The sequence below is a fragment of the Zootoca vivipara genome, chromosome Z1 (genome assembly GCF_965207765.1).
Source record: "Zootoca vivipara chromosome Z1, rZooViv2.hap1.1, whole genome shotgun sequence".
In the NCBI taxonomy this organism is placed as follows: domain Eukaryota; kingdom Metazoa; phylum Chordata; class Lepidosauria; order Squamata; family Lacertidae; genus Zootoca; species Zootoca vivipara.
In genome coordinates this window covers 53,271,085-53,415,263 of record NC_142583.1, presented here as the reverse complement: position 1 = coordinate 53,415,263, position 144,179 = coordinate 53,271,085, and the positions used below count along the sequence as shown (strand labels likewise).

At 43.8% G+C, this 144,179-nt stretch overlaps 1 protein-coding gene and 2 long non-coding RNA genes across 9 annotated transcripts; 2 read left to right on the top strand and 1 right to left on the bottom strand.

Moving 5' to 3' along the window:
* Window positions 1–56,960: 56,960 nt before the first annotated feature.
* On the top strand, window positions 56,961–79,867 carry LOC148687383 (uncharacterized). 2 transcript variants are annotated; one of them, XR_015947788.1, is made up of 3 exons: window positions 56,961–57,292; window positions 59,812–60,239; window positions 79,447–79,867. It is a non-coding gene; the product is annotated as an uncharacterized LOC148687383 (long non-coding RNA). The 2 variants fall into 2 exon arrangements; XR_015947789.1 differs by having other exon boundaries at window positions 56,976–57,292; window positions 60,096–60,239.
* Window positions 70,096–133,135, bottom strand: CXXC4 (CXXC finger protein 4). 5 transcript variants are annotated; one of them, XM_088660488.1, is made up of 4 exons: window positions 132,492–133,133; window positions 128,062–129,580; window positions 95,899–95,970; window positions 70,096–76,996 (listed from the first exon to the last, which is right to left on the bottom strand). In XM_088660488.1, exons 2-4 carry the CDS (start codon window positions 129,217–129,219, stop codon window positions 76,952–76,954), a joined length of 1,275 nt encoding a protein of 424 aa, XP_088516614.1. In that variant the 5' UTR covers window positions 129,220–129,580; window positions 132,492–133,133; the 3' UTR covers window positions 70,096–76,951. The 5 variants fall into 5 exon arrangements, with proteins under 5 accessions (XP_088516614.1, XP_088516615.1, XP_088516612.1 ...); XM_088660489.1 differs by lacking the exon at window positions 95,899–95,970 and having other exon boundaries at window positions 132,492–133,127; XM_088660486.1 differs by lacking the exon at window positions 70,096–76,996 and having other exon boundaries at window positions 92,790–95,970; window positions 132,492–133,135.
* Window positions 128,307–132,488, top strand: LOC148687382 (uncharacterized). Of its 2 annotated transcripts, none has more exons than XR_015947790.1 (3): window positions 128,307–128,444; window positions 131,645–131,752; window positions 132,292–132,488. It is a non-coding gene; the product is annotated as an uncharacterized LOC148687382 (long non-coding RNA). The 2 variants fall into 2 exon arrangements; XR_015947791.1 differs by having other exon boundaries at window positions 131,645–131,794.
* Window positions 133,136–144,179: the final 11,044 nt, after the last annotated feature.

Here is a 144,179-nt window from a genome sequence, read left to right as displayed (position 1 = left end):
ATCACACAGGGAGCCTCCCCAAGTAAAAAGCTCCTCATTGCTGAGATTCAGCCACCAGCACATGGAGGGATGCAAGTGGTAGCAACAGCACCGCAGCAAAGGGAGCCAGGAGCGTTCTCTTACTTTCCATCCCCATCTTCCCCTTGTGCAATGGTTGTTGGAAGGGGTATAATTCAGCTTGTTACTTAAGGGCCAAGAGGGGTGGACTTGGAGGTGTTGCCTAGCAACCAGTCAGAATGGCAGGTAGGTGACATATTTTCTGATTGGCTGCGTAGTTCTGAGGGAGTTTTCCTCTGTACGTTTGCTTGAACATCTTCCTGCTACATACAAGGCCTGAACAATGAAAGACAAAACCTCTCTGTTTCTTTCTTCTCAGATTATACACGGTTTTGTTCAGTTTCCTGAGGAAAGGGTTATCATGTATCTATTCTCCCTGGCCTCCATCTACATTGCTTAAGTGGTTTTGCTAACAATAGTAACAAACGAAGGAGAGGTTTGTGAGGTGGCTCGATCGCAGGCACTATAACCCAGAACCAGTGTGGTAGGCAGCTTGCTTTATTGACAGTCCCAGGACTTTTTGCATCAAGACCCTTCCTTTTGTGTGATGCTGCTCATGTGCCAGCCTGTTCATGTGATGATTGATAACCCGCAGAGACCTCTAATTTACTTAATGGCTTGCACTATGTATGTAACACAATTCCTTCAGCACTTACATGCCCAAGGAGGAGGGCAAGGGCTGCAGCTGTGACTGACACCTGCACAGTGTGTTGAGCTGTGAGGAGCTCTTTCCCCTCTCACACCTGTATGCTTGCTCAGAGGCACCTGCCCACTTTCCGCTTTAGACCAAATTAGCCTTCAATGGAGCTTACTTTTTTATATATATTTAAAAAAGGACAAAAACCCAAGTTAGTTAAAAAGCATGGCATCCTGAGAAGAGGTTAAGGACATAGCTACATAATAGAGTTGGTTTTGAGTCCTTATAAAATATGAAATGCCAGATCTTTCTCCAAAGCTCCCTGTATCTTTGTTTATGTCCTGCCTATTCTTAGGGTTGCCAGACTCAATAGTGGACAGGACTTCTGTGCCTTTAATTGCCCTGCTCTCGTTTAAGTCTGGAAACCTTAAAGAGAAACCAGCAGACCCTTTGCTTGGAAATTAAACAAAGGGTCTGCTGGTTTCTCTTTAAGGTTTCCAGACTCAAAAGAGAGCAGGGCAATTAAAGGCACAGAAGTCCTGTCCTCTATTGAGTCTGGAAACCCTACCTATTCTCTGTGTAAAATTGAGCTGGAAACCCCAGGAGATGAAGCATAATATTTTCAGTTTGTGTGGTTGGCTCAGTCAGCACTGGGGTTAATTTTTTTTAAGGCTCTCTGAAGCACACAGCAAAATCTCGAGAGCTCACAAAACACTGTATTCTTCTTCTCATGAATATCTGTAGTTTTCCAAAGGAACCAAAGCTGAAGCTAAACATTCATCAGAGTTCTGAAATTCTTTCCTCCATTTAAAACACACCCCACAGCTTCAGACATGCTTTGTACAACTGGAATGGGGATGGGTTGATAAAGGCCGCTTCGCCTCTCTTCACCACTTTTGGTCACCTCTTTTGTCCAAAACACCAGCTTGTGGGAAAGGCTGATTTGCACTCTCTTTCTTGAAATGCCTCACATTTATCACAATATACACTTGCTCACTTTCTTTGGGCCAAACATTGGCAAGTGATAATCGTACCCACTGCTTTGGAGGAAGGGAGGCTTGCCCCCTTTACAATCCCTGGGTGTGAATTCCCGTGTTCATTTCTCCGAACCACAATGCTTCCGACCGGAGCCGAATGTCACGTTCCAGTTCTGTCATGGAGGGTAGCTCAGAAGCCAAATGCCAAAGATATCTGAAGTCTCTCCTGCTGTTCAGCTCTGTATTTAAGGAAATTGCTCATAATTGCTTCCAACATGCATGGGGGATATAATACATGGGCGCTGCATTCTGTCACGCTAAAAAAAGCTTTTCCTGTCTCCTCAGGCCCTTCCAACTTCAACCATTCCCCTCAACTCCCCCCCCCCCAAAAAAATCAGTTGAGTTCAGCATTTTAGAATTATTTCCTTACTTCCCTGGTTCGTTTTTACTTTTATGGCCCATGTAAATATCTGACAGTTTCTTCCGTTCTTTGGAATTTTCTTTCGACCAAGGATTTTGTGCTTGCAAGAAAACTGATCTTTCTTTCATAGGCAGGAATGTCCTTCATAATTCTGCCTTATTGCAGTGCCTCCAACAAGGGAGAAAAGAAGCAACGGTTCCCACGAGGACTAAGAAAACAGGTAATGACACAGTGATGTGGGGTGAAATTGACTTTTTATAAATATACAAAAAGTCTTTTTTAAAAACATCCTGTGGATTTTGCATTCTTTTATCCTTTAAAGTCTAGGAACTTTAATTTTAAGGTTCTGCCACACTTCTGGAACATGAATTAAGCTTGACACAGAACATGCTTTGCCATTGGATTCCTGGCAGCCCAGGAATATAATCTGCGGAACATTTCCCCCCTCTCTTTCCCCCTTATTCTGTTGCTTCTTGTTAGGGGTGGGAAACCTCAAGCCGAGGATCCAAATGTGGTCCTCTATGCCTCTCTACTTCACCCTCCAATTCACACTTCCTGAAACAATATGCGAAGCGAAAGCCAGTCACTCCTCTGATTTTTGTGGCCAAGCAATGTGTACAAAAATGTGCATACTAAATAAAATGTGCATGAAAATGCACATACTTGTGAAACTAAGAGACAGGAATTTTATGAGAAATTTTGCTTGCAAAAATGGGTGTATTGGGCAAAATTGCATGCAAAAATGTGTCTGTAGGAAGAAAGTCATACTTAGGGAGAAATCCTACGCACAAGAAACTGGGTGAAAGCAAGCTGGAAGGGGGGAAACAAGCTTTCAAAATAGTGTCCTGTGCCAGGTTGTCATGTCACTCTTCGAGTTGTTCAGGAGAATCCCTGATTTGCCCCTTGTGTAGCATGGGAGTACCCAGCAAGGGGCAGGGGGGCAGCTGCCCCCCCAGAAGCAAAAAAAACCCCAAACCACCGTATTTTACGGACCATAACCCGCACTTTTCCCCTCCGAAAACTGAAGGGGGAAAGTCACTGCGGGTTATGGAAATCGGGATGTTTCCGCCCCCTCCGCAGCTGCAGCCAGCGACAGGAATGGGGGGGGGAGAAGCAGCCCAAAATCGGGCTGTTTTCACCCCCTCCGCAGCTGCAGCCAAGGGGAGCAGCCTGAGCTGGGGGGCGGGGGCGGACGGAAGCTCCATCCTTCCTTCCATCCTTCCTTCCCCCCTCTTTCTTCCTTCCTTTCTCTCTCTCTCTCCCTCCCTCCCTTCTCTCTCACACCCCTTCCTTCCTTCCTTCCTTCCTTCCTTCCTTCCTTCCTTCCTTCCTTCCTTCTCTCTCTTCCCTCCCTCCTTCCTTCCCTCTCTCTTCCCCTGTCTTGCCCCCCCCCCGTTTTGATCCTGGGTACGCCCCTGTTGTGTAGAACCTTGTGTAGAAAAGAATTCTCTCCACTGCAAGAATGAGTTTCAAAGCTTTACGGCAGAACAGTCTTAAACACTCATTCCAATAAGAATCAATGTTGCCAAATAACAAAGTAAAAGGTAAAGGTAAAGGGACCCCTGACCATTAGGTCCAGTCGTGACCGACTCGGGGGTTGTGGCGCTCATCTCACGTTATTGGCCAAGGGAGCTGGCGTACAGCTTCCAAGTCATGTGGCCAGCATGACAAAGTCACTTCTGGCAAACCAGAGCAGCACATGGAAACACCGTTTACCTTCCCGCCTATTTATCTACTTGCACTTTGACATGCTTTCGAACTGCTAGGTTGGCAGGAGCTGGGACCGAGCAACGGGAGCTCACCCCATCATGGGGATTCGAACCGCCGACCTTCTGATCGGCAAGCCCTAGGCTCTGTGGTTTAACCCACAGCGCCACCCGCATCCCTAAATAACAAAGTAACACATTACAAACAAGCAAAGGGGTTCAGTCCTTTGTGCAGTTCAGCAAACTTTCTTCTCTCTGGTCCCAGAGGGAGATCCTACGCTTGTTCAATAGTTGATCCTAGTACACTTACATGGAACTGAAAAAAAGGAAAAAATGAAGCTTCTCCATACATGTTTCATCTCTCTTCTGCATTGTGTACATTATATTAGCAAGGAATTGGAAAACTGAAGATGTACCTACAGTGGACGACTGGCAGTTGAAGCTGATAGAATTTATGGAACTGTCTGAGCTGACTGGGAGACTCCAGGACCAGGGGGAGGAATCGGTGGAAGAAGATTGGAAGAAATCTAAAGTTTATTTAGAAAAGAATTGTAAGATTGGTAGTTTTTATTAAAAGATTTGGAAGTATAAAGAGGTTGTAGATGAGTAGTAGTTGAGATTATTATATATTAAGATTTAGTTAAGTGTTGCTATTGTATTGAGTTTTAAGATTTAACTAGACTAGAATTGTATTTTGAGATAAGTATAAGAGATTGTCAGTATTGATAAGTCATTAATATTAACAGATTTAGATAATCATTAAAAAGATTGGAATCAAGATATGGAAAGTACTAAGGAAGTAATATAATGAAACGTAGTTGGGAGGGAATGGAGGAAGTCGATAAAGATTCATAGTAGAAGATTGATTTGTTATTTTTTATTGTAATGTTTGTATTTTGTTTTGCTGTGTATAAGTTGTGTGTTTTTTGTGTTGTATGTTTTGTTTTATAGAACCAATAAATATATAATGTATCTGCACAATATGTGGAAGAACATGTGTGGTATAGCATTTAGTGTTTCAGACTAGGAACTGGGAGACTAGGATTCAAATGACTACTTGGCCATGAAGCTCAGTGGGTGAAGTCAGGTCCGCCACTCATGGTTCCTCAACTTATTTTACCCAGTTGTTGTGAGAATAAAATGGAGAAAATTAGAACACTGTATATATGTGCATGTGTCTTGCCATTTCCTCTAGGAATGGAAAGATATAAATGTAATAATAAATGCATAAACAACTGCATAAATAAATTGTTCTGTGTGATCACTTGTGTGCCATAATTCTGAACCACTGACCGCAAAATGCAGTGCTCTCTCACCTACCCCACTGTCATTGCCCAGAGAATAAAGTCATCGCTGAAAATTCAGCAGTTTGTGAACCCTTTCCAAGGGAAGCATGAAGGCTTCCTGTCTGAAAAGGAAATTTTTTAAAAAGCAGTCTGAGCACACACACACACACACCTCAGGCCTTGTGTGTGGAGCTAGCTTCATTCTGACCTTGTATGCTAACATAAAAGACAGTTTTACACGGGACCAGAACCTGCTCCCTCCACAGAGCATGCTGGAACCTGCCTGCAGTTTTAGGTTTCACCGGTTGTATATATTTGTGACAGTAATGAATCACAGATGATGGCAGATGAGAGCTTGGCTGAGTAGGCATAATAGCATGACCACACACGCGCCTGACAGGCCAAATTGGGGGAGAAAGGTAAAATAATCGGGAGAGGATTGTTTCTTTCTGAAAGCCCTGAGAAACGATTGTTAAGAAAATGGCTTTGTAAAATGGCCTTTAAAACGTCGAGGCGGCGCAAACCATTTTGTATATTTTACAGTATCGTTTCTATCTTTAAAAGGCAGTGTGTAAATCCAATCGAGTCGCTATTCATAAAACGTTCAGCTAGAATAATAAAAGTAACAATTTTTCTGTAATGATACTTTATAGATTTGAATAAGACATATAAATTATTTTGATTTTTACACCCTATCGAAAGCGGCAGGGGAAGGACAGAAGAGCGAGAGAGGTGGACTAAGGCTATGCATTAGGGATTATTTTTTTAGTCTTCCAATGTGCTTTAGCAAAGTAATGGCAGAAAGAAAGAAAGAAAGAAAGAAAGAAAGAAAGAAAGAAAGAAAGAAAGAAAGAAAGAAAGAAAGAAAGAAAGGGTATTTCTTCTGGAACCAATGCTCTGTAGGAAATGTATGGAATGTTTTTTATAGGGCAGCAATTCCAACACTGTGGCATTTTGTAAATCTTTTGGCAATTGCCTTGCATTGTTCTCAATTAAGAGGGGAATTTGCAGGGAAACAGATTTACTTTTTAATGACCCATCATCATCATCTCTCTCTCTCTCCACATCATCCAGGATGTCTGGCAGAAATCACTCTTTTGCAGAAATGGGTTAAGCAGATCCCTTGCATCTGGCAAGGGCAATGTTTTAGCCATTGACTGCTACCATCAACCCATCCTCAGCTTAACAGAAGCCCTGGCTGACAAAGATCACTGCACTCTGGAAGCCCAAGCGTCCGTGGTTTTTTCCTTGTTCTTGTTTTTATTGTGTATTCTCTGTTTTTATTTTGTATTTTTAGGCTGTGAAGAGCCCTGAGATCTTCAGATGAAGGGCAATGTAGAAACACACACACATATATATTCCTTTCTAGGGATGAGCACAGGTCAAGTGGTTGCAGTTTGGATGTGCAAACTGACTATGGCATGGCCAAAGGATTTGATGCATGGTCCCACATCACACAATACAGAGCTGGAAGAAACCTCAAAGGCAATCTATTCCAACCCCTGCCGCTACAGCACTCCTGACAGTTGGCTGTCTAGCCTCTCTTTCTTTCTTTCTTTTTTTCATTAAAAAACCCCCTTCTTAACAAAGGAGAGCTCACCACTTTTGAAAGCAATCTGTTCCACTGTCAAACCGCTCATACTATCAAGAGGTTCACCCCACCCTCTTCCCAGAAAAGCTTTGAAACTAGAAAATAAAGTGCCATAAGGACTTTAAATTGCATAAAACCACAAGCAGCACAGTTTAGGAGAAGGCAGGCAGCCCACCAGAAGCATGTAGAAAGAGGCAAACCCAACAACTAATTCACAATAAAATCACCAGGAAATGTATCTTTCAATCTCAGTGCAAAAATCGGGGAAAGCTTGAAGTGTGGGGGTGGGGGGCACACAAAATCCAGATTTTACATAAATGTGTATGCACCCTCTTTTGGCAATGCCACTGCCACCATTACTGAACAAGGTTGCTGGTGGCAATTGGCTGCATGAGCCTGGCTTGTTTCCATCATGCTCAACCATGGTTTAGTGTGAAGTCTGAAGAGGGACATGAAAGAACACTCTTCTATCGGAAGCTCCTACTTGAGATGAGCGAATCTGTCAATTTGTGATTCACTCAGTTTCTTGGTTTTCCCAATCCTAACTTCAGTTTTCCACCTTTTAAAAATAAAAAATAAAAATCCATCCATCTCATTTTAAAATCTACATTTTAATGTGAATGTCCCCTAATATACACATTTTTGCATGCAACCTTCCTTAATATAATGCATCTTGTATGCTATTTTCATTAATATATGCATTTATGTACACACTTTACCCTGCTATATCTGTTTTTGTAAACCACTGAGCCTAGGGCATGCTGATCGGAAGGTCAGCGGTTTGAATCCCCGCATCGGGGTGAGCTCCCGTTGCTCTATCCCAGCTTCTGCCAACCTAGCAGTTCGAAAGCACACCAATGCAATAGATAAATAGGTACTGCTATGGCGGGAAGGTAAACAGCATTTCCATGTGCTTTGGCACTCATCACTGTCCTCCATGCACCAGAAGTGGTTTAGTCATGCTGGCCATATGACTCAGAAAGCTGTCTGTGGACAAACACCAACTCCTTCAGCCTGAAGTGAGATGAACACGGCACCCCATAGTCGCCTTTGACAGGACTTAACTGTCCAGGGGTCCTTTACCTCTCCCCCCCTTATATCTGTTTTTGTTAGACATTGGTTTCCTGGAGAGAACTACATTGCAGAATTTGGGAAAGTGCCGATTTTGAAGGATGGCTGTGTTGTTGTCTTTTGGTTTGCACGTTATTCCAAGAATGCAAACTGGATTGAGTTTCTCCCCGATCCCTCGCTCATGCTGATGGAAGGGTCTGGATTGTGGCCACTGTTGCAAATGCACCCTCCCCCCCCAAATGATCCTAGACAGGATTTTCTATTCCATCTATTTTATGTTAGTATGCCTTCAGTTTCTTTGTAATAAATTATATGTCTTTCTGCATAGCCTGCCTGTTCTGACTGCAAATTGAGCTCTCCGGAAAAAGTGCAATTAGGCTAAGTGATTAAACGAAGCAATAAAATAACGTATGGGGAAGTAGCATATGTGCCTGCGTACCCAGATCTCTGCCTGTGAGCCTCACTCACGTGGATGAGAAAACAACATGCCAAATAATAATAATAATAATAATAATAATAATAATAATAATAATAATAATCCCTGCAGAATTGCACCTTCACTGCCCAAATCAAGGGGGGGGGAAAGGCAAGAATACAGCTGAGGACTTGCCCTAAACTGTCCTCTATGGAATTAAAAATTGTTGACAGATCTCCTTAATGGGTTTCCCCTTCCCCTCCTCCCTCCACTCCTCTGGCTTTCACGAGGATCCGTCTGCAAGGGAGGATATTGTGACTGACAAGTCCTGACATGTGTGTCTGTGCAGAGAGGTATCTCAGGAAAAGCCCAGCCAGCCAATCAGTGCCGTCCTTTGGCCCAAGCCATTTTCTCATGAGCTATGTCTTACTTGTTTCCAGTTGCAATCCTACTGCATTTCTCAGAAGCTGAACAAGCCAATGCCACAGTAGCCATCTTCTCTCTTCCTGTTCACTCAGATTGTTGCTTTACATTGTCTCCTCTCCCCAACTGTTCCTTTGGCTTGCTCTGAATGGCAACGCTGGCTGGAAGGCACCGAGTCAGGAAGAATAAGCATGTTTCTTTCTTTTTCAATTTTTGATATGCATAAACAGAGGTATGTGTGCAGATCAGGGTTTTTTTCTTCTTCATTATTTACATGAATATATAATTATTTATATTCTATCTTTCTGCCCTCTGCTCACAAAGCAGCTGGCCTTTCCACAACAAGGAAAACCTAAAAACCACCTTAAATATAGTGATAGAAAAAGCAGCAATGTGACAAGCTATTAATCTAATGCTCGGGGAAATAGAAGGTTTCAGCTTGGATACCAGTTCCAAAATTGTTAGGGCCACCACAAAATTTCAACACCCGGAGCTGCCTCAATAGAGCTGGGCTCGTCTGTCGCTGGGCTCCACTGAAAAAGAGCTTCTCCACGCAAACCAGGAAGTGACCTCACCAGACAACGGAACGACTCTTCTTTTCTTATTTCTGCACCTGCGATCTCCTGAGTGACGTGGATGCCATTAGTCAGTTGAATGTGCATGCATACTCCATTCATTTCCCTCCCTGCAACCCTTGCTACACCACTGGTAAATAGACCTCGCATTCCACAATCTGAGGTAAATTCCAGATTGCCTGATAATATTTGCATTCCCTCCAGTTTGGGATTGATTTTTTTTTTAAAAAAATATGTGAATGCACATTTTTCGCTACCACAGAATATCTCACCTTCCCTGCAACTGAGGGTGGTCCATTAGTACAAATAGGGCCCTGCCACACCAAACATAATCTGCCCTCAGCCAGCCCCCTCCTGCCTGCCTTCTGATTTACAACCACTCCAAGAGGGCGGCTCTGTTTGTCAACTTTCTCCTCCTGGGTCTCAGTAGAACCCAGCAGGAAGGAGAATGGGGATGAAGCTAAAATTTGTTCACTCTGCCAATCATTGGTTTTGACTCCGCCTACTGCTGGGCTCACTGCCTTCTGCCTTACTAATTCTGATATGCACCAACCACTGTTGCTTCCCTAATCTGGGACTAAGTTGGATCGCCCAATGGAGGTTGGTTTGCTCAGTCCCAGGGTGTAGAACTCTTAAGCACCCTGGGTTGTTTTCCAAAACTCTGGATCAGAGCCTGGACTCGATTCAGTTATCAGAGAACATCCCTAACGCACATGCACATATGCAATGTGATTCAGCAGAAGGAACAGCTTGATGCTTATCCTCAGAGAGAAGCAGCGCATTTGGGCTGAATTATGACATTTCTATGCGCATATCATGTTACAACTTAAGCAGCAGAATACAGAGTGCTAGAAAGAAATGTGCCGAATTCCACTGATTATTTTTTGAAATTTTAAACTGACATTCATGCTTCTATTTCTTGTTTTGTTTTTAGTTATAAAATACCATTTGAAGTATATACCTTTCATGAAAATATAAAATATGAGAGTAATCAATATTCTATTAAAACAAAGAAGGAGGACTGACAAAGCCAATATTATAGAGTTAGCTGAGAGACTGTAAGCTGGGTATAGATCCAGGTGGGAAGCATGTGTCCTGCAGGAAATAATTTGTATATATGCCATGCCAGTTCTGTGATTCTCATCTCTTATACATGCCAGACAGGCAATACATCTTTATTTGCAGACTGAACAAAAAGATGACCCATAATCTGTGTCCTGAAGTCTTTCCCTCCATTCCTCTCTCATGACATATGTAATGAAAGGGCTTCAGCACAGTGTTGAAGCATCAGACTTGCATGCAGAAGGTCCAAAAGTCAATTCTTGGTGTCTTCAGATGGGGCTGGGAATGACCTCTGCCTGGAACCCTGGAGAGACACTACCAGTCAGTAAACAATACCGAACTAGTTGGGTCAGTGGTCTGATTCAGAATAAGGCATCTCCCTGTGTTTCCATCCCATTGTGCATTTGACCTTTTTTTGTGTAATTTGGATGTAACGGGAAGAAGTGAAGGGGAAAGGAGGGAATGAGAACTATGAGATCCATTTAGTCATTCTAATTGTGAAAATTATGTGTAGAAGCTGGATGGCAAAATTGCTTTCTGAAAATCCCAGGGTAGGGATACATATGTTCAAAAAAACCCTCTCAAGTTTACTCTTAAGAACATTTTTCATCGCATAATTCTAAGCGTCACACTTGCAAGAACTGATTTGTCAAAGTGATCCCACTCAGATCACCCTTTCTGCACATATATTGGAGAGTCATAGGTGCGGCATTTTCTCCAATTGTAGTTGGTCACCCACCAGGTTGATGTAATGATATGTGAATGATAAGAATGACACAAGAGCCAAAACACTTGCGTTAGCATCTAGTCCATGCTATATTTCTGATGTGGCTCACAGAGCTGAACGACTTGTCCCCTCGTGATGGAGAGTATGCTGAGCCGGTAATGAAATACATGACATGATAAAGAGCTCTTCACTTCCAAGGTATGAAGAGCCCTTCATTTATCACCAGATTGTTCTTGGTGATTCAGTGTTCCCTGACCCCGACCCCCACCTACTGTAATCACTATCTTTATATCACTCTGGTTCTGCATGATTACAATGGGAGTGGCATCTCCCCTTTAATACCTTCACACATAATTTGTAACTGGTCCACAGTAGCAGAAGTTTAGTAAAGCAAATGTGAACTCTACAAATGGTTCCAGTGGATATAGCGACTTATTGGGCCATCGGTGCCATTATTATCTGGAGCTACAGAAATGTATGTCTGTCTTCCATCTGTTTGACTGCCAAGGTATTTTGGAAATTGTATCTTTCTGAGGGTTACTAAGAATGCTCTGTTGAGGAAACCTCTTTCTCTTCACCATTGAAGCTGCATATACTGTACCTGAACCTTTCGAAGGGTAAAAGGAGGAAACCAGCATGGAACAAATGTTGCAATGGGATGTGTTGTGATTCAGAATTCCAGCTACTCTAGCCTATTTCCTCACTCTTCCCCCTGGTTTTTCAAATACATCCCAACACACAGTCAGTCAGTCAGAACTGCAAGACCACTGAGCATGCTCAGTCTTCATCTGCCTGTTTTGCAGGTTTCCCTACATAGTAAGGATTTCCCCTAAATATTTGTCAGCACATTTGCTAGGGTCAAGCCTGTGAATATATTTATATCACTAATGAGTGGTGCAGTTTTGGTATCTGGACCTATTTGTCTGAAATATGGCAGGTGTCTTAACAGCAGTCCTTCTCTCATGTCTGCAGTTTACCAAGCAATTGCCCATAAAAAGCTAAGAAAGACTAAGCAATTCCTCTTTTACCCGCCTCAAAGTTTTAATGGCTGTCCTTGTAGGGAAACCACTGCAGGCAGGGGTAGCCCAAGATGTTTTGGTGCCTGAGGCAAGATGTCCCACTGCTGCCCATATGATAGGAGGGGCCTGAGGCTCTACAAGGGCTTCCCATCAAGGAAAAGCCCTGGCAGAGTCTGGACGCAGGGTGGGTAGGGGCAAACTCTGCAAGCATGTCCAGAAGGCCTCTCTCTTGCTAACTTGGTGAAGAGAGCTTTGCTGCTGGCCTGCTTCTGCCCCTAGGAATTCTGGGAGGGGCAGGGAACCAGAGGGGGAACCACTTTGTAGGGGCTAGTATGGCCGAAAATTCCATCAACTTCTGTCAAAACATGAGAAAGGTAATAGCTAGCTTTTTGTTTTTAAATTTCCCACTGAAGTGGGGGGCAGGAGAGGAAAAGTTGACTTGAATGGACCCTGAGCTGAATCAGGCAACCTACAAAGTGCCTTGAACAGAGGCTGTTTCCTGAAGCACTAAACACAGGACTTAGCAGAATCTTAGAGCAAACCCATCTTAGAAAGACCCCTTGTCTATACTTTTTTCTTTTCTTTTAAAGGCACAAGGTCAACTTCATGAGCTAGATAAATTATTATTTATTAGATTCCTTACCCACCCTTCAATCCCATGCTGTCCAAATAAATGTCACTCTCTTCCATCTTCACATCTTCCATAGCAAGGATGGGATTTCTTCTCTTGGTTTCTCCCCACCCCCCACATCACACCCTTCGGGTGATAAAAGAATACTGTTGTCTTCCCTAGCACTTCTAATATAGGATAGCTTTAGCTTACTAAGGAATCAAAAGTTTTGTCTCTCTTTTGTAGGAAATGTGCATTCTTGTATTCTGAAATACAACCTATTCTGACCTGCACTGGTTGGTCATTTGCTAGCAGTCTGAATGCAATATGTTTCCTTGAGTATATAACTTGAGACCAGTTTACTTGCAATATTCCCTTGCCCCATATAAACTGCTTTCGTTTGTGGGACCGGCACTGCTACAGCTGCTACATAATGGCCATTCTGCAATTGTAAGAAATTATTTTAGTGTGGCAGCACCTACACTTTGGAACTCCCTGTCTATTGAGATCAAGCAGGGACCTTCACTGTACTCTTTTCAGCACCTGTTTAAACCATTCTTGTCTAGGCAGAAGTATCCAGGTATGGGTGGGACGTGGGTGGCGCTGTGGGTTAAACCACTGAGCCTAGGGCTTACTGATCAGAAGGTCGGCGGTTCGAATCCCTGCGGCGGGGTGAGCTCCCATTGTTCGGTCCCTGCTCCTGCCAACCTAGCAGTTTGAAAGCACGTCAAAGTGCAAGTAGATAAATAGGTACTGCTCTGCCGGGAAGGTAAATGGCGTTTCCGTGCACTGCTCTGGTTTGCCAGAAGCGGCTTAGTGATGCTGGCCACATGACCCGGAAGGTGTACGCTGGCTCCCTTGGCCAATAAAGTGAGATGAGCACCGCAACCCCAGAGTCGTCTGCAACTGGACCTAATGGTCAGGGGTCCCTTTACCTTTACCTTTATCCAGGCATGGGTTGAAGGACAGATTTGAGTGTGAAGCCTATCAAGCATAATAGTGTATGAGACCCTGGTGTTACATGACTCTTGTGTCTAATCGATGGGTTTTAGATTCTCCCCTCCCAAAGAACATTAAACACTTTTAAGCAATGTGGCTTTAAATGTGCTGCAGGCCTGTAGCTGAAAATGTTCCCAAAGCTCTTGTAATTGAAGAGGATTTAAAATCTGGGCCTTAATGACTCATTTAAAGAATTTAAAGAGAAAGGGGAATACATTACTCTGTCCATTGTGGCAATTAATGTGCTCCAAGGAGGATTATTTAAAACAGAAACTACTGTACCAAAACATAGCTGAAATCACATGGAAGCTTCTCAGTGGATTCACAGCAGCTGCAAAAGAGAGAGGAAGACAGTCTGACCTTAAGGGACACAAGGGAAACATGGTGCTTGGCCATTATTTATTTTCTATTACACTATTTTCTTAGTGCTTAACATTTCTTCTTCAACCACTATTAGTAGAAAAGGTTCTAGCTGTAGTAAATGTAGTTTAGCTACAGCTAAAAGGGTGAGCTATAAACCAGGAACTCCCTTGTTTACATCCTGGCCTCAGCTTCACCATGGTAATGACTCCGCAGGTATATTCTATTAAAGGACAGCTTGAAAAAGTATGGAAATTGTTTGCAGCAGACAAAACAGCTAGGCAAATTTGTAAATTAGGGGTGATTTGCACCCTAAATTCAAAAGGGACACATGTAAGGCTTGCTAAACTCATATCTATCTTTTTAATATATTGGAAGTTATGCTTCCAATAAATATATTTAATATATTCAAAGTTATACTGATATATTTGAATAGATAGATAGATACCCATAGATAGGAAGTTATATTGATTTGCAGTGACTCTGAAATGAGGATATATAAGTAAAAATTGATTGTTTGAAATGAATGAATAAAATATTGTGTCATGTGTCCTTCTATGTGGTGCATAGCTGCCAAGTTATCCCTTTTTTAAAGGGATTTTCCCTTATGCTGAATAGGTTTCCTCGCGAGAAAAGGGAAAACTTGGCAGCTATGATGTGGTGCCCAAAATCTTCCTGACAGAGTGCATATGGAAAGCACTGAAGCATCACTCCAGGCGGTTGTAAGTTGCCCATGACTCACTTCCATAAAGCAGCATGCTCAACGTGCTGGTAGACCTTCATCTTGCTATTGTTCGTTAGCATCACATTCTCCAATAGCCTTTTAGAGACCCGAGCCATTGCCATAGCTCAGGCATCCCCAAACTTCGGCCCTCCAGATGTTTTGGACTACAATTCCCATCTTCCCCGGCCACTGGTCCTGTTAGCTAGGGATCATGGGAGTTGTAGGCCAAAACATCTGGAGGGCCGCAGTTTGGGGATGCCTGCCATAGCTGCCTTGCCAATATGCTTGTCTAGCTCAACATTGTTGGGAGATTGTTGGTTATGGTGGAGTCCAGGTAGACAAAATTGTCTACCACCTCAAGCGTGTGATCACCACTGTTGATGTGTGGAGTGCTGGCAATGTCCTGACACAGGATGTTGGTCATTGCCAGGCTGATGGTAAGGCCAAACTTCCTGCAGACTTGGGCAAAATGGTTGATGAATCATAGAATCATAGAATCTTAGAGTTGGAAGGGACCCCAAGGGTCACCTAGTCCAACCACCTGCAATGAAGGAATATCAGCTAAAGCATCCATGACAGATGGCCATCCAACCTCTGTTTTAAAACTTCCAAGGAAGGAAAGTCCACCAGCTCTTATTGGAGTCTGTTCCACTGCTGAACAGCTCTTACTGTCAACCTCTGTAGAGCTTCCTTGGAGTGTGCAGTGTCATCTGCAAACAACATCTCTTGGATAAGGACCCACCACACTTGTCTTGCGGTGGAGACCTGCCAGGTTGAACAGACCACCATCACTCCTTGAATGGATGTACACACTGTCTTCATTTCAGTTGAAGGCATATGAGAGCAACAGGGAGAAGAATATGCCAAATAGAGTTGGGGTGAGAACACAGCCCTGTTTCACACCGCTTTTTATAGGGAAGGCATCCAAGAATGAGCCCTCATATTGGATGGTGCCGCGCATGTTCTTGTGGAAGTTTCCTAAACAGTGTCCCTCAAATTGGACCACCAAGAAATCAAGGTGTGATCACTAGGGAGACCCTCTTTGATACCACAATCTTGGTATCAATACCAAGATTGACCTTCAAAAATTCATTTCTTTATGCACTTGAGTTCCTGAAGAAGAATACTATTAATATGATTTAGAAAGAGAAAAGGCTCTTAAGTCAATAGCTGGACAAGAGCTTCATTTGGACCAATACTGTGTAAACTTCCAAATTATCCAGAATGCTAAATCAGGCTAGATATAACACAAAGCAAGGGCAGGGGAGATGGAGGAAGGGGAGGAAATACAAAAATTAGGTTGGATGCTGAAGCCTTGAGGTTTGCATTTAGACCTAGTCCGGAGATTGCAGACTTAGATTCATTGCTTGCAGGTATCGGGTTACATGTAGACTTCTGGGATGGAGAAGCAATGCCTGATCCCCCTTTTTGAAAACATAAATGTCTGACTGTTGCCCAGATGTGTCTCATGCCTTAAGCAAATCATGGAGGCTTTTCGGTCAAGCGGAAAGCAGATGCTGAGAGAAACATAGTAGTCTTCATTTTAGCAAAGGCTGGGATTAAGTTTTGGGTGGTGTATACTAGGTAAAACAGTCCATGCAAGCCAAATTGTGTTGTTTTACCTAGTGGCTAGAGAGCATGCAACCCTCAAAATGCAAAATCCCCCTTTATAGGATGGAAGCCAAATGATGACATGCCAAATGATTCCCAAGCATAGCACTTAAAAAAAAACCTGATGATGAGTTGTGGCTCATTTATGGAAAAATAAGGTAGAGGTGACTTGGAAAAGGACAAACAACAACAACCTTGTACTCTTCTGAAAGCTTATGATGATATAAAAAGTCAGAAAGGTAATTTCATTTAGTTTTTAATTTTATGCTTGCTGGTTTTACTGGTATTTTACCCTATAAACTCAGTAATGTCAAGCCCTTCTTTTTATATATATATAAATTGGTGAGCTTAGCAAGATAGACCATACTGTGTGTATATCTATTGTTATAGATTTGGGGGAACCCCCCCCCCATAAACATGAGAAATTGATAAATGGTAGGATTTTGATTAGCCGTGGCACAGAAGTCAGAGGTTTCGACACCTCTGTATAGACACTGATCTCTCTATCCTGGCAAGCAAGGTGCTACATTCCAGCCAAGCAAAAACACTCAAAGAGGGCATGGGTAAACAGGCTGGGTGGGCCGCAATTGGCCCACAAGCATGAGAATCCTCACCTCTGTTCTACTGGATTCCTTCTGACCAGACAAAGAGTCGTAGCTGGTCCGGGGTGGGGGTGGGGGGACGACAGGCATCTGCCTGGTGTTGCCCTGGCCAGCTTCCCTTCTTTTCTTTGTCTCACCCCAGATAAATTCCTTTGTAATGCACAACCAAGACCACATTTCCAAATAACAAATTCATTATGTAGCTCACTCGAAAGAGAATAAGAGAATGATCTGAATGTTTCCCTTACTGGGGGAACCAGACTTTGTCCTTGCAGAACTGTGTAATCGACATTGGAATTTGTGCTGCATGTCTTATTTCTGCCATTGCGTAGAAGCACATTGATGGCTGGCTCTGAGCAAGCAATGGACTGCTGTGAGAAAGTCCAGCAATAAAGCCTGCAAGCTCGTTGCCTTAGCTTATAAAACTGGGCCTCTAGGTATTCTCAGGCCTCTCTCTCCACATCCCATAAATAAGCCCTTGGGTTTCACAAATGATTGGGGGGCAAATAATGCATCTGTTTGTCTTAAATAGCTGTTGTGTGACTTGATAGTTCTGAAAGGCCCTCAAAGTGGCCTACAAACTATTTGCAGAATACAACCACATTTGATAGCAGTATCGGCAGTAGAAATAACATGGTGTCCATATGGTGCCAGGATTTTTCAAGCAGCATTTCCCTGCACTCATCCTTAGTTTTCTCTGGTGTTGCCCACTGAGAATCTCATACCCTCTGATGAAAATAGGACGTCCCATTTCATAATGATAATTTTACTATTTGTACCCCATACATCTTACTGGGTTGCCATAGCCACTCTTGGTAGCTTCCAGCGTATATATAAACATAATAAAACATTAAATCTTTTTTTTTTTAACTTCCCTATACAGGATTGCCTTCAGACGGCTTGGGAGGTCGGATAACTCCATACCGTCCAACATTTCTCCAATGAAAACAGGGACATCCTAAGGAAAAGTGGGGAACTTGGAGAGTCTGGAATCTCCATAGTTCAGTGGTAGAACATCTACCTTGCTTGCAGAAAAGCCCAGGTTCAACCCCCAGCACCTTCAGGTATGGCTAGGAGAGGATGCTATCTGAAACCCTGGAAAGCTGAGCTAGGCAGACCAGTGGTCTGACTTTGTATGTTTCTGAGATAAGGGAGTTTAGGGGCCAAGCAGCTGGACATGACTCAATTCGCGATAGAAGCAAGTCCTAGGAGTTGATAGTTGCTGGATCATTTGCTAAGCAAAGCCTCTTTCCTAGAAGTCTGTTCCTTTTGGTTCATGAGCTTATGGACCATTTTGTTTTAGAGTGGGAAAGACCTCTATCAGGGGCAGAATTTGGTAATATGACACCCTGAACAAGGATAAAATTTGGGGGCCCCCACAAATATTTCTTATTTTCACAATAATTCTTTGTGGTATAGTTTACCCATTTACCCATGTGTTTTCCATATAAACATAGGTGTTGGTGTTGGTGTTGGTGTTGGTGTTGTTATTTTGTGCTGCCTCAGTTCAGTGCCCTGTGGGGAGGAACTGCTCGTTCCACCCTAAAACTGGCACTGCCTGCATTAATATGCTTATCACAGTTACTGTGTATCTTTTTAGACCTGTCTTCTTATTATTTTTTTCAAAAGAAAGATCTACTGCAGCTATTATCCTTATTACTTTTCATTTTTGCCATGTAGGTGGGTGTCTTGCTTTCGGAAGGCACTTCTATAGTATACCATATCTCTTTCTTGTAACATGAAAATTATTCCAGAGCCAGCAAACATGGAGAAACTTCGGGCTATATAAGCAATGCTCATATGCATGTTACCAGTAGCAATTCTCACCAGAGTTCATTTCCAAACATCTCTGATTGATCAGAATACTCTAGAGTGTAGACAAACAGATAGACAACTAAAGTGGGCTCTGCAAGCTTTTATGGTGGCTAACAAAGTTCTACCACAAGGCTGGGAGGAAAAACGCACACTACCCTGTGCTAGATGATGTGACAGAAGTGAAGAAAAGGAGGGCAATCACTGCAGAGCCTGGACAGGCTTAGCAAAAAGGCAAGCCCCCTGACAACGATCACATCATCAGAGTCCCCAGCAAGTTAATCTTCAGCCCCATAATCCTTTCATCTCCTGGTCCTGCACAAACATCTTTCCCAATGAGATGCCTTTCCCAATAACCCCACTTCTTGTCAACCGAAGGTTTGGGGCCATGTCCTTCCTGGTTGAAGCAGCGGCCTTGGAAATCAATTGGCCAGAAGGTAACTGAGAGATGTGACCATAATAAAAGCTTGCTTTCATGCGGAAGAAATTGAATGCAGCATAACCATGTACCTGGAGCAAAAGGGGTTCGGGGAGGGCCTTGAGGGAGAAAAGGGGGCATAAAAGGGGGTTCCAGGTAGCTGCAGAGAAAAGTGGAGTGAATCTATTTAAATCTGGTGAGGATTCGAGAGACAGAGAGAGACATCTACTGGTCTGTTTATTGCTTCATCTGGTGGCCTCCTCCCAGTAATTAACATCAACATTTCCTCTGTCTTCCCCCCACCCCTCCCTGACAGCTACGAGCATAATTAGAGCCTAATAAAACATTGAAAAGTCACCGGATATATATATATATATATATATATATATATATATATATATATATATATATATATATATATATAGGAATCAACAATAAACAGTGCGATGGTGGGAGGTGCAGCGAGGGAGAGGCTTCAGGAGCGTGATGGCTGAGTAATGCCTTAGATAAACTGTGGGCACATTGGCGCTGTCACGCTCTCGGCAGCCCCAAGAGTGCTGGCAGCGTGGCGCAGACAGACAGCTCGAATTAATCCCCAGAGGAGCGCATGACAGGCGAGTGAAGCAGACAATTAGAATGAAGGAGGAAATTGGAAATGGCAAAGGTGTGAACATATGTCAAATTACAACTAAATGATAAATTACAATTCTGTCATTGAAATAAGCAGTAATTAAGAAAGATTTCCGCTATCCACCCCCTCTCTTGCAAAAAAAGGGGGGAGATGAAAACAAAGAGGGGGAGGGGGGAGAAGGGTACCCCCCTCCCCGCATCCCTGCTCATTCAACCATCCTTTCCCCCCCAGTGGAGTTTGGCTTTGAATTTATTTGGCGAATTGTTTCTGTCTGTCTCACATGTCGAGTCCGGTTCATCCGCTTGCCTCCTTTAGGGCTGCATTATTTGTGTGCATTATAGATAATACCTTCCTTTCCTCTTCCTCTCGTTCTCCTCTCTCCCCACCCCCCACCCCAATCCCTAGCTTGCTGCACTCTTCCCAGCCTTGGCAGAATGATGGTGTCAGAAATAAGCAGGAAGCCGATAGTTACTGATAAAAATCTGTACTGAGAAGGTTATTTAAAAAGCAAAGGGGGGGGGGAAGCAAAGAGAAGACCTGGCCTGCCGAAGCTGCCGCACTCTAATTATTTTCAACAAGCACAGCACAGTCCAGCTGACAATTAGGAAGTGCTCCTTCATAGCTTCGGGGATTCAGACGCCACCTCCTAATCACAATCTACGCATCCTTTTCATTTAGGCTGGCGACGCAGGTGGGCGGGGCTCCGTGGCAGTTTGAAACCACTTAGCTACAATTTGGTAACAGCTGTGTAATTACCATGACTTGTTGAAATCCACCAGCCAATCCCATTTTGGTGCTCTAAGCACCTGTGCCTGGTTAACATCATGCAGTGACAATGTCAGAAGCACCCTGGTTCCTCAGGTGTCAGTGTCAGGGTGCTCCTCCTCTCTCCCGGGGCATCAAAGGCACAGGGTGCCTGTTGCATTTGTCAGGGGAACTGGCATTCTCATGAGAAGTTTCCTGCATATTTTATATATGGAGTGAAACTCCCCCTGGGATGACAATTGCATGGTGAGATTTCCCCCAACTCCATGAGTGATCACTCGGCACACTGAGGGGGGCGGGCTGTGGCAGAGCCAATCATTTGCACGTGCAAAGGCTCGGGTCCAGTTACTGGGAAATCCAGAGATCAGGTGGTATGAAAGACTCTGAGAGGGCCTGATTCTCTGGAGAGCTGCTTCAGGTCTGCATAAATCCTGAGCAAGGACAAGAAATGGTCTGATCTCCTACGAGGCAGCTCCCTGTGCTTCTATGAAGTCTGGCAAAAGGAAGATGTATTTCACACATGTGATGGTTCTGATTTGGGATGGGGGAGAAATTCCATTCACTTCATATTTAAAGGTGGATTTACCTAAAATTGCACTTTCCAAAACAACCTAAATGCAGCCATACCTCAAAATCCACACTTCTCTGAATTTTGCACTGCAGTTCTCCAGCCAAGTAATCCACATACAAAAATCCACATCCCTAGGGTAAAGTGTGCATAAAAAGGCATATGATAGTGAAAATAACAAAACACCCTATACTAGGAAACATTGCTTTAAAAAATGTGTATTGTAAACAAAAATGTTTAGGAGAGATTCGCACTAAAATGCTGATAAGGTTTCATGAGGACTATTATTGCATGGGGATGTAGAAATGTGAACTGAATTTGAGAAAAATCAGGAACTGAGAGAAGCTGCAATGGACAGATTTGTCCTTCACTAGTCATGATTCACAAGATGAGTGGTGCTAAATGATATAGTGGGATGCAGGGACCTACCACAGAAGTGTCAATCCTGTCTGTGGTAATGTTCTTCTGGGAGAGTTCTACTTCTGACAACCGATAAAAGGTTACATGACTGAGTGCTCCGCCAGGTTTTAAAGCAAATTTATCTGTATATGGAGGAGCACCAGCCCAAAATAGGGGTGCTAGAGCAGGGTTGAGTTGGAGTTAAACAATGTTTAGAGGGCCACAGGTTCCCTCTGCCTGTAAGACCATTAGCTCTGGACTATGGGCAGGGCCAGTGTGTCCATTAAGGTGAACTAGGCAGTTGCCTAGGGTGAAAAAATTGGGGGGCAGGTCGAGGAGGGTTGGGGAGAGGATGTGCGCCAATCGAGGTGGGGGTGGCGGCAGTAGAGCCGTGGGGCTTGGTGGCTGGTTGCGCCACACCGGCCATCTGGCAGTGTGCAGGGAGGGGGGAGGCCGCCGCTGGGGACGCGTGGCTCCCCAGCTCGCTGCGCTCACTGGGGCGCCCCTGGGGGGCCGACGCCCTGTGTTTGAAATATGATTGGCTGGGGGGCGCCAGAAGGTGATCTCGCCTAGTGCGCAAAAAACCCTAGCACCGGCCCTGAGTATGGGGCAAACACTGAGGGCCCTGTAGTCTAGGAGGGGGGCAGATCAGAGTGATATTGGCTATGGTACAAGTGGTGCAAAGTGCTCCACCAACTGAGGCTTCCCGGCCTTCCCAGCCATCTTCACTCCTGTTGTGCAGAATCTACCCACAAGGGACCCAGAGGTGTTCTGGGAAAATAAAAAAGGCCTCTTTGGGCTCAGTACGTTATAGTCTGGAGTGACCCCCAAAAGTATGCAATAGTGGTCAGCAGGGCAGTATTGCATAACTGACTTCCTAATGCTGTGTGTCGCTGCTGGTTACCAAAAGGGGATGGGTCAAGGCAGAGAGGAACTCAGGACAGGCACAGATCCTGAGTCAATCCAATGCTCCTGTTTCTGCACCCACACTTGGGAAGATGGATTGGTTGTTAAATCACTCTGGAAATTGGAGCTCAGCAGGGGGCAGCAATTGGGGCCTCCTAACTACTCCCAGGACCCTAAACAAATTACAGCTTCCACAATTCGTTTGGGGGAAGCCATGATTGTGATGTCATAGTGCAGGCATCCCCAAACTGTGGCCCACAGACTACAATTCCCATCTTCCCCTATCACTGGTCCTGTTAGCTAGGGATCATGGGAGTTGTAGGCCAAAACATCTGGAGGGCCGCAGTTTGGAGATGCCTGTCATAGTGCTTTAAATGTATGGTGTCATACATTTAAAGTGTGCTTTAAATGTGAGGTATGAATGCTTTAGTAGTGCTTTAAATGTGAAGTATGAATGTGGCCAAAGAGAGAATACCATAATTGCTGCATTTTGAAGTGGGCAGGGAGAAGGGTGTGTGTGTGTGTGTGTGTGTGTGTGTGTGTGTGATGCCATTGCAAGTGGCCACTTTTGCCCTCTATTCCCTCCTTCTGGTCCCAAAAAGAAGGAGCAGGGAAGTGCTGCAGCTGAGGGCTGGGTGGCAGGGCTCACTCACTCAATGCTGCTATTATTGTGTTGTTGTTGCTTTTGCTGCACACTGCCTTGTTATATTTCCTTTGAAATGGTAATTTGCAAATGTTTCAATATTTCAACATTTGCTTTGTACATGTTTACCCCCATATTCAGTGGAGCTTGCTCCCAGCTTGAAACTATTCTGAAGCAGCAATCATCTATAGAATCATAGAACTGAAGACTTGGAAGGGACTACGAGAGTCACCTAGTCCAACCCCCTGCAATGCAGAAAAAAATTGCCCAATGTGATGCTCAAACCATCTTCCCCAAACACCAGCTATCCTTGTTTTTTTTTTAAAAAAAAAATCATGCACACCAGGGCTAGCCACATAACTAACATCACGTCTGTCTTAGCCTCATGAAAATTCACCAGCATTTTAGGGTGAATTTATCCAAATATACACATTTTTGTATGGAATTTTTCCTAACAGACATGTTTTTGCAAAGCAGTTTTCTCTGATATACCTTTGCATATTTTTTTCACTAATATATCCATTTTTATTCATGCTTTTTCCTAGCTTGTATATACTGATTTGCTCATCTTACCTGGCTGGAAAACGGCATTGCAAAATTCAGAGGTGCAACTTTCAAAGGTTGTCTGTCTTTTGGTCCGTATGTTGTTTCAGAACGTGTGAATTAGGTCAGTTCACCTTTAAACGCAAAGTGAAATGAATTTACACACACACACACACACACACACACACACACACACACACAGCCCTTACACATGTCAATATTTTTAAATCTAGGGAGACGTTGAGTGACACACACACACCCAAAAAATGGTTGTCTTCACTGAAACAAATAAAGGAGGGGTGGGAAGAGATTATCCAAAGCAAAAGGGATGCGTTATTTTCTCTGAGAACAGAGAGGTTGCTGGCAGGTATAAAAATAGATGAGGGAGGCAGCACTAACTATCATTTTGGAGCGGCTTTGGTCAGATGTGAAAGTTAAGAGTCTGAATAGCTTAATTAGGAGGCACGTTAAAAGCAAATGGGTGAGAGTCACATTAATTACATGAGACGTCTCTCCTAGCAAGGCCACGCAGTAACTACACTGTGTGCTACTAAGGTAAGACTATGCTGCTCTTTTCATTAATCACCCAGTTGCTGGGTCTGCTAATTTGAGGTACTTTTGTACCCCAGTTTGACTGCATGTGTCAGGGGGAAATGGGAGGAGAAATTTAGTTTGATGCACATTTTAATGCAAACCTGCCGAATCTGCAGTTCCTGAAACAGCACACCAACAAAAAATACAGCTATCCTTTGAAATCCTTTGACATTTGCACTTCCCTGAATTTTGCAATACAGTTGTACAACCAAAGAATGTGTAGGAATATGTGTAGATTGGCAAGAAAGCTGCATAAAAATGCATATACTAGTGAGAATGACATAGAACAGGGTATTATGTTAATGTTGTTGTTGTTTAGTCTTTTAGTCGTGCCCGACTCTTCGTGACCCTATGGACCATAGCACGCCAGGCACTCCTGTCTTCCACTGCCTCCCGCAGTTTGGTCAAACTCATGTTCGTAGCTTCGAGAACACTGTCCAACCATCTCGTCCTCTGTCGTCCCCTTCTCCTAGTGCCCTCCATCTTTCCCAACATCAAGGTCTTTTCCAAGGATTCTTCTCTTCTCATGAGGTGGCCAAAGTATTGGAGCCTCAGCTTCACGATCTGTCCTTCCAGTGAGCACTCAGGGCTGATTTCCTTAAGAATGGATAGGTTTGATCTTCTTGCAGTCCATGGAACTCTCAAGAGTCTCCCCTAGCACCATAATTCAAAAGCATCAATTCTTCGGCGATCAGCCTTCTTTATGGTCCAGCTCTCACTTCCATACATCACTACTGGGAAAACCATAGCTTTAACTATACGGACCTTTGTCGGCAAGGTGATGTCTCTGCTTTTTAAGATGCTGTCTAGGTTTGTCATTGCTTTTCTCCCAAGAAGCAGGCGTCTTTTAATTTCGTGACTGCTGTCACCATCTGCAGTGATCAAGGAGCCCAAGAAAGTAAAATCTCTCACATGTTAATGTTAATTGCTTGTAAAAATGTGTGTATTAAGCAACATTGCCTTAAGATGTATTTACAGTGGTACCTCGACTTCCTAATGCCTCGACTTCCGAAGGTTTCAACTTCCGAAGTCGGCAAACCCGGAAGTCTTTTTGCTATGCGTGCATTTGCGCCTGCGCAAAAGCAGCGCACGTGGTCTGCGCAGGTGCAAAGTGCAAAATCGCGCTTCGCGCATGCGCAAAATGGACGCTTCGACAACCGACGGTTTCGACTTACGAAGAGCGCCTTGGAACGGATCGCCTTCGTAAGTCGAGGCACCACTGTATTAGAGAAACATGTACAGTGGTTCGCACCCCGAAAAGTACTCAACCCGAGCGGCGCTTTAGTGCATGTGCGAAGCGTGCAGAACACTTCTGCGCATGTGCGTGCAGCAGAACACAGAAGTAAACACTTCCAGGTCCGCCGAGTACACAACCCGAAAGTACACAACTCGCAGCATACACAACCCGAGGTATGACTGTACTAAAATGATGATGCAGACATGTCGAGAACTGAATTTGAGTCTGGAAAATGAGAAACTGAGAGGGACAAAACCTGACAGCCTTGTCCATTCCTATAGGTAGATTGTTTCAATTTAACTTCATTATTGTCAAGTAACCAAATTTACATGGCTAGATCGTCAACGCTTGGCAAATGTCTTCTCACCTTTAGACTGTAGTATCTCAGTCTGGGAGTGTGATATCATAATGTATTAACAAGTCGGTGATGCTGTAGCCATCATCTCTTTCATTCTTGGGATAATCAGAGGTAGATTCCCAATTCCACCTTCCAGTTATCTAATAGGTCCATATTGTGGGAAAGGCTGGGAATTTTGGCATTAAGGCTTTGAAACATTTGGTTCTTACAATGTGGTCTCGGATCATCTAAATGCCCGCCATAACCTCTGATTGATCTTTCCTATTCCTAACGAGATTCAGTCTGCCTCCCCCAAGCCTTTAGTATTGCAGGCCCTGCCCTGTGGAACTGCTTGCCAATAGACATAAGAATGTAGTCATCTCTGCTTTCTTTTAGCCACCTTTTAAAAACTGGAATATTCAGCCAGGCCTTTTGGAACACAATTTTTTTTTTAACCCATCAGGGTTTTTTTATTGGTATGCTATTGATGTTTTTGCTGGTATTGTAGTATTGTGACATTTCATACGAAAGTGCAGTTTATACATATGTAAATAAATAAAATCAATTTATTCAGGCCACCCTGCTTACAAAAACTCAACAAAATTATGATCATGAATCTTGTATTTCATTACAAGGTGTTTTTTTCCATTTTGGAAAAACAACTTAACCTGAATGCATTTCTGTGCGCATGTTTCCAGTGGCTAACATCACTGCTGCTAAGCACACTAAGCCATTCACTTAGGGCAGAGCTAGCCATTATCTTCCCCAAAGAACATGCAGTTGCTAAGATATCCAGAGTGTAAGGGAGCGTAGGGAATAACTTGCAATGGGAAGAACAAACCAGGGGAGGGTGAGATGCTTAACTTTCCTAGCTCATTCTCATTTTCAGGGACCAGTTGGGTGGAAATAATTTTTAAAAGCATCTTGTAGGGAGCAATTGCGGGGGAAATCAGTGGGCATGGAAAGAGGTATGATTGTCTCACCTAGACTCTGCCTATCACTGTGTAGATATGGACAACTTATTTACTCATTTATTTAAATGAATAAACCACTGTAAAAAGCAATGTCATCAATAAAACAACCTGCAGAACACCAATGCTACAGCCATACCCAGCAGCAAGCATCACTTCAGCCCAGATGAGCATGAGCTCACATGAGCAGAAAACCCTTCACCACTCATTGAAAGGCAAGTTGAAATCAGGTCAGCAGGGCCTTCCTTGAAAGGGCATTCAAAGTTGCAGGACCACCACTGAAAAGGCCCTGTCTCTTCTGCCCACCTGCTTTACCTCTGAATGCAGAGGACATGGAGCAGGGCCTTGACTGTGACTTGAGCATATTTGTAGGTAAAAGTAGGATGAAGCTGTTCTTTATATTCATAGAATCATAGAATTGGAAGAGACCACAAGGGCCATCCAGTCCAACCCCCTGCCAAGCAGGAAACACCACCAAAGCATTCCTGACAGATGGCTGTCAAGCCTCTGCTTAAGACCTCCAAAGAAGGAGACTCCACCACACTCCTTTGGCAGCAAATTCCACTGTCAAGCAGCTCTTACTGTCAGGAAGTTCTTCCTAATGTTTAGGTGGAATCTTCTTTCTTGTAGTTTGAATCCATTGCTCTGTGTCCGCTTCTCTGGAGCAGCAGAAAACAACCTTTCTCCCTCCTCTATATGGCATCCTTTAATATATTTGAACAGGCTATATTGCCTGGCCCTGGACCATCTAGTGCTTTAAAACAGAGATGAGGAATCTGTGGCTTTCCAGTAATTGTTGGCCTGTTAAGGAAAGTGTTTAATGCAGGGGTCAGCAAACTTTTTCAGCAGGGGGCCGGTCCACTGTCCCTTAGACCTTGGGGGGGGTAGAACTTTTTTTTAATAAAAATGAATGAATTCCTGTGCCCCACAAATAACCCAGAGATGCATTTTAAATAATAGCACACATTCTGCTCATGTAGAAACACCAGGGAGGCCCCATTAATAACCCAGAGATACATTTTAAATAAAAGGACACATTCTACTCATGTAAAAACACGTTGATTCCCGGGGCCATCTGTGGGCCGGATTTAGAAGATGATTGAGCTGGATCTGGCCCCCGGGCCTTAGTTTGCCTACCCATGGTTTAATGGGTTGATTCCACATGAATTAGCAATGCTGACACATTCCCCACAACACAACCACCTTGAATCTGATGGCTGTTTTATCTTTGTTGCTGGGCAGAATCACATAGCACCTGTGTAGATAAGAAGTGAAAGTTACAGCGTCAGTTCTGGGAAAGTGTGGGAGATCTAAGCAGTGAAGATGGGTTGGAATCATGGAAGAAACTGGAACACTTCACGAGGAGTTGCAAGGCAGTTGAACTCAGGAATTGCATGTCCCTCTCTGGGATCAGAGAGAGATGCCTACTTGCAACATCTACTGCATCTAGTATATGTATACAGCAGTGTGTGCTTGTCTGCGCTAAGAAAACTCTGCTAAACAACTGTTTCTTTGTGGTGAGCTTAATAGCTTGACCAAAGCTTCCATTGTGCATGCACACAGAACATACTCAACCAGGCCATGCTGGCAGGATCCAGTGGGAATTGGAGTCTAACAACATATGTGGGGTTACAGATTCCTTCACAGCCTCAGCAGCTTCCCCCCCCCCTTTCCATCAAAATCAAGGGTGGGGAACCTTTGGCCTTGCAGTAGTTGCTGAAACTACAACGCTCATCATCCTTGACCACTGACCAGGGATGATGGGAGTTATAGTCCAGCATCACTCAGAGAGCCCAGGATCCATAGATAAGTGACACTAAGAAACATATCCAACGTGGAAATGTCAGGAGGTGGACATGCCAATGGAATTTGAAAGGGTGCTTTCTGAGATATCTGGGTTTATAGGTTTGTCTCAAATACATTTCTCCTCTGTGTATACAATGCAAGTTTCACCTTTTTAACAGTTTTTACACATCCGTGCCATTAAAGTTCAGCTGATAGAGTATTGCAGTGGCTGAAAAGGTATGATGCTACTAAGGGTCAAGGGTGCTGACAAATGTCACAGAGAAAATACTGTATCCATTTGAAATGTCTTTGTGGTAAATATCTACCCCCGTTTTGTATCCTGTCCACCTATATGGACAATCCCTGCACTGAAAACAGAAAAGTTCCCCTTCCCCACAAAAATCAAGTTTATAATGTAGTCACAGCTTTGAGTTGATATTCCTCAGGAGAAACTGGGGGAGGGATTTCTGAAGTATTTCTTTCTCTCTCCACAGAGAAACACACACACAGAGAGAAAAGGAAAGCCGCTTTGCAGAAATTTCTCTGAAAATTCTCCACCATTTTAAAAAATGGCACCTGTCATTCTTCCCCTCCAACAAACACAATGTTCCAGAACAATGCTGAATCCAAGGAAGAAAGTAGAGTGGCCTGTGTTGTTACTCCTTGCAGTGCTAATGGAGAGTCACATCCCCAAGAAGCTGTTGTCGAATTTCTCCTCCCCCTGGAGAAAATTTGTGAACTGCTCCTCCCCATCCAATTTCTCTGCTCACAAATTAGGTGCAGAACCTTTGAGAAGCCATGTGCACAGTTCTACTGCAAGTGACAGTTATTCTGAAGTATGGAGGAGAAATCACGTTCACTTTGCATTTAAGTGTGGATCTATCAAATTTGCACTTTCTGAAACAATATGAAAACTGAAACACAGCCAGCCTTCAAAAATCACACACCTGAATTTTGCAGTGCGGTTTTCCAACCAATGTCTACAATAATGCAGACATTAGGTAAAAGTGTGCGCAAAATTAGGATATTGGTGAAAATAACGTACAAACATGCAAATTAGGAGAGATTGCTTGCAAAAAAATGTACTTTAGCCCCCAACAGCATACACAAAATGTGTTTATTAGGAGAAATTCACACAAAGATGCAGAATTTCCATGAGGATTTTTAAAAAGAAAATATGTAAATTGCTGCAGAAATGTGAAGAACTGAATTTAAGACTAGAGTAATGATAGACTAAGAGAAACTTAGCTGACAAATCCTTCCATCTCCATGTTAAGGCATTTCAGTGGCACAAATAGATCCCAAGGATACAGTTGCTATTATAATTGCAGTTGATTAAATGCAAAGCTTGCCAGGAAATAAGATAAATGTATTGTGACAAACTGTTTCAAGCCTTTTTCAAAAGAGGAATTTGAAGCAGAGATGAGCAAATTTTCCAATTTCATTCTATTATAGCTCCCTGGGTTTGCTCTGCATCATGTTCCTATGGATGAGTGCATGAGTTTATATTTCCAGTCCTTTTCACTCTTGCATGTGCTCACTGGTGCTCTGCTGAAAATTTCTCCCACATTTCTCCCAGCCATTCTCCAACAACGAACAAGAAAGGAAATGGCATTTCGAAATGTCTCAAAGTGGGGGAGAAAAGGTTCAGTGTGCAGTTCTCATGGGTGGGGTACAGAGATTTGATTGCACTTTTTGTTACTTTCTAGATGACTGAGAGGTGCTTGTGACTGTCCATCTATTACTCTATGAATCATCTCTCCAGGGATCTGCACCCTGCAGCCTTTCCAGGTGTTTGCCTTTCCTGAAAACCCCATGACACCCTCGCCTGGGTTTTCCTGTAGGTACAGGAAGAAGTGAGGGTTGCCTGACAGCTATTCATTGTTATTTAAGTATTTTAGCTTTTAAAGAAATTGGGTAAAAGGAAGGATGTCCCTTAGAAACTTATCAGCAACCACATTCCTCAGATTCTCATGCTTCTGCCCTGGCTCCTGTTTGGAACATGACAACAAAGGAGAGTAAGGAAGAGATCTTTACTGAGGCAGAGCAAAGGCTAAGTGACTGGTGGTCAGTCATAGCAGGGACAGACTAGGGGCAGTAAAGGTGAGACGTTTGTGTTTTGCTGTAGCCAGCCTCCCCTGGAGTAAAGATAAAGGAGCCAGCTGTATGTCATCTAGCCTGGTGAGATGACTGTATCTCCTCCGTACTGTACCTAAACCAGGCTGCTTGGAGTGCAGGAGGACCAATGACAGAAACTTTGCTGTCACTTCACTCTTGTATTCCTTTGTATTTATGTACTTAAACCTAGACTGGTTTAAGTCCTCATATAGAGGAGGGTGAAAGGTTGTTTTCTGCTGCTCCAGAGAAGCGGACACGGAGCAATGGATTCAAAATACAAGAAAGACGATTCCACCTAAACATTAGGAAGAACTTCCTGACAGTAAGAGCTGTTCGACAGTGGAATTTGCTGCCAAGAAGTGTGGTGGAGTCTCCTTCTTTGGAGGTCTTTAAGCAGAGGCTTGACAGCCATATGTCAAGAATGCTTTGATGGTGTTTCCTGCTTGGCAGGGGGTTGGACTGGATGGCCCTTGTGGTCTCTTCCAACTCTATGATTCTATGATTCCCCCCCCCCCAATATTGGATTTATTCTGTGCTTGTTAAACTGTGTGATTTTTGTGACTTTCGAATTGCTCTGTGTTTTGTATATTTGTATGTTGATGTTTTGAATGTCTGCTGTAAGTTGCTTTGGGCACAGCTCATTGCAGAAAAGGAGTATATGAGTAAATTCCATCAACGATTCAATCCACACCAGAGCCTGATGTTACTGTACACAGAGTACAGTATTGGACAGAGCAATCCTACAGTGGGTGGGGCAGGGGAGAATCCATGGTGAAAAACTATCACTTCCCAAGCCCTCCCAGACTCACAGTGGTCAAGGCAGAAAAAGGTAGGTAGCTTTTTACCTTGGGATTCCCCCCACCCACCTCATTGTATTTTCTTTCACCAGCTCCAGCACTGTGGAAGGAGTTTTTGGATCAGGCCAATTCAGATAAACATTTCGAAATTCACTTGATCTCAATGTTCCTATTTTAAAGCACAGTTTGATACATTGGGTGGTATGTAAGTTTTACTCAGAATATATCCATTGAAATTAATGGACCTAACTAAATTAGGTCTACTCTAGCATTGAGTAACACCAATTTTTCAATGACGGCCCACTTGACTGTGTTAGTGTAAAATTTGCAGTGCTATGACCATATGGGTGGGGTCCAATGTGGGTGGTTTTTCCTATTGAATTGGCACTTGGGGTAGTATTCTCAGATAATATGAGTTCTTGATTAATTTAGAGTTTGCAGTTCATTTTTAGACTCAAGCATATTTAGACAGGGGGCGGTTAATAGCATTAAGCAATTTCCTTCAATCACAAACTGATGCATTTCCAACAGTAAATTATTTGCCAATCTGAAGGTTGTTTTCTTTCTGAATATGGGGTGGTTTTTTTGTTTTTTGTTTTGTTCTCCTGCTGTAGTTTCTGAACACATTAATGAATAGAAAAGAATAAAAAGGACTTTTTTTTTTAAAAAAAAGCAACTCTCTAAAGGTAGATGAAGAGAACACAGAAAATAGGTCAGTAAGGAAAATGTGTGTGTAATGAAGACCTTGAAAATCCATAGAAGAGGCGGGATATGAAAATCAGAATTAGATACAATTAGCCATATCCTAGCATGTTGCAGCACATCCTTACAAACGCTGGAGACTATTACTGTACGTGACACACTCCATAATCTCCTCAGCCAAACTCTGCTACTCAAAATGTGCCCATCTAGAGGGAAAGTGCCTGGGGTTGACAGTCTCTAAGGCAGGAGTGGGGAATCTATGGTCCTCCAGAAGCTGCTGAACTATAGTCCTCGCCAGCCCTAGAAAGCATGGTCAATAGCCAAGAATTATGGGAGCTGTAGTTCAGCAACATCTGGTGAGCCTCCCCTCAGGGAGATAATTAATATGTGGGAGCGGTTCTCCCTCTCACCCCACTTTTGCATTCCAGAGAGCACAACCTGGACCAGCAAGTTCAAATTACGAGAAAGAGGGTTTCAACTAAACATTAGGAAGAACTTCTTGGTGGTGCAAGCAGTTCAGCAGGGGAACTCTCCTTCATTGGAGGTTTTTTAAATAGAGGTTGGATGGTCATCTGTCAGGGATACTTTAGCTGTGATTCCTGCATAGTAGGTGGTTGGACTGGTTGATCGTGGCGTCCCTTCCAAGCACTACAGTCCTATGATTCTATAATAGGGTTATCAGACATCCCCGTTTCCCGGGGACAGTCCCTGAATTTGCAAATCTGTCCCCAGACAAATTGCGTCCCCAGAATGTCCCCGGATTTACTTAAATATCCCTGGGAAATGTGGCAGCAGCGTGCTGCGCTTGGCATCCCGATGCTCATGCTCATCCCTCCCCTTTATGCCCCTTTCCTCTTTGGGGCAAGCCAGCCGTGCTCCAGCTCCGGCTCCGGCTCCGGCTTCACCTTGCCCAGTCCATGAGGGAGAAGCAGCCGTCTGTGAGCGCTCCTGGATCACTCCCAGCTCCGGTGGCTCTGATCCCAGGACCTGGGTACTGCTGCTGGTGCCACCATGCACTCTGGGCCCGCCGTCAGCGGCCGGATTGGCACTGCAGGGCTTCTCTCTCTCTCTCTCCAAGCAGCCCATTCTCCTACATTCCCTACTGTTGCTTTAAATCGCAGCTGACTTCATGTCAGCATCTCCAAGCCCTTACTCCACCGCTCTTTCCCCTACTGTTTTGAGCCTTTTCCTCGCTCAAATTCATAGAGCGCTAAGGGGGCTTCCCCCCATGTGTTCTGTTCTTTGCCTCGCTCACTGTTTGTGGAGGGCTCCTTTCTTATTTCTTTCTTTGCGTTTGAACTAGAGGGTGAGCAGGCAAGGAGCTTTTCATCGCCCACCCCCCTCCAGTTTGTCAAACATGCAGGCAATGCAGAGCTGGTGGCAAGGAAGGAGGCTCAGCTGGAGGAGGAGGAGCTCAGGCTTGCAGGACACTGGCGGCAGCAGCAATGGCTGCTGCTGTGTCTGAGGCTGCAGAGAAAGGCTTTCCTCTCTCAGCCTGCTGATCTACAGGATACCACATGAAGCTCCATGCACCAGGCTCACTCATGGCTGAGGGGGAAAGAGTGCCTCTGAGCATGAGCAAAGCGCTCCCCCCCCGTGTTGCCTGACACAATAGCCAGGCTTTCCGGCTCTTTCATTTCTCCTTTTGAAAACTAGCACAAACCCGCTGTATCGTCAAGGCTGAGGGGATTTATTCCCCCTCTGAAAAATATTTCTAGCTATTTGAGATAGGGTTAAGCCCTGAAACCTGAGGAATTATAATTATTAGAGAATTGATTTATTTGTACAGGTATTTATTTTCCTCCAAAGAATAAACTTCCAGCTTTTAACTGGATCCTGTCAAGGGCTTTGATTTTTTGCCAGGAGCACAGGAGTGTACAGCATGGATCCCCATGAAAACCATGTAATTATGGATAATAAAGAATGATTTTTTTTATTAAAAAAAGTGTCCCCGGATTCATTGAAAAAAATCTGGTAACCATATTTAATAATATATTGCATTTTATGAATGTATGCATTCCTGTTCACACTTCCACCTAGCACATGCAGTTTTGTACACATTAGCCGAATAACCGAATCACAGAATTTGGAGGAATCACAGAACTTAGAGAAATTTCAAAGAATGGCTGTGTTTTGGTTCATGTATTGACTTGGTTCATGTATGGACACATGGGTGGCACTGTGGGTTAAACCACAGAGCCTAGGGCTTGCCGATCAGAAGGTCGGCAGTTCAAATCCCCGCGACAGGGTGAGCTCCTATCGTTCGGTCCCAGCTCCTGCCAACCTAGCAGTTCGAAAGCACGTCAAAGTGCAAGTAGATAAATAGGTAAATGGCATTTCCGTGTGCTGATCTGGTTCGTCAGAAGCGGCTTTGTCATGCTGGCCACATGACCTGGAAGCTGTACGCCAGCTCCCGCGGCCAATAACGTGAGATGAGCACCGCAACCCCAGAGTCGGTCACGACTGGACCTAATGGTCAGGGGTCCCTTTCATAGCTTCCAAGTTTTCCCTCTTCTCGCGAGGAAGCCTATTCAGCATAAGGGGAAATCCCTTTTAAAAAGGGATAACTTGGCAGCTATGGTCCCTTTACCTTTATTGACTTGAAAAGTGTGGAATGGATGATTTCTTCATTAAAGAGGCTGCAGCAGGGGAAGGCAACTAGGAAAGCAACAGGTTTCGTTAAAGCCTGCCAAGAGATGAACTTGCTTGTGGTTCATTACAGTTGGACTGTAACCATTGTGGTGTACTGCTTCAAAGTTCTGGACTAAAACCTGGGAGATGAGGGGTCATATTCAACTAAATAATTGCATGAGCAGAACAACTTTCACTTGTGCTGTTATACTGGGTCCCAAGCCTCCCATGGTATTATGACCCTTGTGGACTGCTTCACACAATCGCTCAGCCTTGTGTGGGCATTTTGCCATTTTTCTGAATGCACCTGTTGCTTTGTCTGACAAAAAAATCAATAGAAAAACCTGTCTTTTAAAAATTTTGCTGCCTGAACTTTTCATTCTGGTTTATAAGTGGGAGGCTTGGGACCCAGTATAACAGTGCAACAGGACTTTCCTCCCCTCCCCATTCCCATGGATTCCCTAAATCTGTTCTAGGGGTTTCCCCAACCCTCCAAAACAGATTTGAGGCAGTGCAGGGCATATGTAGGGAGAGGAGAAGGAAGTCCAGAGTCCAGAGATGGAGTCATTCCACACATACAATTATTAAGGGTTCAAATCTCCACTCAGCCATGAAGCTCTCAGGATAGCCTTGGGGCAGGGGTGCATCTTGGTAATATGGCTTCCTGTGTGAGGCCAAAATTTGACAGCCCTCTAAAGCTGGGTAAGTGAAATGCCAGGCTTTTGGAAGAAGGCATGAGGGCTCTGGCAGGGTCCCAGAGCCCTCCTCTCCTTCCCAAAGCTCGGCAAGTGCTTACTAGGCTTTGGGAAGGAGGTAGGAAGGCGCTCCCTCAGCTCAGAGCCCCGTGATGGGGAACTGGTCACACTGCCCCTAATTCCACTTCTGCTTGGGGCAGCCACCTATTTTCCACCTGTTGCACAGGGTTGTTGCAAGTATAGAATGAGGAGGAGGAGAATGATGCACACCACCTTGAGCTCCTTGGAGGAAAAGTGGGATATCAATATAATAAAAAATTTAAAATGTGCATGCATGCCAATATACACACATTTATGTGCAAATGTACACAGGTGGCAGGCAAATAGACTATTGGAGAACGAAAACAGTGACTCTTACCTTCAAGGAACATGATGTTTAAGGTCATTGTAAGTATGCTAATAAACACTCTGCCCATCTTTGCAAATCATTTTCAATACTTCTTGCTCAGTCAAGTGCTTGCATTTTGTAGATGATCTGCCTTTGGCCAAAATTCTCAAAGATTAAATAAGGAATATTCTTCCATAGTTCACTGCATTGAAACCCAAGTTTTAAAAAGCTGGTATTACTGGTAAAAAGAAAAGAAAGCGTCTCCTAACTCACTCCTGCATTGTCAAGTGATTATTTGGGGTGACATTCTTGCGTCCACCTACAGCCCTCATGACATTTTCAGATCTGCGTCTTCTTTCAGACGGCAGCTAACTTTCATGGTCACAAGGGAATGGCTACCCAATGAAGTGCTGATATCCATCAAGTGTTATTATAATGTGATGCTGTTATAGGAACATTATTCATAGTTGATGAACACATACCTTTTCTAGTGAAACGCATGCATTCCAGAAAGAATGCATAGATCATTTGCCGAAGCACATTCATTATGGCAAAATGTGTATCTCATCTAATGAAACCTATATATCATCTCATAAAATAATTGTGCTTATACTGTATATATACTCCATCGATAGGAGAGTTAGGAGGTGGGATTTTTTTAGGGGGGAAGGAAGATAGTCAACTGCTTTATTATGGTAAGTGGCAACCCGAATAGATCTCCTGTTGTTGCTACAGTGCATGCAGTATCTAGCACAGGATCCAGTGTGGGACGAGTCAGGCGAATCTCTGCACTGCTTTCCTATAAAGTTAAGATGTGATCCCCTGGCTACAGCACCTGGCAGATGCAAGTATGTGTTCTGCCAGGACAGTGAGCTTCCAAGATGCTTCGCAGAGCTCAAGTGGGAAACAAGGAGCCATGTCGGACGTCAGGGAATTGGCATCCTCCACCCGTGGCAGTAGATAAGCAGAACAAAGCAACAGGAGTCTTCTTACCAGTTAGAAACTTTAATAATCACAGTGAGAGAACAAAGAATCCATTTCCTAGGAATGGCGGTGCTCCCAATTAATGATCCCACCCCCCTTATGTCCCTATTAATCTACATCACTTCTCCATCTTGTAATCTGATCTTGGAGCCACTGTGTTTTCTGTTCTGCCACTCAGCTCTCCGGGACTTTGGGGAAGGGGGTGGATACTATCCAGAGACTGTGAATCTGTTAATGCTTTCTCTTCTAGTGTTTATTCTGCTAGCTGTTCGCCATCCAGCATTGCCCAGCTTCTGCCCTCCGAACTATGCCCCTCTGCAAACCACTGTTCCAAATCTATACTCCTGCTCCTGGAAAGCTTCAGGATCAGGAGGAGGGGGTGGCTCCCACCATTCTTCCTCAGTGCAGCCCTCCTCAGCACGGTCCCTGACATGCCAGTGATTATTCTGTACCTTTGTCCATTCCCTCCCTGTCCCCAATATGCTTACTGATTGATTGTATTCATGATAATACAATTATCTGGATGTCATATGAATAACAAAAGACCAAAGACAATGCAAACTATGCTAAAATAAAACTAGAATAAATGTAAGAAAGCCAGCTAAAAAGAGATCCCATTCCCCATAGTCCTGCCCCTACCATTATTTAGAAATATTTATAAACAGCCTTATTATAATAATAAAAACCTCTCAGTGGTGTATGTAATAAGTTCATAGGTAAAATATGACGATTCCTTAGGGCTATGATGAGCTGCTTTTAGAAGCCAGATAAAATGTTTTTTATGCTTCTTAAGCTGGACGCCTGTGTTGTATAAGATAGTATTGGACCAGCGTAATGACTGAGGAGAAACCCACCAAGATTTCACATTTCTTGTCTTGAAGTCATGTGAGGATTATTGTCATGCAGTGCCACCATACACCAGGGATGGGGAACTGGATCTGGCCAGAGGGATGGATCCTGACTCCCCCTGCTATTTGCAGGCCATTTTGCTCCATCTGATTTTGGACACTTATAATAATAATGAGGTACTGATGAAAAGCAAGCCAAAAGGCAGGAGCAAAAAGCAAGTGGGTGGCTAGAGAACAACCAGGAGGCAGGAGCAACAAGCAAAGTCAGGGCAGAAGCCTAACCATGGATGCAGGAGAATGCCAGGAACGCAGGAAGACCTTATTGCTCAAGTGAGGTTCTAATGGAACAGGAAGACCTCTTGCACTCCTTCCTGTCCAGTGATATCCAATAGGCAGCCTGAGTGGGCACTGTCAGTCTAGGGCATGAGGGTACTTCACTAAGAATCTACCATCTGCAGTTCCATGGCTCACTACATGGGGCAACCATCCCCAGATCTCCAAAGCTTCTGGTGTTTGGAAAGCAGCCATGCAATTCATTGGCATACTCTCTTTTTTTGCTGCTCCCATGTCACATGTAGCACAGCTCTCACTTTTTATGAGGACCGGCCCTGTCTGCTCCAACCCCTTCCAATACAGTGGTACCTCTACTTACGAATTTAATGCGTTCCGAACACACATTTGTAAGTCGAAAAAAATTGTAAGTCGAATCCCATAGGAATGCATTGGGGGAAAAATTCATAAGTAGAAGCAACCCTATCTAAAAATTCGTAAGTAGAAAAAATCCTATCTAAACCGCATCCAAGATGGCGGACGGAGCTCCATTCGTAAGTAGAAACATTCGTAAGTAGAGTTATTCGTAAGTAGAGGTACCACTGTATAACAACCTGGCCCTTAACAGAGCTGGAGAGAATGCAGCTATAATCACTAACCCCTCTCCTTTTCCACTGAAGGTTCTCTTGCAATGTATTTGAGTTTCATGGAAATGTAGCCATTCCCTTAAGTTATGGGTGCTCGTTTCATTTTTTTTCCAGTGATCCTTTGGGCAAACCTATGATCCCACTCTATAATTTATGTTTCCTGATATGATTCAGCAGCATAATCTTATGATTTATGTGCTTCATTTATAATTGGAGCATTTTCGATATAATGCATGTTTTTCCTCTGTGATTTATGTACTTTTGCCCCAAACGTATGTGCTTCGTTCTCGGATGTGTGCATTCATCAGCTGTGCATTATGCCCCTGGCGGCACCTTTCCTGGGAAGAAGGTGGGACACCCCAGCCTGAGGCCAAGTCCTGAGGTTAATTGCAATCAATTCACCTTCCATGCAATTACACTTTCATCCACACCGCCTGTGAAGTGAGCGTGCTTAACGTGGTATCAGCAGGGAAGCAAACGTGCCTCCTTCTCCTCCCTTAGAACCAATAAAGCCGGCTGGGGTGTACGATTACAGGGGGGAGGGGGGAGGCAGGCCCTGGCTCCCTCCTTTTTAACATTTTCATTCAAAAGGCAGCGAGAATAATTAATTACATCCCCATCGAGCCGTTTAGCGCGAGGCTGATTGCGGCACCATTTCTGAACAATATCCAAAATACTAGTAAATACAAAGGAGGAGGCAACACAGTCATTTGAAATTGAAATGAACACCCTCTAACAAAATAGCACATGCACAAAGGACCTGCTGATTCTTCAGTGGGGGAACTTGGGCAGGAGGAATATTTGAGAACCGACTCCTCCATACTGTTATGTCTATTGTGGTTCTCCCCACCCCACTCCACCCGCTCCTCTCGTCTACTTTTCTCTTACTGTAAGTGGCATTTGCATTAAGAAAATATCTCAGGTGCTATTGATCTTTTATTCTGTTTGCAGCTGCAAGTCGAAGTTTGAAATTGCTGACTTCACAACTCCTCGTCTATCACGGAAAAACCTGGGAGGGATATCGGATAATGGTTCTCGTGGCACAACTTCCATTTCTTGGCCCCCTCTCCCATCCCTGCAGACGACACGCTTCACAAACTTTCCAAGGTCTTTAGCTCTCCAGAGAATCTCAGAGCTACTAATTCAAACCACAAAACCACTAACTACATTGTCTCTTGGATTTGAAATAAAAGATATAGCAGCAAACAACTCTCCAAACACAAAGCTCTAGGGAATGCAAAGCCCTCTCCTTATGCAGAGGTAGGGATGGTTTTGGTTTCTGTCCGTTTTGATTTCATTTTTCCAATCTTACATTCAGTTCTCCACATTTCTGTAGCAGTTTGATAATTAGTTGAAAATTACTTCATGAAAATTCATCGATATTTTGCTGTGAATTTCTCCTACATTTTCAACTACTATACACATTCATGCAAACAGTTTTGCATAGCTGCCAAGTTATCCCTTTTTTACAGGGATTTTCCCTTATGCTGAATAGGCTTCCTCGCGAGAAAAGTGAAAACTTGGCAGCTATGGTTTTGGCTAATATACATACATAATAGATACATTTTTGTTAGCCATTTCCCCTAATATAATACATTTTTTTATGTTGCTTTCACAAATGTATGCATTTTCATGCATTTTCATACACATTGTTTGGGTGGAGAACTTTATTGCAAAATTCAGAGAACTGCAATTGTTGAAGGATAATTGTGTTTTGAGTCACATATCTGTTCAAGGAGCGTGGATTAGGTAGTTTATCCTCAAAATGCAAATAAAATTGAATTGTAGGGGAAGGCTTGGTAGTGAGGAGAAGTGGCATAGTAGTCTAAGCCTGTCTAATCACTTGCTGGAGGCACCAGAATAAGCTAGTTGAGGCATACTGCATCATGGCTGTTTTGCAATTTTATAGGAGCTTCCATGCCACCTCTTGCACTTCATTCAAATACCCCTTTGCTGTAAAGCTGTTGGAGTAAAGTACCCACCCCCATGAGTTCCCCTACCATGGCTACAAGCCATGGTGGCTATGCTCTGCCTCCTTGGTTGAAAGCAGAAATGCTTCTGAATACCAGTTGCTGAAAGACATAGGACTCAGCTCTTGTGCTTAGGTCCTCCTTGCCAGTTTCCCACATGCCTCTGATTGGGCTCTGTGAGAACGGGATGCTTGACTAGATGGCCCAATGGTCATAACCCGTACACCTTGCTGCAACTCAACCTATGCATGTGCAACCAAAGCAACTGCATATTGATTTCCTTTTTGCCCCTTCTTCCTCATCCCTCTTCTTCCTCTGATGCTTCACCTGCATCCAGCTTTAGGTCGGAAGCACCACAGGGCTGAAACTGTCCTTGCATACTCTGCCCAGTACTATGTGTGCTGATATTTGTTTGTTTGTTTGTTTATATGGTGCTATATAAATTGTAAATGGAAATAATAAATAATAAAGGGGTGTAAGATGGTACGTAATCCTCAGGATAACTTTTGCCATATATTGTTACACTACCGGTATCTGCAAGTATGGAAGGGGGAATCTGCTAGTTCCAGTTTCTCTTGGTTTCTCATTTTTCCAGTTATCCACATTTCCACACCAGTTTGTGGGGATTTCCCCCCCCCACCTTCAAAATATTTATTAAAATTCATCAAAAAATTTGTATTTCTTTTATTATTATTTTTAAGACATTTTGCCTTGCTCAGTGCAATCCATAGCAACCTACAACCAACCAAACAGACCAGAGAGAGAGAGAGAGAGAGAGAGAGAGAGAGAGAGAGAGAGAGAGAGAGAAGAAAACCCACTCCATCTAGATACATTTAAACCAAGAGGGAAAAGAAATACAATAAAAACTTCCTGCCCACTAATGTATACATTTTCGTATGCAGTTTTGTTTAGCACACGTAGTTTGGCGAGAGAGCATCGCGAATTTCTGTGTGTTCGTTTCACCAACACGTGCATCGCTATATACACTTCTCAGTAATGTGAGCAATTTGTACCTTTTATTTGGTCAGGTAATTGCATTGCAAAATTCGGGGAAACGCATTGCAAAATTCAGAATAGTGCACATTTTGAATGATGCCTGTGTTTCATGGTATATGTTGTTTTGGGAAGTGTTGATAAGTTAACACTAAAATATGAGCCGTGCTGCATTTCTCCCGGCTGTCTCCTCTGCAGCCTGAGTGAGGAATCTCTTTGCTTGCTGTCCTCCTCCTCCTTCTCCTCCCACCCTTGTATCCTAATTGTGCTTTGTCTCTCCAGCCAATAGTTTCCACACCCATTGGCTGTGTGGCCATCTATCATCGAGGCCACCATCCAGCACGGCCCTTGCCCAAGCAACCACTGCCTCCCCACCTCCCTTCCCTCTGGTAAACACAACACCCTGAAAACGAATCAGTCAGCAAGGCTGCATTATAGTTCAGGCAAAAAAAGAGAAGGGAGGGGAGTTCTGTGCAGAGCAAGCCCGAAATCTCTGCAGACTGGAGATCAGCTTCTTTGCGCTTGATGACTTGGAGATTGATTCGGTTCTCCCTTCCCCTCCACATGTCAGAAGGACTTAGTGGTATTTATTTGTTCCCTGCTCCTTCCCCTCCACCTCCTCTCTCTCCCACCAGCCCTCCCTTTTCCCTCCAGTCAGCTCGGTAAGCATGTATGAATGAATGGATGGATGAATGAATGCCGAGCCTTGTACAGGAGACACCAAGAGGGAAAAGGAAGGGAATTCTCCAAAAAGCCCGAGCAAACAAACAGTTAGCACTGTAAGCGGCTCTGTGCTCGGGTTGCTCTCTTTACATGAGACTTGGGAGGAATTTTGCCAAGCTGCCTGCAAAAAGAGCCATGCCAAGCCAAGGGGTTGAGGGAGCTACGCTGAAGGAAGGCACAAAACTGTTAGGTTTCCCAGAAAGGTTGAACGCTGCTCCCCCCGCCATCCCTCCCTCCCTCCCCCTCCTCCTCCTCCACATGCACACACACCCTTAATGAGGCCTTTTCTCAACAGCCTTAGTGCTCCTTTACCCTGCAAAAGCCACAGCGTTGCAACGCACAATGGTAGCAGAGAGCAGTGATTTCGAGTGATATATTTTTATGGCTAATAGGAGGGGGAGATGCCTTTTGAGGCAGCTCAGCCAGGCCTTCCCTCCAACTCAGCAGGGATTTCAACATGTCGACTTCCATGGAAAGTCAATGCATGGGTGCTGGTTGCTGGGTCGGAGTTTCATTTTGTCCTCAACTAAAAAAAGGGAAAAAAGAAAACTCCCCACCTTCAGCTCAATCTCCCCTTCCTGGCTCTCCCGCCACCCACCACTGCCACGGCCCCTTTACAAAAGGTATCTCTATATTCTCTGGTCGCTTTTTACAACATGGGTACTCTCACAATCTGGAACTGCAGACCACACACACACACACACACACACACACACACACACACACACACACTTGTTTATGGATTTGCATTTGATTCCCACACATAATGTACCCATTGTTCTTTCAAGCTTCTCATGAAGATAAAATACATTTACGATCAAGGAAGGAATGTTGTCAGCCCAATATTACCATAACAATAATGGTCATAAAAACATAATTTAATCATAAATAATAATCATAATTATATCCCATGGAAATTAACTACTTATTTACCTACACAGCTATCTAGCAGGCAGGGTATTAAATTGGCCCAATGGCTCATCATCTCCCTCCATGATGCAGCTTTAAGGTAACTCATCATGAAGCAGAAAAGGACCATTTCTTCATGGACAGCTACCTTATACTGAGTCTGAACACTGGTCCATTTAGTTCAGTATTGTCTACACTGATTGTCAGCAGCTCTCCAGAGTTTTAGGCAGGGGACCTCCCAGCCTTCCTTGGATATGTCAGGGATTGAACATGGAACCTTCTGCATCCACAGCAAATGTTCTCCCACCAAGCTACAGCCCTTCCCCAGACACTGTTCTGTCACCAGTGTTGAAATTAGCTCCAGCAGTCGGCCCAATAAGCTTCTGTATGTGGAATGGGATATGTGTGGATTCTCACCCTCTGCCTCAGACAGCAGAATGTCTTGGGTCAGCCCTGGATGCAGTGGGAGAGTGCAAAGTGTTAAGCATTTGCCAAGGATTTGAGTGGAGTTGGGGGGGGGGTCTGTGACTGCCCAGATGTTGTTGGACTCCATCTCCCATCAGCCCCAGCCAGCATGGCCAATGATCAAGGATGTTGGGACTTGTAGTTCAACAAATCTTGAGGGCCATAGGTTATCTGCTGTAGATGAAGTGATGGCTTGTACTTTGACTTTCTTTTGCTCTTTTAACACTCCAGTGGAGTGTTAAATATTGGCACTCCAGTGGAGAAGGGATTGCCCTTTAAAGATCAAGCGCCTGACAAACACATTTTGAAACATGTGCCACAGTGATGATGGGGAGGAGCCTTCTCCAGCAGGTGCCTCTAATAGTTAACTAGCCACATTACACAGCACTAGCTGAGGGAAGAACTGCCTTTTCCCAGCAACAATTATGTGCAACTAGAGAACTGAGGGAAAAGGATGGAGCTTCAATGGAAGTGGCCCAAAAATCAAAGGATACAATGGGCACAGTTCTCTCCCCGCCCCCATAGCTGCCTGCAGGGGTGCCAACTTGAATAAAATATTGGGGGAGCCCAGGTAAGCCCTCACCTGCATAACCAATCACATGACATGGTGTACACACACCATTTGATTGGCAATGTTCATCAACATTGGGGCCTCCTGGCCCCCTCATATATCCTATGGCTGCCTGTATTTTTCTCATGAAGCAGGATGGGTTGAATGTAGGGAGCTGCCTAACAGTAGAAAGAGACAACGCAAACAAAGGAGTAGCGGGAGACAAGCTGGAATATATATATAGTCTGGGATGGAGAGGCAAAGTACTTCAAAAGTACTGTCAGGGATCAATATGCCCAGGGATATTGCCCAGGGATCTCCTACTTCAGATTCCTTCTGGTGGATCCTTAACTCTTCAGACAGTGAAAGACCATTCTCATCACAGCATCCTCTTCCCGGATGCTGCACCTGTTGGCCCTCTTTTCGTGGTTCCCCCAGCTCGGTACAGAGGCTGGAGCCACAGTCTTTCCTCCCTACCTATCTCATTTTCTCTCCCAGCTGTTTCTCTCTTTCCTCTGCTCCAGCAGCTTCTCCAGCAGCTGAGGTTTTCCCTCTGTGGAATCCACTTATCTCCTTTCCCCCACTTATTTTTCCTTTCTTTTTTGTGGTCAGCACAATCTCTTCCTTCCTTCTGTTTCCTTGCCCACTTGTGCTGCTGCTGCTGCTGCTGCTGCTGCTGCTGCTGCTGCTGCTGCTGCTGCTGCTGCTGCTGCTGCTGCTGCTGCTGCACTCTCCTGTCCCCAAGGGCCACCATTTATGGAAGCAATGGGGTGCCCACCCCACTGCAGCAATGCATATCTACTTGAGCCATGTCTACATCTGGCCAAACTAAAAGCAAGATGCCACAAATTCTGATAAGAAGTGCACAACTGTTATATGGTGCCCAATTAGGCCCCTTTGCCAACTGCGCTCCATTAGAATTGGCGCAATCCAAATTCTTAAGATCTGCTTTACAAGTACCTAAATATGTCTCTTAATGCCACCATATGCCTCGAAACTGGAAACTGGAGACTTACACTGCAATACAGTGGTACCTTGGTGCTTGAATGGCTTGGCTCCCGAACAAATCAGCTCTCAAATGCCACAAACCGGTTTGCGAACGTTTTTCGGAAGCTGAATGTCCAACACAGCTTCCACTTGAGTGCAGGAAGCTCCTGCAGCCAATCGGAGGCTGCACCTTGGTTTTCGAATGGTTTCAGGAGTCAAACAAACTCCCGGAATGGATAAAATTCAAGAACCAAGGTACCACTGTCGTGTATCCATTGGGAATGAATACAGTGGGGCTAACATCTGAGTAAGCTGACGTAGTATTGCCCTGTTAAAGATGCGGTTGACATAATCATAGTGATGAGAGATGGAATTAAGTTTAGGGGGGCAGGATCTAAACCAACTGGAAACAGGTGAGATTCTAGCAGGAGGCACTAGCAGGGTACAGTGGTCTGGATGATGTACAGACAAAGTTTTGGCAGTAGTTATCAAAAGGAAATAAGAGATCTTGGAGATGCAAAAAATTTTTTGACTAGGGCCTGAAGGAAAAAGGTAAAAAAAATGCAAGAATCAAAGGGGGTCAATCACTAGAGCCAGTATGGTGTAGTGGTTAAGAGTGATAGACTTGTAATCTGGGGAACCAGGTTCGTGTCTCCACTCCTCCACATGCAGCTGCTGCGTGACCTTGGGCTAGTCATACTTCTTTGAAGTCTCTCAGCCCCACTCAGCTCACAGAGTGTTTGTTGTGGGGGAGGAAGGGAAAGGAGAATGTTAGCCGCTTTGAGACTCCTTAGGGTAGTGATAAAGTGGGATATGAAATCCAAACTCCTCCTCCTCCTCCTCCTCCCCCTCTCCCCCTCTCCCCCCTCTTCTTCTCTTCTTCTTCTTCTTCTTCTTCTTCTTCTTCTTCTTCTTCTTCTTCTTCTTCTTCTTCTTCTTCTTCTTCTTCTCCTCCTCCTCCTCCTCCTCCTCCTCCTCCTCCTCCTCCTCCTCCTCCTCCTCCTCCTCCTCCTCCTCCTCCTCCTATGGTACAGACCCTTTTCAGAATATGAAGGTTAGCATGTAATTGTCCTGAGTTTTCATTTGAAATCTGGGAGGAAAGGCGGAGGGCAGAGGAACCATTAAGGAAAAATAAGATAGCAGTTATATGAAGATGTTCATTGAGATCAGACTAACAGGGTCTTATTTCCCCTCCCCACTTAAGGCCTCACCTCTAAGCAATATCTCACTTGCATCAATTTTCTAAAATAGTAGTTTTGCAGCACCATAATCAAGCATGGACGTCTTCAAATTCTCCATGAAATGATATAGCAAATCAGGTGCTGTTTTAAAGGCACTATGCAGATTGATATCGCTATGGAGAAATAATATTTCCCCCTAAGAATTTGATGTGTTTTTTAATTAAAAAAACAACAGCAACTTAACAGCAGCTTTTCTTGTCTACAAATTTTGCACATGCTGAATAACTCCTCCTGTTGGCCAGAGCAGATAATTCCTCCCTGATAATATTCTGTTCTTTCTCAGCATGAATGTCAATGCAGCTTGTGGGGTGGGGCCAGGGCAGTCTGGAGCAGGTCAGGTGCCCTGGCGCTGAGGTGCGGAGATCGCTCTGGCGCCCCCGCCCTCACAGTGTTTTGCCTGGCTTCTGCGCGGCTTTGCCGCACAGCGGCCCACCTCCCACCCCGGTGCCCTGGCGCGGCGCACCACCGGGACCTTACCTAGAGCCAGCCCTGGGTGGGGCATTAGTTTGCAGCCTCCCTCGCTGATGTGTTGTGGTTTTGGTGGGGTTAAAACAATCACCTGTACAGTGATAGAAAGGCATGTGCATTTTCTGCATTCTGGATTGCTGCCATGTGGCTACCAGTCACTCACTACAAAGTAATGATCTCATCAGCTATTCCATCATTTAGGACACTTTGTCAAATCTTTTTCTCAGGGAAGCCAACAATCGGAAATAAAAATCAGTGTGTCAGGACCCATATCTGTCTGCTCCTTGTCTCAGTATAGCATTTTGCTTTCATGTCACAAATGTTAGATGGTTTCGCTGAAAGTCCTCCTACTCCCCCACCCTCCGAAATTTCAAAGTATCGGCATTGAAGATCCACCAGAAAGAAACTGTTTTCTTACCCTTTGTCCTTTGTTGACCTTACAGGTGTCAGCAAAATTGGAACTATTGACAGGATGAGATTCAAATGGGTCTAAAAGGAAAGGGACCTTTGAGAATAAGTTGAACAACCCTGAGTAAAATGAAAGGATAAGGAAATGTTTCCAGATTCATACGGAACATTTCCATCATTCTGGACACAATTGTTGGGTTCCTGGTGTATCTCCTTAAAAGAATCCTCTGCTAGAGGTTAACCTCCAGGAGAGTTTTCCTGGAACTTGCATGATCATTATGCTGTTTTGATTAATTGCGTGATTTGTCAAAATTTGTCCCGCACAGGAACAAGGCCGTCAACAAGTACCTTTCTGGGTGGCATAGCTTGTATATTTATTTGCTCCTAAGACTATGCATCTGTTGCTTTAACGTCCTTTGTTGTCTGAATATATTTCACTCTTCTGTCACAGCGTGTCAACTCTAACCTTTCCTTTTGCTCTCGCGGCATCACCCCACTCTTTTTTAAAAGAAAAAAGTGCCTATTTGACACTTTCGTCTGAAACAGCGGCAACAACTCTTGGCATAATAAACTGGCTTTGGGGGAAAAAAATAAAAATTAATAAATCCATTACCCAGAAAGGGAATTTCAAACTTCTCATTTGGGGGTTCTGTTGTCATTCTCTCAACTCATAAATTAACACGAACATTAACATTCAGACACCAGTTTGGAGGAGGAAGGAGGTAAACGAGGTTTTTATTTCTGAGCAAGAAAACCTTAGATTTGAGCCCATTTCCTCCACCCCCTCCTCTGCCACCTTAATCTCCACAATGCCAGGAAATCTTTACTTACAGATATCTCCCTTTCAGTTTGACTATTCCCCTCCTTTGAAGAGGGTGGGTGGAATTAGAGAAGAGAAAATTGGTTTGCCACTTTTTTGTCACGCTACTGGGTGACAATGTGGCTGGCCTAAGAAAGGCATTGCCCTAATATGGATTTTGGAATTGCAGCTTTATGTTAAAGATACATTCTTCTTCCCTATTATAACAGCATTTCCACAATCTCCTATGTGGGATAAAAGCGGGGTGTGTGGGGAGAGAGAGAGAGAGAAGGCATGATTCGTGTGGAGAGGAGCACTGCCTTCGCCACCCAGAGAAAGAAGAGCTAAAAGGATTATAAAAGTTTAGATTAAAATGATATAAAATCTAGCATTTGGCTCCAACACTAGTGCCTTGGTCCTCTGTAGCTAATCTGTATGCACCCTGTGACCTCCTCGCAGCGAACCCTGCTAAATATATTATTCCCACGGGGGCTTTCACTGCTGCTTGGTGTCAGAAATCAATATGTATGAGGCGCGTGGATGGGAATTTCTAATAGATCTTGCCTGGCCCTGTGCTGCTTTTCAATATCTGCCTTGGACTATTAGTGCCGGCTCGGTGCCTGTGAAATAACCGAGATAATCTTTTAAGGTGCGCTGTTAAGGTGGAACCTAAATGTTGCTGTTTCAATTATCCCTCCACACACACACACACGCAGAGCAATTATATAAATCAGCTAACGTTGGACGCGTGTGTGTGTGTGTGTGTGTGTGTGTGTGTGTGTGTGTGTGTGTGTGTGTAGCCCCTGATTATAAAAACAACAGCGCTGGGGATTAGCGTTTTAAAGGCAGCATTGTCTGCTTCGGTTTCCTGGGAAGGGGTGCGAGTGCTGGGGGATGGAGCTGTCTTTTAGGTTTTTTGGTTAATTCTTAAAGTTGGGGGAGGAGGGGAGAAACCAGCACCTTAATGAAGGTGTAACTGTAATGAAGGGAAATACCTTTCTCTGGAATCATAAAGGAAGCTGGGTGGGGGAGGGGAAAGAAATCTCTGTCCCAAATCCTGTATGTCGGGGGGGGGTCGTGTATAACCGTGGAGAGGGACAGCAATATTGCCTTAATGCCCTGGATAATTCATCCATTTTACCTGGGAGCTGTGATTTTGCAGGGCTGTCCTTAAAAAAAAAAGTTGACGTTAATTTATGCACACTAAAATGATTGTGTGTGTATGTGTGTGTGCGCGCGCCCCCCACCCCACTCTCTCTCTCTCTCTCTCTGGAAGGTGGCGATGGAGGAGGGATTGATAACCACCTAAATTAATTTTTTATCATTATTATACCATTATGTCATGTCATCATTTATATCCTCCTATCTGCCTGCCTTCCCTGAGTGGGCAGGAGAGAGACAGAGAGAAACAGGGTCATTAACGCGCCGACACCCCCCCCCTGCCCTGCCCCCAGTAGACGGGCGCGCGCGCACACACACACACAGGCGAATCTGCTTCTTTTTTCTTCTCCTTTTCCTTCTAAAAAAAAACACCACCATTCAACCCATAGCGCCGCGACGCTCAGGTCTGAAAGCCCTGTGTACACAGAGAGCGGTGCTTCGTGCTCTTTCATCCCCCCTCCTTCCTCCCTCTCGCTCCTTCTCCTCACTCTTTGTTTTCAGTTCAATGCGCAGAGGAAGCTGTTTCAGTTCAATGCACAGAGGTGCGGCATATAAAAGCAATAACTTGCAAAGAGAGTCTCTCTCTCTCTCTCTCTCTCTCTCTCTCTCTCTCTCTCTCCCTCTCCCTCTTTCTCTCCCACCACCTTTATTGGGAGGAAAGGAGGGAGGTAATCACTAATCCCTGCATACTTTTATCTGTATATATATATATATATATATATATATATATATATATATATATATATATATATATATATATATATATATATATATATATATATATATATGCACGCATGTAGCAAAGCTGAGTTGAAATCCCTGCTAGATGCTAGAGATGACATGGAGAGAGCAGTCAGTCTCCCTCCCGCCTCCCCCAGGATGGGTTTTCAGCTACATTTGGCTCCCATGCCCTTCTGAGGTTGTCACCCGACCAAAGGTTGATTTGGCACACACAGCCTTATGGATTCCTTCCCTTCCGCCCCCTGCCCCCGCCCCACATCTCTTCTTTCTGCACACTTCACTTAGCACATCACTGTCCACCTGACAACTCTGCAAAATCCCCTTGACTGCTTGTCTAGCCTTATCTGGTTGGTGTGTGTGTGTGTGTGTGTGTGTGTGTGTGTGTGTGTGTGTGTGAAGGCTATTATTAAGGATGTGGCAAGTTAAGGACATCAGGGCTTGAAGGGAGGGGGTAGCTCAAGACGCATGGAAATAAACCCTCAAAAGTTTTAGAAGTGGGATGCTGCCCCTTTGTAATTTCAGTTCGAACTGCAAGTCCTGATGCCCCTTTGCAGAGCAACCCTGCTCAGAAGCAAGTGTACTGAGTTCCTTGGAAGTGCACCAGAATACTTTGTTTTGATGGAGCTCAGTCCATACAAGTGAATAAGTGTGCTTAGTCTCCCCTGTTGACTCTTCTCTTGTTTCCACTGTTCTGTTGAGCTGGGTGTTGCCTTTTCAGCTAGAAATAAGTAAGATATCAGTTGGGGAAAGGACTGTGAAGGCAAAGCTCTCCTTCTGATCTTCTTCCAATATGCCTAATGACCTCCAGAATTCAAGTACATAGCATACTTTGACTTTCAACAAGCTTTTGGTAAAGTATCTCATGAAAGACTCCTAAGTTTTGCAGTCCTGAAATTAGAGATGAGGTTTTCTTGTGGATCGTGAATTGGCTAAGTTTCAGGAAGCAGAAATAAATTGACAGCTTTCCAAATGGAGGGATCTAGAAAGTGGGATCCCTCAAGGATCAGTATTGGGACCTCTGTTTCTTAACTTGTTCATAAATGATCTACTGTTTGGAACTCATTCCTACAAGATGGTTACCAACTAGGATGGCTCTAAAGAGGATTGAAGGATGAGGTGATCAATGACTACTAGCCACGAAGCCTATACTGTGCCTCCATAATTGGAGGCAGAAATGTTTCTGTATACAAGTTACTGGAAGCCTCTGGAGAGGACAGTGCTGCTGAACTCAGGTCCTGTTTGTGGGCAGTGGCGGAGGAAAGGGGCGGTGGGGGCGGTCTGCCCTGGGTGTCATCCCTGAGGGGGGTGACATCGCTGTGCCCCCCTGATGCTCACCACAGGTGGCACACCCCCATGATGGTCGCCATGGGTGATGCACTCCCCAGATGATCACCGCGGGCAGCGCAAATACCCCAGACAATCTTCGTGGGCAGCACCCTCCCGATGATCGCTGCAGGCGGTATACCCCCCCAATTGCCGTGGCCAGCGCCCACCCCCGTGTGTAGCTATCCCCATGCTAAGAGGGGAGAAACTTGCTAAGAGGAAGGCACGCTTGGCAAATCCACACCATGATCAACTCCCGCCTGGAAACCAATGTCCCCACTGTGGAAGAATGTGTGGATCCAGAATTGGCCTCCACAGTCACTTACAGACCCATTGTTAAAACCGTGTTTATGGAAGACAATCTTACTCGGCTACGAGTGATCGCCAAAGAAGAAGATACTTTGTCTTGGCTGCAGAAGTAAATCCATCTTCAGAACTGAAGCAGCATTGCTGGTTGAGAGGGGAGGAGAAATAGGCTTTGCTGCAATGGATCCCAGCACCACTTGGCTCCAGCCAGCACCTCATCCCTTGCAGCAGTGCCTTCCAGCTTGCTTATGTTCCAGTGCTGGCTGGAGCCTCAGTGCACCTGTGCTAGCCCAACTCATATCCTTATAACCCACCATGGCGCAGGCATCCTGAAGCTGGTGATGCGGCACAGCTGGTGCCCCTGTGCATGTCAAGAGAGCTGCAGAGGGTGTGAAATATCTGGATTCCAAGGAGTATGCCATAGCTGCCATGGCCATGAAGGTGTCAGGCAATGCTTGGAGGCTGGATCTGCCATCCACCCGAAGCAATCACGCCACATTGTCTCATGGTTGGGCCGGCCCTGGATGTAAGTGCAGTTCGGACATCACAGATCTTGGGCTGTGAATGTATTAATTAGCTATATGTGGGAAAGGACATAGGCATCGTAAGGGAGCATTTCCATCTTTGCTATTACAATGACAGATTTTACTAGGCCAATAAAAAGCCCCAAAGCCTGAAGGTAACAGATGTCTAAGGAAAATGGAGTCTACACAGAGAGAGGCCTGCATAGGGTCTGTGTTAGGAAGGCCATCCTTGATTTGCCGTATTTCAATGCTGTCACTGTTCTTAGGTTTTAAAATACCACATATTTTGAAGTTCTATCAAGGTCACTGAGTAACGATGGAGGAGAAATTGAACTTGGTTTACCTTTCAATTTGCATTTCCTGAAATAATATGGAATCTGAAACACAGCTATCTTTCAAAATTCACAGTTCTCCAAATTTTGCAGCACCTTTCTCCAACCCCCAAAATGTGTATATCAGGAGAAAGCATGAAGCAAAATGCATATATTGGTGAAAACAGCATACAGTACAAACATGCAGTATGCTCAATTAACTTTTAAATGCAGAAATGTATATACTGAGCTAAACTGCATTCACAAATTTGTATATTAGGAGTGATGGGAACTAAAATGCTGGTGAATTTTCATGAGACTTTTCTTTTTTTGAAGGGGAAGCAGATGGATACAGAAATGTAGTAAACTGAACAGAAAACTGAGAAAATGAGGAACTGAGAGAAACTGAAATTGACAAATTTGTACATGTATACGTTCCAGGTAAATGTGCTTAGGATCCATGTATGTATAATCACAGCCAGCATGAGGGTCAAATCAAAAGTCTAATATCTTTGCAAGAGCCAAGATTGAACTCATAATCATTTGAAGTTGGTCTGTGCTAAATTTCAGGTGTTCAGTGTGTACTAATATACGCCCTCCCATCTTATAGAAAAATGTAGATGTTTACAAAAGGCTCTACTGCTTATCACAAACGGAGCAAGGCAGCTTGCCAGTTAGTTCAATAGCTTTTTGAGCCCCCAGCAGTATCCATAGCACAAACAATTTTAATCAAATGCCTGTAATTCTCAGCTGCATACCTGGTCTTAAAGTTCCTTTCTGCTTTCTCTTTCCTTAACCTATGCCTTCTAAAATCCCATCTTTTAAAATCTAAGACGGGACAGTGATTTACAATTGTGTAATTTTATGTGCATCTTAAACACTTGGTTTTATTATTATTAATTTGCTTCCAGTTTCCCTCAATTTTTCCCCTTTAAAGATGATGATTAAAGTTATGCCTAGGGGATTCAGTGACTCTTGTTCAGCCTTCACAAACCTCCACCACTTTCATTTGACATGCTTGATGTCATCTAGGAGGGGAAGGAAACTTAGAAAGCTTATCTTAAGTATGTGCAAATCTCTCACTGGTTTCACACGCTCCTGTTTATGTTTCCAGAAATTTCAGCCTACCTGGGATTAATGAAAGATGGGGACTGAACATCCAAAATTAGGTGCTGGCATAAATCCTGGTCGGTTTGTACATGGGAGAAGTATGTCGATGAAGGTACAGCGGCCATCCATTTATAACATCTCAGTGATGGCATAATATATAGTTGTGCAATCATTGAGATCAACACAGGAAACTGTTGACCATACTGCAACCTGCAGATTGCCCTTCTCCAGGGTAGCACCAGTTCTCTGGAGCGCTTTCCTCGCCACTATCTAGGAAACTCCAAATGTGTTTCTGAAGCTTCTTGAAAATATAATGTCGGGGCTGGAGTTAAGCATAGGTCAGCAATTAAAAACACTGTGCCCATCAAGTTGACTCTTTATTCACAGAAGCTAAAACAGCACACGCCTAGGGATCCCAGCAATTCTTCCTAGTAGGTCTTGCCCCAATGAGATGGTTGTGTGGATTGAAGGTCCCCACCTTCTCCACCACTCAAGGCTCCTCCTTTCCAGGGTCTTCCCCAAGCAGCTGCAAACTGCATCTGCACACAACCAATCTCTGCTCTGCTCTTTTCATTTTTCTTTGTGCTAGGAGACATGGGGGGGAGGGGAGCTGGTCGCAACAGGAGAGTGATTCCCTGGATTCTTCAGCAGCCTGCCTCATCTCTGTCTCCTCTCTCTACTCCTCTCCTGCCTCTGAGTCTGGACTGCCGTCTGCCACAGCCTCTCCTTGCTCACTAAACCCTGTTGCCTCTTCAGCTTCTCACACCTCCTCTTCCCAGCCTGCTCCTTCTCCCTCTGACCACTCATTGTCGTCCCACCACCAATCCCCTGGCTCTGAGCCTTCTTCCCTTGGGCATTCCCCAGCTGCTTCCTCCCACCTCTCCCCTGCATCGAGCCAGTCCATTGACAGCTGGATCATAGTTTGAGTTAATTTGATGATTTTGTAGTGCTTGGTTTATTTATTTGTTGCTGGTTATTTATATTATCTGTATTGTGGTGTTGTGTATTTTGGAGTCCTTGGATATTTGGTGCTTTAGAGTTCTTGACAGTGTTGAGGTATTATATACACCATATAGTAAGCCCTCTATAAGTTAAATAATTAAGTACACCCATTTCCCCAAATACCTACCTAAAAAAGATAATAGCAAATTACCATGTTCTTAAATTAGATTTTAAGGCTGCCACATGCCCAGCTGGTTATAAGTTTAATGTCACAAATTATTACCCGCTTACTCTTGTATGAATGCATGGTAGATACGCAAACCCGAGCATCTAAATTAAAGCTCATGTATCAATATATAAGCGCTTAAAGAAAAATGGCCTGATTCACAAAGGTGCTTGGTGCCTTTATCTTCAAATAAATGTTGGAAATTGGCTATAAAATGTCAGGCAGCGGTTGTAAACAGCTGCACCAGCAACAAAGCAAGCACCTTCTTTTGGATAAATAATGGTGATCAAGATGGGTGGGTTGGGGGGAAATACACATGGCTTGGTTCCTATGAGCTGTAAGGTATGTGCTGTCTCATGAAACGCAACTGGGAAAGGCAAGACAGAATTTATAGCAAAGAGTTTATAAGAACCAGGAACCCTGATGTAGAAACCTTTGTTGCAAGTAATTGTTCATTGGATCTTTTCCCAGTGTTTGTGTTCTCTTGAACTGTGGTCCTGAACTCTAAAACCAAGTGTGTTCTTACCATTGCCAAGTAGCAGGACAGTGCTCTTTCCCAGGTGTTGGCAATGAAGTGTGGCAGTCTTAATGCACGGTCCATTCATGCATCATGACAAACTTTTGTCTCCGTTGCATTCAGAATACGGTGCATACAGAATCAGGATACGGTGATTTTTATGGAAACATCAAGAAATGGGTATTCTTAAACCAGAAAGACAGCTCTGGAAATAAACATCCTGAACCTTAAGACACGTAAGTGTGATGATGCACTAATCTAGAGCGGCATCTTTCTTGAGGTGGGAGAGATGGAGGCCGGGTGTGCTCTGCTGGGCACCAACTATAACATTTTAAATAAGAAGTCTATTAAAATCAGGCACATGTGGCTCATTTGGTAATGGAGGCAGGCAGTTACCACACATCCACGTCCTGTCTAAAACTATAGGTGCTATCCGTACACAATGACTTCTTTTGGCCATTTGGATAGCTTAGCAAAGTCTTTTATCATTCCAGTGGTGATAAATGTACGCACTGGGCATTGTGTGGACCTTGATTTCCTAGGATTTGAAAGCAAATAGTTGCTTGTTTGTTTGGGTATTTTTTCCACACCTTCCCTTCCAATGGAGGCTGGTCCATTGGGGCAGGTGGGAAGCTGCGCCATCATCCACAGTTGACCATCATAGGCTCCACCTCTGCCTATGATTGGATCTGAGTCCACCTATCCTGAGGCTCCCTACCAGTCCCAATGGGAACCAGCCAGCATTGCCACCTTTGCACTTAAAAAACAGAAAACAACCCTTCATGCTCCGCCACCAGGGGACAGAGAGCAGGCGCACTGCCCCCAGTGACGTGGCGCATGTTCTGGGGGCGGGGCGGGCAGCGGCGATGGCGCCCCTGGGATCGCATCACTCGGGGCACAACGCCCCGACCGCCCCTATCTTCCTATGCCCCTGCTTCAAGGCAGCTTACCAAAGAAAATCACATAAAATAGAGATTGTATAAAAATAACAGGGATATTTTTAGTGAGGGTGGGGCCTTAACTCCAGGATTTTTGTGTTGGGCCCCAGATCTCCTGCCCCTTTCTTCTTCTTCTTCTTCTTCTTCTTCTTCTTCTTCTTCTTCTTCTTCTTCTTCTTCTTCTTCATTTTTACTTTGCATGAAGAGTCACCATCTTAATTTGCTCAGAGGTCTAAATTTGTATCTATACATACAAATGAGTACATATATGCAAATAGGCCTGTGCCATGAATCCCATCAACTACCTAGCAATGCCTACTGAACTGCTGCCTTCAAGCAGAAGGAGGGAAGGCGGACAGGACTGGCCCTACCTTTAGGCAGATTGATGAGGCTACCTGTGTCCGATACCGAGGAACAGAAAGAGGCATGTGTGTCATGTGACTTGCTCTGTCCTTTACATTAAAGATGCCGTGCTCTCACCGATGTGGAAGTAAGATGCAGTTGCTGGCCAGTCCAGTCAGTTTTTGTACCTGCAACAAGAGTAAGGTACCATCCTGAACCTCCCTCTTGCACCTGGAGGTGTGGGAGCCAATTGGCAGTTGTTCCTAGGCATCTGAAGAAACCCCACACTCCACCCCGGTGGACCCTGAAGGAATGGATACAGATGGACACTGTTCTTTGAGGGGAGGAGCTAACTGGCATCTGGTTCCAACAGATGCTTTAGTAATATGGCAGCAGAAGCAAGGACAAAATTTGATGCCCTCCCTAAATCCCCTCCTAAATGGCAGCCCAATCGCCCATCTGACTGGGGCCTAACTTTAAGGAGGTAAACATGTGAATAGATTTGTTGTTGCTGCTGTTGCTGTTGCTGTTGCTGTTGCTGTTGTTGTTGTTGTTGTTCACCCTTTCAGCTCAGTGCCCTGTGTGAGGAAACCAGCCACATTGCCCTAAATCCAGAGCTGGTTTCAAATATTTTATTGATCAAGACCCAAGATCCTGTCCCAAATTGACCTGGCATAAAGCTCCAGTTTGAGCGCACTGCACCAAAGGTAAAGTCTCTGTTGTCTTCAGCCTAGAGGCAATGCATAGAAGTTGTCCACTGATTTCTTCATAAAAAGGTGGGTCATTTTGTATGCATGGCCTGTATCCTACTTGATCATAAACAGGCATTTTGTAATCTGGCTCTGCCAGGTGAGGAAAAAGATATTGTAGTAAGTGCTGCACTAGATTTATCCAATCTTGGAGTCACTCCTGCTATATTGCCAGGCACCAAAAAATAATATTCTCTCTCTCTCTCTCTCTCTCTCTCTCTCTCTCTCTCTCTCTCTCTGTGTGTGTGTGTGTGTGTGTGTAAGTGTAATCTCCTTGCTCCTCCTATCCAAAAATTCACAAAGGTTCAAAATCTCTCTTCTCCCTCCCTCCCTCCCTCCCTCCTTGGACCAAATGTGAAGTGAATTTTAAAATCAGGGTTCTATCAGCAGGCATTTCTGAGTTTACTACCAGAAGCAGCTGTAGGCACAATTACAAATATCTGGTCCGATCCAGTCAATGCTGGCTTCAGATTTATGTGCCTTATGCTTGTTTGTGCTCTTTTAGCTGCAGAAGGAAAGTGCTAGTTCTTTGCTTTTAATCCCGATCTAACCCATGTTTATTAACCTGTAAAACTCTGCATCTGCAAACTAATCACACTGCCATCTGTCATGGATGTTTTAGTTGAGATTCCTGCATTGCAGGGGGTTGGACTAGATGAACTTCGTGGACCTTTCCAACTTTATAATTCTTTGATTCTATAATTCTACCCTGTTTCTCATATTTTAAGGCATCCCCATAAAATAAGTCATAGCAGGATTTTTAAGCATTCAAGGAATATAAGCCATACCCCGAAAATAAGACATAGTGATAGGCGCAGCAGCAATGTCGGCCGCGGCAGGAGGAGGAGGAAAAAAATAAGACATCCCTTGAAAATAAGCCATAGTGTGTTTTTTTGAGGAAAAAATAAATATAAGACGTGTCTTATAATATGAGAAACACGGTATATGTGAATAATGCTTATGGGACATGGCATCTCCCAAAGCATGCATTAAGTTAGCAGGAGGCTGGAGTTTGATGGCTCATAAGAAAGGAAGAAAGCAGTCATTGGTCCATGTGGTGCTCACCAAGAAAAGGGCAAATCAGGGGAAAAGAAGAAGAAGAAGAAGAAGAAGAAGAAGAAGAAGAAGAAGAAGAAGAAGAAGAAGAAGAAGAAGAAGAAGAAGAAGAAGAAGAAGACAGTCAGACAGTTTTATCAAAAGGGCCAGGAGACGACTGGCTGAGTGTATGAAGGGAGAGGCCAATGCCTCCTTACAAAAGGAGGTAGGGTTCCAGTGTGTCTAAAGGAGGCAGTTCTAAGACCTTAATTGAAAAAGCCCTCCCTGAATCCCATCGTATTGGATAATTACCAGCCAGTCTCCAATATCCCATTTGAGCAAGGTACCAGAGGTTGTGGTAGCATCTCAGCTTCAGGGGTTTCTGGAGCAGAGTGATTATCTAAATTATCTAGATTTCAATCTGGTTTCAGGTCTGGTTTTGGGACAGAGATGTCTTTGGTCACATTGATGGATGACTTATGCCAGGAACTGGACAGGGTGTGTGTGTCCCTGTTGGTTCTGCTGGACCTCTTGGTGGCTTTTGATATCATCAACCATGGCATTCTTATGGACCACCTTGCTGGGATGGAACTTGGAGGCACTGTTTTATACCATAGTTGCTCTGTCCCTTCTTAGAGGGGCAAACCCATTGGCCTGAGGGGGTCCCTCTAGGGTTCGGTTCTGTCCCCCATGCTATTTAACATTTACATGAAATCACTAATAGAGGTTGTCCAGAGTTTCAGGGTTTGGTGTCACCAGCATGCTGATGTCACCTAGCTCTAATTCTCCTTTCCACCTAAATCTAAGGAAGCTGTCACAGTAATGAACTGGATGAGGGTGAACAAACTGCAACTAGATCCAGACAAGACAGAGGTGCTCTTGGTTAGTCAGAAGGCAGAACAGGGAATAGGGATTCAGCCTGTGCTGGATGGGGTAACACTCCTGAAGATACGGGTTCACAATTTGGGCATACTCCTGGACTCAGCCCTGAGCCTGGATGCCCAGGTCTCTGTGGTGGCCAGGAGCACATTTGCACTGTTAAAGCTAGTGTGCCAGCTGCACTCATTCACTGAGATGTCTGATTTAGCCACAGCGACATATGCCTTAGTTACATCCCATTTGGATTACTGCAATGCACTTTTTGTGGGACTGCCTTTGAAAAGTGCTCAGAAACTTCGACTGGCTCAAAGAGCCACAGCCAGATTGCTGACTGGGGCTGCTTATAGGGAGAATACAGCTCCCTTGCTAGAACCACTCCAATGAGGACTGGTCTGCTTCTGGACAGAATTCAAAGTGCTACCTGGAAGACCACATTCCCTCATATGAACCTGCTCAGGTTTTAAGATCTTCAGAGGAGCCCCTTCTCTCAATCCCACCACCCTCACAGGCATGCCGGGTGGGGATGTGGGAAAAGGCCTTCTCAGTGGCTGATCCTAGACTCCGGAACTCCTTGGAGAAGCTAGACTGGCTTCTTCTTTGTTGTCCTGGTGAAAACCTTCTTGTTCCAACAGGCTTTGGGGAACTGGCTACTTTTAATAAACGGACAGGTGCTGTGCTGTTTTATTGTAATTATTGGTAAGTTTTAAACAGCTTTTATTCTATATGTATATAGTTTTAATTCTATCAATGTTTAATTGTTTTTTCAATGATTATTTTTTTAAAATTTTTTAGCTATTCTTGTTTTTATCTGTAAGCTAACTTGAATCCCTTCCAGGGTGGGTGGGGGAGACGGAATGTAAAAATATATATAACAACAACTATCAACATGTTAACATTTCTTTTGCTGATATTCTAGGTGAATGTGAAGATTCGAAAATTTGCTCTTCCACTTGCCTAGGCATAGTAGTTCCAGTATCACAAGTCTGTTATAAAATAAATATGCAGACATTCCAGAGCAAGGAGTTCAAGGACTTCAGTATTTATATGTGGCGGAAATCAGGTACTTGAGTTTCTTTCTAAAGGTATCTCTTGGTTACAGATGTTGAAGAGGTTGTTTTCGTTTGGCATGTCAAATGCCAGCCATAGTTTACAGGCATACAAGTAAAACTTGCAAATGAGCTGCATCTTGCTGGCCTGTGGTAGTTTTCTCATGTGTCCCCCCACCCCACCCCATTGTCAAGTTGCTGCCCCATTGCTTAATTAATGATACCCAAAGAAATTCAGAAATAGGACTGGCCTGACCATCAGTTTAAAAATGCCATTCCTCGATCTCTGTTCTGCTCTCTGTGTGTGTGCCACACAGAGTCCCCAGGTGTGCCTTCGGTCTTATGGATATTGTTGGCACATTTGCTTCATTAAAAGAGGAAATAAATTTGCAGCTACCTTGTATAAACCGCAAATCATGAAAATACCTGGCCGTTAGCCTTCCTGTTTACCTCCTCCAAGCATGGGCTAGGAGAGCAGTCGAAGTTGCAAGCCAAGTATATCCAGGAAAGCAGGTGTGTAGCAGGGCATCTGTGTCCCTCTCTCCCATCAGTGATGATTGCTATGCCTAACCTAAAGGTTCATAGCCCTTCATACTGTGCTGTCATCACCACCCCTCCATGCAGAAGTGAAATAATGGCAAGCTTTTTTAACATTTAGAAAGAAAGAAAAATTCCAAGGGAAGGTGATAAGGGAAGTTAGAACGTTGTAGAAGAAATTGGTCCAGGCCGGGCATTATGCATACAGGAGCAGCTCACTTGGTGGGGCAGAACCTCAGCAACAACTTCCTATGATGATGTCAGTGGGAGTGAGGGAGTAGCAAGATCAGGATTGCATGGGCACACCAGTGGAGCCAATCCAGTACCGTCACTGGTGCACCTGCATAGCTCCTACCTTAACCCTCCCCTGCCCCATAAGTAACAGGGATTGCCCTGCTGGGAAGCTATTGCTGCAGCTCCACCCCACCAGGCAATGCTGCTGGCTGAAGGGTCTGCTGATGAAACAGCACCCAGCAGGGTTGACCCTCCTGATCTTTGCAGTGAGAAAGGGGAGCAAGGTGGGGGAAAGATGCCACTCCCCCTGGGCCTACTTAAACATTACCCCTGTCTTGAAATAGATTTGGAGCTGGATCCAGGTTGGGTGTTTCCTGAGTTGGCCCGGGTTGGGTCTGGGGGCCTGTGCACAGCCCTAGAATGCAGAATGCCTTGTGCGTGCAGAAAGACCTCTCAAAAATGCTGGCATCTCTGAAGAAAGGGCCATGTTGCGAATGATAGGAAAGTCTCCTGCCTGAGATTCTGGAGAGCTGCTCCCAGTCAGAGTAAGTAATAGATAGATTGGTGGTCTGATTAATACGCTCATAATCAGAGATTCCAGTTGTACATATATGTGGAGAAAGAGGCCCATGTGCCATCGTCACACATGTATCATTGCACATATATAAACCGATGGGTCGTGAGGGTTTTTGTGCTTTTCCCAACATGGAAATGTCCTCTATACAGAAATTTCTGGCCTAGTTTCTGGACTTCCTGTATCCCTTTTACACTCTTGCGTGGGACATCTGGTGGTGGAAAATAATGGAACTGGAGCATTAATAAGGATTACTGTCAGGTGGTTTGGATAAAGAACAGAGCCTTCTGACTTGAAATATTTCAGCCTTCGTTTGGAGAAACATCTCTCGAGCTAGCAGTTTGGTGTCTGAGTTTTCTTTCCTTCTTCCCCTTGTTCTCTCTTGGAGAGGAGCCGTTTACGATGAAGACCCGAAATTGACGTTAGTGGGGACAGGGAGGCAAAGAATAAAGAGGTCAAAACTCTGCTCTCCTTTGGAATGTTTATACTTCGCAACTTAAGCCAGGCAGGCCCATACCAAATAATTAATTGTGGCTTTGTTTAACCTCACAACATCTGCACAATTTTACTGGGAAATTGTTTGGAATTCTGTTTGAGCTGAGATCCTTGACGTTAAGTGAGACCCAGCAGGTCTGTATAGTCCAGCTGTTATATTTCTGTCGCCCCCGACAGGAAAATAAAATAAAACAAAACTTTGGACTGGCTGCCGAGGAAGTGAATTGCCAGCATTTTGAGGAGGGGAGGGGAAGGTAGCTCCTAACCCAGCGGTTCTTTGGAACAAAAATAGCAAGCAAAAAAGAAGCCTTTGGTTTTGCCTTAATTGTTGCTTGAAATGCTGAGAAGACTGATAGCAATGTTTCATTCTGAAACAATAAGGCTATTTTAGGAATGTTCACAAAGTCCTGGAGGAATTCCATGCTTGTGGCAGGTTTCATCATGCCTCCAGGGCTGCGCACTGTGAATAGTACTTTTTAGACATACAGTGGTACCTCAGGTTAAGAACTTAATAAATAATAATAATAATAATAATAATAATAATAATAATAATAATAAATTGTCTTTATATCCCGCCCTCCCCAGCCAAGGCCGGGCTCAGGGCGGCTAACACAACTTAAGAACAAGATTAAATACATTAAAATCAATTATTTCCAGAGGTCCGTTCTTAACCTGAAACTGTTCTTAACCTGAGGTACCACTTTAGCTAATGGGGCCTCCTGCTGCCGCTGCAAGATTTCTGTTCTTATCCTGAAGCAAAGTTCTTAACCCAAGGTACTATTTCTGGGTTAGCGGAGTGTGTAACCTGAAGCGTCTGTAACCTGAAGCGTCTGTAACCTGAAGCGTCTGTAACCCGAGGTACCACTGTCCCATAGCTGCCAAGTTATCCCTTTTTAAAAGGGATTTTCCCTTATGCTGAATAGGCTTCCTCGTGAGAAAAGGGAAAACTTGGCAGCTATGCACTGTCCTAGCTGGGAGCCTATTAAACACACTATGGCTACACATTTAAAGCACCATGATACCATGTCATAGCTTCTCTCAAAGAAACCTGGATGTTGTAGTTTGTTAAGGGTGCTGAGAGTCATTAGGAGATTCCCCTCAAAGTCCTACAATCCCTAGAGTAGATTAACAGTTACGGTAATCCTTCTTCCTTGGGAACCCTGGGAACTGTAGCTCTGTGAAAGGAAAAAGGGGGTCTCTTAACAACTCTCAGCACTAACTACAGCTCCCAAAATTCTCTGGGGGAAATTGTGACTTTTTAAAGTGGTATTGCAGTGTTTTAAATGTACGGTGTCGATGTGGCCTATTTGGCAGTTCATTCCCAAGTGGACCATTTGTAGAACAGAACAGAGTCATTGTAATAGAATGACAAATGTGTCCAACTTCGCTGGGTAAGCCTAAAGTAGGGTGGATAACTTTTTCTGGTTTTTTTTTCCAACCGAAGGGCTGCATTCCCTTTCAGGCAACCTTCTGGGAGCCACATGCAGTGGTGGATGGGACTGGAGGCAAAAAAGGGTGAAGCAATGAAAAATGAATTTCTGCATATGCACTCTGTCCATCATCCAGGCAAGCAAGATGTCGCACTTTGCAGACAGGGAAAATCACTTACAGGGCTTTAGAGCAGGGTCATGGAGGTATGTGAAAGGGAAAGTACCAAAGGCCAGAGAAAGGTGTTTGGGGGGCCATAATTGGCTCTTTGCACCTGAGGCTCCCCATCCCTGGTCTAAAGACTCAGTTATCATCCCACTGAGTTGAGAAATGTCATAGGCAAGTCATTCTCTCTCCGTCTAATGCACCTTGCAGTGTTACTGAGTGCGTCGTATTTTAGTTCTTTGTTTCCACCGTTTCTCAATGGAACTCAAGGCGGCACCCACTTTTCTCCCTGTCTCTGTACAACAACCCTGTGAGGTATAGGGTTTCCAGACTCAATAGAGGACAGGACTTCTGTGCCTTTAATTGCCCTGCTCTCTTTTGAGTCTGGAAACCTTAAAGAGAAACCAGCAGACCCTTTGTTTAATTTCCAAGCAAAGGGTCTGCTGGTTTCTCTCTAAGGTTTCCAGACTCAAAAGAGAGCAGGGCAATTAAAGGCACAGAAGTCCTGTCCTCTATTGAGTTTGGCAACCCTAGTGAGGTATGTTAGGCTGAGAGACAGTGACTGGCCCAAGGTCTCCCAGTGGGCTTCATGGCTGTTTGGGGATTCAAACCCTTGTCTCTCAGGTCCTAGTCCAAAACTCTAACCACTACACCAGACTGGCACTCTATGATAGCCTGTAGATAGTATGATGCCCTGGAAGAAGAATGGGCTACATATATAGCACCTAGAAGGTCTATGAGAAATGCAATAATGAAGAGGAGACAGGTGCACATCATCAGGGCTGATGCAGACATAACATTGGATCAAAACAGCTAGTGCAGGATCAGGGCTACTGGCTATACCCATTAGGCACTGAGCACAGTCAGCCTGACTTCCGATTAAGCATGTGCATAGAATTACATAGTAAAAGTGAGAACTACAAAATCCTTTTTTCCCTTTCAAATTGCACCTCCTCCACTACTGGGGAAGCTTCTGTTTTCTCAGCCTCAATCCTCCATCTGCAACGTGGCTTATTTTACAGAGTTGCAGGGATTAGTGGGATGATGTATGGGAGGCCCTTTGAACAGCAGAAATGTGCTACATAAATGCCAAGCATTACAACACAGATGGACACGTAGGGTGAGGAAGATGATGGGGCTCCTACACCTTGAGTAGCTGTGCAGAAGAGGGGATTTCAGCGGCTGTCACTTCTACAAATGACACCTGCTGAAATTCTCTCTCGTATACAATTATTAAAGGTGCAAGAGCCCTGTTGCCTTTTCCACCTGGCCACTGAACACAACAGATGGGGGAAAGAAGCACATGGGCCTACATATTGACTGGTTTGGAAAAATGTGTAGGCCACTCTTTCTCCAAGGCACTCTGGTTAGCTTGCCTGATTTTATCCCCACAGGTAAGTTAAGGAGAGAGGGGGGGTATTATTATAAGAGATGGGATTCAACTAATGAGCCCCGTCAGTGGAAGCTTGAGCAAGAGTTTCTGCTAGTCGCAACAGGGCTTCCCCCAACTCTTTCTCCCAACCTGCTCATCCCCAAATTGACTCCAGAGTGGTCAGGAGAACTTTCAGAATGGCACTGCCGGAGTAGAGGGCCGATCGTTGCATCAGGGAAGTAGAAATGGACTTTATAGGGTCCACCATCCTCCTGTGGTTTGGGGCTTATCTGCACATCTAAACTGCAAGAGAAAATCCTTTAAACACATGCTCTTCAAAAAATGAGCCCCAAACTTGCCTTGTTGTTCATTCAGCAACTGATGGAGTGGTGTAGTTTAGAATGGTTCCACCAGCAGCTTGACTTCACCCCCTCTATTGTCTCCTGAGACAGACAGATGCCAACAGCAACAACTCTAGAAGGTATCATCAAAAGACTCAGAAGATCCGTATTCCATGTCTTATATTGCATGCTGGCAAATCACTTCATCACTGTTTTCCCCTCCCAAACATTCCTTATCCTTTAGACGACAAAGTTTTTAGACCATGGATGACCTCCATGGGGCCAGATCTTAGTTGGGTTCATTTTGGTACTTCCTTCCTCCTTATCCAAATAATTATACTAATAATTGTCTTTTAAGGAAGAGTTATGCATATAATTAGAACCTGATTAGTTTGCAAGTGAGAATTTAATGATGATCACTATCTCTGGGCAAGCATGTGGAACCTTGCAGGATCGTGACATTAATAATTGCCAAACAGTTCCTTGGAGAAATACTTCAGAAGAGGAAGTGGCTAGTGGTTAAAACAACATTGCAGCTCAGTTCTTATAATAAGGCTATCTGTGCAGCCATGCTGAGTCTGTGAATCCATTGAGTTTTTCTTTATGTGCGACTCTGAAGAATAATATTTTCTTTGTGAGGAAAAAAAATGAGATTAAACTGAGAGCCCAGTATGATTCGATGAATAGCATGTTGGACTCAGGAAGCATTAGTTCAAATTGCAGCAGAGTCAACAAACTGGGTGGCCTTGGGCAATTCATTGGATGACAGTCCCATTTCCCATTCTGTCAACTGGGAGTAATGGGAACCTGCCTCACAATTATGGAGACAGCATAACATATAGCTTGCTGAGGACTCTCTGCAGATTGGAGCTGAAAACACATTAAATCTGGAACAGGGAGCATGTGGTTCTCAGAGTGTGGTTGGACCTCAGTTTCCATCAACCCCAGTTAACATGGTCAACTGTCAGGCAAGACAACATCTGGAGAACCAGAGTTTCCCCAGCTGTTCTCTAAAACATGGATGGAGACAAAGATCTGCACAACTGGTTCTGTGCACCTAAGAGGTTTTGTGGGCGTGTGGTTCTTGAACAAGAGCTTCCCATACTTTGTGATAAGTTACTTTTGTAAATGAGTGTTTCATGGATGAGGAGTTGCAATGTAAAGTGGATTCCAGTATTGCTGCCCTAGTCTCTCCTCCTCCTCTGACCTCTAAAAACCATTGATATTAGCAGAGCGCTCAAGAACTAAGTTTCATCCTGTGGTGGCCACTTTAACATCTCCCCATGGTAGGATTTAAAATGTTGTTCCTGATTTCAATGTTCTTGAAGCTCCTACGGTAGAGCTGGTCCCATTAACTTCCTGGTCTGGATTCTACTCATCCTGGCTCATTTGTTTCTCTTCCCCTCGCAATCCAACTGTGTCACTTGGAGTATTTGTTAGGGAACATTGCTCCTGCAGTGTGACTTGATCCTTTTTTCCTGGGGAACCCATAGGTGTTCATTGCATGTCTCCTTCACATTGGACTACATGGCCAACTGGCTATTGTGATTTGAAGGTCGTTACTTTGCATCGGGCTCCTGTTGGTGGATCGTGGGGTTCTATTAAAAAAAGAGAAAGCAAACAAAGTAGATCCCACCAGCCTGAAATCTGCCCATCCCTGATAGCCGAGAAGCAATTTTTAATAGTAAACTTTGGATTTGGTGTTAGCATTACTCCACCCCACCACCAAAAATGATAAGAGGAAAACCTGAAGAAGACTCACCTTCACAGTGTTTAAGAAATCACATTTTCTTAAACTGAAACTGTCATATCAACCACAGCACATCACTGTAAAGACATGGATGAAAATCTGGGCCACTTTGAAAAGCCTGGCTTCAAACACCTCCTTCTTTGTTGGGCATTTGAAAGCAAAGAACAATGAACTGGATCCATCATTCCAGAGAGTGGAGCTTCACTCATCAGGACACTCTCACCAAAGGAAGTGGGGATCCCTTTTCTGACAGTTCCCTGTACTTCTTGAATATCTGCTCTGGGGCATAGCTGCCAAGCCTCCCATATTCCCCGGGAAGCCCCCATTTTTCCAGCCGTTTCCCACTGGCAGCCCGGATTTTTTAAAAACCCATAAATCCCCCGGATTCTTACCAGCCCAGGGAGGCTCCTTCTGCGCATGTCTGGAGTCTCTGCACATGCGCAGAAGCGATTTCTGGCTCTGCGGCCATTTTGGAAATGGGCAGAGCATGCGTAGAGGCAACTTCCGGTGCTGCTCTGCCCAGTTCCAAAATGGCTGCAGCACGACTTCCGGCACTGTGGCCATTTTGGAAATGGGCAGAGCATGTGTAGAAGCAACTTCCGGTGTCACTCTGCCCAGTTCCAAAATGGCCGCAGCGCGACTTCAGGTTCTGCGCAGCTGCCGATCCCGGATTTTTCAATCTGGAAGTTGGCACCTATGCTCTGGGGATATAATGTGGGTGGTGGTGCAGAAGGGAAACAGAGGTCCAATGTGGTGTAGTGGTTAGAGTCCTGGAGATCAGGATTCAAATCCCCGCTCAGCTATGAAGTTCACTGGGTGACCTTGGGCCTGTGACTGTCTCTTAACCTGAACTACCTCACAGGGTTGTTGAGCAGATAAAATGGGGAGGAGGAGAACTGTGTATGACACTTTGAGCTCTTTGGAGCAAAGATAGGATATAAATGTAATAAAACTTGCCTTGTTGCTCCGGGGCGAGCCTCTGCCAGATCTCAGTCCACTCCTTGAATGGAAGGAGTGTTTCTATTCATGGAAAGCCAACTCTTGGATCCAATTTGGCATGCTCAGTTCAAAAGTTGTTGAAAACGGGGCGGGGAAGCAATCAAATTATCTTCTTCCTGAGCCAATTAGCATTTGATGCCGTAGCCTAGTTACTATGGTTTCCTCGTATTTCCGTAGAATATGATTTCAAACTTTATGTCAAAAACAATAAAAATGCAATCCAACACAAAATGAGGCATGCTCAAGATGACTGATATCATTGGGCTTAAGTGCACTTTACACAGCGTTGGATTGAACCCAAAAACTTTAAGCTGTTTGAAGTCGTTCCAGGTGTTGGTAACCACAATATGGATTTACAAGGCAAAGGGACCTCTTTTTTCTTCCTCCTGGGAGTTTACAAGGCATCTATTGAACAGGACTTTGTACTATGAAGCAGTAAAATGGGGCTCAAATGCTTCTGCTGGTATTGAAACAGCTTCACTATCCAGGAATTAAGAGATTTTAAGAGATTGACAAAATGGTGATTTCATCAGAATGACAATACAGCTTGATGTTCTAGCTCTGTGGAATTCTCCCCCTGCCCCGCCAATGTGGTTAACTCCATGAAGTCTCAGCTCTCCTTCAACCAAGAAATATGTATTTTGGAATTAATTGTATGAAGCTCTTTATATCCCCTAGGTATATGCTTCTGGATCAGTAACCCTTTTTTAATACAAAGATTTACACCAGATCTTTATTTTTAAAAAGGTTTATTTGCAGCTGCAGCTAGTTCACCAGCTATGCCCCCTTTTGGACCGAGATGTTCATCCATGGTATTCCATGCTCTGTTGACCTCTAGATTGGGCTATTGCAATGTGCCTTTAAAGACAAATCTGAAACTTCAGTTGGTTCAAAATGCAGCTGGGGTTGCCTTTAGAACTTCTATATAATCCCTCTTCTTAAATGTCTGCTAGTTAGGTTTGGGGCCCAATTCAAGTGACCCATACTAGCATTTATAGCCCTACATGACTTAGACTGCAGATATCGGAGAGACTGCCTCCTTTCCCTACAGACCTTCTCAGGTGTTTAGATCAGCAGAGGAGGGCCATTTTGGGAGTTCCACCACCCAAAGATGTCCGGGGGTGACCTAGGAGAGCTCCTCAGTTGTGGCACAGTGTTTCATCTGGCATGTTCAATATACAACTTTCAGTGGATGCTGAAGATGCTCTTTACCTGGCCTTTGACACCTGAGGTGTGTATTTTCAGGCCCCACCTTATTCTTGTGACTGTAATTTGTTTTAAATTATTGTAACCTGCCCTGGAGCCTCCTGGTGCAAGGTGGTTAATAGTTCTTCTATTCAGTGCTTTTTCTCATTTAAAAAAAATGTTTAGGGGTACTCTCATTTTCCTACTCATATGGAAATACTGCCCCTCAATGAGGCCAAACTTAGATTCACAAAATGTTTAGGGATATGTGTACCCCTGCGTCCGTCCGTCCCGAAAAAAGCACTGGTTCTATTAATACTGATGATAAGAATAATAAATAAAGTGATACCTCTACTTACGAATTTAATGCGTTCCAAACGCACATTTGTAAGTAGAAAAAATTTGTAAGTCGAATCCCATAGGAATGCATTGGGAGAAAAATTCGTAAGTAGAAAAAATCCTATCTAAACCGCATCCAAGATGGCGGACGGAGCTCCATTCGTAAGTAGAAACATTCGTAAGTAGAGTTATACATAAGTAGAGGTACTACTGTAATTGATAATGGAAGTGACGTGCGATAAGCAATTCAAGAGACTTTTGTTGAATGCTAATAAAGAAAAAAAACACTGAACATATATCGTACCAAAACCTTATTGCATTTATTGGAGTAGGTATGAATTAAGAATCTGAACCTTTTTTTTTTGTTATTTTTGCATGGTTGTTATCAAGGATAATCATTTTGTTATTTAAGATCCCTCAAATTTAACCTGTTCATGGAAAAAGAGAGATCTTTAGAGTACTAAATTCCTTTATTCAACAACACAGAAATATCACAAAAACAACTTTACTGGGCAGATTGAATGGGTTTATACAGTTTTGTACATGCCCCATAAGTGATTTGAAATAAATACACCATTTTCAAAAACTGCTTTTTTCATAATTGCACAAGCATACATACACTTTACACAAAGATCTATTAGAAAATTTAATAGATAACTGCACAGTTCAGAAATAGGAGAACAGTGTGAAAGGAGGACATTTTTTGTGGTCTTTTTTCTGAGGGGGTAAAAAGTAATCCTAGCTCCCTGCAATTGTGAAAATGGAATACTTTCTCACATTTGAGCTGTCCTTTATTTGCCAGGAATCAGCAGATCTCAGTGTGAAACTGCCAAATTTAATAAAAACAAAATCTGAAACATTTAGCTGTTACATGAGAACCATCCGTTTGATATCACTATGCATCCAACGATGATCAAAGACCCACCACTGATTTTTGCTGGATGTATTCGACCCTGGATGGTATGTTCATTTAATTGCTTTCTCTCTATTTTTTCCCTTTCATTATTTGATTACAGACACAGCCCGTTTAAAGACTTCATATTCTTTAGTGTTAATTGTGTGACTTGCATACCAGGGGGTTCTGAACAAAAGGGAATATTTCCTTTCTCTTACAGAGTTGACTATTATTAAGTCCTATAACGCCTATGCATGCTTCACTTGCCACCTTACAGCTGAACAGGTTTATCTGAGGTATGGTAAAAAAATTAAAATACTGCATTCAGTTTGGCAGACTTAGCGCTCAGTTCTAAAAGACATCAAAGTTGCAGTCTTTTGTCCCAATCCTTCCTGTATTTTGTGAGGCACACACAGGACCCTTTGCACAGCGTGTTTTGGTTCCCCATTCACTCCAATGGAATAGGGACCTCTGCAATTGCATCCACTAGTTCACACAGAGTTGTCCGTTTCTCCAAAATAGGAGAACTTCAGCACGAAACTGCTGGACCAAATTATTGTGTGTGTGTGTGTGAGAGAGAGAGAGAGAGAGAGCAGTATTAGAAGTCCATAAATGTTAAGGGTGCAATTGTATGATCCATTGGAGGGCATCAAAGTTGCTATAGGCTGGATTGATTCTAACCCCGTGGTGTTAGAGTGGAGCTCTGATCTTGGAAAGGAAGTTTTGGCAGAGCTCCAGTGTTGGAGAGGCAATAAGGAAAGCATTCCAGGTGGGATCTAAAGGATTCCAAGCCCTCCTGGCCCCCTGGCCTGCTCACAAGTCAGGTGGGAACTCAGACATGCTTCTGAGCATGTCTAAACTCCTCCTTCCTTTCCCCCTCCCATCGGAAACAATGGAGGGGAAATGTGGGGTGTAAAAAAAATAAGATATGTATGTGTAGAGTTTTCCACTGCCTTCACTACCACCCACCAAGCCTGGAGATCCTAGCAGAATGTTGGATGAGATGGTCAAACCACCTTCGTTCTCCCCCACCCCCATCAATACACAACAGTTAGGATTGCAGCCTAAATCGTTTGAGGAGGTTTTGGGAAACACAAATGAGATTCAAACCCCTAACAATAATCTATGTTACAAATGATAACCATATACAGGGAGAAAGAGGCTAAGAGGCCAGAAAAGAGATTTCCTTCTTCAAAACACTCGCAACTAAAATACTCTAAATATATGCACTACACATCATACAAATTGTGTGTCAATGAAACAAAGATGCTTGATGAGGCTCGTAGACATATACTAAAAGGAATTCCAATAGTAATAATAATAATTGCGGGGATCCAAGTAAATGTATCCATGTCCTTTTTAATAATTATAATTATAATTGACAGTTTTGGATTTTTTAACCATTCGAATTTGACATGTAAAAAAACCATCACAATTACGATATACAAATTCATCAGTTCTTCCGAAATCAATCAAACAAAACAAAACATAAAAACCCAGAAATGAAACCACATTGACACATGCAACATCAGGGTATTAAGACAGTTAGTACATTGCTATGAATCATTGTACACCTAACGTAGCCTGAACTGAATTTTTCTGTCCCTGCTTTTAACCGCGATCACAAAAGATTTTCCAAACAAGGCAAGCTCAACAGCCAGTTGGGTCAGTAAGGCTTCAAGCATTTGCTATATTGATAATCAATTATCCGTTGTTTCTAAATAATAATAGAAAGTTAGGGGCTTTTTTTTTTTTGTCGGAATGAAAAAAGGCCATATACTCTAGAGTAAAGAATATGGGTTTCTCCTCCTCCCATGCTCCCTTCAGGGAAAGTTTCTGAGGGCTACATCTCTGCAGTAGATGGGGCCAGAGGCAAAAGCCAACATAGCAATGAATGGAATTGTGATCTTTGTGCGATAAGCTTGTTTTTACACACCTTTGCATGCCCCTCTTTATCCTCCATTCAGGAAAACAAGAGGCACCATCCGAGTTCAAGGATACACTTCAGTGAGGCAAAAACCCTCAGGGAAGATGTGAAACAGGGCTGCTGAGAGGTGTGGCGTGGGCAAGGGTCCTGGGAGGCAGGTAGATCCCCTGGACCTGAGGTTTCCCCCACTTATGTAGATTTAAAGTAGAGAAACTTTCCAGGGCTCATCCAGGACGGCACTCAACCAGAGGTGCAAGAAGTGTCTCCGGGGAAGGGCAGAGATTTTTCCAAAGGGATATCTTCAGAAGCATCTTGAGAAGCCAGCCCAAACTGGTCCTTCAACCCTGAGGTGCCTACAAGGTGCCCATGGAAAGTTACTTATACCCTGTTTCTCATATTTTAAGACATACCCATAAAATAAGCCATAGCAGGATTTTTAAGCATTCAGGGAATATAAGCCATACCCCGAAAATAAGACATAGTGATAGGCGCAGCAGCAATGCCGGCCGTGGCAGGAGGAGGAGGAAAAAAATAAGACATCCCTTGAAAATAAGCCATAGTGTGTTTTTTTGAGGAAAAAATAAATATAAGACATGTCTTATAATATGAGAAACACGGTAGTTCAAGGGGTGTATTTGGAGATATTGTGTGGTGCTGCAGGAGATGCTCGGGCTTACCTCTTAGGACATGTATAGTAGCAGAAACCTAGACCAGCCCCGAGAGGCATCATTGTGTGTCAAAATACCACACACTTGGGTCCAAAGTCTAGGGATTAGAAGCTTCCTGTCTCCACAGTTGAAGCTGCTTGGAAGGGTCCTTGAACACATCCTTTTACAGGGGCCTGGTATAAACCTATTTATTTAATTAAAAAGTGTAGCCCAGCTGAGAGGTAGGTGTCTCCTACTAGGACATGGGAACATTCACACAAGCACTTCTCATACATTACAACTCTTCATAGCAATATTGTATCCTTTCATTTGAGCTTTCCAGAAGCCATAGAGAAAATGCTCCAAAGATGTATAAAGTTGAGCTGTGAAAAGAACCTGGAACTGCACACACACAGTCCTCAAAAAGTTAACCCCATGGATCTCATAGAAAACAATGTGCCTCTAGAGCTACTTTTAAACCCTTAAATTCCATTGCTTTCAATGAGACTAATTCTGGGAATAATATGTAAGTGTGTTGTCAGACATAACACTAAACCATGGTTTAACATTACCCAAGACAAGCCCAGTTTATCACGCTGTCAGAACATGTGGTTTAGCATGCTGTGCAATAAAGATTAACAATGGTTAGTGAAAACATCCTATCTTCATAAACTATGGTTTAAAGTTGGCTTGTTTCCACTAACCATAGTTAAGATTCACCTGAATTTGTCTGGATTTCAAGGATAAAGCAAGTTGTATTGTACTAAAATGCAAGTGGAAGTTTTCAACTCCTTGTGGTTTGCACCAGAGGAAGCTCATAGTCCTGGGGTGGAAGCTAGGCTTTCTGTTGTAATGCTAAGCTATCGAACAGCACTATGCCTGAGCCAGAGCTATTTCCTTGCTGTGTAGTGAGAGAGAACCAATTCACTCTTCTGGTGTTACTCCTCAAATGCTACTTTCAAGGGTTAAACAAAATTGATATGATAAAAGAGATCTTTAAAAACTCCTGGTTTTAAAGGCAGCTGAAAACAAGCTAGAGAGAGGAAATGATTCATTGTGGTGGCCTTTCTTAAATCAAAACTCTTTGATGCTGTCCAAAACATCTAATACTCTTCAAGCCTGCGAGTTTCCCCCATAATAAAAAATGAAATGAAAGAGGGGGGAACTAGATAAGGTAAGAGTCCGAAATAAAATGTTTTGTGGGCAACTTGTCCTATTATGGGGCCTGTGTGTGCGTTAGGATTCTGTACTTAAATTTCTGCAGCAAGGCATTCCAAGATAGGAGTACATTCTGCAAAATTGCCAGCTCTGCATATGTTTGAATCCTTTTGCTGCTGATGCAAAATGTTGTCCTTGTTTTAACTGGAAGGGGAGGAGGAGAGCAGGTAAGGAAAACGGCTTGTGAAACTTTAATGGAGGGAATACATATGTGAAATCACATGCACAAAATCACCCCCAATTGCATTATGTTAGTTGGCCAGGAATATCTGCCACGCCTTGGTTTTCTACTCAAAATGGTCAATGTGGACTGAAATCTTCACCCTGAAATCTGCACCGCAAGGGTGGGAAACCAATTATTTTGCGTATGGCAGGGCAATTGTAAACTAAACAAAAGTGCACCCTTAAATCAAAAGCCTACATAGGAGTGTGAGTTTAATGATTACAACATCCCTCCCCACCACAATTACTGGAAAATGCCATACAAACAACCTCTGGTCTGCAAACTGTTGGCAAACTGTGGGCATGTTTTCAGTTTTTTCTGCAATCCAAGGGTGGGGATAAGCCTTTTATTTCTAAGAGTTGTATATATAATTAATATTGGCTGAAAATTCCAGGATTATGAGGGATTCCTCACACTCTGTGTTCAAGAAGTCTTGAGCAGAACTGAGGCTATGAACCCTCTTGAACATCTTTCTTAATAATTGGTTTCTATCCACCTGCTATTGCTCCCCGCCCTCCCGCCTCCCAATTAAACAAAGCACTAATCTTAACAAGATGGCTAATGAAGTAATCTGGGGAATATTTTTTTAAAAAATCATTCTCCTACACTGGGTTTTTAAAATTCATTTCTGAGACTGCAATCCTATGCACAGTTACCTGTTCAATCTCATTGAACTTGGGGGGTGGGGGCTGGCTTACTTATGAATGGACATGTATGGGATTTTGCTATGAACGGTTTAACCAGAGCCTAATCAGCAAAGCCGATGGTTTGTCAGTACAGTTAAAATTCCATGTCGAATAATTCCACTGACTCCCAGCGGGGCCAGCGGGGCAAAATTAGGCAGGGAAAAATATAAATCACATCCCCCGCCCCAGTTTTAATTGAATTAGAAGTGCTAATATTTGTGAACACCGTAAAGATATTCGGGTTCTCATGACCTGCAGAGAAGATGTAACGCCATCTAAACTTACAAACTGTTCTAAGAAATAAATGTTGCACATAGGGCAAAAATACATTATAAAGGGTATTTTTTTAAAAAAAAATCCTATTGAAAGGTCTGTAGAACAACTTCCAGCGGGAAGGTAAATATATTGAGTGACAAATTTCCATCTGCTCCCCACCCCACCCCGAAAAAAGGTATGGTACTCTTTTCATTTTGTATCCTAAAACAACTTTAATATAACTCTCTGTTAAATCCTTTCTGGGTGTCCTCTTATGCTGTAAACTCTATTTTGTGATGCAGTGCAAAGTGGGTCTGCTAAATGTACATGCTTTGGACGGATCCTGTTCTGTAAAGCTCTTTCCGAAGCAATGCAATTAAGCATTTGCTACTCTAATATCGTGCTCACAAACAATTAACTTTTACATTTTATGTCTTTCCTTTTCATACAACAGTATGGTCCAAAAGGTATTTGTTGGATGCATAATAATCTTTACTCTTGCACAACTTCGCATCAGGTATAAATGGTAAAAACAGTGGTGCTACTGGACAACGGGCAGAAATAATACTTAAAAACTTGGATTTATTGCTCCGGATTTAACTTGCAGAACCACACTGCTGTGTACAAACAGTTACTCTCCATAGACGCTCAGACGTGATTGTCTCTTTGTGTCTAGACACACAAAATACAAGCTGCTATCTGTACAGTTTACAGTACTGAAACACATATATTGGAAAATGAAGTATAGATATGGTACTTTGTAAAGATACATTATTTTATAGCAGGGGTTTACCCAAACTTTTTTTTTTACAGCCACTTTAAAAATAGACAACAACTTCACTAGTATAGCTAAATTACATCAAAGAAAGAATTGGTGTACTGAATGTGAGTCAACTGGCCAATTCCCCCAGGGTCCCAAATGTGGTGGTCTCCTGATAAGAGAGTGGCCCTCACGAGCTGGTTAGTGTCCTCTGATATGGTGTGTTCCCTTATTTGGAGGGGTCTTTGGAGAGGAAAACAAATGGCGGTAGCTAAAACTGGAACCAGTTGCTAAAAACGCAACTGGGTCATTTGGGGAAAGGTGGGCAGCAGTGGAGGGGGACGACAAGTGACCGCAAGGAGGGTTTTTCTGAACAGCATGAAAACACAAGACAGTGAACATGAACATGATAAGTTAAGAGCTCAAACAGTACTATCTTATGTTCAGGCATTTCAGTGGGGGGAAAGTCTGCTTTATCATCAATAGGTTAATCAAAGTGGCTTTCCCATCCCCTCTTACCCGGAGACCACCCTACTTCATAATTTTGTTTTTGTTTTGTTTTTGATTTTGAGGAAACCCCTATACATAAATGAAAATAGTTATCTGAATATATTCTTCAGTGGTGGACTAAGCAGTTTCTTAAAACAAGACCATTCACTTCAGGCTGCCTTGAAAATAAGATAATAATACTACTGCTTAAAAGAACCATCGGAATGCTTCGGCGCTGGGAACTGGTGTTCTCTATAAAAAAAAAAGCAAGAAAACAAGTTAAGCTTTCTTTCCATTGTGCATTGCAAGATTTGTTCTTTCTTTTCATTCACCTGCTTTGTTTTGCTCTTTCCTTGACGTGTCAATCATGCTCTCCAGTTATCTACAGTAGGTATTATACAACACCTCATGATGTTTTAATTATCCAAAGAAATACCTCAGCTTAGCAAAGGTGCCATTTTAGTAATCAGGTTTATTTATTTATTTTTTAAAAAAACTCTTTTTTTATTTCACAACCACTGTTAGATGAACCGCTGGCAACCAAAGCAGGTTCCACCAACTGGAAACAAAACATCACCCTTCTGATGAATGTATATGTGATTGAGATGTATTCATTTGTTTAGCCATGAAGCACATATTTGGTAACAATTTTTTTTTAAAAAAATGAAATAGTAATAGAGTCCCAGTATTTGGTCTAAAAGCATATGAGGTTACCACCTTGCTGAAGCTAAGCAGGGCTGAGACCAACCAGTGCCTGGATGGGGAACCACCTGGGAACCACTTGGATTCCAAGGTGGAACAAAGGTAGGATATAAATGTCTTTATTGCATAGCATTAAAAAAAAAATGCCAAAGACATTCCACTGCACATTAAAACAAAGAAGTTCAGTGGCAGCTTAAACTCTAAAGGTTGGATCTAGACTTACAGTATCATCCTGACCATGTCTACTTAGAAGGAAGTCCTATTGAACTCAATAGAGCTAACTCCCAGGTAAGTAGGGCTAGGACTGCAGCCATAGCCATGCATAGAATAAGTCCTTTGAAATCCATGAGAGTTCAGTTAGTCATGATTAATTTAAGTTCTCCTGATTCCAGTGGGTCTACTCTAAGTATGATTAACTCAAGATCCATCACTGAGAAACTTATTGTAGCATGAGCTTTAGTGGACTAGAAAAGGGATGGACAGGCTTCAAGCCTAAGGGATTTATTTTGTTACTAAAACATCAAGGTTCACCAAATGGAGTCAGGTACTGGCTTGGAGGTAAAGGCAGGTGGCTCACCAATTACCTACTGCACCCTATGAGCTAGATACTGCAATGACCTGAACATAAATGCACAAATCTATGCTTGAGTTACCACTGATAAAAGATTCTAATAGCCACTTGATTTGCATAAAGACATGATCAAGGGCAACCAGTTAATATTCATATTTTATAGGTAAGGAACACGGAGGTGATTAACCAATAGATGGTCAACCTTGGCAGAATTTTTTTAAAACTTGCATTTTTACTTGCTATTGTTGAACTATTAGAAGTCTACTGCATATCACCTCAAGAGCTGCCATTATGTTCCAATCTTCCTTCTACCTGTACCATCCTATGTTGGATAAATGACAGCAAGCTTATCTCATGAAAAAAGTAGTTCACCTTTGAGGTTGTTTTTGCAATTATAGTCTGCTATAGTCTAACACAGCAACTTTCCTGCAAAGTGAATTCTCTCTCTCTCTCTCTTCCTGCTTTCAGAAGTTAACTCAAAACTTTTACAAAATGATGAAGGTGACAGTATTGTTGTGGTATATAGACCATGATTGTTCCCTCTCTCATTCTTGCTCTCGCTCTTTTGGTAGCTTGAGAGGTCAGGCCAGTATATTCACAATCGGTCACCTTTATTTTGTCATCCTTTTATACAGCCCTGTGTACATTATAATGTGTACTTGAAAATGTCCATTCGCTTCTCTGGATGGAACAGTTAAATGTTGGATCTAGAATATAGTTACCAGATATTTTTTTCTTCAATGAATCCGGGTACACTTTTTTTTTTTTTTTGAAGCTGAGTAGCAATAGGGAGTCAGTAGTGGAGATGGTGAGGCAAAAGACCCTGGGCCCAAGCACACATGCATATTGTATAAAGGTGCAAAGCCCTTCTTTCGCACCCTGTGAAACATAAATGCGCAGTTTTTAAAAAACTAGGCAACGGCGCACCGTGCACCCGTTACTCCCGAGCCTTCCCCAATCTCCTGCCCCCTTCCCCCTTTGTTTTGACAGATTGGGGGAGCCTCGGGAGTTGCAGGCAGGTGGCTGCTGCCCAGGAGGGGTGCAAGGAGCACAGTTTATCTGCCAGGCAAGGTGCAGAGCCCTTCTTTCACACCCTGTGAAGCATGAATGCAGTTTTTTTAAACAACAACAACAACTGGGCAGGAGATCTGTACCACCGGACGTCCCCGATTCCCCTTCGGCAGTGGTGGTGGCAGCGAGCAGCTCCTGTGCCAGCCAGAGCCAACTGTGCTATCAGACTGGCTCTGGGCTTCTGAGGCTGCCGCTGCCATGTTTCCCAGGGACAGATTTGCAAATCTGGGGACTGTCCCTGGGACTCGGGGACATCTGGTAACCCTAATCTAGAAAAGCTAGATGCTAGAGGGAGAACAGAGTTTCTTTTAAGATTGCATTCTGGCAGCGTGAAACTTTTTATGTCATTGTGCTATAGGGAAAAGTAGTATCTGAAGAAAGAAAGAAAGAAAGAAAGAAAGAAAGAAAGAAAGAAAGAAAGACAGAAAGAACCTTCTTTTGCACAACTTGATTAGCATAATAAGAAGTCCAGCAGCAGCAGTAGCACAACAACAACACACCATCCAAGATTACGAGATTGACTAAAAGGCTGTTGAACTCCCTCAGTCCCCAGAGCACTGGTCACCAAGTATGCTGGCAAACATTCTTTTCAGTCTCATCTGGTTTTAGCTCTGCTGGGGCTTGCCTACATCCAGTTCCCAATCACAGGGAGAGATCAAGTAAACATTAAGACTACAGAACCTCAGTGAAATGAAAACAAACATCAGAGCTGGGTGTAATTAACATATCGACATCCTTCCACTACAAATTGAAAGAGGGGGACATAGCTCAGCCGTACAGCACATGACAGAATGATCTCGATACGAATGACAGAATGATCTCGATACGAATCCAAGGCAGACCTTTTAACATCACAGTAATCCAAGTTTATGCACCAACTACCGGTGCTGAAGAAAGTGAAATTGACCAATTCTATGAAGACCTACAACACCTTCTAGAAATGACACCAAAGAAGGATGTTCTTCTCATTACAGGGGATTGGAATGCTAAAGTAGGGAATCAAGAGATAAAAGGAACAACTGGCAAGTTTGGCCTTGGAGTTCAAAATGAAGCAGGGCAAAGGCTAATAGAGTTCTGTCAAGAGAACAAGCTGGTCATCACAAACACTCTCTTCCAACAACACAAGAGAAGACTCTACACATGGATATCACCAAATGGGCAGCATCGAAATCAGATTGATTATATTCTCTGCAGCCAAAGATGGAGAAGCTCTATACAGTCAGCAAAAACAAGACCTGGAGCTGACTGTAACTCAGATCATCAGCTTCTTATAGCAAAATTCCAGCTTAAACTGAAGAAAGTAGGAAAAACCACTGGGCCAGTAAGATACAATCTGGATCAAATCCCTTATGAATACACAGTGGAAGTGAGGAACAGGTTTAAGGATTTAGATTTGGTGGACAGAGTGCCTGAAGAACTATGGATGGAGGCTCGTAACATTATACAGGAGGCAGCAACGAAAACCATCCCAAGGAAAAGGAAATGCAAGAAAGCAAAATGGCTGTCCAACGAGGCCTTACAAATAGCGGAGGAGAGGAGGCAAGCAAAATGCAAGGGAGATAGGGAAAGATACAGGAAACTGAATGCAGATTTCCAAAAAACAGCAAGGAGAGACAAGAGGGTCTTCTTAAATGAGCAATGCAAAGAAATAGAGGAAAACAATAGAATGGGGAAAACCAGAGATCTGTTCAAGAAAATTGGAGATATGAAAGGAGCATTTCGTACAAAGATTACCATAATCAAGGACAAAAGTGGTAAGGACCTAACAGAAGCAGAAGACATCAAGAAGAGGTGGCAAGAATACACAGAGGAATTATACCAGAAAGATATGGAGGTCTCGTACACCCCAGGTAGTGTGGTTGCTGACCTTGAGCCAGACATCTTGGAGAGTGAAGTCAAATGGGCCTTAGAAAGCACTGCTAATAACAAGGCCAGTGGAAGTGATGATATTCCAGCTGAACTATTTAAAATCTTAAAAGATGATGCTGTTAAGGTGCTACACCCAATATGCCAGCAAGTTTGGAAAACTCAGCAATGGCCAGAGGATTGGAGAAGATCAGTCTACATCCCAATTCCAAAGAAGGGCAGTGCCAAAGAATGCTCCAACTACCGCACAATTGCGCTCATTTCACACGCTAGCAAGGTTATGCTTAAAATTCTACAAGGCAGGCTTAGGCAGTATGTGGATCGAGAACTCCCAGAAGTGCAAGCTGGATTTCGAAAGGGCAGAGGAACCAGAGACCAAATAGCAAACATGCGCTGGATTATGGAGAAAGCTAGAGAGTTCCAGAAAAACGTCTACTTCTGCTTCATTGACTATGCAAAAGCCTTTGACTGTGTCGACCACAGCAAACTATGGCAAGTTCTTAAAGAAATGGGAGTGCCTGATCACCTCATCTGTCTCCTGAGAAATCTCTATGTGGGACAAGAAGCTACAGTTAGAACTGGATATGGAACAACTGATTGGTTCAAAATTGGGAAAGGAGTACGACAAGGTTGTATATTGTCTCCCTGCTTATTTAACTTATATGCAGAATTCATCATGCGAAAGGCTGGACTAGATGAATCCCAAGCCGGAATTAAGATTGCCGGAAGAAATATCAACAACCTCAGATATGCAGATGACACAACCTTGATGGCAGAAAGTGAGGAGGAATTAAAGAACCTTTTAATGAGGGTGAAAGAGGAGAGCGCAAAATATGGTCTGAAGCTCAACATCAAAAAAACCAAGATCATGGCCACTGGTCCCATCACCTCCTGGCAAATAGAAGGGGAAGAAATAGAGGCAGTGAGAGATTTTACTTTCTTGGGCTCCTTGATCACTGCAGATGGTGACAGCAGTCACGAAATTAAAAGACGCCTGCTTCTTGGGAGAAAAGCCATGACAAACCTAGACAGCATCTTAAAAAGCAGAGACATCACCTTGCCGACAAAGGTCCGTATAGTTAAAGCTATGGTTTTCCCAGTAGTGATATATGGAAGTGAGAGCTGGACCATAAAGAAGGCTGATCGCCGAAGAATTGATGCTTTTGAATTATGGTGCTGGAGGAGACTCTTGAGAGTCCCATGGACTGCTAGAAGATCAAACCTATCCATTCTTAAGGAAATCAGCCCTGAGTGCTCCCTGGAAGGACAGATCGTGAAGCTGAGGCTCCAATACTTTGGCCACCTCATGAGAAGAATCCTTGGAAAAGACCTTGATGCTGGGAAAGATGGAGGGCACAAGGAGAAGGGGACGACAGAGGACAAGATGGTTGGACAGTGTTCTCGAAGCTACGAACATGAGTTTGACCAAACTGCGGGAGGCAGTGCAAGACAGGAGTGCCTGGCATGCTATGGTCCATGGGGTCACGAAGAGTCGGACACGACTAAACGACTAAACAACAACAACAGCACATGGTTTACAGAAGCTCCCAGGTGCCATCTCCAGCATCTTCAGCTAGGGTTGGGGAAGACCCTCCATGGAACCCTGGGGAACTGCTGCTAGAGTAGACCCATTGCCTTAGCTAGGTACAGCAATGGAACTGTTTCCCTATAGTATCTAGACCAGGCATCCCCAAACTTCGGCCCTCCAGATGTTTTGGACTACAATTCCCATCTTCCCCGACCACTAGTCCTGTTAGCTAGGGATCATGGGAGTTGTAGGCCAAAACATCTGGAGGGCCGCAGTTTGGGGATGCCTGATCTAGACCAATCAACCATAAGGCAGCTTCCTATGTTCCTATGGTTGAATGCAGACATACTCAGAAGGTCCTGGGTAGATGACGAATAATCACACATTACTACTCTAGATATAAGCTCTTGGCTTGGAATGCAATTCTGCTTATGGTTAGGCCACTTAAATCCCCTTGAGTTCAATGGGATTTAAGGAGCTTAATTGTGTGCCGGATTGCAGCCCAGGGGAATACTTCAAATCTTAGTGACTTATGCAGGTCAAAGAGTTGGATTTGTACGGGATGGTACATGAAGCTGGTGGGATACAGGCATGCTTGAAGCAAAGCAACTGCTCATTCAGCAAACAGCACCACCACCCCCGCAAAAAAAGAGGCTGGATATGGGAAAGAAAATAGACAGTGAATTTGTGTCCATTTCTGTTTGTTCCTGAGCAAGATAACTTTAAAGTAGTGTGGCACCTGCTCGTCCAAAGAGTAGCACTGATAATTCCAACAAGTAACAGAGCCACAAGATAGTAAGCTTTTGCTTAGAGCAGGCACCCCCAAACTTCGGCCCTCCAGATGTTTTGGACTACAATTCCCATCTTCCCTGACCACTGGTCCTGTTAGCTAGGGATCATGGGAGTTGTAGGCCAAAACATCTGGAGGGCCGCAGTTTGGGGAGGCCTGGCTTAGAGTTCTTGTATGGATGCCTCTGCCTGCACCCCACTCTCCCTTTTCTTTTAAAACACCATACAGTTGAAATATCACTTTAAATAGTAATGGTTTCCTCCCCAAAGAATCCTGGGAACTGTACTTTATTAAGGGTGCTGAACAGTGATGGATTTACATATAAGCTAAACAAGCTATAGCTTAGGGCCGCACTCTCTTGGGGGCCTCCAAAAAAATTAAAGGAAAAAAACCCTGGATGTACATTTCCAAAATATAAGATAAAAAACAAATAAAATAAAACCTACATACACCAACAGTGTTTTGTGTTGTGTAGGCTCTGATATGTTATGTGCAAATGGCTTCAGATACCTATTAGGTCCATAAATTACCATATAGCATATATTCAACACAAAAAAACAGTGACAATTTGTTGTTGACAAAGGACAGCTGGACATATAAAGGGTCTCATTACCTTCAGTATCTTAGGGCCTCGTCAAACCTAAATCCGGCCCTGGTGCTGAAACATACACAGTCCTACAATTCCCAAAGTGATTTAACAATCATTCCCACTTCCCAAGGCACTCTGGGAATTGTACCCCTATGAGGGGAATAGGCGATCTCCTAACAGCCTAAAACAGGCATGTCAAACCTGCGGCCCTCCAGATGTTTTGGGCTACAATTCCCATCTTCCCCAACCACTGGTCCTGCTAGCTAGGGATCATGGGAGTTGTAGGCCAAAACATCTGGAGGGCCACAGGTTTGACATGCCTGGCCTAAAACTTCTCTAATGTGATCTTGTAGCTTTTGATGTGGAGCTTTAAAAAGCAGAAAGCCCCAGTAAATACTTTTCAGTGTTTCCCTGAATCAGGAAAATTTTGTGGGGTAAATGATAACTTTCCTAACTGACTTCTAATATGTAACTCTTTAATAACTGGTAGGGGGGGATCTGTCTTAAAATGAGATATCCAGCAGTTGTTCAAACATAGGGTCAAACCACAGTTTGGTGGTACATGAATAAACCTGGAGGAACCTTGTGCCTGTGTGCCCCCCCACCCCATGGGAAGCAATTCCCTGCTGTTCAATCCTGGTTTCTGGCAAATCAGAGTTTGCCAATGTCTGATCAGTGAAACTAAGGTTTGCACTAAGCGACAAACTAGGATCAGGCAGCAGGAAATTATTACATGGGAGGAGACAGAAGGGGAGAAGAAGTGTGTGAGGTTAGGGCTCCTCGAGGTTCATTTGCATAGCACCAAACCATTGTTTGGCATTATGTCTGAAAGCAACCAGTAGGTTAAAAGGTACGTGGATCCTTAGTCCATTCTAAAATATATGTAGACTAATTAGGTATTTTTAATACTTTATGGATTACATAATTTACAGCCTCCCTTCTGTCTCCAAAATTAGGGCACTCAGGTTGTCATACATCATCTGTTGTCAACATAGTGCCCTCCATATGTTTTTGGTCTGCAGTTGCCATTAGCCCTGACCATCTACCGTGACCATCTACCTGGCCATGGTAAGTGAGGCTGATTAGAGTTGCAGTGCAACATCTGGAGAGCATCACAGTGGCGACATCAGGATACATAAACAGAAAATGAATTAATGATCAATAATACACTATAATTAAGTCAATAAGAAAAACAATATTTTAAAGGCAGCAGATTAAAAGCAACCCATCAATAATTAGAAAAACAGAGGCCATCAATGAAACAACAGATAAATTAAAAGCTTATTGGAAAAGCAAGGTCTTCATCCAGGAGTGGGACACTGGGAAAGAAGGAGACAAGGAAACCTCCCAGGGAGTTCCGTCATCTGGATGCCATAACAAAAAGGACCCACTGTGCATCCCAAGCATAACTCAGAGTGTAACATAATGCACAGAAGTGCTCCCTCAGATAAACAGATTAACACAGGGCCCAGAAGCCCATTAGGCATCATGGTCATAAGTTATTTAGTGCTTTAAAGGTGACAGTAACCAAGACTTGGAATTGTGCACTGAAACAGACTGGTGGCCAATGGGGCTGGTAAAACAACGGAGTGGCATGCTACTACAAAAGCATGGCACCACACACAGCAGCATTTTGTACTGTTTCCAACCTTCAAAGGCAGCCCCATGTATAACATGTTATAGTAATCCAGTCTCCACATAAACAAGCCACGACTGTGGACAGGTCCCACTTTTCTCAGAAACAGGAATAGTTGCTGCACCAGTCTAAGCAGAGCAAAAGAACGTCTGGCCACAGCTGCAATGTAGGAATTAAGTGCAATGCCAGAACCAGATGCAGTTTTGTGAGCCTCCTCTTTCAAGGGGAGTGCAAGCATTTCCAGAAAAAGCTAACATCTTATCGCTGGGCCAGTCACCTTCATAATCTAGAGCAGTTCTATCTTATCTGGGTGTTTGTCCACTTAGAAGCTCTCCCCAAACTGAGATGGAAGGGAGATACAGAACTGAGGGCTAATTGCATATTGATGACAGCCAACACCAAATCTATGGGGGATCTCTCCTAAAGTTTCTGAAGGCCAAGACATTGAACAGATATTCTTCAGCACCAGCCTTCTGAAATCTTATCCTCCAGGAAAGAATGGAGTCACTAATACAGCATCCTCGGGCCTCATTCCAGCAAGACAAACTTGAAGGATATTGCAGTTAAGGAACAGAGAACTTGTGGCCTTCCAGATGTTGTTAGATTCCAACTCCCATCAGTCCCAGCCAATGGTCAGGGATGGTGAGACTTGTAGTCCAACATCTGGAGGGCCATAGGCTCCCCATACCTTCTATTGCAGGTGGCATTAAAAGCTGCGAAGAACTCCAGCACAACCAGAAGGAATGAATTCCTTCTGTTCAATTCTTAGAGCAGATCACCCAAGAGGGCAACCAAAGGCATTTCAGTCGCCAAACTGAGATGCAATACAGTGGGTCAGTATATTCTGTCTCATCAAAGGAATCTTGGAGTTGTGCCCACTGTGATTGGCACAGTGCTGAATTGGTTCTGCCAGTGCCCTTGTACCATACTGACCTCACGACCATCTTGTCCCTCCCCATCCTGGTAAGGCAGAGTGATGTCAGTGATGGGAGGGCAGATAAGTGCTACAATCTCCTTGACAGTAGACCATCGAGCCTCTGCTTAGAAGATACCCATGAACAGTGTCACAAGACAGTCTGTCCCATGTACTCCTGAATGCTTCTCACCATTGGGAAGTTTCTGCTAATTAGGAAATTCTGCCTCCTTGCAATTCCCATCCATTAGTTTTAGTCCTGCCCTCTGAAGCAACAGAGAACAACTCCGCTATGAATCGCATCCTGCACTGTAGGGCCTGCATTGAGTGGAGAGTTGCACTAGATGATCTCCAAAATCATTTCCAATGCTATGTATTCATGAGCAGAATGTGCTCGAGAGCCCTATCATGCTCACATGTAGCTGCCATTCATTTAGATGGCAGGAGTTTGTCCCAGTATTTTATTCTTGAGTTCTCTCTAAAACTACGTTGTTACAGTCTACTCTGTGACACTGAATTTCAGTGGTGGCTGGTAGCCACTGAAACTGGCAGGGCATCCAAGAAGGTCACTGGAGATTAGGAGTGGGCGAAATGTAGATTTTTCTCAATTTCTCAGACAGTTCTCCACTAAAATTTGCATTTCAGTGCACATTTCTCCTAATATACACTTTTTCGTATGCAATTTTATCTAATACAGTACATACATTTTTGCAAAGCACTTATGTCTAATATAATGAACTTTTGTATGCTATTTTCAGTTTTACACACACACACACACACACACACACACAAAATGTCAATTTTGTATACATTACTTGGCCGGAAGACTACATTGCAAAATCCAGAGAAAAGTGAGTTTTGGATGTCTCAGTTTTGGTTCCCAAATTGTTTTAGAAGGTGCAGATTAGATAGGCTCACCTTTAAATGCAAAATGAACTGAAAATCTACCTCATTGCTCCCACAGGCAGGACCAAATTGTTTTGCTTTTCTCCTCATTTTCCTCCCTAACAAAGCCATTGTGAGCACTTAAGCAATGCAGTTGTAAAAACTGTCTGCTCCACCTTGCCCTCCAATGTTTCTATGTCTATATTAGTTAAATATGCGGGCAGGGAATCATATTTACTTTCTGAGGACTTGCAGATTTCTTTGTTTCAGAAAGGTATTCTGAATTTCTTGAATTTCTTTGGTACTGGTGAATCCCAGGGTAGGAATTTATTTTCTCTAACTATCCCTGTTCTATACTGACACACACGGAGGTTGCAAGGTGTTGCTAGTGCTAAAAGCAAAGTAAACATGCTTTTCAAAGCTACCAAGAGCATGGCGCATATTGCTGCCAGACCTTTTCATGCAGCAGTGCGCAGGCTGTAAGATGGCTGCTGATAGTAAACAAGCACATGGATGTATAATTTATAAAGAAGTTGAGTATAAAAGGATATTGAGTTCAGAACGATGCCAAGCAACTCGCATTTGCCCAAATCAAATTCAAAGGAACATAAAAGGGGGTACATGTAAATAACACCTTTGTTTGAGCAAGGTATCGAAAAGAACTAAAAGAGCCACCTTTCCCCTGAAAATGACAGGATTTGGGATGGGCTTCTTCTTCTTCTTCTTCTTCTTCTTCTTCTTGCTACAGCATGTTTCATCAGACATGGCATCTCAATCGAGAGCAAAAAAAGGTCAATCAGACCGTAGCTCCAAATATGCAAAATGCTATTTTGGAAGGACTAAGATTTTCTTTAATATTTCTGTTTCTATAACCCAGATGTGGGAAATATTGGTGGGAACTGGAGGGCAAAGAGCCCAGCCACCTTTCTCCATTTCTTAACCCCAGAAGCTAGAAAAGGAACGTCGGCATCCTGCCAAGTCCTTTCCATAAGCTCCCCTGCTTCCATTCTACCCCAATGAGAAAAGGCAGGATGAGTGGTGGGGATAATGATCAGAGCACAGTGCCAATTTCCCTGGAAAGATCTTCATTCCTTGGCTCTCATTAATCTGCCCCAGGCCTGGATCATACAAAACTGGGGCTTGGAGATCACAAATGACAGCTGAAAACCTCCCATGAATGTTGTCTGTCTGAGCTCTAGGAAGAGATGGGTGAGAAATTTGTTTCAGTTCTCATTTAAAGGTGAATCTCTCTATCCTGAAGCAATAATCAACCTGAAGCACTCGCATACTTCAAAGTTTGCATTCCTCCAAATTTCGCAATGTAATGTGTACAAGTAATGTGTACAAAAATGCACGTGCTCAGTAAAGCGTGCATAAAAAGTACAGATATTAGCGAAACGTGCGTGTGAAATTGCATTGTTTTAGGGATAGTTGATTGCAAAACTGTGTATATTAAGTGACATTGCATACAAAGATGTGTATACTAGGAGAAATTTTCACTAAAATGCTGATGCACAAATTTATGTTGAAATGTGGAGAACTGAACTACAAATGGGGGGGGGAACCAAGAGAGAACCCAAAACTGACAGATTGGCCTATCCCTAGCTCTAAGGCAGAAGTGGGCATATTCAAGCTTGTCACATTGTATTTCTTTTTTCTTTTTTTACTAGCACCTCAAGATCCACCAGCTGGAACCAAGTGCATAAGACATAGAATTAAATCACAAGATGCTTCTGAGCCCATCAGGAGCCAAGGAATCAGTTTTTGACACCATAAAAGAACTGAACTCGTAGTCCTGGTTAGCATTCTTAATTTAAGTAGCCTAATTTAGGTGGGGAAAGCCATTTCATTGTAGGAAATGAAAGCTAGAATGAGCTGGGGAGGTGTGGGTTCAAGTCACCTCTCAGCCATGAAGTTCACCAAATGCCCTCACCAACTTTTTATATGGATAAAAGGGAGGGGGCCATGTGTGTTGCTGTCCTGATCTCCTTGGAGGATAAAAATGTAATTTATAAATAAATATATATCCAGATACACAGAAGCAACGTGCTGGCTGGGGTAGAGCCACTATGCTAGCAACGGGAGGCAGAGATACTACATTACCTCCCTGCCTGTTGGCTACCTGGGGGGGGGGCAGCAGCGGGGAGGTCAGCATGGTGCAAATGCACTGGCAGGAGTGCCAGGTTAGTTCTGCTGCTACGTTTGCACCATGCCAACCTCCCTGCTGCCTCACCTCTCTCCCCACAAGTAAGCCAGATTGACTCACCTGCCAGGAAGCTAACATAGCAGCTCTGCCCCACCCTGCAAGCAGCTTCTGTGGCGATTCCAGAAAGATTCAGCCATTACAGTGGTACCTCAGGTTAAGAACTTAATTCGTTCTGGAGGTCTGTTCTTAACCTGAAACTGTTCTTAACCTGAGGTACCACTTTAGCTAATGGGACCTCCCACTGCCGCCGCGCCACCGCCATGCGATTTCTGTTCTCACCCAGAAGCAAAGTTCTTAACCCGAGGTACTATTTCTGGGTTAGCAGAGTCTGTAACCTGAAGCGTCTGTAACCCGAGGTGTCCACTGTAATTCATTGCCTGGGTGTCAATAATGAAGGATGAGTACAGACACTGCAAATATTACATGGAAACTACTTTAAATTGCTCTATGGGCAGCTGAACAGTTTGCATTTTCTCCAAGACAGTCCACTTAACAACAACAACAACAATAACAACAACAACATTGACACCACTGCATAAAATCAGCTTACCACATGATAACAGCTGCCACACAGTGCAATTTAAAATAGCTTCCACGTGGAAGCTGTAATGCGTTGACTGAATGACCTAATTCATTCTTTCTCAGCCACACTTCTCCATGGCAATCCCAGAAATCTGCCTCACAAGGCTGCTGTTGGAAGGAGCGAGTTATGGAACATAAAGGCACACACCTAGGGGCATTTCCAAGGTGGGGATAAACATCGTTGGATTACAGAGTTGGGATGCTGGAGGAATATGAGTTCTGTGAATTCCAGTGTGAACTGACAGACAAATGTATGGACCAAAACATAATTATCCCTTGGACTACATACCACTCTGAATTTTGTGGTACCCAAAACATTTTTTAGCATATGAGTTCATTAAGAAAATATGTATTTAAATACAAATGGTTGTGCAGTGCTATTTTTTAAAACAACAACAACAACTTAAGAATACAGAAACATTATAATACAGACTTACGAATGAAGACGTGCAAAAGTGATATGGGATGAAAGTAGGTTGACTGGATCATGCCTAATACAGGGGACTTGCAGAATTAAATGCATATAAATCCCATTTATTTCCACAGGGCTTGCACACATGCAATTTGTAACAGACTTGCAGCATCCAAATGCTACAGAAATTATTAATCATAATGATAATCTTTGATCCAGAGATTAGGCACTGTTATATTTTCCCCCACCAAAAAATAAAAAAACACCAATCACATTTAAAAGTAAAAGCAGCAACATCAAATGCATTTAGAATTGGGGGGGAAATAAACCAAGATCATTTTAAACTCAGTTTGTGGAATGAAATCCTTTGGTTTTGCCTCTCTAAACAAGCAGAGTTTAAAAGCCAGAAGGAAATCTACCCATTTTAGTGGCTGAACACACACAGATGTGGGAAGCTAAAGTGCCCCAACCTCCTGGTTGTATAAATTCAACAGTCCCTGCTGGGGAATCAAAGTCTTGATGAGATTACAGTGAGTTTCTGGATTCTCGGCTATGCTTGCAGGGGGATCATTATCCTGAGTGACAGGAAAGACAGATTCCTCTGGAAGTTAGGGGGAGGGGAAGCCAGGAATAAAATTGGAATTGATCAGCATTGTTTAAGGCAGCCTTCACTGCTCGTGCAGGTGCAAATACTGACAAACAGCAGCCTTGTTCCCTGGAGGAAACTCAAAAATCCTGCTGTTCCAGCTTCTGCTAACAGGTAATGCTATAAAAGCACTGGCAGCCTAGAAAATTTACCAAAACATAAGCCTGATAACCTTCAAGCCTTCAATTCTTTGTTCTGTGTGTCTTTGTTGGTGAATTTTAATAGAAAAGGGCATCCCCTCCCACAAACTAAAATAAAAGAAGGAAGTCTTACATACAATTTTCTATTCTTATTACTGTGGCTGTAATAATGCTTGCTGAGTGATATGAGGCAGGCTACTTTTTCAGTCTGGACGTGGGTGGCGCTGTGGTCTAAACCACAGAGCCTAGGGCTTGCCAATCAGAAGGTCGGCGGTTCGAATCCCCGCGACAGGGTGCACTCCCGTTGCTCGGTCCCAGCTCCTGCCAACCTAGCAGTTCGAAAGCACGTCAAAGTGCACATAGATAAATAGGTACCGCTCCGGCGGGAAGGTAAACAGCATTTCCGCGTGCTGCTCTGGTTTGCCAGAAGTGGCTTAGTCATGCTGGCCACATGACCCAGAAGCTGTCTGTGGACAAACGCCGGCTCCCTCAGCCTACAGAGCGAGATGAGCGCGCAACCCCAGAGTCGTCCGTGACTGGGTACCTTTACCTTTATTTTACTCTCTCAGCCTAGCCCTGCACAGAAGAGGTGTTTGCACATTGCATCCAACAAAGTGAACAACCTGCGAACGCAATACTTGAACAAACAAGTCAAACAAGTGTACACTCTTTCACACAAACAAGGGTAGGGGATCACAGTAAGTAGCACCAAATACAGGTTATTGGTTCACAATATTTTGATAGCAATGAGAGATGAAGCTGGGCTAATGAGGATAACTCTAATTACTGAATATTATTATATAATATTGTGCAAGACTGCATTGTTGTATAATGCTCTACTATCAATCAGAGTAAATAATACCGAAACACGCTCGTTGTTATCGAGGCATACATATTCTCATTTCGCATTTTGTTTGGCTAAATTATGTACCAGTCATATCATGATATGCATGACACACAGTGCTTTTTTTCTACCATATTAAAAAATGTTTAGGGGTACTCTCTTTTTGACTCAAGAAAACCACCATTTTATACCCTAGGTCTAATTGGGGAAAATAAATACAGTAAATGGACAAAAGTACAAAGATTCACAAAATGTTTAGGGGGTATACATACCCCTGCATACCCCCAGAAAAAAAGCACTGATGACATATATTATGATGATATCTTAAGAAAAGGTGTGTTTTTTTAAAGTAAGTCTCTTACTTACATAGACTAATTTCAAAACAAGGATACACCTGGGTGTGCCCAGGAATAATTGAAAAGTGTCTGTTATTTGTTTCTGGAGGGTGGGGCCTTAAAACAGCACATTTCCTAATTGTTCCAGGACGGATGGTGATGTGTTCAACTCAGATACAGAACTGTCATTCTCCAAGCACACTCCCAAAGCCATTCTCTCTTCTGCGACATGTATAGTAGTGCCTAAGGCAGGCATAGGCAAACTCGGCCCTCCAGATGTTTTGGGACTAGAACTCCCATCATCCCTGACCACTGGTCCTGTTAGCTAGGGATGATGGGTGTTGTAGTCCCAAAACATCTGGAGGGCTGAGTTTGCCTATTCCTGGCCTAAGGTTTGGATGTATCCCATAACCATTGCACAATCTCCATCCTCTCCTGTCTCGTATCTCAAACAAAATGATCTGCAGCCAATGATTGCTATTCTTCTTCACAGACTCAGATTAAATAACACAGTCGCTTTGTTGCAATAATGGATATTTAAAAAAAAAAGCCACCAAAGTGTTTATTTTGTGCTGCTGAGATGGGAGCCGCTCAAAAGCAGAGTTGCTATCTAAGCCCCTGGCAACTGCTAATTGCCTTTTTAGAAATAATTAACCATGACACCAGGGTAAAAAGTTCCATATTTCAAAGAAAGTCTAATAGCTTATGGGGCCCATGCACCCAAAAGTGGGTAGGAGGGCAAACAAAGCTACATTGTTATGAGATAAAGATCATTTGCCCTTAAAACTTATACTATGTTGCACTTTGCAGATTTGTTTTTTGTTTTTGCAAACTTACATGGAAAGAAAATTGAACATCATTGTTTGCTGGCTGTATTACACATACACACGGAATGTTTTCATCCAAATACTGAGATGCTTGTATACAAAATTCTTCAGAGATCACATGAGCTAAAGCGTATTTCCCTCTACTGCCCCAGTCAACATAGGAGAAGCATACAAAATGTATGCAGGTCATCACGTGTAACAATTTGTGCAGGCACACACCTATTGCACTAGATCTACATGCAGTGGATAGACACAGATGCAGCTTCTAAGCTCTTGCTCACAGACACATGATCTATTCATGGCTTGCATGGATTAATTTTTTTCTCTCCAGTGTAGAAGTGCTGTTCTCTGCATAGGAAACTTGACACACTAGAAACTGACTCAAACAACACGCACATACAGCAGTATACTCAAACCAAGATTTCAATCCACAAACATCTTGCTTTGAAAGGTAACCACAGATGTCAGTAAACCCAAGCAGAGAAAGCTTGTGGGGTATATTTTGGACATGACTATCTGATCACTCCTGGAGCGACATAACATGCCATAACTTACTGGCATCTTGCCCAGTGCCACCCTAAGATGATGCGAAGCAATTGCTTCAGGCACCGCCACAATCCCAAGGAATGCCTTTCTCCCACATTCAGTAGTTAAATATGTGAGCAAAGCAGAACTCTTGGCAAAATCTCAAAAGTAACAGCAAAGGGCAACCACTTCACAATAATGTGTGGCAAGGGCGAGCTGCATAAAAGATCGTTGCCAGCAGATTCCTGAATCATGTTTTCCCATCGCTAGGGAGACTTGGACTGCAATGTGGTCTTTTGAGCCCAGGATAGAAGATACCCACCTTGCATTGCTTCCTGTGTGAACATTTTGGACTCTGCTTACTAACATTAGTGAGACCAAGGGAATTTGGTATTGTGCCATGGAAAATACCAGGCAAAGAGATTCTAAGGGAGTACTACCAAATCGATTTATAGCAGATTTTGTCTTTCTTGTTATAGAATGGCAAAATAATGGCTCCCCCGCCCCCGAAAAAATGTTGAACATTCTGGGGCGATAATTTAGTTATTGTGAAGAGACACGCCTAATCTGATAGGGGGGGATATAGATTAACAAAGGATTAGGCAACCAGAAATCTGAGCGGGGAGTGGAGTCCATTGCCCCTGCGTGTTAGGGCATCTAGAGTACATCTGATCTCCTCCCCCAACCACTGAACAGATGGTCAGGGTGCTGATCAAATGTGGTGAGGGGGGGAAGGGGGCTTGGAGATGGCAGAATGAGAAAGGGGCTCTGAAATGATCAGCTCCATCAAAGCTATGAAAGTGCTAGTAATCTGTGTGACAGTGCAAGCTTTGTGTAGACACATGATACATTCAGCCCAGTAGGGGCTGGGCTATTAGGGAGAATGGGCCACCATCTTACCAATTACCATCTGCCCATAGCCAGCCCCCACCTGCTTGCCCTCTTACTTACAACCTGCCACTGGCTCTGGTTTCCTGTTGGTCCCTCTATCTGCCACCCTACCAGCCCCAACGGCCACCATCTCCAGACTTGGATGCAGGGTATCCCACACAACCAGACATAGCAACAAGTATTGGGGGGGAGACATTGCGATGTTATCAGTTAATGATGAACAGGTCAGAGGAGCTGAACAATACATAGTCTTATTGGCGAACTATGTACAACTGGTCTTCTCTCAATTTGCTGCTTCCTCCTTTTGTTCTTCTAGCTCTACCTCCTACTTGAGCCTAACCTCCTAAAACAGATATTCATTCATTCATTCATTCATTCATTCATTTCAATTTGTTGGTTGCTTTATCTTGCCCAGGGCAACCCAAAGCAACATACAACCAACCAAGCAACAGTCAGACAAAAACCCTGCATAGATACATTAATACCAAGAGGAAAAAGAAATACATTAAAAGCATCCTGCTCACTTCTAAAATGCCATAGATAGTTAAAGACCAAAGGGCTAGTTATAGAGGAAAGTTTTTGCCTGGTGCCTAAACACATACAGTATATAATGATGGCACCAGGTGAGCCTCCCTGGGGACAGCATTCCGCACATCAAGAGCCACCACAGAAAAACCCCGTCCTCGTGTTGCCACCTTCCAGACTTCTGGTGCCTCACACATATCATTACAGATATGAGCAGAGTTGCAATGGTTTATATGGGAACAGAACAGTTAATGCATATTAAGGGAGAATTAATCTTTGATCTGCAATCCTGAGGATGCGTCCTAAGTGAATGAGTCCTTCTCTTTGCAAATGATGAACAGGCTGACCTATGCTAATAATTGTGGGCACAGAACTATGTGGAGCTATTTCTTTTCAGTTAATTAACGCACTGTGCTGTGCAATCTTCTGTATGCCTCTAAGCCATACAAAGATGCATCAAATTACTGGTCCAAAACAGCATCCTTTGAATCTTACTTTTTCTCCTTTCTTCTCATCTGTTCTTAAACTCATCACCATCTACATATTTTTGTCATTGTCCCTGACCACTGGCCATGCTGGCTGGAGCTGAAGGAAGCTGGAGTGATCCTAATAACATCTGGAGGACGACACGTTCCCCGTCCCTGACTTTCAGGGTTGCACCGACTCTTACCAAGTCCTTTGTGCTGTCTCTGTGGATGATAGCCAGGCACATGCAGGACAGATTCAAGGTTATCATGCAGACCTATCAGAACAGATGAGTGAACAGATGACTTAAATTGGCCGAGACCTGTGGCAAACATCCAACACAGCCTTCTAGAGATCAAGCAGGGTAGTACTTGCCATGCAAAATACAAATTTTCCTTCGTAGTACAAGGCACCTGCAACCTGTGCATTACAGGAGGGCATTGTGCAGTCATCTGGGTGTGATACAGCATTAGGGGACAGAAGAAAAATGTCATCCTTGAGCAAGGAGTGGATGAAAGGCAAAGGTAGCACATGCAAGTCAATAAATGGTCCCCTTAGTTGACACTCTGGGAGCTGCTGTTCTAAGATGCTCTCGGATCCTCTGGAGAATTGGGGATTAATGGAAGCAAGGGATACAGTACTTCATAAATCAAAGGCAGCCTTTGAACATTCTCTTCTCACTGAAAGCATCTAGGTTAGGAGGCAGCATAACATAATGGGGGAGGGGTGGAGCTTACTGGTAGAGCATCTGCTTTGCATACAAAAGGTCCCTGGTTTAAGCCCCAGCATCTCCAGGTAAGACTGGGAGAAACCCCTGCCTGAAGTCTTGGAGAGCCACTGCCAGTCAATGCAGACTATCCTGAGCTAGATGAACCAATGGTCTGACTCCCTCTGTTCCTATGTTAATGCATCAGAGGGTATTCTTCTCTCTCTGAAAAGAGAGCAGGAATCTGACTTTTCCCTTTATTTCTGCCCCTTGCAATGTGGCCTACATTCAGTTCACTTTGAGAGTTGAGCTTAGCTCTGTGGGGAAAGGCCATGCGAAACTCACACCTCCACCTTCTCGTCTCTCCACTTCCTCTGCTTGAGGGAAGGTGGAAAGGTTGCCAGATCAACATTTTGAAAATGAAGCTGTAATGCGCGTTCCACACAATGCTCTGCAGGGCTGTGACATTTTGAAATAGGGGGCAACCATTATGCTACACATTGTTCTCTTTGTATGAAATAAAGGGGAATTCTGTAAATCTATATATTTTAGATTTTCTTTTGGGATGCAGGATAGAATCCAGCCATTATATGAATCAACAAATATTTATCCATGCATCCATATGACACACACACACACAACATTTGCAGCTATTCAGAAACTGTGATAAATTTAAATCTCCGCATATTTTATTCTAGAAATCAGTAATAGGAGAGTACAACTAGATCTGATGAAGCAGATCAGTGTTTATGAACTCCCTTATTTTTCTTCCTTTAAATTAATAGCAGCCATGGGTGGGAGGGAATGTGTGGTCACATTTGGGTCACAACAAAGAGGAAGACAATTAAAATAGCCTCCTTGAAGTTGCTATTTGAACTGCCTAGGGAAACCTACAGGGATCCTCCTGGAAGAATCATTGCATTCCCCCTTTCTCAGTTTCATGATCCTAACTTGATTTGTGCTCTGCTGCAGCCCAACTTTAATGATGATGATGATGGCAGGAGGGCAGGAGTTCATGGTCCTCTCACGTCTACTTTCTCCTCAACTAAGCAACTTTGCAGCTGAGGAACTGCGTGTTCGGTTTGCTCCTCTAGTTTCATCACCTTCTGTTACCAAACACAAAACAACAAATAAAACTGCAAGAACTGCTCTGCCAGACACCCATTTAGTCCAACAAACCACTTTAACAGGGGTCGGTCAGCTGCCCTTGGAATCTAACAACCAGGGCACAACAGAGATTTTTCAATCCCTTGTTACAATCTACAGTGTTCGATAATAATCAGGAATACTGCCTTTGAATATGGAGGATATCATAACCAAGGTTCCTCTACGAATTTATTTTTTTCAAAGCCATCTAGATCAGAAGTCATCACTGCATCTTTTGTCAATTAATTTATACATTGTGATGAAAGCACGCTGTAATACCCAGGGATCCCAGTCCAAACAAAGGCCATGCGTGCTTGAGACCAATGGGGCATATTGCTTGTGTGACTAACACAAATATATGGTTGGCCACTATGAGAAGAGAATGCTGGTCTAGTTGGGCTTTTGACATGATCCAGCAATGCGCTTCTGATGTCTTTATGCTAAGTAGTCAAAATAGAAGAAGAAGAGAAGAAGAAGAGTTTGGATTTGATATCCCGCTTTATCACTACCCGAAGGAGTCTCAAAGCGGCTAACAATCTCCTTTCCCTTCCTCCCCCACAACAAACACTCTGTGAGGTGAGTGGGGCTGAGAGACTTCAAAGAAGTGTGACTAGCCCAAGGTCACCCAGCAGCTGCATGTGGAGGAGCGGAGACGCGAACCCGGTTCACCAGATTACGAGTCTACCACTCTTAACCACTACACCACACTGGCTCTCCTGGAATAAAACCAGGAGAAATCATACACCAACATACACACAAATTGCAAAATTGTTTGCCTTGGCCACCAACCGGCATAAAAGGACTGTTTACAGAAACATTTCATAGTGCTTTGCTGCAGTCGCTTCCGTGGATACTTGCTGACATGCTTCTGAGTCCCAGCCAATATTCAATTTACTTTTAGTACTGGGATCCACGTGCCAGAATACTAAAAGAGCATGTGCTGCATCAGATGTGAAGTATGTACATGTGAACTGTGTGTGCACGGTTATCTCTTTAAAATGCACATGAGCAAGAGCCTAGGTTCAAAAAAGAAATGCACACATGTGTCCTGTGCAACTGATGCAGCATGTGTTTATTTTGTAATGGTCTAGGCATGTCTATGTTAATAAAGCAGGACTTTGCACTCAAGCACCGATGCCATTGTATTGGAGGGTCTGCTACCTTCTCCAACTAAGATCAGAAACGTGTAAGAAATCTCCACTACGACCTGCAGAACAACTCACTAGGGCTAGAATGGGAAGTGTGTGCCTCTGCCTTCACAAAAGGTTCCTGGACTCCAGGCCCCTTCATCCCTGTCTTTTGGCCATGTTGGCTGCAGGTGCTGAGACTTGGGGTCCAACAACATGAGGGCCACAGGCTCCCTATATATGTGCTGGAGGAAGCTGAAGGTTCTTGGGAACCTCTGCATTTTTCTGACAGGTTGCAGATAAGACCTTCAGATGCTTCTTACAAGTAGAGAAATGTGAAAATACTTTCCTAGAGAGCTGGCTAGCTTCCCACATTCTTTGAGAAAAGGGGGTCTTAACAGGACCAGACCCTACTGCTTTCTCGCCATCTTATTTGAGATTTACCTTTTTTATTTTAAAAAAGTGATTTTTGTTTGCATCGCAAGGACATGAATCCACTCTTTGGCAGCTATTTTTCCTCTTCTGTTACATATCTCCTACATTTCATTTGACAGAAACCAGAAGCTCATTTGAATCTTACGCACAGAGAATAAGTAATAACATTTAATTCTGCATAAAAATAGCAATGGATTTTGCTTTCAGGGTTTTGGCCTGAATGGCATTTTGCCCATACAGTAGTCCCAGGGATTGCAGTGCAAAAACCTGAAAATAAGGTATGGTCCTCCACTGTGGTCCATACACTTTCTTCCAAAAAAAATGTGCTTAGAGTTCAGGGTGGGATGAAAAGGAGTAGGAGGGTTGGAGGAGCTTTGTGAATAAATGCTGTCCTTAATTGGTGATATATTTCAAGATGGAATGCTTTAGTTATTTGGGAATCATTGCTCTCCCTCTGAATACTTTGGTTTGCTCTCATTGATGTCAGCACTAACCAAAACCAATTGTCTGTGTAACATCGCGATGTCATCCCATTCATTAGCCAATCCTTAATTAGCCAGGGTCTAATGTGAATAATCCAGGAAGCATTGCTCAATGTGTGAATGTGCATCTATTTTCCTCGGTAACATTATGACAGCCGAATCTGACTGACTGCTTCGTATCACAATGCTATCACCTTTTCTATGTGATCTCTGACTCGGTACAATTACCGGTAATCTAGGAAGGAGAAAGAAGCCCTAAGCTTTAGGCTGAAAGGGCATCAGCACAGAAGCTGATAAGAGAAGCAAAAAAGCAGAATTGAAGGAAAAAAGATACTAAGGGTTTGGAGGGGATTTTTAAACCCCACAATCAAAACAGGAGAACGCTGGGTACAACTCTTCTTAAGATTACCTGGGTGCGGGACGCGATCTGAATCTGATCTCATGTAATCAGATCACTACAAAATATTAAGAATTATTATGTCAAAATCCAGTGCTGCTCCTCATGTAGGAGAAAACGAACCTTTTATTCTATGTTCACAATGCAAACTGCATAATCCTACACCTTCATTTTCTCCCCCTCTCTCACAAACAAATGACTTTAAACATATAGAATCCAAACTTTTATGCAAAATAATTTTGAAGCAGGTCAAGAGATGTTGCTATAACTATGGCCACTTCTGGGGTCCTGATCAGATGGTAGTAATCTTCCAGGAATGTGACCTTTAGCTCCGCCCCCAACACATATGCTTTAAGGATACACTGAGATACCGATATACACAGGTGCCCTGTGCATTTGTGGTTACACCGCCATACAGTGGTACCTCGGGTTAAGAACTTAATTCGTTCTGGAGGTCCGTTCTTAACCTGAAACTGTTCTTAACCTGAAGCACCACTTTAGCTAATGGGGGCTCCTGCTGCCGCCGTGCTGCCAAAGCACGATTTCCGTTCTCACCCTGAAGCAAAGTTCTTAACCCGAGGTACTATTTCTGGGTTAGCGGAGTCTGTAACATGAAGCGTCTGTAACCCGAGGTACCACTGTATTTTGTTCTTAGGTAACGACTAGCCTTGTGAGATGTGTGTTTGTTTTTTAAGGAACCCATATTCATCCAGAAGTGCTACTTAGCTACTTAGTTAAATCAGAGCAAACATATAAACTAGCATGTTGAGATGATCTCAACCATACAGCCTCCCCAAATGATGAGCCTTATGTGTAGCCAGGGGAACAGAGAAGAAAATTTCCGCCAGTTTCTCAAGGGGAAAGAGAAATTTGCCAACAGTTTCTCAGAGCTGAGGCTCACTGTTGGCAGCAACAGCTGCACAACTTCTTTCTTTTTTCCAAAGGGTTTTGTGGAGGGAGTTACGATGCTCCCTTTGCAAAAAAAAAGTAAAAAAGTAGCAAGGGTAGTATTGGAGGCCTGTCACCATTTTGCATCTTTCACAATGCTCCCAACCCAGCGTCATTCCTTGCCTCTCCCTCTCCCTCTCCCTCTCCCTCTCTCTGTGTTTGTGTGTGTGTGTGTGTGTGTGTGCGTGTGTTGCAGCTATCTGCAAAAACTAATGGGGGGGGAATCACAGCATATTCTGTAAAGTGCCCTCGGTTTTCTAGTGGGTTGGGGAAAAGACAAGTATCCGACATTTTTGCAGGAGAAAAAAAAGAACCATTTTCCAAGAATTTTCAGCTCAGCTCTTCTTTATTTTGTGCTGCAGTAACAATGTATAATCTCTGTGACTTTATGTGGTACTGAATGAGTGGTGACAATTCAGGAGAAAGGCTCCTTGTTTTCTCTGCGGCAGTTTCCTATTCCTTGCCCTTGAAAGGAACACTGTACTTATTACTGAAGATCCGGCCACTTCTTTTACATCTGCTGCTTTTGAGCACACTTCCTCTTTCAAGTACGCCTTCAAAATGATTTTTCATTCTCAGATTCCCTTCTTCCAGCATTACTCACGGATATGCCCTCTTCTTCATCTGAGTGAAATGAGGCCTTCTTCAAGTTGGGATATCCAAAATCAGAAAGACGGCTTTGTTTGTTGCCTTCACTTAGGGTAGCCTTTACCATCCTGCTGCTTTGCAGATGTTTTGGACTACAGCTCCCATCAGTCCCTGCTAGTGCAGTGTACTGGCTGAGGCAGTTGGGAGCTGTAGTCTGAAACACCCAGAGGGTGCCAGGTTTGGGTTGGCTGTGTTAAGAAATTGCATCTTTGAACGTTACAATCTTCCAGCAGGCTTCTGGAAAAATCAGCTTCCAGGAGCCCAAGGAGATACAAAAGAGGAAGAAGTAGCAGAAGAAAGCATGCTATCTCATAGACCGACCTTTCCCCAACCTTGTGCCCTCCAGAAGTTTTGAACCACAATTGCCATCATCTCTGATTGGTTCAGGATGAAGGAAGTTGAAGTCCTGAAGGGGCTCAAGATGGAAATGCTGATCTACTGCTTTTGCAGTGCTAGCTGGATGCACTAATTCACCAATGCTTGGGTCCTGCTTCCCATAGGCATCTGGTTAAGAACAGGAGGCTGGCCTGAATAGCTCAGGTCTCAGCTATACAGCTGCAAATAAAATGTCTTGAGTGTGTTTTAAGTGCAATATACAATGAGACACTTAGATGGCGATGGTGAGCCCTATGGAAAATTCTTTGTATTTTTAAAAACACTTTTTTTAAAGGATTTTCAGAACATTTTTTATATGTGTGTAGATTCCACGTCAGTTGCTTAAAGCATGGTACTGACATGCCAAGGTGGCAGGTTCAATCCCCGTAAGGAGCAGCTGCATATTCCTGCATTGCTAGGGGTTGGACTTGATGATGCTCAGAGTCTCTTCCAACTCTATGATTCTATTCTATTCTATTCTATTCTATTCTATTCTATTCTATTCTATTCTATTCTATTCTATTCTATTCTATTCGAGACTAGATGGGCATTAGTCTGATTCAAAAGGCTCCTCTTATGCTCTTATTGTAACACAATTTGCTCAAGTTTCACCATCGGAGGTGCAGAGAACAAATATCCCTGCCCAAGGAATTGTTAGGACCATGCATACCTCCCCTCTCTTTGTCCTAAACAAAGAGTGATTTCCTAACTTTTAAAGGTCTGTCCTAGGCCCAATACATTAACTTATTCCATGGGTAGGCAAACTAAGGTCCAGGGGCTGGATCCAGCCCAATCGCCTTCTAAATCTGGCCTGCGGACGGTCCGGTAATCAGTGTGTTTTTACATGTGTAGAATGTGCCCTTTTATTTAAAATGCACCTCTGGGTTATTTGTGGGGCATGGAAATTTGTTCATTTCCCCTAAAAAAATATAGTCTGGCTCCCCACAAGCTCTGGGGGACAGTGGACTGGCCCCCTGCTGAAAAAGTTTGCTGACCCCTGACTTATTCTATCTGGTTTTTTTTAAAATCTTCTGGATTGTTGTTGTTGTGTTGTTGTTTTTTTTAAAAAAAATAGCAGATAGCAGTTAACAGTTAATAACATACTGCCTGGTCTCTAAGCAGATTATCTTTCTCCTCTGGCTTGTTCTCAGTACCTCTCTTGGTGTCACCAATTACTCACCTTTTCCCAAGGCCAAAGGCATTGCCCTGGCTCAACATGGTCCTTCTGTGGCCTGTTTCTTCCCCCACCCCACTGTGTTGTTGGGCTGCTCCTATTCCCAGTGTCTCTCATGCTGGCCTCACAACTGCAGCTCTTGGCAAACACCATCCTGTCCTACTCCAGAAAGCTATCTATGGCAGAAGTCTATTTCCTGGATAAATCCCACAGGCTCATGTTTCTGATTCCACAGTTATCCTCAGCAGCTCAAGCCTCAATTTTGTTCCAAAGATCAAAGTCTTTGGCAATAAAAGTTGTGCTCCGAGCATTTCCACCACCCACCCCCCCAGATTTCGATTATCTCTCAGTTTTCCAATGCGCGAGCTCCAAAATTCTTGGAGCAGCAGCTTCTGCTGAAAACTTTAACGACACTATCACCGGGGTTCCCGTTCCCAATTCATACCTTTTATTATTTGCTTATTAATTTATTTTAGACATTTCCACCCTGTGTTCCTAACCACCATGACCATCACAATATTATACTTCCAAAATAAACCCACAAAAGCACAGTGAAACCCTAATAGAAACCATTAAAAAGAGGACACAAAACTGCAATATAAAGAACGACATGCAACGTAGAAATAGGAGGCCACCTCTAAAAACCAATTATCAGCTCTCAACAGCCTACACTTAAAGGCCCAGCAGAGGAGAGTTATCTTCAAAGCACTTCTAAAGGCACCAATTGAGATTATCAGGTGAATTGTCCCTTGGGAAGTAATTCCATCCACCCCCATTTTTAGTACAGGCCAGTTTGCCTCTGATTGTGGTAGCAGCACCATCCATTATCCTTTTATTATGTGAATCCCAGCAGTTAATTGAATGGCCATCAACATTTATAGGGGGGAATTAGAGGAACATGTGCCTTGCATGAAAGGCTCAGGGTCAATCCATGGCATCTCTAGCTAGGCCTGGGAAATACACCACCACCCCACATATGAAGCCCTGGAGAGCAGCTCCTGGCTAGTGTAGACCAGAGATTAGAAATTTGTGGCTTTCTAGATTTTGCTGGACTTCATCTCTCATCAACCCTAGCCAGCAAGACCAATCGGGATGACAGCAGTTGTAGTCAAACATCTGGAAAACTATAGATTCCCATCTCTGCTCTACACTGACTCGTAGTAGCTCTTTAGGGTTTCGTACAAGTGTGGAATATTGAGGAAGATGCACTCAACAGCCTTGGTCCAGTATACCTGAAGGAGCATTTCTACCCCCATCATTATGCGTGGACACTGAGGTCCAGTGCCGAGGGCCTTCTGGCTGTTCCCTTATTGCGAGAAGCCAAGCTGCAGGGAACCAGGCAGAGGGCCTTCTCGGTGGTGGCGCCCGCCCTGTGGAACGCCCTCCCATCAGATGTCAAAGAGGATAACAGCTACCAGGTTTTTAGAAGACATCTGAAGGCAGCCCTGTTTAGGGAGGCTTTTAATGTTTAATAGATTATTTTATTTCATTTTTCTGTTGGAAGCCACCCAGAGTGGCTGGGGAAACCCAGCCAGATGAGCGGGGTATAAATATATTATTATTATTATTATTATTATTATTATTATTATTATTATTATTATCTGATTTGATATACAAAAACTTCCTGTGCTTTGGATGTTGCTGTTGTTTTTTTCTGAGTAGGAAGACCATTCAATTTAATTTTTATTTTTTATCTGTATGCTGCTCCATACCATAAAGTTCCCTAGGTGGCATGCAAAAGATAAGGCCATGCCTGGAGCTATTTATTCAATTTCACAATTGGTATATGGTAACTGATACATTGCTGTCATTGCTTTTCTTGGGAGAAAAGCAATGACAAACCTAGACAGCATCTTAAAAAGCAGAGACATCACCTTGCCGACAAAGGTCCATATAGTTAAAGCAATGGTTTTCCCAGTAGTGATGTATGGAAGTAAGAGCTGGACCATAAAGAAGGCTGATCGCTGAAGAATTGATGCCTTTGAATTATGGTGCTGGAGGAGACTCTTGAGAGTCCCATGGACTGCAAGAAGATCAAACCTATCCATTCTGAAGGAAATCAACCCTAAGTGCTCACTGGAAGGACAGACCCTGAAGCTGAGGTTCCAATACTTTAGCCACCTCATGAGAAGAGAAGACTCCCTGGAAAAGACCCTGATGTTGGGAAAGATGGAGGGCACAAGGAGAAGGGGACGACAGAGGACAAGATGGTTGGACAGTGTTCTCGAAGCCACCAACATGAGTCTGACCAAACTGCGAGAGGCAGTGGAAGACAGGAGTGCCTGGCGTGCTCTGGTCCATGGGGTCATGAAGAGTTGGACACGACTAAACGACTAAACAACAACGTACTGCTTGGTTACCAATTGGTGCATATCCCATAGCTTCCTGCTAAAATCCTGTAGATTTCTATACCACAAATGTTCCAGCAGTGTGCATGTGTCTTGCTTTGTTACACTGTACTGGAAAACGGACACGACTAAATGACTAAACAACAACTGATACAAAACCATCATCTTTTCTTTTCTTCTTTTTTCTTTCAAAAAGCAAGTTCTCGTTGTGGGAGTGGAGTGTGTATGCCCATCCAGTTGTTGTTGGATTACAACTTTCAGCATGCTTAAACAGCATGGCCAATCACCAGGAACGGTGAGAGTTGGTAGTTCAGCAACATCTGGAGGACCCAACCTCCAATATACAGGTTCATTTGGCCAAAGTGATCTGAGGGTAATATTTTGATATCCTGCATAGTTAAAAGTCCCTCCAGCATAATCTTCTCAAGCTCTTATACCACAGATGCTCTGCTCATTCCCAACCTGCACCTCACAATGTTTGGTCTGGAACATGTGTGCAACACACCATCACAGATAGGGCTTTCCCGTCCCCTCCAACGCAATTATTTCTTCCAGTAGAATCAGTTCAAATGTTTACTTGCCAGTCATCAAGCATAGATTCACCGAGCACAGAGAATTAAAGCAACATATGTCAACTAGGCTCTTATTGCAGAAGGTTCTATTTCTGATAAAGATTCAGGCCCTAACTTAACACCCTTTCTGCGTATTGGGAAGCTGCAACCATGAAGGAGGTATAGGGCTGAGAGTGCTGTTCCCCTCCTCTTTCAGCCTTGCAAGGTCTAAGGCAGGCATCCCCAAACTTCGGCCCTCCAGATGTTTTGGACTACAATTCCAATCATCCCTGACCACTGGTCGTCTTAGCTAGGGATCATGGGAGTTGTAGGCCAAAACATCTGGAGTGCCGCAGTTAGGGGATGCCTGGTCTAAGGGAGGCTTGTAAGAATGTTTCCCTGAATGTATGTATAAGCTTCCCTTGAGCTGGGAACCCTGATTTTGTAGGGTTCCTGCTGACAGGGATGATTGTGCTATTTACTTCTTACATTTATATGCTGCCTTTCCTCCAAGGAGCTCAAGGTGGCATACATAGTTTTACCAACTGAGCTGTATCCCTTCCCCTACCCATTTTATCCTCACAACAGCCCTAGGTTAGGCTGAGACAGGGCAACTGTCCCATGGTCACCCAGTGAGCTTCATGGCTGAATGGGGATTTGAACCTTGGTCTCCTAAGTCCTTGTCTGGATGTAGGGAGCCTGTGTTCCTCCATATGAAGTTGGTTTTCATCACCTGACCATTGGTATTGCTGGCAAGGGCTGGTAGAAGTTGGAATCCAGCAATGTCTGGAGGGTCACAGGTTCCCCATCCCTGTCCTATTCTCTAATCACTGCACCACACTGTCTCAAGGCAGCAAGATCGGGATGGAGGGAGCAGTAACAGAACTGGCACCCAAGCCCCTGAACCTTGAGCATGCTTAGAACGTTTCAGTGCTTAATAAGAGGGTTAATAACACTGTCCAACAAGCAGCCCGGCATACAATTAAATGATCTACATAACTTGCTCTGTGAATAGATCTTGCTTAAGTTTTAAGAAGCCGAGCTTTCTCAGTAAGGATTTTTACATTTTTCATACAGCACGTCAACTGTCCTGTCCATTCTTTAGCTTGTCATTAGTTAGCTTCAGCAGGTGCTGAATGCCAACCAGAATTGCTGACGATGAGAAATGTTATATATTTATTCCACCCAAGCCTGTCTTTCAGCTCATTTTCATCAACAGTACTGTTTCTATTACCTTTGAACCTCCTTTCTTCTTAAAATTTGCCAGGCTTGTTTTTTGTTTTTCTTTTTCTTTACCCCCAACCATTTAATCAGGAATGCTCTTTCATACCCTGATCTGAATAATTTTATCCCATTGAAACCTCTTTGTTTTCTTTAGCTGAACAATAAACTGCTTAGAAAAGTGTCTGTAGACACACACACGCACACACACACACACACACACACACACACACACACACACACACACACACACATATACTGGGGGCTGCATCCCTGCTCAAACCACTCACCAACCCCTCTGCCATTCCTCCCACATTAACCCTGCTAGAGCTTCCCCTTCCTATGCCATGCAACTACAAATCCACCAATGGGGATTGCGTGATGACAGCCTTACATATTTATGCATATAGGAAGATATAGATATATTCTACCGTAAGTTTTTAGTAAACTGTAGTTAAATGTTTGGTGACGACTATGCAAAGAGAGGAATAAAGTGTAGATTTCATAAGTTTGCCGATGTTCTCTTTTACAATATGAAACTGACCAGCTAATTCCTGAAAAAAGGGAAACATGCATTGCAATCCTATGCATGTCTAATCAGAAGTAAAACCCACTGTGTACATAGGATTGCACCCTTAACAAGTGGAGGGGGTTGGCAGGGGGGAGGGAGCATTCAATATGCTTGCCGCATACCTGGCTATGGATTTTTATAGCCTTAAAATAAATTAATCGGAAGCCCATGGATTCCTAGGAGGAGAAAATATTTCCCATAATGTTTCAGAGCAGAAGTTAACAAGCCTGCTGGGATCTTTTTAGCCCCTGCAGAGCTAAGGCTTCAAGATTATTAAATGGCTGTCGCATCTGAAGTATGGTGCAACATAACTCAATAAACAAGAGAAAACATATGATGCCGAGTGGGGGAGGCTTTCGATTACCCTGCAGAATAATTCAATTTGAGGACAGGTGTTTGCATGAGAGAACAAGATACAGCAATGTGGCGGGGGGGGGGGGAGAAGCAGCTTAAAAAGGAGACTGTCACACAAACAAGGACACACAGAACTTGCTGTTCCAAAACAGCATAAATATCCAAAACTAAAACCTGCAGGAAACATGCATATTTTATATTTACACATAAGCTGGAATCTCAAAGCGACACACATCAACAGGGGCTTATGCTCCCTTCACACAAGCAACACACGAGGGAACAGGGCCACTGGCAAGGAACAGCCCACTGCACCGATAATGAGATGAGCAATGCGTTGCGCCTGGTGTATCAACAAAGCTGCTTTTTCCTCCTCTGCTTCAGTCCTCTGCCTAGCGCTTTTGGCTTCTTGGTTATGATCTCACAGGGTCTGGCGTTACCCTTGCAAGTGAATCAGCTGCTTGGCCCTAGGCTTGCAAGGCCCTCTGTGACATCAAAGGACTTGATGAAAGTCCCCGTGTGCCACTGCCCTTCTGGCTGCCATTAGCTCAGCTGCTCTGATGCCACAGAGTTCGGTGTGGCACCTCAGGCAAAAAAAGCCGACTGCTCAGAAGCAATGGGGACATCTCTTAAATTCCAAACGTCAAGGTCCTCTGTCAAGTTTAGGATAAATTAATTGTGGCTGGAGTTTATTTATGCCAAAGGATTTCATGGAACAACTTTGCTGCTGTTGTGGATTGGTTGTATAGCTTTGGAGCCTTTCGTCAGGAAAAAAAAAGGGGGTACTTGTGGCTTTTTAAACCTACTCTTTTTAAACCTATGATGAACGAATAAAAACCTGCATTTTAAAAGTTAAAGATCCCGTGCCAGTCTATGCTAAAACATCTTTCTCATGGCAGATTCCTAAACGCTTTAATATTCTTTTCACTAAAGTACCTCTTTTTGAAATATTTACTTGACAAATGCAGTTGATTATATAAGAGGGGAAGGGATTAGAATTTTTAGAATAAAAAATCTGAAGTGCTGAGATAAAATATTCCCAATGATACTTTGTAGATTGTTTGTAGGTGGATTGACACCTGTTTGATATTTTTAGACTCTCTATAGAGCTTTTTAGTATACAGAGAACTTTTTAGTATACAGAGAACTTTATATGTTCTCACAAGTGCAGAGAAATAATGAGTTCCTCGAGGCACCCCAGTTCAGTAGTGACAGACCTACATTTTTGGGGCTCTGAAACTTGACTGGATATGGGAGGCCCTTTGCAACCAGCAACAAGGTCTGGGTAACCACTGTTCTTAATGGGATTGTTCCATGACAGATCACCATATATATATCACAGCTATATCAACTCAGATTTTGATCAAAATTGCTGCACTAGATTTTCTCACATGCCAAAATCACTGGTGTGAATAAAAATCTCCTATGCCTTATAGTTTTTGAGTTATAGGAAGGGTGAACATTAGGGGGGGAAATAGGGAAATGTTATATATGCATGATTTGCTTTTTAAAGCAAAATTGTTAAACAATGTGGACTTTGGGGCCCCTTCAGGATTAGGGACCCTGAAGCTTAAGTTTCATTCATTTAATAGTATATCTGCCCTACCCCAGTTAACAGTCCTGTGGCGCCCCCAAACACAATCCCCATATGCTATCCATTGCACATAAATGCGCTTCTTATTCATTCTTGTCCCAGATACTATAAATTCACACCTGAAGAGACCCAATCACATATTCTTGCAAACTGACATTCATTCAGTAGCACACATGTTTCTGTACATACCGATTCATACTTATATTGGAACGAAGCAGAATTAATTCAACAAAATGCAATAACCACCTTATAGTGGAGCATAAATAAGCCCCTTTGCTAAGCCCCATCTGAAACAAAAATCTGATTCAGCTCTTGCGGCACAAACAAAAGTGTGCTCATGGGATATCCTAACACATGCTCAAAGTTTCCTGGGGGAGGAAATAACAAGCTTAAAGCTTCCAAGATGCCAGGCATAGCTTTGCTGGTGCATGAGCTCTATCACTCCCAAAAAACCACAACAAGGCATGAATAATGGCTGTCAGTGTCCAGACAGTGAACAATAAGAACCTGTCCACATCTATGCTACAATATCGATTGGTTTTTTCTCATTAGTTCCCTAGGAAACTTGGGAACTGTAGTAAGTATAGTTAGAAGAATTCTGTTAGAACTGATGACCCTTCACAAAGGTGTAACTCCTGGGTTCCATCCATGGGGGGAACTGCGACACTCAAACCTGCTCCGATTAGTAGTGCAGATACGCTCAAAGACAAAGGGGTCCATTTTCACACACAATTCTCAATCCAAATGAACTTTTGAGCCACACTCCTGCAGCCTGTGTGAATGGGAGCCAGTTTGATGTAGTAGATAGGCCGGTCTTGGACTTGGTTCAAATCCCTGCTCAGCCATGAATCAGACAGTCACCATCACTCAGGGTGTAACGAGATGTGACAGATCTAATAACAGATTTCCCATGGTTGCTTTTAAAAAATAATAATAGGTGAGGGAGAGGAGAATCAGATCAGGAGAGCAATTCTGGGGGAGGAGGGTTTATGCACACACCCCCTCCCAACACACACAGTGCTACTTTCCCAATTTTTTTTAAAAAAAGCCACCCTGAAGCTATTCTTTGCTCTGCGGGTAAATATTTATCCAGTTTCTTACAGCTCAGAACATCTGCTTTGTATGCAAAAGCTTCCAGGTTCAACCCCTGGCATCTGCAGGTAGGAAGCTGGGAAGATGCCTTATACAGAGTCAGACCATTGGTCCATCTAACTCAGTACTGTCTGCACTGACTCACAGCATCTGCCCAGGATTATAGACAGAGTCCCGTCCTGGCTCTAGCTGGAGATGTCATGGATTGAACCTGGGATATTTGGACCTGGGAAACTACTGTTAGTCAGTGCAGACTACACTGAAGTAGACGGAGCAATTTTCCGACTTCGGAGCATAGGAAGCCACTTTACACTAACTAGGATTCCTGAAAGTTTCCCTCTGGGTAAATGACAACTTTAGGGAATGATTCTAACCAGTAAAATAGTGTGGGAGAAAAGGTATCTCCTACCACCATCACCCACACACTCCCCATTTAACATTGTGGGAGATCCTAATTGCAGATCTCACACATTGCATCTAGTTGCACTTTGCCTAATCTTGTAATGCCCTACTTACAGGGCATTGAAGGTAGGATGGATACGAGTGTGAAAAATACATACAGAAACAGCATGCAGACTTTGCTTCTGCAGAATGGAAAGCATAAGAGAGACATTTTTAGGCTGAACAGGCATTCTAGAAGTGCCAATCTCACATTCACCTACATTACAGACATGGGGAAACTTAATTTTTTAAAAAAAAGCACTTGCAGTATCTTTTGTGAAAACAGTTACAGACCTGTTTTACTACCTCAAAAAAGAGCACACTCCATTGTAACAATATAGGTGTATAAAGCACAGTTGCTTATCTATATAAGGCAATAGCCATGGCTATTCTTTATAATCAGTCAAATAAGTTTGCATCACTTTACCAGCAATAAGGAAGGCACTGTGGTGAAAAAGACTCACACCAAATGGAAAGTACTGTACTCTGACCTAAGCCTGCCCACATCTCCTTCATAAGGATGAAGAAAGCATGGGGACCTCTTTCAAACACGATTGCTAACATCACTGCAAAAAGAGAAGAGTTGGAATATAGCTGGTTTGCTTATTTCTGTCTAGAACACTGTTTTCTACATACCGAAGGTGTTCTGGTGTCACCATAGTAGTTCTGTCTTACTCACGCAAATGTGTGACTATGTCAAGGGTGGGGAACCTGTAGCCCTTCAGCCCCAGCCTGAACATGGCCAATGGTCAGAGGTGATGGGAATTGTAGTCCAACAATGTTCAATGGGCACAGATTCCTCATCTCAGCTCTAGGCAAACCATTCATCACAGATCTAATTGTTTCTGGGCTGTACCGCTTCAGATTGCAGGCAGGGAACTGCAGGCTTGACTGTTCCTCCAACAGGGTAGGGAATCCAGGACATGGAAGATTAATTATATCACATTGTCTAGGCTAAAACATTTTTTTTCCTGACATCTAGGAGTTGTTTTTAATACGTGTTTGTTTCTTTTCATATGGGAGGACAGCCTGAATGGAGCAGCTTCACTACAAGATGAATGGTTGAGAATCCCTTGACAGCACCAGGCCCTATAGCAGGGGTCCCCAAACTAAGGCCAGGATGTGGCCCAACTGCCTTCTCAATCCGGCCCACAGACGGTCCGGGAATCAACATGTTTTTACATGAGTAGAATGTGTCCTTTTATTTTAAATGCATCTCTGGGTTATTTGTGGGGCCTGCCTGGTGTTTTTACATGAGTGGAATGTGTCCTTTTATTTAAAATGCATCTCTGGGTTATTTGTGGGGCATAGGAATTCGTTAATTTTTTTTAAAAAAAAATATAGTCCAGCCCCCCACAAGGTTTGAGGGACAGTGGACAGGCCCCCTGCTGAAAAAGTTTGCTGACCCCTGCCCTATAGGCATCTTTACTCAGAAGCACTGAAACAATGGGGCTCACTCTGCTAAATACAATGTGCATAGGATTGCAGCCTAAGTCAGTTGCTTGGTTGCCCCTGGAGTAGGATTGCACCCACAGCAGTTGACCTGACTCTTTGAAACAAAAATATTTAGTGGATTGTGCTTCTTCTGGAGATGAAGGCTGAGTTAAATGATTGAGTAAACATAGCTCTTAAGGTCTGGGATTCTTCTGACCTGGCAACCCTACACTGAGCTGATGAGTTGGTGGCAATAGGGCTGGCAGCAAGACAGTGGCTCTATCTGGTCAGAATTTGCCAACACCTTTCCCCTTTTGAATTAAGGTGCAAAACACATACCAAGACTGTAGTGAGAGTTGTAGTTTGGAGACACATCCTCAGATGGGGTGGGATATCCCAATGGAGGCATGAATTTATATCCTACTGCCATGTCATTAGTTGTAAGTCCATTGATTACACAGAGAAATAGTTACTGTTTAATTGCCAGGCATAAATAACTACCAACAGCATCTGTTGGAGTGCCTCTCTCAGTCTGCTCTCAGCTCCACTACATTCTATTCTCCCAGGGATCATTTCAAAACTACCATATCTATGTCCTTCACAAGGCAGTACCCCTAAATTACAACAATCACTATGAGGCCTAACAGAATATCTACATTACAAATGCAAATCAACTTCAAGCAGGCTGAATACAGCCAAGGAGCCATTGGAATCGAAGACCCTCTTTATATGCACCTGTGCAAATATGGGTGTTGTCACCTCTGTCACCTCCATGCTGGTCCAAATAATTTCAGCATGGGTTTCTGAAAAATAAGTCATGTCAGACTAATCTGATCTCATTTTTTGACAGAATTACAAGCCTGGTAGATGAAGGGAATGCTGTGGATATAGCCTATCTTGATTTCAGCAAGGCCTTTGACAAGGTACCCCATGATATCCTTGTAAAGAAGCGGGTAAAACGAGGGCTAGACAATGCTACCATTCAGTGGATTTGTAACTGGCTGACTGACCGAACCCAAAGGGTGCTCATCAATGGCTCCTCTTCATCCTGGAGAGTAGTGACTAGTGGGGTGCCACAGGGTTCTGTCTTGGGCCCAGTCTTATTCAACATCTTTATCAATGACTTGGATGATGGGCTTGAAGGCATCCTGAGCAAGTTTGCAGATGACACCAAATTGGGAGTGGTGGCTAATACCCCAGAGGACAGGATCACACTTCAAAATTACCTTAATAGATTAGACAACTGGGCCAAAGCAAACAAGATGAATTTTAACAAGGAGAAATGTAAAGTACTACACTTGGGCAAAAAAAATGAAAGGCACAAATACAGGATAGGAGACACCTGGCTTGAAAGCAGTGCATGTGAAAAGGATCTGGGAGTCCTGGTAGACCACAAACTTGACATGAGTCAACAGTGTGATGCAGCAGCTTAAAAAGCCAATGCAATTCTGGGCTGCATCAATAGGAGTGTAGCGTCTAGATCAACGGAAGTAATAGTACCACTGTATTCTGCTCTGGTCAGACCTCACCTGGAGTACTGTGTCCAGTTCTGGGCACCACAGTTCAAGAAGGATACTGACAAGCTGGAACGTGTCCAGAGGAGGGCAACCAAAATGGTCAAAGGCCTGGAAACAATGCCTTATAAGGAACGGCTTAGGGAGCTGGGTATGTTTAGCCTGGAGAAGAGAAGGTTATGATAGCCATGTTCAAATATATAAAAGGATGTCATATAGAGGGTGAAAGGTTGTTTTCTGCTGCTCCAGAGAAGCGGACACGGAGCAATGGATTCAAACTACAAGAAAGAAGATTCCACCTAAACATTAGGAAGAACTTCCTGACAGTAAGAGCTGTTCGACAGTGGAATTTGCTGCCAAGAAGTGTGGTGGAGTCTCCCTCTTTGGAGGTCTTTAAGCAGAGGCTTGACAGCCATATGTCAAGAATGCTTTGATGGTGTTTCCTGCATGGCAGGGGGTTGGACTGGATGGCCCTTGTGGTCTCTTCCAACTCTATGATTCTATGAACTATGTATAAAAAAATCTGGCCATATGGTTCATCCTGGTATGTATCACATAATAGAGAGACAATGCACTTTCCAAGGGACTAGACATCCACAAATATACAGACCAACAAAACGTGTGAAAGTTGTTGTGCATATCTGGACTGGTGAAGAAGCAGCAGCTGAATACAAATTAAGTGTAAAGAGGGATTTAATTCTATGTGAAGGACAGAAGTCTTTTTAGAGTAACTCTAACCAGAAGCAGGTCATGGTGTGTGGAAGGGCTGCTACACTTCCTGACAGGTGGGTTGCTGTTGTTTACTGGAAGGACAAGGTGGTGGGGAGGTCAGCACTCCTGCCACTGTGTTTGCACTGCACCAACTTTCCCAAGGCCTTGCTTTTCCATCTCACGGTAAGCAACCGTGCCCCCATATGCCAGGATGTTGGTCTAGTGTAGGGCTGCCAAACGTCTGGAATTTCTGAAAGGTGGCACTTTGTCAATAGAAAAATCTCATTTTTTTGCATTTTTGGGGGGGGGAGCTGAACAACTTTTAAAAGTCTCAGCGTTTTGGGGGGTTTCCTAGAAAAATCTCAACAATTTTGGGGTCTGACCCACCCCATGAACTATTTCCTTACTACAGTTCCCATGTTTCCTTGGAGGAGTGAACATTTGTAGAGGCCTTTGGACCACCTCTGTTCATTAACCCTATTCAACTCTATTCTCTACAAGAGGCAATTTGGTTTGTTATTCCACCCACACCCCTTCAACATGTTGCGAATCAGTCATGGGAAAATGGATAATACATTGTGGCTACTTTTGTAATGTTTCAAAGCAGCAAATGTAACCGAGCGAAACAACTTCAGAAGGAACATAGCCAACAATCCCTCATTATCACTGCTGTGTGTTATTGCTTATAAAACCTGCCTCCAAGGCCTCCAGACTGTCACTATTTTGCAGAAAGGCTTCGTGTGCATACCGGAACTTTAAATTTATGCATTTGAAGTGGAATAAAGTGTTTTGTTGCCTTAACACAACAAATCCACTTTTTCTAATAAATGAACTTCCTGCAGTTTGAAAAGTGACAGTGAAATGCACTGAAAAGGGTGGGATGGACAAATGATTAACAAGAAGACATCTAACCCCCCTGCAAGCAAAAAGGATGCATGCATGATTAATGCTCATTGCCATACAACCAGCCAAAAAAATGCTTAGTGAAGACCAGACACCATCTGAGCATGGCATATGATAAGTGCAAGCAAATCAGGATGAATGTTGAATAGGAGCCCCTTGATATATTAGGGCCAAACCATGTGGAGCAGGGGTCGACAAAGTTTTTGTGGCTTGGGCTGGTTCATGGTCCCACAGACGATGTGGTGGGCCGGAAACGCTATTTCCGGAGTTCCTTCCGGCACGGAGGAGGCGCACGCGGCTTCCCATTGGCTGCAGGAGCTTTTTGCAGCCAATGGGAAGCTGGCTGGTGTCGCAGGAGGAGGTCCCCGCTCTGCTCCATGCAGGTTTGGCGCGGTGCATCGGAGCCGACTGAGCAGGCAGCGGGGGTCCCTGAGTGGGCGGCGGGGGTCCATAGGCCGGTTAAATTACCCCCATAGAGCGCATGTGCCACATGAGCCTTAGGTTGCCTGTCCCTGTTATGGAGGTTAATTGCTTGAATCTAGCTTGTCATGCAAATTGCAACTGCAGGGGAACCTGAGCAATCTGGAGCCTAAGCAGTGGGGCGAGGGGTTGAGTCTTTCTCTCCCCACTAAGTTCCAGACAAAAATTGTCATCCATTGATAATTTGTATCTCTGGTTTCAACAATCTTGATAAGAAAGTGTTCTCTTTTGAAGCAGCCTATTGCACAGCTACAATTTACAAAATAATAACCTAACAAACTGAAATCTCAGTTTCTGCATCTCTGGAAAGGAAACAGTCGTAAGAATGTTAATCTGCAGAAAGAACAATTCTGTCCATTCATACTTCTGTCTGGGGTACCTGGTGACCTTCTGGGCATTTGGATAAAGGAAATTGTACCTAATTCACAGCAAACTCCAAATAGAAGTGTCACAGGCACACAGTGAGGCAAATTCCAATTAGTAAAGGAAACAAATACAATATCACATATGCTTCACACACACACACACACACACACACACACACACACACACACACACAGCATAGTTAAACTCTGGAATCTTCAACCACAAGACAGCAATGGCCTGCAACTTGGATGGATTTTAAAGGGGCTTGGACAAATTCATACCAGCTATGATGACTTCATTATAGGAGGCAAAGCACTTCTGAATACCAGTTGCTGGTGATCACAACTCAGGAGAGGGCTTTTGTGCTTATTTCCTGCTTGTTGGCTTCTTAGAGGCTTATGGTTGGCCTCTGTGAAAACAAATTATTGGGCTGTGTGTGTGTTTGGTCTCATCCTGCAGGGCTCCTTCATGTGCTTATGTTCCTAGATTGAATACACTGAATAAAACTTGGTTTGCCTAAACTAAGGCTGCGGTCCTATGCATACTTATTTGGGAGTTTGCCCCATTGAAGTCAGGGAAACTTACTTTGAACAAAGTAAACTTACATAAGACCAGACTGGTGAAATATAAGCAATAGAAGCACAGTGCGATTCACAGAAAGTTACATATGCTTATGTTAAATTTAGGTCCGTAATTTTTTCTGTAGAATGTGGCCATAGTCACTGGTCTCATTCAGACAGCCCTAAAACATAGTTTAGCCTTATAAGAACAAGACTAGCCTCCTTCCCCTCCTTTGGTACAGTTGGAAGGATCTATTCAGAAGCTTTCACTTATTCTTAAAACTAAAAGCAACTTCTTGCGTCATCCAAAACTCAATAAACCATGGTTTATCTTTACAATGGTTTGTTGCAGCAATTCAAGGTTAAATCTTTAGTTATGTCACTAGCTTGCTTCAACTAATCATAGTTAAAAGTTACAATTTAGGGTTCAGGAAACATGCTAAACTGCAGTTACCGTATATTCCGGCGTATAAGACGACTGGGTGTACAAGACGACCCCCCAACTTTTCGAGTTAAAATACAGAGTTTGGGATATACTCGCCGTATACGAAATACGACCCGGTGTATAAGACGACCCCCGACTTTTGAGAAGATTTTCCTGGGTTAAAAAGTAGTCTTATACGCAGGAATATACAGTAATTTAAAATGGAAGTAGAAGCTTCCAATCTCCTGCTCATGGCCATAAATGACAGAAGCAAAGGGATGCAGTGAGTGCATAGGTCCAGGATAAAATTATGTTTACTCTTGTAATAGCTATGGTCGAGAATTATGTCTAAAGGCATTTCAGCTCTGGTGCAAAAGCTATCATCCAAGACTACAGAATGGAACCAAATGTTAAATTTATATTAAAGTTTAAGAACACAGCAACATATCCAATAAAGTTTGAATATATGCAAAGTTTGAAAATGCTTTTAAAAAACAAAAAAATCAAACTTTATTAAAGCTAGCCTGGTATCAGTAGCTTCTTAATCTAAACTGTTTAAAATTATAATTTAAAGTGTGGTGTGGGACAGAGACTCAAAACACATAACAGCGCACCACACAGAAACTGCAAGAACAGATTGTGTTTAACAGATTTTTATATTATAATATTTACTGTCTGAGTCACTAAACAATCCTCCTCCACCATCGTATTTTATAATAGTCAAGGGGCACTCTTTATGCCATGCCAGATCCATTGTTCAACCCAACCCAGTCAGTGGACTGCTTAAAATAGTGTTGCCAGAACTTGTCCTCTGACTGCTTGAAAAGGTTTTCTTCCCCTGCAAAAGTAGCTCCCACTTTTCTGCTTCATTCTTGGGGACTTTAAAATTCCTTTAGAATTTCAGCAGGTAAGGGATTTTGAGCATACCTGCTTGTTGCAAGGTGTATATTTTCTTCCATTAAACTTTCCCCCACCCAGTGCTCTGAAGCATAGCTGCCAAGTTCTCCCTTTTTTAAAGGGAAATTCCCTTATGCTGAATAGGCTTCCTCGCGAGAAAAGGGAAAACTTGGCAGCTATGCTCTGAAGTCCTCCCACCTGCCCACATTTCCTGACCTTAAGGGTGGTTTTCTAATGGTGTCTTCTCCTGAGCTTTAACCAAAGTGTGGGGCAGGAAGACAGCATAGTGCGGATCATTAGAGAGCTTGTAGAAAGGACATTCACGAAAACCCCTCAGCCCCTCAGACAAGAATTTCACCGATGTTTCCTCTCTCCCTTTGACAATTTCAAAATGCAATTACTTTTCTCAATAACTGATAGAGAATGGTGGGGAATTGGGCAATCATTTTGAAAGAACACTAGTTTATAAAGTATCCCCCCCCCCCAAGAATCTAAATTCACATGTAAACTTAAACTTGGGGTAGTACATAATACATTTTCAAATTAGACATGAGCTTATAGAACAATTGAGCAGTCTCTGAAGTTTTACTGGAATGGGATGAAAGATGCTTGCAGTTTATAAAAGTAGTCTACTGAAAATCCATTTAATTCCAGCATGCAAAACATTTCATGAATTGGGAGGGAGTTGGCTTCCTTTTTCTTTCAGGGCCTTTACTACAGTTGATTAACAGATGTGCCAGCAGACAAGCTACTAGAAATTGTTGTGGGCTAGCAACTTTTCTGGACTCCATTCAGATAGATAGATAGATAGATATAGATAGATAGAAGATAGATAGATAGATAGATAGATAGATAGATAGATAGATAGATAGATAGATAGATAGATAGATGATAGATAGATAGATAGATAGATAGGAAGGAAGGATTGCCCATGAGTTTGATTTAATAGAAGTCTGCCTATGTCTTCCTCTAAAACAGATGCAGAAGAAAAGAGTTTGGCATTTTTCTGTGCACAATCCCAAAGGAACTCCATCCACATTAACTGAGACTGAACAGAACAAAGCTACACTCTTACAAAAATTCATTTTCACTTCAAAGAGGTTTGCTAGGGGAAAGTTTCCATGTTGCACACCTACTTATAATCGCTAATGCATACACAGTACATGCACCCACACTATACATGCTGCAGTGTCCTTTTTGTGGTTTGCTTTTATTTGTTGAAAAATATCATGTGTAGGAATTGGTGAGAAAAGAGAAAACTGAATGAAGGGGATTAAATTTCAGCTGTCTTTAAGAGGATATCAAGTCCTCTAAGGGTTTTAAAGATCAAGGGGCCATTAGAGCAGCTGATCAGCAAAAAGACTCTAGATCTGATCCTGCTGCTTAATCCATTGGTCTGACACTGCCAGGTGCACAGTGACTCCCATGACAATATTTTAAACCTCTTGAATCTCACACACCCCCACCACCAAACTCAAAAGAAATCTCAAGTTCACAAATGAAAATCCAGTGGTTCCATGAAAAGATATAAATAATAAACCTGATGAAGCTGGGTAGCAGTCAAAGTTTATGGTGAATTCAGTTCCCAATAAAGACAGGAGGGAGAAAAATATCACATTAATTGCCACAGGCATTGTTTCATTATTTCAGAAAATATGCCTGGAAAGTAGAGAGATGCACAGCTTTAGTGAGAGCTCAAATGGCTGCAGTCTGCTTATTAATTCAGGATCCACACACTATTGTAATGGATGTATTGTACACAATACCGATGCAAAGTACAAAAATGAAACGTGTGGTTTATAAAACAAAACCCTGCCTCTGCTCACAAGGAAATTTGTGACTACAAGTACCCAATTTAAGGGGGGGAGGGAAGCCCACCAATCCATGTTTGGTTTAGCAATTGACAGGCAAAACACCAGCTCTACAACAGCTAAGGAACATGCATTTTAGCTCAAGGATGGGGAACCTGTAGCCCCCTAAATGTTGCTGAATTCTAACACGCATCGGCCCCAACAGGCATGGCTGATGGGATTTGGAGTCCCACATTATCTAGAGCAGGCTTCCTCAACCTCGGCCCTCCAGATGTTTTTGGCCTACAACTCCCATGATCCTTAGCTTGCAGGACCAGTGGTCAGGGATGATGAGAATTGTAGTCTCAAAACATCTGGAAGGCAGAGGTTGAGGAAGCCTGATCTAGAGGGCCACAGATTCACTGTTTTGAGTTATATTTTTCTATCCCATGATGAATACCAAGGGCATTTCCAGGCTGTCCCTATTTCCAGGTGGGATCCAATAACATACCAGCAAATTCATGGATTCATAGAGTTGGAAGGTACATCGATGGTCATCTAGTCCACCCCCATGCAGTGATGGCATCTATTGCCCCACGTGGGACTTGAACCCACAACCCTGAGATTAAGAGTCTTATGCTCTACCAACTGAGCTATGAGCATGCTAGACAGACTCTACCGTTATAGTTAACTGTTTCCCCCAAAAAACCTGTTTCCCCCAAAAAAACTTTTTGCGAGAAGAAAAATGATGGAGCAATGCTTTGACAGAATATTGCCTAGCCTCCCCACAAACAAATCAGAGTGAATGCTCATTAAACAGGCAATGTCATCTAAACGCCCTGCAAACACGAGGGCGGTTGTTCAATAAACTGGTCATCCGGAAGTGCCTCAAAATTGGGTAGAATCCGGCCAATACAGCAGCACATTCTGCCATAATGAAACTCTCACTAACAGGAATGATCTAAAAATGTTGGAATATGAGGCTGAGCAGGAGGCCCTATGTTCCAGTGACTTGCCTTTTTACGTGGTTTCAAGTAGCCCAAATCAAGACAGAACACCAAACAAATACAGGTGTGTTGGCTGAATATTTTTCTCCCTGTGGCACAGTCTAGCAGCCAGAAAGCAGACCAGCTTTTCTGCTGATTTCCAGTTAGCTACCCTAATCATGTTAGCAGCCTGTTCCATTTTCGTCTCCCATAATCTCCCTGCACAGCTGATTGCCATCACAGAATGCAATCTACAGCTACTGAAAGGCAAAAGGGGGAAATATCCCCTCTGAGACTCTTCCTAATTGATCCGTATCCACAGAGCTCGGTGGAGTTGCATTAACAATCTTCCCACTCTCCAGAAAAACAAGGAGCAGACAGTGTAACACCAGCTACAGGACCTTTCCCCTCCCTAGTGGCTACAGCAGATGATGCGACATTTTTAAGGGTCAGAGACGGCTGCTACTTTCATTTCAGTCAGTAGGTCAGATTCTGGTTCTCAGTCAACTCATTTTCAAATACCTAGCTGGTATAAATAATAGCAGTTGTGTTCCTCAATGTTAATAAAAACAAAACAAAAAACTATGGTCATGCACTTTGAAGTGAGGCCATATCCTGGCTTGGAAGTTGATTTCTATGGAACATATTTGGAAGTTATCATGGAGCTTACTTTTTGAGTGTGTTTAGAACTGAACCCTTAAATAAGATTTAATACTTGGAATAAATGGCCATGGTGAAAAAATTAATAACCAAAATTAGATATTTAACAACATGGAGGTTTAATATGACCATAATCATTTCGTTCAAGAATCTGTTTTGAAACATTATGGCTCAAATCCTCATTGCCTCTCTTTGGCCTATACAACAGGAACTGGTTTGTAAAGCAAAATGGGGCAAATGTGGGTGTCTTATTGGTAACATCAATAGCATTGGGCAAAATGTAAAATAATGGCAATCAAAATGAAGTGGAAGCAGACCCTTTGATTTTTCAATGTGTGAGAGAGGCAATGTTGGCCATGCCCCTTAGTCTATAATTTACAGTAGAAATTATATTAATGTACACTAATGGGAGGCAAATAAGTAGTCTCTCTGGATAAATAATGATTATGCCTTTTTAAACATACCGTAAATCTAAATGAACGCTGTGGATGGGTGTGAATACACAGGGCTCTACATGACATCAATCTTATTTTATGCATTTGCTACTATTAATTGCATGCACTGAAATTTTCATATTATTATGTTACATTTTTAAAAATCACTCAGTCACTAAGTGCTCTTTGGGTGAGATTTATGTAAAAAAAATGAAATCAGATTTTGTGTGTGTGCGCGCACACACACACAGAGGCAACTCTTTCTTCAAAAGCTTATGGGTCATGCATAAAATACACAGAACTGAAGATGGAAATTGTTTTGATCTTCTTGTGGCTATAAGAAATGCCTCCAAGTGACCAACAGTATCCTTTTCTGCGAACAAGAGAGTTGATTTCTTCTACTAACTAACACAAGTGACCAGCCCTGGTATGTGTAAACAATGGGCAAATGAATTGCCCAGGTATGTGGCGAGAAACACAAATTAAAGTGGCTACAAACTTTTGCGGACTTATTTGCATATTAAAAGAGGGGGGTAAGAGGCTTTAAGAGAAGCCCCAAGAGTTGCTTCGCCTGCATACCTTTAGAAGGTGTACCATACCACAGTGTCACAAAACGTACTATATTGTCAATATTCCCATGTCCCAGGAAAACATGCTGATGCAAACAGGAAGCAGTGTTCAACTTCATTGCTCCAATCCTAAACTCAGCAAGCTTAAAGCAGGGATGGGGAATCTGTAGCCCTCCAGATGTTGTGGGAATTCAATTCCCCATCAGCTCCAGCTGGCATGGCCAATGGCCAAGGATGATGAGATTTGGAGTCCAACACCACCTGGAGGACCAGAGATTCCCTATCCCTGCTTTAGAGCTGGGGACCGTTTCATAGATGCAAAAGACTTATGTGAGCAAAATATCCAGAGTTTATTGAAGTGAATAGGAAATCCTTCCTCTCAGATAGTTCTGTTTGTACACCAAAGTCTCTGCTTGCACACCAGAGCATTTGGCTGGGAGCTGTAACTGTATTAAAAATCAAGTTCTATTACTATAAAGGAGAAAAAGCAGGGGAGGAAGCAGTTCAACTGGAGGATGGGGTACATTGTTTGCAGCTTCCATTTCACGCGTATCCAGGTTTTCCAGGCAAGGTAGGATGCATTTAGTACTAACTGGGAAGCACTATTCAGTGCTTTCTCAAACACACAACAGAACTGAAGAGCCTTACTTTTTCTGCCTCCTTTCAGACAGCAACCCGTCAAGACTGCAGCGATTCACCGCTGGCCCAAGCGTTGATTGGCAGACACCAGGAGCCAATCTCAGCCTGAGAAGCCAGTTCAGCGGGGAGACTATTCTCACCCACCTGCAACCGCTGTGGAGGCGTCAGTTCAGTCCTGTAGGCCCTGTCAGTGTCTGACATGCTTCCAGCTGGTTGCCTTACAACCAGACCCATGTTGCTGCACATGTGCTTTAGGCAGTCATGCTGTCACTCTTTATTATCCAATTAAAACAAAAAGGGGGGGAGAAGGGGAAAGGAGAAATAAAGGGGGGGAATAGTAGACCTAACTCGAATAGAAAATGAGTCAATTTAAACTTCGTTCTAACTGACATGTAATGTGCCTATATGGATATTAAAAGGTAAAGGGACCCCTGACCATTAGGTCCAGTCATGACCGACTCTGGGGTTGCGCGCTCATCTCGCATTATTGGCCGTGGGAGCCGGCGTATAGCTTCCAGGTCATGTGGCCATCATGACAAAGCCGCTTCTGGCAAACCAGAGCAGCACATTAGCCACATGCAATGATATCCTTTGAGACTGAATGGCTACAATCCACAGAAGTGAATGACTATTGGTAACTAGTTAGAAGGGGGTGGTTCCTTTCTCCTAGTTCTGGTGTAACAGCACAGTGTGTGTGTCAATAGGAGACAAACAACAACAACAAAAGTTAAGGAAGTACTAATAAACCCATGCATTTTTACTAGCCATAGCTATTAAGCAGTTTTAATATGCAATGATCTCATATGACATGCTTGGGCAGTTTTTGAAGGTACAGGGCTTTCTTTGTCCGGCAAACAGAAAGTTCATCAAATGTACCTAGAGACACCTGCCAAATCTTCATTCATAAATCAGTTTCCACCCACTGCCTCATTGATTGGACAGATCAATAATCCTGCAGGATTTACATCCCCAAAGCTACATTACAACCGTACTTTATGGTACAGTTTTGAGCATAGTTGCTAGGAAGCAAAGCCAACTAAATTCATCGGGGCTTATTTCTGAGTACTTGGGGTGGGGCTATAAAGTTTAGGAAAAGTTCACAAAACAAGCTGCTTTACAAAAGATTGCAACTTGTTGAAAGCAGACCTGGCCTCAGCCCAGCAAAAATGTTCAGCTGCGACTGAGGTATGAACGAATCCTGAAGCCCCTACCCTTTGTCTCAAACCTCGCAACACTTTTGTAAGAATGTAAGGAAAACTAGAGGATAGGAAGAAGTACTTAAGTCTTCACATTTTGCTGCCAAATCCCCTTCCATTGCCTCCCAAGCAGTTTTCCCTTAACCAGGGTGAGGGCATTTGCAGGCAAAAATCTGCTGGTGCAGGAAGCGTTAAGCACCTCTTTCCCTGCCTCCAACATTCCCAATTTTTTTAGCAAATATGGGCTTGGAAATATGCATTTGCCAAGACAATCATGAAGTTAATTGCTAGGGCCACAATGCCTATGCACACTTACTTACGGTAGGAATAAGCCCCACTGAACATAGTGGGATATACTTTGAAGTTAACATGCATAGGATTAGATTCCCTATCCATTTAATGCAATGGGACTTCAATCATTACCAAAGTTTTCCCACTAATCTGAATGGGACATTCAGCCCTCTCCTCCCTCGGTTTACTCTAAAGCAGGCATGTCCAACAGGTAGATCGTGATCTACCGGTAGATCACTGGACATCTGTGGTAGATCACCGGTAGATAAGTAGCTCCCCCAAAGAAGCTAAAAAACTTTGGCTGCCCTAAAAAAAGCTCAACATCTTTGCCCTGCACCCCTAAAATGACCTGCATCACAAAAAACAGGGCTTTCCTTCCTAAAACAAAAAGCTCAACGTCGCTTTCTTCCCTAAAGAAGCTCAACAACTTTTATGTGAACCCCCCAAAACAGGGCTTTCCTTCTTAAAAAAAAGCTCAACAACTTTGACCTGAACCCCAAAAAGGGGGGGGGTAGATCACTGCCAGTTTTTAACTCTGTGAGTAGATCGCTGTCTCTTGGAAGTTGGCCACCCCTGCTCTAAAGTAAGTCCCATGCTTTTCAATGTTGCTTACTCCTGAGGAAATGTGCTTAGGACTGCAGCCTTACCAGAGACGTAACTAAACTAACTGAATGGGGGGGGGCACATTGTCTATGGAGAAGTATCACAGAATTGCAGAGATTACATTTACTGCCACCAGGAAGAGAAAAATAAATTATTTTTTGTTATGGTTTAGTGTTCAAATCCAGCATTTACTGTTTATTGTAAAAATCACAATATACATTCTTTGAAATGTTCTATGAAATAAACAGGAGTGCATTCGCAACCAAAAATAACAGGCAAGTCTATATACAACTGATTTCTACCATCTGAAGCGTAATCCACAGTGTGTTGCATTGATGTGACATCCATTTATCATATATGCACAATAAGCAGCAATGGGAAATGAAGAAGGAATGACAAATGCAATCTATGCATGTTTATGCGGAGGTAAGGTCCACTGTGTTCAATGGGGCTTACTCTCAGGAAAGTGTGCACGGGATTGCAGCCTGAGTTATTAAACTTTCCAAAAGGATAGTTCAATCTTGCAAAGGGCAAAGTAAAAAAATAAAATAAAACCATGATGTGTTAGTTGGTTGTTGTTTTTTTTAAATGAGAACTTTTAACTTAGTGGTAACATTTAATGCCAGTGAAATGTATCCATTTAGAGAACTCCTGTCGGTCACAGTTGCGAGTCTTACCAAGTTCCTAATTTGGGTGACTTCACATCAAGTCTGGGGAACCTGGGGCCTTGCAAGGTGTTGTTGAGCTACAGGTCTCCCATCTTACCTGGCCATTGACCCTGCTCAGGCCACAGCTTCCTCATCCCTGCTTTACATCTCTCAGCCTATAAAGAACTTTTGGTACCATTTAAGCTCTCCCCAGCCACACACAGTCTCTTCTGATATGTTCATCTAACCAGCAACACTATAATTTTAATAATGACAGGGGTTTAAATATGATTACAAGTCTTTCCTCTTGTTTTCCTCCATCTAAAAATAATACCATTAGTCATTTTACACAATTTTTTTTCCTTCCCCCACCCCTTTCTGCTAGACTAAATACATGAACTGAAATTTCCACAACATCCCCTCTTGGCTGTTGTTTTTGTGTTGTCTACCAAACTGGGAAACCTGTCTTTTACAGCTTTGTGATAACATTGTCAATTCTGAGGACAAGATTCTTTTAAAAAATAAATGTATATACATTTCAATCACACATAATAACTTCAGTCATAGATGTACTTTATCAAATTGTAAAACATACCACAAAAGGGTTAACTTTTTTTTTTGGTAAGGTTGCATTGCAAAAAAAAAGCATGTTATTCTTAGCCCAATTTTACCACCAAATGTTTCCTTGATTACCACCAAGTCACCCCTAAAGAGTCACCCTAAAAAATCAGCTAGCTATTAATTTGTTCCGAACTGATGACAATGGTAAAATTGGGGGTCAACTTTAAAAAAAAATAAGTCTTTTGCCCTAACCTCCAAATGAAACAAAACCCACACAGCACACACGCGCGCACACACACACACACAAAATTGGGGGGGGGGTCCCTCCAAATGGCCACAATTTTAAACTTAGAAATAAATGCTTCATGTGCATTAAAAAATATTTCAGGTTTTCAAAAGATTCACCCTTCACCATTGGTTTCACATAAGTAAAAAATAGTTTACATGTCACCAGACAGAACTCTTTATAGCAACAGAAAAAATATACAGGATTTGTTCAGCTCAATTTATAGTGTAATAAGCTCAACTTGTGTAGAAGTGTTTCTTTCTTTTTTTAATCTTCATATAATGATTTTTTAATATATAAAAAAATCCTTTTCTCTGATGTTAAATGATTATGTCAGACTTTTTCCTTTTCATTTCCACATAACAAAAGTTAGGGGGCTTCCTGATTCCACCTGCCATCACCCTTATTCTCTCCCCCCCCCTTTTCCATAGGACCAAAAGAAAAGAAAAGAAAATGAAAAGCGGGACAAAATCCCCCAAAGTCCCCTGCCATAGATTTATTCCAGGGGACCTGCCACCCTATTTTTGACAAGCTGGGTTCATGGGCGATCCAAAAACCAGTGGCTGTGGTGGGGGTTGGGGGCTGGCTTGCGCCTGTGTTGTGTTGTGTGGAGAGGCCCAAGCAGGGCCGAGGGAGAGAAGGCAGGGGGGGTCTCTCTCTCTCTCTCTCCCCACCTCCTCACAACCTGAAGGAGGCTTCAGAGAAGGGATGCTGCATCTTGAAACTAGACAAGAAGCACTGGAGCGGCGGGGGAAGGGGGTTCACGAGGGACGGCGGCAGGCTGGGAAGAAAGAAATCATCGCCTCTGACCTCTAGCGAAGTGCCAGGTTTTTTCTTTAGCTCTTCACATTTCCTAAATTTGCAGATCTGGTGTCCCGTTTTGCGGTTCCTGCAACTGCTGCACACGCCACAGTTGATGAGCCTCTTGCAGGGCACGCACACCCCGCACCTTTTCCTCTTCTTCTTGGCAGGGTTGCCTGCCCCTCCTCCGCCGCCGCCGCCTCCCCCGCCTCCTCCTCCCCCGCCCCCGCCTCCTCCTCCTCCGGCGGCTCCCAGGGAGGAGGAGGACGACGAGGAGGAGGAATGGCTCTGCGGGCAGTCTGCCAGATTGGCAATTTGAAACGCGCTGTCTGTGACGGCTGCGGAGGCTGCGGCGGGGGAGTGCAGGGCTGTCATGACGATGACCCCGGGAGGTAATGAGATGCCCCCTAAAGCCGGGATAGCGGAAAAAGTCCCCACGCGCTCGGGGAGATTCATTATCTCCGCTTCGGCGGCGCCGCATTTGAGCTTGTTCATGCATTCCCCCGCCAAAGGTCTGCAGTGCTCGGGCGCCAAGGTGGAGAGGAAATTGTTGTTGGCCATTTGCAACGAGGCCTGCTCGGCCGGCGCGCAGCCCGGCTTGCCCAGGCGCTGCTGGGAGTCGCCGCGGTGGTGGAGGCCGCTGCCCCCGGCGCCGCCGCTCCTGCCGGCGGCGTGCAGCGACGAGGCGACCGGCGACGACGACGACACCGACGACGACACCACGGCGGCTGCAGCGGCCGCGGCTGCAGCGGCGGAGGAAGCCGCGGCGGCTGCGGCTTTGCGAGCCGCCACGCCGCCGGCCACGGCCGCCGCTGGGTTGGCGGGGCCTCCGACGCCCGCGCCGCCGCCGCCCGCACCGCTGCCCCACAGCATGGCGGTGGCGGCGGCGGCCGTGGCCGTGTCGCAGTTCCAGGGGGACATGCCGATGCGCGCGGCGGCGGCGGCGGCAGCGCTGGGGAAGATCGGGGTGGTGATGCGCGCGATCTTGGCCGCCTGCGGGAACGCGCCGCCGTTGGTCTTGTAGAAGGTGGCGAAGGAGCGGTACCTCTCCATCTCAGAGTTGTAATCCACAAGGCTGTTGAGGGCGCCGTCGGGCAGGTGGTTCTCCTTGGGCAGGCCCGGCGCCTCGGCGGTGGGCCCCGTCTCCACGCACACGTTGGTGTTCATGGTGCCCAGGGGGTGGGGGTGGTGGGGGTGAGGGTGGGGGTGCGGGTGGGCCTGGGGCAACAGGGTGGGAGGGAAGGAGGAGGACGACGAGGAGGAGGAGGGAGGGGGTGAGGACAGGAAGGGGGGGCCGGGGAGGGCCAGGGGAGGGAAGGGCAGGGTGGGGAGGAGGGCCACGGGAGCCGTCGGGGGGGCCGGGCCGGGTGCTGGGTAGCCCGGGGGGTCAGGGGGAGGGAAGGGGGGGAAGCGGTGCCCTCTAATCCTCTTGGGGGGGCATCTCGGCACACGGCGAAGTCTTCTCAGGCAGCCTCTTCCTTTGCATCGTCGTCGTCGTTGTCGTCCTCCTCCCCGGGAACCGTCGCAACTGAAATAAAGAAAGTCATTTCGGGAAAAAGTCTACACAGAAGAAGGAAAAGAGGGCCCGGGGTGTGCGCGAGAGGACTGTCTGTGCGTGTGAGGTTTTTGTTTTGTTGTGTTCAAAAGACACTACACAACACACGCTGCGGGGAGAGACGGTGCCCGTCAGTCACCCCAGCTCGTTTGCATAACAATCAATAAAGACATGATCCCAGCCCAGCAGCCGCCTGTGCCTCCTCCGCTCTCCGGCCACCTTCCCTTCACCTCCTCCTCCTCCACCCCCCTCCGCCGCCGCCCCCCTCCAATCCCACCCCGCGGTAAATGCTTTAATAGCTGGGGGAAGGGAGGGAGGGCAGGGCGGGCTGACAAATGCCAGGGGAGAAGGGGCAACCGAAGTGCTAAACACATGCAAATGAGGGGTGGGAAAGGGCTTCCAATCCTCTCACCAGAGGGCATCGGAGCTTTAGGAAATTTGTGAACGAGCCGGGTTGCCAGGGCAAGACGGGGCTGGAGATCAGCGGGCTCGGCAGGAGCAAACCAGGCGGGGGGTGGGGGGATGAGCAAAGGGCGCGCGGGGAGGAGGAGGAGAAAGTCTGTTCAGGCGTTAAAAAGTAGGAGGAAGCACAGTGCCGCCAAGAGTCGACCTTCCTCCGTCGGAATATCGAGATTTTGTTTTGTTTTGACCTACGGGAGTAGGTTCTTTAGAGGATTAGCAGCAACTGCTTTCTGAATGGGGGGGGGTCCATCAGTTTGAATCACAGCTGGCTCTGTTGCAGCGTCCCTAGATCAGGTCTCTTTGGTAGAGGGGGGCCAAGCTCCTTGCTACCCCCCCTCCAATTAAGTAAATAATAAAGTGACTGAGTTGTGTGTGTGGGGTATATTTATACACACATATGCAAGGCAATTTCACAGGTTGGGGTATGAGATCCTGCAGCTGCATGGGGACTGAATATCCACGCAGTCACTTAGCATGCTACACAACCTTCAAGCCAGGGACGCTATGTAAAAATCTAGATAGATATCAAGGAGGCACACACCACCTCCCAAAGACACTTTATCAGTCTTTTTTTTATAAAAATTTTTTTTGCAAGGTATACCCCTTGCTGTGGGTTATCTACTCCCATATGTGTTGTGGGGTTTTGTTTTTATTTCACATAGGCCATCCAATATCAGAGAGGAGGTACCGGTGTTAGTTTGTAACACTGGGAGTACACTCTTTCAACCTTTAGGAAGTAAAACAAACCAAAAACAAAACTGGTCACAAGATATCTAGCACCATACAGTATCTTTGTCATCCAGAATGTGGTTCCAGCTCCCACCAAAAAATGTTTTTACTTACAACATTCCCCTTCTCTCAACCTGTTTTCCCCCCCCACTTGTAAACAGAACATTAGGTTCCCCAGAGACACTAAGAAAGGACCCCAGTACAGTTTTATGCCCGATTCCTACAGTTGAAAAATAGTTATCAATTATACTAATTACAGTCATAATTAGACTAATGAACCATTTCTAGCCCATCCTACTCGCTTGGGGGGGGGGGCTTCATCATTTAACTGCTGGGATAGACTGAAAAGCAGGGCTTTAGGTAAACTAATCCAGATTATGAGAGCAAATCTAGAAAGAAAGAAAAGTCACATCTACCTTGTCTGGCATATAGGGACCAACATGCATCTTTTAATCACGAAAAGACCCTTATCACACTAGAGCCACCTCTGCATTTTTACACTAGGGGGGGGGGGGACTGAAACCACTGCTCCTTGGGATTTGGTTGCAACAAGGAGGTCTTCTCCCTATTCTTAAAACACGCACAAAAACAACCTTATCACAGAAAAATTCAGTGTATGAAATAAGGCTACTTTTTAAAAAGGAAAAGAAAGTATAACTTCATTTCCATTAACAGCAACTACTTAATACAAGTAGTCTTCCTGGTTCTGCATAGGCAAGGCACTCACATTGGAAAAGATAGTGATAATGTTTGAGTAATAATAATAATAATATCACATAGGCTCTCAATAGAACACACGTCTATGCCCCATTTTCGTTGCATTTTAAATATTTTTTTCCCCTCCAGGAAACCTCTGCTACAATTTCAGCCTCTTCTCTCTTACCGCCGCCAGCAAATCCCCTTTCAAGGTTTGCTGCTACCAGAAACGAGAAAATTATGGTGCCCACCAACCAGGTCATTATTGTTTAATCGATGCCTCTCTGGAGCGCGAAAGAGGTGCCTAAGACGCAGCTATTGATGTTTCTTTTTTAAATTAAAACTATAGTGCGATTTTATTTATTTATTAAAAATCCCGGATAATTAAAAGCAGCTAAAGAGAGTGCGATCTACTCGCTGCTTAAGCCAATGTGACTGTACATGTTCAATATTGCATATCTGCTCCTACTAGAGACAGAGAGATCAAAGGTCATATTTAACATTCAGGAGGAGGGGCTGGTGCAGATTAATTAATAAATTAATACAGCAGCGCCTTATATTGCCCAAGCCTAGCATTCATCTACTTTAACAACCCCGGCGGACCACAAGAGGGGGGGGGGGAGAGGAGAGGAGAGATAGCAGGAAGGGGGAAGGGAGAAAAAAAGAAAGAAAAGAGAAAGAAAAGGGGGAGGGAGGAAGGAGAGAGATCCAAAAACAATCACTTACCAGTCTCTGTATTTTTTGGGGGGACACTTGGATTTTGCAGACGCTTAACCCGCCTGTCTGTCTTTAATTAGTTGCACATCACTCCCTAACACAAAGAAGAAGGGGGTTGGAAAAAAAGAAGAAAAAGAAAAAAAAGGAAGAATATCCCGATGTGTCTTTGGCAGCTCCTCAATTACAACTTTGATACTTGTAAACAAACTGTAAAAGGGCGGTGATGAGGGAGGGGGGTCGGTGGGAAAGGAATAAAGACGCCGATCCACTAAGCAAATACCTGTAAGTGGCTTTCTTTTTTTTTCCTCCTCTCTCTCTCTCTCTCTCTCTCTCTCTCCTTGTTGCAGAGAAAGGAGGAGGGGGGAAGGGAGGGGGAGAGAGGAAAGAGCAGGCACTGAATGTGTGTGTGTTTGTGCGCGCGCTTGTGTGTGTGCTGTGTGTGTGCGTGCGCGCGTGAATGTGTGAGAGCGCTTGGCTGTGCTGCTCGGTGGTCTCCTCTTCCTGCGCGTTGCGCTCCGTCCGTCTCTCCAGTCGCTGTGTGCGAGGGAGGGAGGGAGGCAGCCGGGGGAGTCTCTCTCTCTCTCCCCCTCGCTCTCCCCCTCTCTGTTTGTGTGTGTGCCTGCGTGTGTGTGGTTGCTGGGGGAGGGGAGGGAAGAGAAGGGGAGAGGGAGAGGCTGAGGCGCGCCAGGGAGGTGAGGAGGATGCAGGGATGTGGACACCTACTGATGATTGGCTGCAAATTACACCGGGAACAAGAGGCGCGCACGGGCCACTGCTCCGCTTTCCCTCTCCAATCCCTTCCCCCACGCCTCCTCCGCCTCCTCCTGCGCGCTCAACGCAGCGAGAGGCCACGTTTGGCCGCCCCTCCTTCCTCCGCGGAGGGGCGGGCGGGCGACGGCGGCTATGGAGGAGCAAGGGGGGGCGGCGGGTGGGTGGGAAAAGCTGCCTGGAGGCTCATTTGTAAGGAGCAGGCACTTGCCGCGGACTCCAGCCTCTTTATTCCCCATTAACTTGCCTCTGTGCGTGCGTGCGTGCCGAGAGCGCAAGGGAGGCCGGGGGAGAGGGAGGGAGGAGCGGGGGGAGGGGAGGGGGAGGGGAGAGCGCGCGGGGGGGGTGGCTGGTGTGTGTGTGTGAGAGAGGGGTGGCGTTGGTGGGTGTGCTCCAGTCGACGGCTGCTGCCGCTGCCGAGAGAATGCGAAGGCGAGAGAGTTCGTCCCCCAGCCGCAGCCTGAAGTGGCAAGGTCCTTGCTTGTTAGAGAAGGGTGCTCTCCACACCAGCACCCCTCGCCTCGCTCCCCCAGGCCCAACCCCTCGCCCAGGCGCCCTCTTAACCATTTGCAGGCGGCCGCCGGCGAGGAGAAGCCGTTGCCTCTGGAGAGGCTTTTCGAGAGGAGGAGAGAGAGGGGAGGCGCTGCACTGGGAGGTCTCCCACTCGCGCGGAAAGAGCTCTTAACAACCCTGAATCCTAGAAGTTAAAGACCCAGGCGGCTTTATTCCTCCCAGCGCCTTCCGCCAAACGCAAAAAAGAGCCTCATTCAAACTCCAGGCTTAATCTCGCGGAAATAATCCTGTATGCCCGGCGCTGCCTCGGTGCCGGTAGCAGCAATAATCATCGCCGTCGATGATAACGATGGTTAATAATAATAATAATAATAATAATAATAATAATAATAATAATAATAATAATAATAATAATAATAATAATCTCCTTCGGAGGGTTTCTAGCAGCTGCTGAGCTTCCCCTTCGGAGGTGAAATCGTCCCGTTTGATGAGAAGGTTGCTCTCATCTTAAAACATTCCAAAGTGTGTGCAGCCACAAAGTTTCTCTTTGGCATTTTCTTTTTGAGACAAGAATAGAGGTGACACTTTGCACCAATGAATCGGCTAACATGTAGCCACATTCTTGGTGTCGAATGAGCCTGTTGTTTCCGTGAAAAGGGCTTGGATGCTTCATTGTAGCACTTTACTGGTGCTTATGTGGTCGTTTAGTCGGACACGACTAAAGGACTAAACATGTAGTACCTAAAGGTTTCTTGTTTAAGAAGAGGGAGGGAGGGAGGACAGGATGACTGTAATACGCAAAGATGCACTAGTTTTACCTTATAGAAAAATGAGGACATGCATGTACAGTACTGTTAAATAAATTTAAGCTCATGCATGCCCCATCCTACCCAAGTATTTCATTTCCATGATATTTGATGAGGGGAGGAGGTAATTAAAAATAGGCAACTTTGGAATTATATGGACTGATGAATCAAATTCATTATACTGTATTTCATTTAAAAGCTTAATGGATACCCACTGATACCTAATAAAATTACTAGAAGCCTTTAGAAACCTATGAAGCCAAGGCACACACACACCCCAATGTAAATCAAGAAATTGTGGAATAGAATCATAGAATCAGAGTTGGAAGAGACCACAAGGGCCATCCAGTTCAACCCTCTGCCAAGCAGGAAACACCATCAAAGAAGACCTCCAAAGAAGGAGACTCCACCACACTTCTTGGCAGCAAATTCCACTGTCGAACAGCTCTTACTGTCAGGAAGTTCTTCCTAATGTTTAGGTGGAAGCTTCTTTCTTGTAGTTGCTCCATGTCTGCTTCTCTGGAGCAGCAGAAAACAACCTTTCACTAAACCTTTCACTAATTCCTCCACTTTCCCCCTTGCCACTTCTCTCACCCACTCCAACCCCATTATTTCCTCCTTCAGATCTCACTTCCCTCCAAGGTCCCACAAACTCACAAACCCATTTTTTTCCTGCTCCCTCCTACTGTTACTTCTTCAAATATCATAACCCGCACCCTACTTCTTTCTCCTTCTCCTGACATATCATTTCTCACAAGATCTTAACCCCAACCTCATTCTTGCTCTCTCACTCCTCCCTAGGATTCCATTAGCCCCCTCCTAATTCTCAACCCCACTTTTTCTCCTTCCTTCCTAAAACTGATATTCCTTCCTTTTATCCCAGATCTCACATTCTCCTGGAATTCCAGTAGGATTCTTCCTATTTCCCCTCTGCCTCTTCCAATTTCCCAAACCTTGCACCTCTCTTTCTCCTTCTTCCTAAAATCATCCTCACAATTTCACATAAAATGTACTGTGCTATATCCACTGCTTCTCTCTCTCTCTCTTTATAGTCTACCTCTATCTCACTGTCTTCTCCCTCAGCAAATATCATGTTCTTAGCAAAGCCTCACTGCTGCAAATGCAATATAATATATCAGCTACTTGTATAGCCTGTTCTCATAACTTCTAGTGTTTAATCCAGAAATCCTGAGATGATCAAGTGGCAACCAACTGGCTGTTCCACCTGGCCACCAAAACTATTCTATTTGGCTTCTGGTAGCCCAGCTGAGCACTGACCATTCTAAAGTATGGCTGCCTGAGAGTAAGGAGGAGATTTTCTCCCGGTCCCCTCACCCTGTGCCCTCCTTCTTCATGGACTTGACCCAGGACCCAGCAATGCAGCTGCAGCTAGTGATGACCATTTCAGTTCTCTTAAGTTTCTCTAAGTTTCTCATTTTTCAATCTTAAAGTCAGTTCTCTACATTTCTGCAGCAATTTGCATTTTGAAGAGTTGAAGTTTGTGCATGCAATTCACTATCTATCAAGGTAAATTTGTGATACAGAAACCCACTTCTGTACACAAATGGCTCCTAGCTAGTTTGGGGAAAATGTTTTTAGGCTCAAATTAATCTAGGGCATTAACCTGATTCACACGTACGCTAACCATGGTTAGTGTTAACCATAGTTAACATGACAATCACTTATTGACTTCTTACCCCACACAGCAGCTGAACTTTGAGAGTGATTTGAATTTTTTGCTGCCCTTCACTTGTGGCTCTCTAGCTTTTGAGTAGTGATAACTCCTTAACCATGGTTAAAGAGGAGGTCTGGATTTTCACATAGCAGTAAGCTGAGGTTAAATGTTAACTATGGTTTTATAAACCAGCTGCAAACATTGGTTAAGAAGTTAATAAACTTCCTAACAACAACAACAACAACAACAACAACAACAACAACAACAACAACAACAGTTAATAAAACATAGTTAAGCTACTGGGCTGGGTTCAGACACTAAGACATGGTTTAAAAAACCATGGTGTAATGCCATGTGTGAACCAGGACACTTTTTCTCTGAAAGCAAAGTTTCTGTTGTACAAGTGTCTGTTGCTCTCATGGTTCTTTGAACAGCCTTATGAGGTCAGACTAGAAGTATCAACAGTTCACCAGCTATATAGGACAGTCAGTGCAGTGGCTAAGAGCTAAGGAGACCTGAGTGATATTTGCCCATTCATTGTATTTCAGCCTAACCCACCTCACAGGGTTGTTGTGAAGATAAAGGAGAGGGGGAAGCTAGCCCTAGCTGCTTGGAGGAAAAGTAGGGCAAAAATGTGAGCAATAGAACACCCACGTGGAAGGGTTTCTTTGCCTGACATCTGAACCTTAGCTAAAAATAAATCACTGGATGACGTTTGCAGGACACAGCTCTTTCATCTTTATCATAAACACATTTCGTGAGAATAAATCCTATTCATTTCCTGTGGAACTTATTTTGGCATGTGTGCTTAGAGGCAGCCTCAGAGGGAGTTCTCCTTGACAGCTGATGCCAGGGCTCCAGGCTATGGATTCTGTGTAAGGAAATAGATAGCAGAACAGTGTGGGAATGAAATGTTCACTACATGGACCGGTTTAAATGTGCATTAACTTGAAATCATATTGTTTATGTAGGTGCCTCCATGTTTCTTTTGTGGTCAATAGCACTGATGGCTAGCAGAAAGGACTTTTTAACCAAACACACTACCTGCATTTCTTGAGGTTTTAAAAGCAAGTGCCCCACCCAGAAGTTCATGGACTTCTCTTGGAAACACAAGCAGGTAAAAAAAGATAAAGGTAAAGGACCCCTGGACAGTTAAGTCCACTCAAAGGCGACTATGGAGTTGCGGCACTCATCTCGCTTTCAGGCCGAGGGAGCTGACATTTGTCCACAGGCAGCTTTCAGGGTCATGTGGCCAGCATGACTAAACCGCTTCTGGTGCAACGGATGGAAACACTGTTTACCTTCCCACCACAGTGGTACCTATTTATCTACTTGCACTGGCATGCTTTCGAACTGCTAGATTGGCAGGAGCTGGGACAGAGAAACGGGAGCTCACCCCGTCATGGAAATTTGAACTGCCAACCTTCTGATCAGCAAGCCCAAGAGGCTCAGTGGTTTAGACCACAGCGTTACCAGTGTCCCAGCAGGTGTGTGTGTGTGTGTGTGTGTGTGTGTGTGTGTGTATTATGTTCTCAGATTTTTCAGAGGAAACACCTTGAAACAGACTTTCAAGAGGTAAAAACAAAGCAGGACATATTCATTTAATAAAACATTAATCTCCAACCCATGAACTTGGATCCTAACTTTCCTTAGATAAATAGAACAAGAGTTCATGTTCACAGAACAAGGCTTTCCCTCTGCTTTCCCCCCTCTACACACCTCCTTTCTGAAATTCTGCTCCCGGAGGTGGATGGACCATGGCATAAGATCCTGATGGAAATCAACCCCCTACCCCTTTCAACATGGACGGAGGAGTAACTTTGGATGGAAGCCATAATCCAGAATTTCAAAGAATATGAGAAGAGTTCTGCTCTGGTTTTTTTTTAAAAAAAATATCAGTCAAATGTAACTTAGTCACGTAAAATCAGGAAATGTACACAACTCTGAAGTTTTGTCAATTTTCAAATTATACTTTCAGATCAGTGGCCACTGGCTACAATCCAGCAAAAAAAAAATCCAGCATCCTTAAATACTTATTGAACTTGGTGGACTTCAGAGTGTCTGACTCTGATGATGCCTCATGACCTATTTAATTTGTGAATGCATTTATTTCAGTTTGGATTTTTAGCCTGCCCATTCTTCCTAGACCAGGATAAAGAAAAGCAAATGAACAGATAATTAATTCGATGAATACTGTAAAAGTAACAATCAAAATCAATCAAATTAAAGCCTAACAAATGTAAATTCCTTACATCTGTTTAACCCTAGCTAGCTCAAATAATAATAATAATAATAATAAATACTTGGATCACTTGGGGGGGGGGAAGGAAATCAGATTTTCGAGATTCTTCAGAGGAAGGGAATTTCACAGCCATCAAAGAGAGCTATTATAGACACTTGGTCATTGCCCGAATAGTGCATAGGTTATTAACCAAGGTGTGCATTCGTGGGATGGATGGACCTATTAAAGTCCAATCCACCCCATTTCTCAGAGGAGACTAAAATGCTTACAAATCTGCCTGGAAATACACACTTAAAAAAAAGAAGTACTTATGAGGTGGTCTAAGAGTTATCATTTAAAAGTCATTTAAAAGTTTTAAAATTGGGTATCCAGCCTTGTGTAAGATTTCCTTTTGTAGAAATAATAATAATATCAAACTCTTCGGAGCATTGCATATTGCCAAAGAACAGCATGAGAGAGAACTGGTTGTATTTACATACTTTACGAACTTTGAATGCTGCTGTTTTTATTGCCACTTTCATTTACTGCAGCCTCTATGTTAAAATTAACATTCAAAAGGGGCCAGACTGAGTTAAACTGCTGTTGGTTTTTTGACTTCTCTGAAAATGCACTTAGGAGGCGACCAAAGATTCAGGGATTTATAATTAGGGTTGCAGCATTTCACAGATTAATAAGCCAGATAATTGATTAAAAACCATTTGAACTGGCAGAAAATGTCCCCCATCTCATCATGCAAAATATTCTCTGAACTTTTATTTTTTCTTATTTTCTTATATTTACTATTACGTACTTATTTTATTACATTTATATATCCCAAAGTTTCTCCACTGAGCTGAGTGTATATTGCCCCCCCCACACCTCATTTTTCAAATCCTTACAATAATCCTGTGAGGTAGGTTAGGCTGAGAGATAGTGACCAACCCAAGGTCACTCAGTAAACTTCAACCTGGGTCTCTCGAATCCTACGGTACTCCAACACTATAATCACACTGGTTCTGAAAGGACTTACAGAAGCTGGAGACCGCAAGCAGCAACCTAGAAGAAACATTTCCTTCTCTCTCACGCAGGATGGAATCCTTCATCAAAGAAGATGTCTAGTGTAAGAAATGGGCATCATCGAAACCTTTTTTTTTTTTTTTGCTTCAGAAATCTCGTACTATTTTATCAATTTCTGGCTTATATAGTTAATCAAATAAGGTTTCATTATTTGGTACACTCTGACCATTAAAACATTGCTGACAAAGAATTGTCGAAACAGGGCCTTGTCCTGGAATTTTTTTCACTGGAATTTATTTTTATTTGCCTATAATACTGGAATTGATTCCTATTTGAATTCTTCGTTACATAAATAAAACCTTTTGAAGATTCACTTGAAACTCATCTTCCTCCTGGCCCGAGTTCTTGCAATTTACTGTTTATTTCTGGACTTCACCAAGAACCCTTGCTTTTTCATGCAAAACCATTTGCAGTCGTTTTCGGTCATCAACAGCTATCAGTCAGTCAATCACCCACTTCCACCACCCTTCTGAGTGATCCCCCTCCCCATCCCCACCCCTCCCCACCCCTTCTCTACATAAGTGCCTGGGGACTCCTATTTCACTGTATCTGAAGAAGTGTGCATGCACACGAAAGCTCATACCAAAATAAAAACTTAGTTGGTCTTTAAGGTGCTACTGAAGGAATTTTTTTATTTTACTCCAATTTCTACAGTAGTGTAAGAAATGGGCATCATCGAAACCTCTTTTTTTTGCTTCAGAAATCTTGTACTATTTTTTCAATTTCTGGCTTATATAGTTAATCAAATAAGGTTTCATTAATCAGTTTAGAATTAAATAGTGCCTTTATATCCCAACTTTTCTCCATGGAGCTCAAGGTGGTGTGTGTGGTTCTAACCCCCTCTCTCATTTAACACCCCCCCCCAACAAACCCTATGAGGAAGGCTAGGCCTGAGAGGCAGTGACTGGCTCAAGGTCACCCAGCGAGCTTCATGACCCAGTGGGGATTTGAACCTTGGTTTTCCAGGTCGCAGTCTGACACACTAACCACTACACCACACTGGATTTCCACCATCTCTCCTTTTTTTCTGTACTATTTCCAATTCCTTCAGCTTTTCCCCATATCCTCTGCATGGCCAACGATCAGAGGTTATGAGAGAGGGTTCGTGGTGGTTGGCATCCATCTGTCTCGGGAGGCAATAAAAGCCTCTGGAGGTGGTCAAACTGTTGGAGAGCTGGAGTCCAGTAAGATCTGCAAGACCAAGAGGTTGTACTCCCTGCTTTGAAGAATTATACATAGCTGGGTGAAGCTTTCCTCAACTTAGGGGTTGTCAATGTGGTGCCCTCCAGGCGTCTTGGTCACCTCTCAGCATTGGCTATTGCTGAATTGGGCTGATGGGAACTGTGGTCCAAAACATCTGGATGGCACCAAGTTGGCTACCCCTGCCTTAAGCAATGCCTTTACCACCACAGTACTCCTCAAGCTTTGAGATCCAAAGATGATGCTCCCCTGCCAGTTCCATGCTTTTAGGGCAGGGATAGCCAAACGAGTGTCATCCAGATGTTGTAGGACTCAAGCTCCCATCAGACCTAGCCGGCATGGCCAACAGGGGATAGTGAGGCTTGTAGTCCAACAACAGCTGGAGGGCCACATCTTTCCCACCCCTGATCTAGACCAGTGTTTCTCAACCAGTGTGCCTCCAGATGTTTTGGGACTACAACTCCCATCATCCCTAGCTAGCAAGACCAGTGGTCAGGAATGATGGGAGTTGTAGCCCCAAAACATCTGGAGGCACACTGGTTGAGAAACACTGATCTAGACCATTCAGAGTTTTCATATGGAAAGTGAAACTAAGTGCAGAAGTCCAATTAAAAGCTACCCAGCACTGGGTGCAATGGAACCTCCCATGCCCTCCAGATGCATCATTTAATTCCGTCCATATGGCAAGCCCCTTTGCATTAACAGCCCATGAGCTGTTACTTAGCAGCAAATTAATAATAACTGCATTGCACTCTTCTCAGTAGTCCTTATACGTTTCTTCCGCTCAGATTCTCAGCAGTGCAATAATGAGCTTCCACCAGAGACTGCTCCAGATAAGAGGATGTCAACTTTGCTTCCCAAGGTATAGTCTTTTCTCAGGAGATCACTACATTATATTATTATTATTATTATTTAAAGACATAGTCTGCTTTCTGGTTCAGTAAATGCCTCTTTCTTTAATCTCTCTTCACATGAATCGATCTTTATTTGCCTTCTAATTCTCATGCACTCAGAGCCAGGGGAGGCAAGTTAGGCACTGCAGCCCCACCAGCTCACTCTGCCTTCAGTCATCTCCCAGCTGCCTACCTCCTTCCTTGCAGCCTGTCTAGGGAGAAGGGCTGGCTGCCACTCTTCCACCTTAGTTTCAGTGCTGCATTTTTAGAGCTTGACAGGGAGGGATATGGGGGTAAAAGCAGAGCTAGTTGGCTCTGCCTCTCCGTGCCTCCAGCTCTGCTACTTATTTGCTCTGGCAGTATAGTGCCACCTGCTGTTTGCCTCCCTGCCTTCCGCCCTACTGGTCCTAAAAAGGGAAAGGGACCCCTGACAGTTAAGTCCAGTCGCGGACGACTCTGGGGTGTGGCACTCATCTTGCTTTACTGGTCGAGGGAGCCGGTGTTTTTGTCTGCAAACAGCTTCCGGGTCCTGTGGCCAGCATGACAAAGCCACTTCGATTCGAACCACCGACCTTCTGATCGGCAAGCCTTAGGCTCTGCGGTTTAGACCACAGCACCACCCGCATCCTAATGAGCATTAATTTCCACTGCTCATAGCCATATTCAAGGAATATGGGTGGGGTGGGGGAGAGAGTATCCATTTAAAGAGCATCCATTTAAAGGCATGCTATGAATATCATGCTTGTGAAGGGCATAGGTTAAAGTTGCAAATGCAAGCGCACCAACTTAGAACTCAGCTCCATTTAAATAAATGGAGCTAAAATGCCATTAGAACTGAGAAGTTTTATTTAGCCATTTATTTAGTCTAAAAATTATATGCCAGCAACTAGACCAAAAGTAGCTCTCAGGCTAACTGAGCAGCAAAATATTTAAATATTTGGAATATTAAAACCATTAAAATGATATATATATATATATATATATATATATATATATATATATATATCCTCACAGTGTTAAGATCAGGCAGACTATGGCATCTAAGAAATAAATGGTGCAACCATTCAGACTCCTTCAAAGCATCTAGTAAGGTGGCTAGATGATCCTTTCTCATCAGGGGAGTCCAGAGGGAGGGTTCCACCATAAAGAAAGCTCTAGTCTGAACACAAGGAGAACCAAATTTGGACCTAGGACATTCCATGCTCTTTCTGGCATCAATTCCAAATACAAGGAGGCACCAGATTATGGGAGGTGAGAAAACCTTACAGACCCAATGCACCCTCACTGAAGAATGGAGCTGAAAATCTCAGCCAGGAGGAGATACAGGCAAACTACATTAACTGAAATTTGCTTTATGGAGATAGCAGAACCAGACCAGCCTATAGGCATGATATGGATATAAATATCACATTTTGTTGTTGTTGTTTCCAAATCAAATATCCCTTTCTTCCTCCACATATCCAAATTACTAACTGTCACACGCAAACGCAAGTCAGTGGCTTCCAAATGAAAATGAACAACTTGTCACCCGACAACTAACAATAAGTGTTTTAGCCTGCTGTGACACTGCCCTCCCGTTCCCTGCAAATGCTTATTAATGACAATACTGTTTTTACGGCATCCATTACTGCACCGCTGAGAGGCGCCCTAAGGCAGCAGTTTTCAAACCAACTTTTGGGTGGTCTCAGTTTGCAGCCATCAACACTTATTAACTACGATGTTTGTTCTAACAACCATCCAGGAACATAGGGCAGGCGCCTTGCAAGGTTTCTCCGGCAACGGTCAAAGCCCGGGTAATCTGGTGCTTGGGTCCCTGTTTTGTATGCATGTGCATATATATATATAATTGTTCCCTTTCCATAAAGTGAACCTTGTCAACCAGCTGCCTAATTGATTACGGTGAAGGTTGGCTTAGGGGAGAGTTGAGTGGGAACCAGCCAAGAGAATCTGAGGGCCTCTGGCATACCTGTGAAGATGGATGCTTTTACCCCAGAGAACATCCTTGTGCTTGTCTTTCAGAGATTAGGGTGCCACACATTCCTTGCCACTTGGGTCAACTCTGTCTTGAACGTCGACGTGTCACTTAGTGTCAGCTTCCCTCGCCTGCTGCAAAAATGCATAAACTTCACACCGCAGCTACAGAATTGAGGATATCACAGTGCAGCAATACTTTTATACATCTGCACACTGAGAACATGAAAAAAATTGCCAATAAGGCTTCTTGTCTGAAATGTTACTCAGGATCAAAGGTAAAGGTAAAGGGAACCCCTGACCGTTAGGTCCAGTCGTGGATGACTCTGGGGTTGCGGCACTCATCTCGCTTTACTGGCCGAGGGAGCCGGTGTACAGCTTCTGGGTCATGTGGTCAGCATGACTAAGCCACTTCTGATGAACCAGAGCAGCACACGGAAATGCCGCTTACCTTCCCACTGTAGTGGTACCTATTTATCTACTTGCACTTTGATGTGCTTTCGAACTGCTAGGTTGGCAGGAGTAGGGACCAAGCAACAGGAGTTCACCCCGTCGCGGGCGTTCAAACTGCTGACCTTCTGATCGGCAAGCCCTAGGCTCTGTGGTTTAACCCACAGTGCCACCCGCATCCTACTCAGGACCAAGCTATGGGCCAAATCTCACTTACGTAGGACTGCAGGTAACTCGCTGCTTGCTGCATCAAAGACATCAAGTCTGACGGGGACACCAACACATGTATCCAAGCACACAGGAAACATGGGCACTAGTGCACCGCCCTGTCCCATTTTGCAGGATCAGTTCCGGCGAATGATGCCTGAATATGTGGACAAAAGATTTCCACCAA

What these genes read in the sequence shown, in the direction of transcription:
- CXXC4 (XM_088660486.1), bottom strand. Translation starts at nt 129,219, where the DNA reads ATGAACACCAACGTGTGCGTGGAGACGGGGCCCACCGCCGAGGCGCCG. An exon ending in AACCTGGCACTTCGCTAGAG is followed by an intron (nt 95,971 to 128,061) that starts GTCAGAGGCGAT and finishes CTGTTCTGATAG; the next exon opens with GTCTGCATGATAACCTTGAA.